General features: G+C 41.8%; 1 protein-coding gene and 1 pseudogene across 10 annotated transcripts; both read left to right on the top strand.

Annotated features, from left to right (window-relative positions):
- The first annotated feature begins 51411 nt into the window (after nucleotides 1-51411).
- LOC309642129 (protein kish-A pseudogene) lies at nucleotides 51412-58683 on the top strand (annotated as a pseudogene). Its single transcript has one exon. The product of its transcript is annotated as a protein kish-A pseudogene (transcript).
- A 23408-nt stretch (nucleotides 58684-82091) lies between these two features.
- On the top strand, nucleotides 82092-143039 carry EDARADD (EDAR associated via death domain). 9 transcript variants are annotated; one of them, XM_082423151.1, is made up of 7 exons: nucleotides 82092-82563; nucleotides 92749-92807; nucleotides 96129-96168; nucleotides 101758-101816; nucleotides 122204-122249; nucleotides 133848-134278; nucleotides 137900-141406. In XM_082423151.1, exons 1-6 carry the CDS (start codon nucleotides 82500-82502, stop codon nucleotides 134228-134230), a joined length of 651 nt encoding a protein of 216 aa, XP_082279277.1. In that variant the 5' UTR covers nucleotides 82092-82499; the 3' UTR covers nucleotides 134231-134278; nucleotides 137900-141406. The 9 variants fall into 9 exon arrangements, with proteins under 9 accessions (XP_082279277.1, XP_082279278.1, XP_082279283.1 ...); XM_082423152.1 differs by having other exon boundaries at nucleotides 141273-141382; XM_082423157.1 differs by lacking the exon at nucleotides 137900-141406 and adding an exon at nucleotides 89135-90066 and having other exon boundaries at nucleotides 133848-134557.
- The last annotated feature ends 1140 nt before the right edge of the window (nucleotides 143040-144179 follow it).

Below are 144179 nucleotides of genomic sequence, written 5' to 3'. Positions count from 1 at the left end.
GTGTTTTTTTTTGTTTGTTTGTTTGTTTCTTTGGCCGAGCCACACTGCATGCGGGATCTTAGCTCCCCAACCAGGGATCTAACCTGTGTCCCCGGCAGTGGAAGCACGGAGTCTTAACCACTGGACCACCAGGGAAGTCCCCACTGTAGTTTTTTAAGTGCCATGGGTAACAATTTATCAAAAATGGTTCCAAGTTTTCTAATAACAAATGAACATTTTGGAAATGAGTAGTTGTGCTTATTCAGAAACTTGTGTTTACACCTGAAGGCTTTGTGAAATCATTTTTTAATAGACTTAATTTTTTTAGAATAGTTTTAGGTTTACAGCAAAACTGAGCAGCAAGTAGAGCTCCCTTATACCCCCGCCCCCTAAAAGCACAGCCCACCCTGCTGTCAACATCACCCATCACAGTGGTACATTTGTTACAATCAATGAACCAACACCGACACATCGTTATTACCCAAAGTCCGTAATTTATATTAGGCTTCAGTCGGTGTTGCACATTCTGTGAGTTTTGATAAATGTATAATGACATGTATCCATCATTTGGTGGCCCTTAAAATCCCCTATTCTCCACCTATTCATTCCTCTCTCCCCAGTGAAATCAGTTTTCTAGTAAACTTACTATCCTGAGGTTTATGTCAAAAATGGACAAGTCTACTTCAGCTGGAATTAATTCTAATAGGTAGATTAAAACAAAAGTGAAACATCAGAATCATTAACCTGTAATGATTTCACTCTGTCTGCATTATGTGCTTTTAAGAGAAAATAAAATGCATAGTTGTGTCCAGTCATCTTATTAAACATTAATGATTATGAACTCGATCTTCTGACCAAAATGATGACCAGAAGGGTGGGATTTTAAATCTTGCAGTAAAACCAGGTACCCTGAGCTAAGTCAGAGACACGAAAAGTGTCTGCCACACTGTCAAGGTTAGGGAAGAAAATTAAGATACAGGATAACTTTGGGATAGCAGCCTCCAGCTCAGACTTCCCATATCATCCTCTACCCTCACCTGTGAAGCGACTAGTGCTTCAGACAAGAATTAGCTTGGGATCCTTTGCAGCTCAGCCTGTTGCATAAGGTTCTTATGCCACCCGCATTTCCCCATTTTGTATCTATGTAAAAGCATAATTCTGACTTATAATTCTTTGAGTAACAACTGAAAAATCTCTTGCCTGTCCTGAAAAGTTTCATACAATTCATCATTTTAAGTAGAAACTTACGAATGTGTCCTTGCTTGTTAATTTCTATGACACAGAGGAGTGAAGTAGTCAGTTCCCTGGCACTAGAGCTCAGGAAAGTGTCCACACACATTCAGCAGAGGTGTTATAGGGGAGTTTAAGCATCAAATGAATGATTGGACCAGATGATTTTTTTTTTTTTTAACCACATGTTCTGATTAGTTTACTTACAGAACTGAGATCCTTTTTTTTTTTTTTTTAATTTTTATTTATTCATGGCTGTGTTGGGTCTTCGTTTCTGTGTGAGGGCTTTCTCTAGTTGCGGCAAGCGGGGGCCACTCTTCATCGTGGTGCGCGGGCCTCTCACTATCGCGGCCTCTCGTTGCGGAGCACGGGCTCCAGATGCGCAGGCTCAGTAGTTGTGGCTCACGGGCCTAGTTGTTCCGCGGCATGTGGGATCTTCCCAGACCAGGGCTCGAACCCGTGTCCCCTGCATTGGCAGGCAGATTCTCAACCACTGCGCCACCAGGGAAGCCCCGGACCAGATGATTTTTAAGAGTTTTTCAATCTCGACTCTCAGTGATCCCACCTAGAAAACAGAGAGCTCTGCCAAGCCTTTTGTCAACCAACCAACCAACTAACCAACCAACAAAAAGCCTTCTTCTAACGTATTTTAAACATTTTAGAATGATCCTTCGGATTTTCAGTATGAGCATCAGTATCAGCAACCCAATAAATGACCCATTATCCCATGTACCCACATTTAATAGTTTGAACTGGAAAGTAGCTGTAAGTTGCAAATTCAGTGAATGGAGCAGTCAGCAGCCATATTTTACTAATTTGTTTTTAATAGATCTTTATTGGAGTATAATTGATTCACAATACTGTGTTAGTTTCTGTTGTACAACAAAGTGAATCAGCCATACGTATACATATATCCCCTCCCTCTTGAGCCTCCCTCCCTCCCACCCCCCTCCCTACCCCACCCCTCTAGGTGGTCACAAAGCACCGAGCTGATCTCCCTGTGCTAGGCGGCTGCTTCCCACTAGCTAACTATTTTACATTCGGTAGTGTACGTATGTCAATACTAGACTACCTATACTAATGCTCAGGAAACAGGAATGTAGGATACTTTGAGGAAAAAAAAAAATAACAAGAAAAACCTTATGACTCAAAGATCCAAACTAAAACAATAGCTGGTGTTTAGATGAAGGGGGCTAATTATCGTGGGGTTATTTTAATAGAGCTGATTATTAAGGAAACACTTTAAAACATCCACATAGCTGTGTCAGAAAGAACACATAGCCGTGTCAGAAAGGAAACACTTTAAAACATCCACATAGCCGTGTCAGAAAGCCGTGGGAGAAAGGACACCAGACTGTCTTGGAATATTAGCATACCATTTCTCTCAATGTTCCCAGCAACAGCATTAGCAACATTCGGACTTTTCAGATTTTAAAGATAATCTTGTCATCCCAAAGTGAGTATGTCACCCATCACTATCATTATATATAAGTATGATAACCAAAAATTTTGTTTCATTTGCAAAAAGCATACAGAAACCAAAGGATAGGCATATATCTCCTACCACCACATGTACCCGGCCTGCATCTACCTTTCCTCATTGCCCACCCTCCCCTTACACACTAGCCCTATTCCTTTGGCCAATTTAAGAGCGTTGCCCTAACAGTTCTCTCCTCTGTTTCCGGCGTGTCAACTTGCCACCCTGCAGCCTTCCTCCATCAGTATATACAAACCTGTTGTAATTACGCCCAGCCTTTAAGAACACTTTCTTGACCCTATTTCTGACACACCTTTCTTTTTACAGAATGCTTCATGACATAGTTCTCTATATTCACTTGTGTCCAATTCTGCTCATTCTATTTTCTCATTGATCCACACCCATTAAGTTTTTGTCCTCACTACTCCACCAAAACTGCCCTTATCAGAGCTCACCACAGACCTCTAGATTGCTGTATCCAGAGGTCACATCTCAGTTCTCACATACGTGACCTAAAGCAGTACCGCTGATCGCTCTCCCCTTGAAACACATTCTTCACTTGGCTTCCAGAATACCACAGTCCTGGTTTTCCTCCCTCTGTCTCCTTTGCTGGTTCTTCCTCATCCCCACAACCTCTAAACATGCTCTTCTTTTTTATTATTTATTTTCACCCCCTTGGAGATTTCCTCATCACTTTACATGCCATCAAATGACAGTGACTCCCAAATTTCTGTCTCCAGCCCGGATCTCTGCATTCAGCTCCAGACTCATGTCCACCTGCCGACTTGACACATTCACTTTGGTGTCTGACAAGCATCCCTGCCCTGGGATGCTCCTCTTGCCATCGTCCCCATCTCAGTAAATGGCAACTCCCTTCTTCCCGTTATTCAGGCCAAAATCCTTGGCGTTTTATTGTCTTTTTCTCTCTCACTCCAATCTGATCCAATAGCAAATCCTGCTGGCTCTCTCTTCAAAATACATCCAGAATCTGATCACTTGTCACCATTTCCACTACACCACCCAAGTTCAAGTCACTATCATTTCTCATGTGGATTACTGTAACAGCCTCCTAATTGTTCTTACTTCTTTCCTTGCCCTGCTTTAATTTTTTCCTCAACAAAACAACTGTAGCACTCGTGTTAAAGCATACACCAATCATGTCATTCCTCAGCCTTCAATGGCTCCCTTTTCACTTCTCATAAAAGCCCAAGTCTTCACAGTGACCTATGAGGCCCTATGTAATCTGCCTGCATTATTTCTTTAACCTCATCTCCACTTACTTTCTCCTTGGCTCATTCATCTTCAGCCATATTTGCCTCCTTGATGTTCTTCAGACATAGTGAGCAAGCTTCCACCAAGGACACTTGCAACTGTTGGTCTCTGCCTGGCATACTCTCCTCCAAATATCTATGTAACTCACTCCTTCACCTTCTCCAGATCTGCACTCAAAATTCAACTTCTTGGTGAGCTTTCCATATCTAGAATTGTAATCCCCCTTTCCCTGGTACTTCCTCTCTTTCCTCTGTTTTATTTTCTCCTTAGCACTATTTGAAAATACTATTTTACTTATCTTGCTTATTTCTTTCCTTTTCAGCTGGAGTGTAAGCTCCATGCGGGTGGGAATATTTATTTGATTCGTCCTCTGCACCCCTAGTAGTCACTCAATAAATATTTGTTGAATGAATAAACAACACTGTAGACTTTATGTCAAGTACTTTCTAATCCATGCTGAATAAACGTTGTACAATCCTCAGTTACAAAAGTAACCTTGTGAGCAGTAAGGATAATACAATTGCCCTGCCTGAGGATAAGACCATAGTTTCTGGTTAGCATAATTAAAACAATGTATCAGAGACAAATGGTGAAAGTAACCCATGAATGATTTTTCTGGTGCTCCAGATACCAGGAAAGTACCGAGGGAAAAGTATTCTATACTATTGCTGGTTCAGATTCAAGAAGTAACAGGTAAAATCACAGCATAAGTATAATTAACCCAAAGTGTATCGTTTGTTAACCAATAAATGATTAGAGACTCCCTACTATACTTCTTCAGGTTCTCTCAGAATTGGGACTCATCTGGTGGGCATACAAATGGATTGAGGCAGAAAAGGAACAGTTGCAAAGGTCAAATTGACCCATGAAGCACAGTAAGTTTTGCCAAAACTACTTACCCTGCTGATGGCTCTTAGAAAGCCCAGAGTTGATCAAAAAGCAAATGTTTCTAGTTTTCATCTTTCTTTTCAGCCTTTAGCAAACAGAAAAACATTCCCTATAGCTGTACTGATCTATTGCACATTTACAACTTAGTGAAAAATTAATAGAAATCCACCCAGACTAGTTTAAGCAGAAAGGAGCAATGTGCTATAAGGATGCAGGAGTGACTCGGGGGCCACAGGAGCAAGGAAGCAGCCAGGCTGTGTTATCGAACACAAGTTTGTGCATCTGACGCACAGTTGAGGCCAAATGATACCAAAATGACAGAGTTTGGAGCAGAGAAATGTTTATTGCAGGGTCATGCAAGGAGAACAGGTGGCTCATGCCCCCAAAACTCCAAACTCCCCAAAGGGTTTCAGCAAAGCATTTTTAAAGGCAAAGATGAGGGACGGGCATGGTTGGTTGCTGCAAACTTCTCGGTGTTGGAATCCTTTGTTCTTGCAACTGTCCAGGTAGGTTAGGTCACAATGTTCCTGTAAACCTCCAACAGGATAAATGTTACTCTGTTCTGCAACTTTTTATCTCTATATGAATGGAAATGTGTTACACCCTTAAAGGTCAGAGCCTTGAGAATGGGCTATTCTGTATATTTCAGGCTATAGGCAACATTCTCAACTCAAAGCAAAAGCAATAGAATGCACAGGTTAAAGTAAAAGAAACAGGTCTAATATGGAGTCATATTTGTTCTTCCCTATTACAGCTGTAGGAATAAACTGGAATTAGGGGCTCAAATTCCTCAGCAATCTCAGCGTATCTCATCTCTGCCGTTTCTGGGTGTCAACTTTTCCTTTTCACTGCATAGCAGCTTTCTCTGCTAATCTGTCCACATAAGCAGAACATGGCAGCCATTTTCTCTAAGATTTTCTTCTCTTCCTTTCTAGAACGAGAATATAATCTCTTGGTCCCAATTCCAAATTCTCAGAAACTGCTTGAGCCGGGTACCCCCCGACAGAAGCACCAGATTTGTATAAGCATGTATGCTATTTGAACTGTATAGATGAAAGTGGGCCATTGCAAGAATACCTAGGAGTGGGTGCAGATTGATTGAGGCAACCTAGCAGATATCTACTATACTTAGGTGTCTTGGAAATTCATGATAAAGTGTTATGTTTACCATACTAACTTTTCTCTTACCCCTCAGTTAAGGTTCAGTCTGATTTCGCAAAGGTAGTAAGTATTTTATGGTCAGATTGGGGCAACCGTTTTTACTTTGAGCACTTTGAGTCCAGGATTGTGCTTGGCTTGTTCACTGCTGAATCCGCATTCATCGTATCAAGCCTGGGATAAGGACTCTGTTAATGTCAGCTGTTACTGTTAACAATAAGGACTCAACAAAACTCATTGGATACCGCTGACATGGAGGGGGGAAAAAAGAGTTACAAGCGAGAGGACGGCATAGTTCCTCAATAAAAGCCTTAAAGGGCACAGATATTTTCATTTCTCTGACCTTGTTATAGAACCAAAACGTGTTGTAGTGGTAGCAACTGACAATACCCAGGAGGATTTGACATTACTGGGACCACTGCAACAGAATGAATAAATAGCTAAAGAGGATCTGTATTACATAAGCCCTGGTATATTTCAATGATCCTAAATAGACTTGTCAACTACCAGTCTCTTGTGTCCATCAAGTCAGTCTCTCCAGAGATGGCTAGGGTGTCAATCTCTCTAAATTCTTTCAAGCTGTGTTTGCAGTCTGGGATAGGATTTTCCTTTTCATTCTTGTATGCACGCTTATCACAATAAACAGACATCTGAAACAAAAGATCAAATATCATTAGCGATTACCCTTGCCTTAATTTCCCTCTCACGTTTGGCTCATCAACAGAAACAGTAACATGGGAATTCCCTGGCGGTCCAGTGGTTAGGACTCAGCGCTTTCACTGCTGTGGCCTGCATGGCCCGGGTTTGATCCCTGGTCAGGGAACTAAGATCCTGCAAGCCCTGTGGCGTGGCAAAAAAATAAATAAATAAAATACAGTAACAAAAACAACCTAGTGTTGTTTTACTTGATGGAAGACAGCAGCTCCTACCAGAAATGAGCACTGTAAATGTTGCTGTAGCCTCACCACTCCATCTTTCTCTCAGACCTGCTTCTTTTTGGCTTATAAAGAGGCTTAGCAGAAATTAGGTTATCATCAGTGGAGGTACTTTTGCCTTGCTCCACTGTGATATTTTGAGACAGGCTGGGACCTGGGACACTTTGCTGCAGTGCTTGCACCTGGACAAACATCTCCTCAAGCAACAAAATACAAAGAAACTATAAGGGACTAAAAATAACTGCTTGCCTGTAAAGTGGGGGAAATTATCGACAAGAAGATACAAAAGGACCAGAAACCCAACTGCCACTTCTGAGGAGCTGGGAGCAAAAGCAGGGAACTGTGCATGCCCCCTGCACACAGCACCACCACAGGGGTGGGCAAACTACCTAAACCACCCCTCAGGCCCAACCCCTGGACACACCTCTACCCTCACCCCATATAAGGAACATATTAGGCTCACTCCCCTTGGGGAGTGAGCAAGGGAACGTGTTTCTTGTTTTTACTCCCCCCTTGCTGCAGCAGGGGCCCCAGTAGAGCCTTGCCTGAATTTCTTGTCTGGCCTCTTATTAATTGCTATTGATTAAGGAGGCCAAGAACCCTGATTGGTATCAATTTCACTTTGAGATTTTTCTATCAGGGTACCCTATTCCGAACAGCTACTTTCAGGGCCTTGATTAACCTTTCCTCAGGGCTTCATCGCCCTGTGAGTCCAATTCTCTTCTCCACAGGAAAGGGAAAGTAGCCTCTCTTAATCCAAGGTTGGAGAGCTCTGATATAATCAAAACAAAACAAGGTCGTATCCTGTGAGGAAGAGGAAACAGTTCTATGATTTATACTGTGAAGAAGTTATTTCAACTAATAGACTAGGAACCAAGGAAAATAAAGATATTAAAAGGCCTAGTGAGTTGAAAGCTGATTGATGAGCAGAAAACAAAGGAAAACATGTGCTTTCCTTAGGGCAACTGTAAATAACATTACTATGATTATTAGGCTAAACCTGTGGCCCTTGGCATAAAGAAGCGGTCTAATCTAAGGCTCCCATGTAGCCAACACCCTCAAATCAGACTAAAGTGATCTCCTGCTGGTAGTATTGTCTGCTCCTCGTAGAAGCAAACTCAAACTGTCTCTTGGAGGAAAAAAACCCCTCCAGATTAGGCACTCTGGATTCCCACAGGTTAACTTCAGTCAAATGTGAACTCACAATTCTGAAAAAAATCACCAAGCATACAGGAATCACCTGTTCAGTAAAAGTCAGCAGAAACAGTAAATAACAGATTTCGGCCTCTGAGGATTCCAACTCCAGGCATAGCCCAGATATTGTGAGTTCGGTTCCAGACACCACAATAAAGTGAATATCGCAATAAAGCAAGTCACACAAATTTTTTGGTTTCCCAGTGCATATAAAAGTTATGTTTACACTATACTGTAGCCCATTAAGTGTGCAAATAGCATTATATCTAAAAAACAACAATATATATCTTAATTAAATAGTACTTTATTGCTAAAAAAATGCTAACCATCATCTGAGGTTTCAGCAAGTCATAACAGTAGCATCAAAGATCACTGATCAGGGACTTCCCTGGTGGCGCGGTGGTTAAGAATCCGCCTGCCAATGCAGGGGACACGGGTTCGAGCCCTGGTCCTGGAGGATCCCACATGCCGCAGAGCAACTAAGCCCGTGAGCCACAAAGCCCGTGAGCCACAACTACTGAGCCTGCACTCTAGAGCCCATGAGCCACAGCTACTGAGCCCTCAAGCCACAACTACTGAAGCCCTCATGCCTAGAGCCCGTGCTCCACAACAAGAGAAGCCACCACAATAAGAAGCCCGCACATTGTGACGAAGAGTAGCCCCCGCTCACTGCAACTAGGGAAAGCCCGCGCACAGCAACAAAGACCCGATGCAGCCAAAAATAAATAAATTTTTTAAAAAAAGATCACTGATCACAGATCACCATAACAAACAGAATAATAGTGAAAAAGTTTGAAGTATTGCAAAATTTACCAAAATGTGACACAGAAACACAAAGTGAGCAAATGCTGTTGGAAAAAATGGCACTGATAGACTTGCTGGATGCAGGGTTGCCACAAACCTTCAATTTGTAAAAAAAGCAATATCTGCAAAGTACAATAAAATGAGGTATGCCTGTATGGGAATTATCAGATTCTGAGTTTAAAATAACTGTGTAAGACATGGTTAAAGTATGATCACATTGAAAGAAGGCCAAATTTTAAAAGTGAAGAAATAGCAAGGGGGTATTAAAGTAGATGTAAAAAAAGAATAAGAAACAACATTGAAAAATGAAAAATATAATCATGGATATTTCAATCTACATTTCAAGATAGATTAAGAAGTTAACTAGACACAGGTGAGAGAATTAGTTAACTGGAAAATATTTCTGAAAAAATTACCCCGATTTCAGCGTAGAAACTAGAAGATGGAGAAACCCAAAGATGACAAAGAAATAAGAGACATGAAATCTAGAATGAGGAGGTACAACAGACACTGAATCAAAATCCCTAGAGGAGAGAAAAGAGAAAATGAAAGAAAGGCAGTATTCAAGTAGGTAATGGGAAACAATTTTCTAGAAATTATAAAAGTCATTTATTTACAAATTTAAGAACCACAGTGAATCTCAAGCAGGATGAATAAAAAGAAATCCACATGTAGGGAAATTGCAGAATAGAAAGTCAAAGAAAAAATCTCTAAAGCAACCGTGAAGAAAAGGCAGATCACTTCTGAAGGAAAGACAATTAAATATACTGCAGACTTCTCAAAGCAACAATGTTAAGAGGGATGACAGTAAACAACTTCAAAGTCTGAGAGAAAAATAAGTGCCAACTAAGAATTATGTACCATCAAACTTATCTTTCAAAAATGAGGGCAAAATAAAACATTTTCATATTAACTAAAGCCAGAGAGATTATCTGTAACAGATACTAAAACAACAACAAAAAAATCCATAGACCATATACTTTCAAAAAAAAGAAGAAGACTTCCAAAAATGAAAGTCTGAAATATAAAACTGGTTTATGAGGAACCCTCCTACACTGTTGGTGGGAATGTAAATTTGTGCCACCACTATGGTGAACAGTATGGAGGTTCCTTAGAAACCTAAAAATAGAACTACCATATGACCCAGCAATCCCACTCCCGGGCATATACCTGGAGAAAACCATAATTAAAAAAGATACATGCACCCCAATGTTCATTGCAGCACTATTTACAAGAGCCAAGACATGGAAGCAACCTAAATGTCCATCAACAGAGGAATTAATAAGGAAGATGTGGTACAAATAGACAATGGAATATTACTCAGCCATAAAAAAGAACAAAATCATGCCATTTGCAGCAACATGGATGGACCTGGAGATTGTCATACTGAGTGAAGTAAGTCAGATACAGAAAGACAAATATCATATGATATCACTTATATGTGGATAAGCGATAAAAAAATGGGTACAAGTGAACTTATTTACAAAACAGAAGTAGAGTCACGGATGTAGAAAACAAACTTATGGCTACCGGGGAAAAGGGAGGGATAAATTGGGAGAGTGGAATTGACATATATGCACTACTATATACAAAATAGATAACTAATAAGAACCTGCTGTATAACACAGGGAACTCTACTCAATACTCTGTAATGGCCTATACGGGAAAAGAATCTTAAAAAAAAAAAAAAAAGTGGATATATGTATATGTATAACTGATTCACTTAGCTGTACACCTGAAACTAACACAATATTGTAAATCAACTATATTTCATAAAAGTTAAAAAAAAATGGTTGATGAGTAAAGAAATCAATACAAATTAATATAAATACATTCTGTACATTAAATACAAATTAATATAAATACATTCTGTACATTAAAAAAACCAATACCATTAATGGCTAATCAGGAGTTTTAAAAGATAGTAATAGCAAGTAAATTGGAAATGGGTGATCAGTACTCTATTTCTTTTTTTTTTTTAAAGCTTTTTAAAAAAATTAATTAGTGAATATTTTTGGCTGTGTTGGGTCTTTGTTGCCACGTGCAGGCTTTCTCTAGTTGTGGTGAGCAGGGGCTACTCTTCGTTGCAGTGCGTGGGCTTCTCATTGCAGTGGCTTCTCTTGTTGCAAAGCATGGACTTCAGTAGTTGTGGCGTGCGGGCTCTAGAGCGCAGGCTCAGTAGTTGTGGCACACCGGCTTAGTTGCTCCGTGACATGTGGGATCTTCCCGGACCAGGGATTGAACCACTGTCCCCTGCATTGGCAGGTGGATTCTTAACCACTGTGCCACCAGGGAAGTCCAGTACTCTATTTCTTGATCAATGTAGTGATTACATAGTAAAATTACTTTGTGAAAATCAAGGTATACATTTATGTCATTTGCACTTTTGGGGATGTATGTTATAGTTCAGTAAACATACACACATATATATATGAAATATATAAATATATTTATATATGAAATATATAAATAAATATATATAAATATATATATATATTTAAGAAAGAAAAATGTCGGAATTCCCTGGTGGTCCAGTGGTTAGGACTCCGTGCTTTCACTGCCCAGGGCCCAGGTTCAATCCCTGGTGTGGGAACTAAGATCCCACAAGCCACGTGGGGCTGCCAAAAAAAAAAGAAAAATGTCTACATTGGGCCAATTTAAAAGCAAATTCTACCGAATTTGAAAGGAATATATCATTTCAAACTTACAAAACCTCCTCTGGAAATAGTCTCCAATTCATTCTGTTCGACTAGTATAAGCTTAAAAGTGAAACCAGATAAAGACAGCTTAGGAAAGGAAAATGACAGGCAGTGTTACTCATGAATAAGATGTCAAAAACATCAAACCAAATATTAACAAACTGAATCCAGCAGCATACAAAGAAGATGACAAAGTTGACTATATACCAGGAATATGAGTGGAATAACAGTAAACAATCAATTAATACAATTCAACAGATCAGAAGAGGAAAATCTATATAATCATCAAAGGATGCAGGAAAATATGAAACTCAGTAACTATAATTAAGGGGAAAAAACTCTTAGCAAATTAATAATAGGAAAGGAACATCCTTTATTCAGTAAAGTTTCAGATATCAAGACATACCTCATACCTTTATTTAAAGTCATTTAAATAAACTTTAAAGTGGTGATAGTGGCTAAAGAATAGATAAATAGCCCCATGGAGCAGAAGAGAGAGCTTTGAGATAGATTTGTGTGTAGATGGGAACCAAGTATACCATAAAAATAGTACCACAAATCAATGGAGAAAGGACAGATTACTTACTACAGGCTGTTAGAAAAAAAATAATTTACTATATGAAGAAAATTAAATTATTTCTACATGACACCATACAAAAGGGCTCTGGATGGATTAAATATCTAAATTTGAAAGGCAAAACTATAAAGTGAATAGAAAATGATACAGGAGAACGTCTTTGGAACATCCTTGGAAAAGGAATTATTAAACACAACTTCAAAACAAACTTAACTGATACATTTTATTACAACAAAATTAATGATTTCTGTTCAATGAAGGATACCATCAACAAAGTTGTGGTACATCACAAAACACATTATCCTCAGAGTCCCTATAGAGTGTGAAAAGTAAGAGCAATCTGACAAGATTTGTTACATCTAAATGTAAGCATCACAAATTGTCAGTTTGTTTTTATTTTTCCTGACCACGTGTACTAAGGGTGTAGCCATTCAGTACCACCGTGGTTACATGGTTAGGCCATCATGGGTCCAGTTCATTAGCAACAGCCCAGGAGCCCTGGGATCCTGTTCACTGGAAATTCTATAAAAATATTTCATGATGCCAAGGAACAGCATGTACTCTTCTAGCTCAGCCATTCAGTGGAACAAAGATCAAAAAAAAAACCTAACAGTCGATCTAGGAATGATGTGTACGATGTAATTCACTTGTGAGTGCCACCATAAGGCTCACAGTAGGTACTCAGGCAGTTATTAATGGCACTTTCTGATCTCCTAAAAAGTATCTTCAAAGGCTGTGGTTCTTGGGTCAGCATTCAAGAGAAACAGGAATAGTATCCCCAGGCCAATGTAATGATGGAAAATGGGATTGATCTCAGTTTGTGAACCTTCTCCATTTAGGTTACTGTTACATGAAATAGCTTTATACACACTTAACCTAAGGTGGAGGGATACTAAAATTAAAACTGTTGGGAAAGGGGTCTCTTGTGTGCAGTTTCTCAACCCCCACTCGGCCCCAGTAAGCTGGGAACACTTCCTTGCAAAGAGGTACAGTCCTTACAGCCTGTGCTGGCCTTGTCACCCTGTGTGGGAACATCTTTCTCTGTTTCAGACTCAATATGTACTCCTTTGTTCTGCTTCAGCATGTGTGTCATACGGCACTTGGCCAACCCCACTGCTCTACTGTCCCGTATGGGAAGGGGATGGGGTCCTTCTGGTACACAGCTCAGGAGCGGGGCATGAGAGCCAACTGCCCTGCATAGGCTGCCAGGGGGCAACCACTGGCCGTGGGAGACCGATGCCCTCTACTGAAGCCCATCTTGCTCTGTCTCCTTCATGTGAGTAAAGCGTTGTTCCATCCGGTGCTTTGACTGTATTTTGTTTTCCTTGGCAACTCCCACACCAAGACGCAGTGGGCAGAAGTGTTCAGACTTCTACTCCTGAAAATAAACCATCCATTTCACTTGCTCAACAAAAACTTAAAACAAACCACCAGGCAAATATACAAATTAGGGACAAATTTGGAATGGTGAATAGTCATCTCCAGACTGTTGGACTAATAACACTGTTACCTAGAAATTCTGAATTATTATTATAATAGCAGTTATTATTTTGTTCTTTGTTGTCAAGTCAGGTAAACATTAGCCCCCTAAATTTGCTATAAATACAGACCAATATGAGATTGTACCAGGTCTCAAGAAATCCCTCACTCCTTTGTCTCCATTCAATAGGGAAACTCAAGGAAGAATCCTTCCATAAGGACTAGGAACTACTTACATAGTTCCAGCCAGAGCGTGGAAGCGGGTTCCAGATCTGCAAATCCTAAGACATTGGGATGTGTTTTAGCCACATGTTTCTCAAACTCTCATGAGCATATCAGTCACCAGGCATCTTGTTAAAATGCAGGTTCAGACTCAGGAGGTCAGCAGTGAGCCTAAGATGTTGCATTTCTAACAGGCTCTCAGGGGCTACCGATGCTGGCGGTCCCTGAACTCCACTTTGAGTAGCAAGGTCCCAGTCAATCTTCCAATTCTTGATTTTACCAGGTGTGCTTTGGAGTGGCCTGAAGGGCTGTGAAGAACCTCAGAGGTTAATCATATGCAGTCTTTTGGAGGAACGAATCTAAAATCTAGAGCACTTGAGACTACAGTGTGGGAGTGAGTTACATATAATGAACGAGCATAGAATCCACAGCTCTGCGAGCCTTTTCTTTTTACTCACCATTACGTTAGGCATTTTATGGGGAAGGTTTTAGACTCTGAAGATTCAAGACATATGCTTTGGCAGTACTGAGCTAACCGTATTTACTTCTTGAATTTACATCTTATCTAAGTTTCTTAATGGAGAGAATGGTTAACTAAAAGGAGAGAGAAACCTCAGGGGATAAAAATAGATTGTGAAAAAGTCATCAGCACCCTGTGTTCTGGTATCCTTTCGTGTCAAACATGACTTTTTTTTTCTGTTAAATGGCTATTTTCATCATGGAGCTACATAGGTAATTTATTACAAGACAACAAATGTTCAAAAGTATATATTCTGATGAAAATAATATTATGCTCTACTATATTTGTCATTTTTATAAGATTATCTGTGTTGTAAGAGAGCATTTAAATTGATCTTTCCTTTTTTTTAAAAAAATTTTAGAATAATTTTTAATGAGTCATTTATTCCCTTTCTTCCCCAAGGATTTTTTTTTTCTTGTTCTACTTCCACGTGTAATCTCACCTTAAAGTACTTCCCATGGCTAAATGCAAAAACTGATGCACCTCTCTCTTCTATTCCCTCTAATCCATGAAGGAAAGAATATCTTAAAAAGACTTTATTCTTCAGTTGAGAGTTCAAGTATAGAGCGATGGTCTTTGATTTTCATTCCTTTAGAACAATCCGAAAGCTTTTAAGTGAATCAAATGAGTGTTTTAAGTCAGCTAGGGTATTATTATTTATATCCATTAAAAAAATAAAAGATGGGCCACGATTAAAAACTATATATGGCATTTGTATGCACATAGATAAGATCTGGACAGAAAATACAGACAAATAAAAGCAGTTTGATATGCTTGCAAGAATGTAGGTATATTTAACATTTTTAGTTAAATGTATGTTAATATACTACCTTATATGTGAAATAAATTTGTAAAGATATTAAGGTTAGTGATGACACTGAAGGTCTACTGGCTAGAGAGAAAGATTGGATGGGGGCAGGTAGGTAGGTCTGACCAAATCTTTTTATGAAGATTATGATCTTTCAAACCTAGGTAAACTTCTAGGTATCTATATGCCCTTTTCTGTTCTTGAAGTTTTACTACCAGCTCTAGGAAACAGCCCTAAGTTCAGAGTTTCAGGAACTTGTGAAGCCTCTGGAAAAGATGTCTTAAAGTGGGAATTTGATGAGACAACTGACTAAAGGGGCCTTAAGGAACACTAATTCTGATAATGCTTAATTTTCATTGGGATGTGATGCACTCGAAAAAAAAATTTTTTTTTTTCAGGCAAAGCTGGACGCTTTGGAGGAAGTACAAAGGAGGTTTTTACTCAAAAGGAGCAAAGAATAGCAATGTCACTCACTGGTAGCCTGCTTGGCAGGGAACTAAAGTTGCAGTCCCTTTTTCTACCCCCCGGTAGCTTTTATGACTCTGATCAAGTCATCTATAACCTCCCTTCATATACGTTCACCTGGAAAGTGAGGTCAACAATACCTGCCTACTTTAAGCCTGATAAGACTGCTGCAAGAGTAAAATGAAATAACGAATAAGATTTGTTGGTGCTGACTCTTTGCTATCTCCAGGCACTTTTCCTTTCATTTCAATGAAGCTTCATCGGAGGTTCCAACTTCATACTACAAGACAAGGGCTTAGCACTAAAACCATATTTTGGATTATGAGAATTGCAAAAGTAAGAATGGTAAAACTTTCCAAACGACACCAAACTTTAACCCTCATGAAGGCAGGAACAGGGGTCTGTGTTGATCCTAACTAAATGCTCAGCCCCAGGCCAAGAGGCTAATTTAAAAGCAGTCAGTCAGGGGACTTCCCTGGCGGTGCAGTGGTTAAGAATCTGCCTGCCAATGCAGGGGACACAGGTTCGATCCCAGTTCCGGGAAGATCCCACATGCCGCGGAGCAACTAAGCCTGCGTGCCACAACTACTGAGCCCACACGACACAACTACTAAAGCCCGCGCGCCTAGAGCCCGTGCTCCGCAACAAGAGAAGCCACTGCAATGAGAAGCCTGCGCACCACAATGAAGAGTAGCCCCCGCTCGCCACAACTAGAGAAAGCCCGCGCACTGCAACGAAGACCCAACGCAGCCAAAAATAAATTTAAAAAAAAAAAAAAAAGGAGTCAGTCAAATGGCCATGAAGATTGGCCCTCGTGATTATCTGTTTGGAGAAGCCAACTGAGAAAGTTGCCCATATGTAGGGTCTGAGTACAGTAATGTTCTACCTGATATGGAAGGCAGCCAAAGAGAGAGGAATTTGGGAAATGTATACTAACGCTCTCTACTTGCTTGCTTGAGCAGTATTCTATGTTTGACTTTGAACCCTACACATTGTATAACTGTAGATATGAGCAGTGCGGTTAGAGATTATACAAAATAGCAACGTATTACTTGGTGTATTATATGGAGTTAAGGAAATCACTGGCTCTTCAAGCCTTATTAGGAAGGTAGTAGATTGTAGTTTGGTACAAGTTAGACTGTTTGCTGGATGGATTGTTGTTCGTGGTTCATTCAGTTTTGGTTCTAGTAACCATCCTTTTTACCAGGTTATATAGTTGTACAATAAAGGACGGGTTGAATGTGCCTCCTTAGAATGATTTAAATTTTGTCATTTCTGGGTCATTTTGTTAAAAGTCCTGTGTCTCTCTATCTTAGGAACCAGACAAATACACTTAGGATCCTTGGAGCAAACATTTCCTTCACCTGAAAAGAAAGAGGGGAAATAGGGGAGAGAAAGATTACATTTTACAATTTGAGCGAAATCTGATCCTGGCGTTGGTTGTACTGAGCTGAGCCTGGCCAGAGAGTCTGGGAACTGAGGAATCCCTGCTTTCTTGAGGGCAGGTTTAGAAATAGCCAGGACTTTTTATTTTATTTATTTATTATTTATTTATTTTGGGGGGCTGTGTTGGGTCTTTGTTGCTGCACGCGGGCTTTCTCTAGTTGCGGTGAGCGGGGGCTACTCTTTGCTGCGGTGCGCGGGCCTCTCATTGCGGTGGCTTCTCTTGTTGTGAAGCACGGGCTCTAGGTGTACAGGCTTCAGTAGTTGTGGCTCGCAGGCTCAGTAGTTGTGGCTCACGGGCTCTAGAGCGCAGGCTCAGTAGCTGTGGCACATGGGCTTAGTTGTTCCACGGCATGTGGGATCCTCCCGGACCAGGGCTCGAACCCGTGTCCCCTGCACTGGCAGGCGGATTCTTAACCACTGCGCCACCAGGGAAGCCCCCCCAGCCAGGACTTTACAATGGCTTACAACATTATATTCATCCCCAAACTATGGTAACTTAAAATAGGAATACAGTATTAAAAACCTGTTAGTTTGTAGCCTTCTCCTCCATCATCAGTTACTTTTATTTTTCATTAGACTGTATATGAGGTTTAGAAATTTCATATTTGTCTTTTCTGCCTGCATTTTCTTGCTTAGGATTAAATCTTTATCCACATAAGAGTTCTCTATTAAAGATATTGGTTCCATTTTAAAATTATAGTGATTGTACCAGGTAAGAACAAATTTGATAATTATATTGGACCAATGTTCCCTCTCTCTCTCTCTCTCTCTCTCTCTATATATATATATATATATATATTTATTTATTTATTTATGTTAAGTATCTGGTGTTAACTTCTTTACACACTTTAGGAGAATTATTTTTACCTAAGAAGAATGGATCATCATATTAGTGTTAGTTTAAGTTACAATATGACCCGTCAGTCCCTAGCACTATGGAAATATTCTAATGCCTCCTTTTCAAGTAATGTCACATTTAAAACATAATTTAAAAATCGCGGTTCCTTTTTACATGGCATTACTTAAAATCACACACACAGAGTCACACATGCATAGGTGCAATGTAGTTTCTTTATTTTTTTTTTAAAAAGTCCTTGGTGCCCAGCATGGCGTTCAAGGCCTTTTTTTTTTTTTTTTTTTAATTATTATTTTTTAATGCTATTCTTGTCTGCTTACATTCTTTTTATTTATGTATGTATATATGTATGTATGGCTGTGTTGGGTCTTCGTTTCTGTGCGAGGGCTTTCTCTAGTTGTGGCAAGCGGGGGCCACTCTTCATAGCGGTGTGGGGGCCACTCTTCATCGCGGTGCGCGGGCCTCTCACTATCGCAGCCTCTCGTTGCCGAGCACAGGCTCCAGACGCGCAGGCTCAGTAATTGTGGCTCACGGGCCGAGTTGCTCCGTGGCATGTGGGATCTTCCCAGACCAGGGCTCGAACCCGCGTCCCCTGCATTGGCAGGCAGATTCTCAACCACTGCGCCACCAGGGAAGCCCTGTAGTTTCTTTAAAAGAGTTAATTATTCATTCTTGATATAGCCAGAGAAGATTCTCTCTAATGGAAATATTGAAGAAAAGAGGATAAAAATTTAATGTTAATCTACTAGAATAATTCTCTTTTCACACCCATTTTACAGAGGTGGAAATGGAGGTGGGAGAAACCGTCACAGGAGGAGGACCTGGGACAACAGCCAAGCTGATTAGCTGGGAGACTGAAGCAAAGGTAGCCCCGTCCCCTGGGCCCTCCCCTGTCCCTCTTCTGGCCTGGGGCATTAAGAGGGGAGGGGATCTGCCTCTAGGTTGGAGGTGTGAGTGTGGGTAATACACCCTGCTTCTCCCTTATTCCCACTAGAATTTGGCAGGGTATAAGTCTGTGATGCTCATCTGGATTCCCACTCCCCCTCTCCCGAGAGATGTACAAATAAAGGCAACAGATATTCTACAGAGAGTCTCATCTAGGAAGATGAACCTGTGATCTGAAATGACCAGATATGGGCTTCCCTGGTGGTGCAGTGGTTGAGAATCTGCCTGCCAATGCAGGGGACATGGGTTCGAGCCCTGGTCTGGGAAGATCCCACATGCCGCGGAGCAACTAGGCCCATGAGCCACAACTACTGAGCCTGCGCGTCTGGAGCCTGTGCTCCGCAACAAGAAAGGCTGCGATAGTGAGAGGCCTGCGCACCGCGATGAGGAGTGGCCCCGGCTTGCCGCAACTAGAGAAAGCCCTCGCACAGAAATGAAGACCCAACACAGCCAAAAATAAATAAATAAATTAATTAATTAAAAATGACCAGATACCTGGGGCAAGCTGACACTATGGAAGAGAGAAAATAAAGGGACTTACTGACTCGAGAGAACACGAATGTGGCAGAGCCTACAGGGCAGGGATATTTTGAAAGTATAATTAATGTCTTCAAACATTTAAAAGAAGAGATCATATACATGAAAGTTTATTACATATTTTTAAAATTTTGGAGATGTTAGAAATGAAATATCTAGTTGTTTAAAAATTCCTTGGGGCCATCAACAGATGAATGGATTAACCGAATGTAGTATATACACACAATGGAATATTTTTCAGCCTTAAAAAGGAATGAAATTCTGACACACGCTACAACGTGGGTGAACTTTGAGAACATTATGCTAAGTAAAATAAGTCGGACACAAAAAGACAAATACTTTATGACCTCTGTTATATGAGGTACCTAGAATAGGCAATTACATAGAGACAGAAAATATAATAGAGATTTCCAGGGGTTGGAGCGGGGGGGAAATGGGGAGTTATCATTTAATGGGTGTGGGGCTTCTGTTTGGGATGATGAAAAGTTCTGGAAATGAATAGTGATAATGGTTAGACAACATTATGGATGTACTTAAAGCCACTGAATTGTGTACTTAAAGCCACTGAATTGTATACTTAAAAATGGTTAAAAGGGTAACTTTTATGTTGTATATATTTTACCACAGTAAAAAAAATATCACTTTGGGTAACATAGGTGAATGAGGATAGCAGCTGATGAAGAATTTCAGCCAAAGAGGCATGGTGGATACATTTAAATGTTCTAATATTGACCCACATGTATTTTATATAATGTCATCATTCCTCATCAACTTCTCTAGCAGAGAAATCACTGCAAGTGGCCCAGCCCATTCCCACCCACCCCATAGGCCCCAGCCCGGCTGCACTGGTGTTCCAGGCACCTGGCCTTGTGCCCTGGCCAATACCTGTGCTCACCTGCACCTCCCAGTGGGTGCCTCGGAGGAGCTCCCCAGGGAGCTCGCTGCCACCAGCAGCCTCTTGGCAACCATGGCCCAGGCTGTCTCCTTCTAGAGCGTCGGTCTCAGAAGATGAGAGACTGCAGAATCAGTGATTCGATCATTCAAAAAGGCCAGAAAAACCTTCCTCCAGCTTCCAGTAGCCCTAGGTGAAAGCTGTAAAGTCCAGCACTCTCCCTTCTTCCTCCATGGGGCCCTGGCCTCCCCCTTCTTTCCCAGCCAGGCCTTTCCAGGGTAGTTGCATGGGGGCAGTTGGCATCTTTTCTCAGGGTCTCAGGGTTCCACAGCAGAGTAGGAGATTTGCTGTGAGAGTAGTAAGCACAGGGAGCCCATGACCTGGGGCAAAAAAAGGGAGGGAGTCAAGGGACCTGCAAAGCAAGGGGAAGGTGCAGGCTGAATGGTGGTCCTCTTGGCTGGTTTTTCTCCCCTCAGCCTCCAAAAGGGTTGCAGCGTGTTAGCCCAAAGGCACCCAGATTAACGTGTCCACAGAGTCTGACTACCCAATGGAAACCCTACCTGCCACCGATTTTTGTTGGATTCGGGGTCCCTGAGTGAACCTGTTTTCTGAGAAGCATCATCTTAGGCCTGGTAAAATCTAGCAGGTGTGAGTTGCCTGGGGCTTCTGCTGCTGTGAGCTGATGCGGGGCAGGGCTGAAAAGGTCTGAACGTACCTTTCTGTCTCAGCTCAATAAAGCCGTCTGTGTAGCACTCGGCTGTGTGCCAGTCCAGAGTCCTGGCCTCACCACTGACATACATGTTCCTGGAGTCTAGTTCTAGTCCTGCCGCAACTCCCCGTGTGACCTTGTGTAAGTCATTCGTTAAAGTCAGGCCTTGCTTTCCTTACCTGTCAGTGGTCATCAAGCTGCTTGTGAGATAGATGTTGAATTAATAAAAATGTTTTTGAATGAACTTTTGGATATAGGTGAATTTTGCAAGGCCACTTAATTCAGGAGGCCTCTTTTGATCACTAGGCTTTACTGCCTAGTTTACTACTCAACCCTGAATTGACCTACTATGTCCCAAAACAAGCACCAAAGGATAAATTTTTAGTTTTCTCTGCTTTTGGACAAATCTTTTAATCTGGAGTCCACTATTTCTAGAGACACTTCTTTTCTCCACTGCCCTCTGGTTGTGGGACCAGCTTTGCCTTGTGAATGTTCTCTTATTGCCTAAACCTGTTTTCCTCTTTGAAGAACTCAAACTTAATGATTTAGAAGGCGATTTGCCTAGAAATACCACCACTGATTTCTACAATATTGCATTCCAATGCAACCAGGATTTGCAGCAAAAGCTGGTTTTGTACAAATCACTTCTATTAAGCAATCAGACAAACCCCACATTATCTGAGAAAATTTGGGGTGGGCTAAATAGACCAGAATATTGTATTTGGAATTAGAGAGACTGTAGTTCAAATCCCAGCACCTACTTCTTTTAAAAGTAGTGTGACTTTGGACAAATCAATTAGCTTCTTGGAGCCTCAGTTTCCTCCAAATTTCCAAAATAATATTTTTCCTATAATAGCAAACAACTGTATAGAGCACTAAGTATCAATGTACTTAATCCTTACAACAGCCTCATATACAGGTATTTTATTATCCCCATTTTACCGATGGGTTAAGCTCAGTTATTAAGTCAGTAGTAGAGTTGGAATTTGACCAGGCAATTGGCTCCAGACTCATGCTCTTAACCATAGCAGAAGCTTGATTGGCTTAGTCATGTATAGAACAACAACTTCCAACATCCTGGCCGGACTTTCATACTCTAAGCTCCCAGTGATTTGTCATCGAAGAAGCCAAGTACTAACCAGTATATGGGAGGCATGAGGAGTAAGGTAAATATCTAAGAACTTTTATGCTCTTAAATCCCTGGTAGAAGTAACAGCAGTATCCCCCATGATTTTATTCAACTCAGAAGATTGACTTGTGACTTCTGGGAAAGGATGGGGCTTCTGCTTGTTCTAAAAATGTTGAGAGAATTGAGAATTGCCTTTGAACTCCATCTTCAGGGAGGGAGCTGGCCTCGTCCATAGAGACACCTACTGTGCAAAGAGCAGAGGTGAGAATTCCTGCTGCTGCTAGCTCTAGGTTCAGCTGAGAAGTGGCCAACTTTTGTCCTCAATATTCCTCAGCTTCCTTTGGCAAATGTTCTATTGTGAAAATTTCAGATTGGTGGTCTGTGGCCTCATGTAGCCCGCAGAACTAAACTTTTTGGCTTAACAAATGGTTGACCTACAGATTTTTTTTTTTAAATGTAATTAGCTGTCAACATTTAGCAATAAGAAGAGTTCAGAGTTGTATCCAAGTTGCTGGCTTATTGAAAAATCTGAAGGTCTGACAACAGTCCCACAATCAGCTATCACCTGGAGCTCAGGGGCTGCTGCTGACATTGGAACACACCTGAACACCACTTTCCACCCCCAGCAGCCCATTTCACTAATGTTCGTACCTCCCGGACTCCTAATAGCAACCAAAGTGGCCATCCCTATTCTAGCCTCTTAGGGCTTTTCCCTGACGTCAGCCCCTTTCACCAGATGCCTAGCACTTTTCTGGTTGAAGTCAGTTCAGGTCATTTACTCAATTAGGGGCTATTTCCAGGTTAAAAACAAACAAACAAAAACTTAGCCTTGCTAAAATGCAAACATCTCCTTAGAAGCCATTAAGGGAATGGTGTTAATAATGAGGATTTCAGACATGCAGAAAATCCATTTTATCAAATGGCCTTTTGTCAGGACTTGCTTGATGATAAATCATTTTCAGAGCATAAAATATATACATTTTAAGACAGGTTTTTTTTTTAAGTTTTCATTTCACAAATGAAGTGCCAGAATTATATAGATAATTAGCTACAAATGTCACACCTGCAGAAAGCTGTAATGATGATCAACGTAATAGCTAACTTAGGAAGTGACTATTACTTGAAAACTCTTGAAACAATATGCATAAGTGAATAAGACAACCCTTCATAGAGAGAATTTTCTTCATGATAATTCTTTTTTTTAATGTGATTTTTTTTTGGTTGGTGTCTTTTTATTTATTTGTTTGTTTGTTTGTTTGTTTATTGGCTGTGCCCCGTGGCATGTGGGATCTTCGCTCCCCGGCCAGGGACCGAACCCATGCCCCCTGCAGTGGAAGCGTGGAGTCAGGAAGTGTCTTCATGATAATTCTTTATGAAAAGTTTTTCAATCCTCCACATTGGGATATGTGGTCTGAGATTTTTTTTTTTATGTTTTGATACTTTCTCAGAGTATATCCTACTCTGGATTATTTTTAGATATACATCACAACTCATTATTCTTGGCAATAGTTAAACCATACTAAATCAAGATCTCTGGAAAATCTAGAACTATAGCCCCATCTATAAGGAAAGTCCATTTAGATATAAGTGGATATGAACAAAGATAGCAGTATCATCGAAGCCAGAATTGAGTGTAATCAGTAATTACAGATTTATGTTATATTTAGCATCTCTTAGGGCATGTACTGTACCATATAAGTATTCATCATTTCTCTACTGGGAATGAGAAAGCATTGCTGACAAGCAGGTGTGCTATCCAGAAAGAACAAGAAGTATACACGGTAGTTTGAAGTCTTATATGTGCAATCCTCGTCCTTGCTGTACCACATTGACACAATTAAAATTACTTTCTGTCTTTTTAAATATTTATATAGCAACTCATGGTCTTTGTTTACCTTTAATTTTCACATAATACTTTAATCGCAGTACATCAGAAAGAAAGAAGGCAGCCATGCAATTATTATATGTTATAGGAGCCCCAAAGCTCTCTGCCACGGCAACATCACTAGGCTCTGACAGTCTCTGAAATCACAGCCGTTGGAGACACATGGTGCTGTCTACACCCTCTCTATGTTGGTATCATCTCAGTTCATAATACAACATGTCTGCAAGTTTACCTGGGTTGTAATCTGTCACCTCTAATTTTACGCCATCTCCAATAAGCAATCAAAAATTGTGGCTTCTTTACTTCATATTACTCCATCATCCACTTTGTTAACTACTGCTAATATTTTCTACTCTGTTTAGACCAGTAGTCTCCAAACTTTTTTTTTTTGCAATAGCTTTATTGAGATCTAACTTACATATCATCTACTTCACCCATTTAAAGTGTACAATTCAATGGCTTTAGCATATTTGCAAAACTGTGAAACCATCACCACAATAAATTTTAGAATATTTCCATTGCCCCCCAAAGAAGCTGTATACTTATTGGCATTCATCCTGCATTTCCCTCCAGCCCACTCAGCCCCTGGCAATCACTAATCTGCTTTCTGTCTCTGTAGCTTTGCCTCTTCTGGACATTTTATATAAATGGAATCTTTCCCTTAGCATATTTTCAAGGTTCATCCACGTTGTAGTATGTATCAGTAATTCACTATTTCTTACTGCCAAGTAATATTTTATGGCTATACCACACTTAAGAATCTAGAGGGCAGAGCCCTCTTGCCTTCCCACTTGTAACCTTCACGAGCAAGCATCCTATATTAATAAATCTACTTCTTGCTTAAAAAAAAAGAATCTAAAGATACCAAGTATTTCAGTGATGTGAAGCAATGAGAAATCTTCTGTATTCCTGACAGGGGAGTAAATTGTTACCACCACTATGAAGAACAATTGGCAATACGATCATAGTTAAAGAAATGGTTACCTCAGGACACAGCAGTTATACTCTTAGGTACGTATTCTGTAGAAATGCTTGCAGAGGTACACAAAAGACACATACACATACATTCACCTATGTAACTGCAAAATACTGTAATCTTTCAATGGAATAACCATATCCATTTAATGGAATATTCCATACTGAACTGTAGCCATGGATGAAATTTTAGACATAATTTTAAACAAAAAAGCAACTTTCCAGAACATATTCAATATAAAATCGTATATGTACTTTTAAAATTTTTAAACAATACTGATACCTACTTTTATTTCTCTAAAAGCATTTACTTATTTTAAATTTATTTATTTATTTATTTTTGGCTGTGTGTGGGGTCCTTGTTGCTGTGCACGGGCTTTCTCTAGTTGCAGTGAGTGGGGGCTACTCTTCGTTGCGGTGCACAGGCTTCTCATGGTGGTGGCTTCTCTTGTTGCGGAGCACGGGCTCTAGGTGCGTGGGCTTCAGTAGTTGTGGCACATGGGCTCAGTAGTTGTGGCTTGTGGGCTCTAGAGCACAGGCTCAGTAGTTGTGGTGCACGGGCTTAGTTGCTCTGCCGCATGTGGGATTTTCCCGGACCAGGGCTCGAACCCGTGTCCCCTGCATTGGCAGGTGGATTCTTAACCACTGCGCCACCAGGGAAGCCCCCTCATTTACTTATTTTAAAAACTAACCCCTTCCTCCCACCTCAGCTAGGGTTCTTTGACGTCTACAAGCAATAGAAAACAACTCGAAATTCAAAACAAAAGGATGTATTGCAATCATACTGAACAATCCATGCAGTCAAAGAAAATGCTGAACCATAAAACCTTGAAATGCAATCAAGGCAGCACTGAAGTCATCAGCAGAAGGAACTTCCCTGTGGGCCCTGCCATTGTGTGACTCTGCTTCTGACACCTTAAGTCCTTTGTGGGTTTTCCCCCTCATATTAAAATTCCTGAAAGGGTATGTCATTGACCCGACCTAGTCTCACTGCCCTTGCAGTGGGCGTGCATAGTCCAGCATGTTCCCTTCTATTACTGGTTGTGCAGCCAAGGGGAAGGCGTCTCTCAGATCTCCGACTGCAGGGCCCTGATACTGTGCTCTGAAGGCCATCCATAGGTTAGCACAGAGCCCACACGCCTCCATCTCCTTCCCATCTTCCCTCTTCTTTAATCAGCTCTGCATCCAAGTCTGACCACGTTCCCAGCCTCTCCAGCCCCCCTCGTCATTTTCTCTGATCAGCATTTCCCCAATAAATTTCTTGCACATTTAGCTCCATCTTGCCATCTAATCTTGAAGAAACTGGATTAACATATCAAGTACCATGTAGAGTAGGTGAAGACAGATCTCCAAATGATGGGTGCTGGGCAGAAAAAACACACTTCTCTTCCAGCACCACCATATTCCACAGTCCTTCTGCCAGTGTAGGGGGAGAGTGGTCTTCATGCACCTTTGCCATTAGAAATAGTAATTAAGGAAGAGCCCAGAGTGAACCTCAGATTCTCATCACTCTCTTCACGGCCTCCACTGTATCAGAGTATATCTATTTGGATGCTTTGGGGGGAAAACAAATAACAGAAACTCCATTTAAAATTGAATCAAAACCGCTCAACATCGCTGATTATTAGAGAAATACAAATCAAAACTACAGTGAGGTATCACCTCACACCGGTCAGAATGGCCATCATTAAAAAGTCTACAAATAACAAATTCTGGAGAGGGTGTGGAGAAAAAGGAACCCTCCTATACTGCTGGTGGAAATGTAAGTTGGTGCAGCCACTGTGGAAAACAGTATGGAGGTTCCTCAGAAAACTAAAAATAGAGTTAACATATGATCCAGCAATCCCACTCCTGGGCATATATCCAGACAAAACTATAATTCAAAAAGATACATGCACGCCTATATTCATAGCAGCACTATTCACAATAGCCGAGACATGGAAACAACCTAAATGTCCATCGACAGATGAATGGAGAAAGAAGATGTGGTACATATGTACAATGGAATATTACTCAGCCATTAAAAAGAATGAAATAATGCCATTTGCAGCAACATGGGTGGACCTAGAGATTATCCTACTAAGTGAAGTAAGTCAGAAAGAGAAAGACAAGTACCATATGGTATCACTTATATGTAGAATCTAAAATGTGACACAAATGAACCTATCTAGGAAACAGAAACAGAATCAGGGACATAGAGAACAGACTGGTGGCCAAGGGGGAGGGGATGGGGGAGGGATGGAGTGGGAGGCTGGGATTAGCAGATGTAAGCTTTTATATACAGAATGGATAAACAACAAAGTTCTACTGTATAGCACATGGAACTATATTCAATATCATATGATAAACCATAACAGAAATATTTTTAAAAAGAATGTATACATATATGTATATAACTGAATCACTTTGCTGTACAGCAGAAATTAACACAACATTGTAAATCAACTATACTTCAATAAAAAAATAAAATTAAAAAAAACTGAATCAAAACCAATGAACTTTATTTTCTCAGGAACATGAAGTCAGAAGGTAGATTAGGTTTCGGGCACATTTTGATCAAAGGTCCTGCTTAATTTCTCACATCTTCTCTTGGCTCTGCCCTCCTCCGTGGGTCAGCTTTATCTGTGCTAACAAAAGCAACGCGATGGGGATTGGCTGCTGCCTTTCAGATGCAATATATGCTTTGAATTAGTGGCATATATTATATTTCCCACAGCAGAATGAACAGATACAGGAACCCAAGACTAGAGCTGAGTGATGGATAAGAAGATTCTTCACGACATTACAGCTCATGAACCACTTGCTTTCTTTCCCCGGACTCTTGGCTCTGTAGATCTGAAGGTTTTACTGACATGTTCTCCCTCCCTCCCACTCCATCTCCAAGACATAGTAAGTTTGTTGCTGAAACAGAAGTTGACACTGTCACTTGGCTGTGTTTGGCTTTTTGCACACCAGGAAAACAGACGAGAAGGGAGGTGTAAGTGTTGGAGGGGATGTGACCTTGACTCTCTCTACAAGGGAAAGAGAGTTTCACTCCTTGTGGACACTCTTTCCCTAGCATCTATTTCTCCTTTCCTTCTTTGCATCAGAGCCCCAATTTCCATCCATCCTCCATTTATTCCCCTTATGACTCATGTGATTTCAGAGGTAATAATCCCATTCCCAGCCACAGAGAGGCGTCCTGTTTAGTCTATTCAAATATGGTGATTCCACTGGCCTCACAATAATAGAATCAGAAACCTAAGTTAGAAGCAATCAACACATGAAAACATCAGGCAATTATTATTGGTTCAGGGATAGGGAAGTGACCAAAGCTGGTCCAGTCAGACTTATGGGAAGAGCTTTTATTCTACAACTGGGACGGGGTAAGTGAAGAAGTATCCTGTCTTAAGAGCTACTAGCAGCTGTCTCGTGATTGTGAGGGAAGGTAGTCTGCAATCTTCTCTGCAATGTTGCTTAAATATTTAATAAAGTTTATTAGATTCGTATTCCTATGTTCACGCAACTCATTTCTAATTTATTTTAAAAGCACACTGCTCGGGCTTCCCTGTTGGCGCAGTGGTTGAGAATCTGCCTGCCAATGCAGGGGACACGGGTTCGAGCCCTGGTCTGGGAAGATCCCACATGCTGCGGAGCAACTAGGCCCGTGAGCCACAATTACTGAGCCTGCGCATCTGGAGCCTGTGCTCCGCAACAAGAGAGGCCGCGATAGTGAGAGGCCCGCGCACCGCGATGAAGAGTGGCCCCCGCTTGCCGCAACTGGAGAAAGCCCTTGCACAGAAACGAAGACCCAACACAGCCATAAATAAAAAAAAAAAAAAAAAAAAAAAAAAAAAAGCACACTGCTCAAAGCAGAATTCTGTTTTTCCAAATTACTCGAAAGAAAGTTAGAAATTTTTTTGTTACTTAACATTTCAATACTAATTGAACACCTGCTTTAATATTATTTCTTTTTCCATGAGTAATCAAATTTCAGTCATCATGAAACAATTTTTTTTATCATATTTAGGATCTTTTAAAAATATTTTGGTTATTCTTTCTCATGTGTTCTACTGCATTTTACAGCCCAAAATGATTTTTTTGTCCCGTTACTTCATTCTTGATCACTTCCTGTTGCAAAAGAGAATCCACAGATAATGATGCTGGGAGAGGCAGGACAGATAGAAAAGCAAGTCCAAATTCAGAATGCATCTGTCCCAGTGAAGGAAAAGTTGCTGCCCTTTCTGAGAAGAAAGAGTCCAAAGTTGCCGGCCTACCAGTAGGTAGCTAGCTGGCCGTCTCAGATCAGGCTGCCAGATTGCGAGTTCATTGTGAATTATGGTGGCCCGCAAATTAAACAGATTAGGCACTGCACAGTGGCAGCTTTGGTGATTGAAAGTCCATATTACTGAACTTTCACATAACTTGAAGTCCTGCCACTGAGAATGATGTGTTCATGATTATACTGGGCTGGCAAGGAAAACAGGTTGCCTTGTCTCCTTAATTAAAAACTTCCTCTGCAATGGGATATAAGTAATTTTCTTGGCCTTTCGGTGACACAGCGAGGGCATGAATGAGAGTAGCATTCATATGGCTCAAAGCCAGTATTCCCATCGTCCCACGTCTTGGTATTGCTTCACCTACGTCAGGGTTTCTCACCCTTGGCATGGTAGTCATTTTGGGCCAGATGATTCTTTGCTGTGAGGGGCTGTCCTGCTCACTGTAGATGGTTAGCAGCGTCTCTGGCCTCTACCCACTAGAAGCCTGGAGGACCCTCCCCGTTGTGACAATCAAAAACGTCTGTAGACAACTGCCAAATTGTCTAAGAACCACTGCTCCATCATGCCAAAGGATTTCTTATCTATTTATAGAATTTAACACGGGCACCATTAGGTCCAAGCTTGCAGTAGCAAACCCAGAAAACTGTTGAAATGTAACCAGCTAATAGTGTGAACATACTGAAGGCAGACGGTAGTGATTATACCAATAGCAATACATTTATCTGGATTTGAAATTATGATCCTCTTCATCAAATACCTTCAAATTCAAACTCCACAAACATTCCACCAATTTTTAAGAAATAAAGTAGTGAATTCTTACGGTTTCTTTCTTCCTTCTTCCTATTCTGCACCATTCCTATCCTCATCATACCAAGGTTATATTGAGGTTGAAACTGGATTATATGGCAAGCAGCTATCACTACTCCAGTTGCTGCTGCTGTCACTCACTAGTGTTCTTTTCACTTTACAGGTTACTGTTTAATTCTCCCAACAACCCCACGGGGTTAGGACTGAGATACCAAGAAGTTTAGCAAGTTGCCCCCAATCCATCAGAAATTAGTGGCAATGCAGTCAGTGGGGGATCATTTGTTTTTTCTAGTAAGGAAGGCAACTCTTTGGCTAACAAAGTGGGGTGGGGTGAGAGGGGAGATGTTGTCTTTCTCCTGAGCCCTCCACATGGATGAGCAGGGAGGAGTGTTTGTGTACAGGCAGACATTCGTGTAATTTTTTCCTGAATTCTTTAATTTGATTATTTTATTTCTGGAGACCTGTGTATGCTTTTTTGTTTGTTTGTTTTATTTTTTAATGACTTTTTAAAAAAGTTTTTATTTTATATTGGAATATAGTTGATTAACAATGTTGTGTTAGTTTCAGGTGTACAGCAAAGTGATTCAGTTATACATATACATGTATCTATTCTTTTTCAAATTCTTTTCCCATTTAGGTTATTACAGAATATTGAGCAGAGTTCCCTGTGCTATACAATAGGTCCTTGTTGGTTACCTATTTTAAAGACAAATATCATATGATATCGCTTCTATGTGGAAGCTAAAATAAAATGATACAAATGAACCTATTTACGAAACAGAAACAGACTCACAGACTTAGAGAACAAACTTATGGTTACGGGGCGGGGGGTGGAGGGGAGAGGGGAGGGATAGATAGAAGTTTGGGATTGGCATGTACACACTGCTATATTTCAAACAGATAACCAGAGCCCTATATTCTCTTTATTCTGATCCTGACGAATAAAAATCATGGCTTAAGTCTGAAACCGCAAATCTTTAATTGGCAGCTGTTAATGAAATTTTTTGAAGTTAAAATGATCATTGATCCAGGTACTGTTAGAGGACAAAATTCTGAGCAGTGCTGCAATTTAAAAGATTGTTACATAGACGAAGGCTGGGAATTATCTTTAAGACTTGATAATGGTAAGATTATAAATCCTAATCCACAGTGAAGCAAAGTACTGGATATGGAAGAGGGTCTAAGACATGAAAGAGATTAAGGGTGAGGGAAAGGCCTGCAGTAGGGTGATTTCATTGGCCACGGCAGTACCCTGTGGCATTGGATGGGGCCAAGAGAGTCAACCATATATGCGCCACCGTTCCAAAGGGATATTGTGAAAATATGCACAGATCAGTATATTTGAAATATATTCAAATCTAATTTCCAACCTACTAAAGCATACTTCAATTCATGGCAGATCATTTCGGTTTATTCTGGAGATATCTCCCCTTCTCCTCCTTCAACATTTGCTGTTCCCTTCTCTCCATCCTACACTGATTCTTTACCTCCTCTAGGTAGCCAACCTTACTACCACAGGCCAAAGAAATCTCTCTCTTTGACCCAATGTCAACTGTGGCCCATAGCATTTATTTCACACTCATCATTAGCTCCTCTGTATGACCAGTCTTTTGTGTGTGTGTTTGTGACATAGCCTACCCAGGGACTTCCACGGTGGTCCACTGGCTAAGACTCTGCGCTCCCAATGCAGGGGGCCCGGGTTCGATCCCTGGTCAGGGAATTAGATCCCGCATGCCGCAGCTAAAAAGATCCCACGTGCCGCAACTGAAGATCCCGCAACTAAAACCCAGCACAGCCAAATAAATAAATATTTTTTAAAAAATAAATTTATTTATTTATTTATTTTTGGCTGTGTTGGTTCTTCGTTTCTGTGCGAGGGCTTTCTCCAGTTGCGGCGAGCGGGGGCCACTCTTCATTGCGGTGCGTGGGCCTCTCACTGTTGCGGCCTCTTGTGGCGGAGCACAGCTCCAGACGCGCAGGCTCAGTAGTTGTGGCTCATGGGCCCAGTTGCTACGCGGCCTGTGGCCTATCCAGACTGTAACATCCTTGAAGAGAGAATTCCTTACTCATGTAATAGTTCTCTGATTATTTACCACAGTACCTATACACAGTTGCCAATAAGCATTTGTTGATTGAATCACTGATGTTGTTTGAATTTCCTTTTGATCTCAAAGGATATCCCAAATGACCATCCTAGAATTGGTGCCTCTTGTAGAAAGAGAAAATTATAAACCCTAAATATTTTGATTTAGCTCTTACTAAATTGGATGCCATAGGCAAAAAAAAAAAAAAAAAAAAAATCAGTATCAAATTTCCTTGCGAGCATAAGATCAATGACGCAAGCACTGTTGAGAAAGCAACACTGAACTTGTCATTATCTTTGGACGGAGAAAAATGAGAAGCCGGAAAAATATTTACTTATCAGTCACCATAAAGACACAAAGAGAAAAGAGAATTAGCCAAGTGGGGTCAAGTGCTGAACGTAATCTGAATTTTTAAATTTTAGCATTATGAAGTTGTTTCTGGCTAATTTTTTTCTGTGAAAGGCAAAACATTGTCCTGTAATCATCTATTTTTCAGTGTAAAATTTTTGCCCTCTCTTATGGAATTTAAGCCTTGAGTGAAGGGTTACAAGTTTTTGTAAGATACTATATTTATTATGTGTTTATTATTGGGAAATATAATTTTAAAATTTATTTGTTGTAGAAATTTAATTTACTCACCCAAACTTTAATGTATACACCATCACTATGATGATTAGTTTTCCATCTATGACCTTATACCTTTGTTCTATAACTTCACCAGTATATATTTAGCATAAATTTACTTTTTAGGTAGAAAGCACTAAGACAGTTTGTCTTAACATTCTTTCTCAGGCCCGTTTCAGAAAAATACATTTTATGAATTTTAACTGTAAAATGTGAATCTTGTTTTTCCAGTATCTTGAATATTTCTTTTAGGTGGCTTAATATGGCATTTCCTGAAAAGGCAGTAAGATGGAAAGTGATCTTTCACTAACAAGAGATTTATAGCTTCTTATAAAAAGGACATCAGAGACACAAAATGTCTAAATGAATATCCTACATGTCAGTACCAATGCATAGAATCCTGTCAGCTAGAAGTTTTCTCTGAAGCACTATTTCAAATGGCTAAGGATGTTTTTTAACAACAGAGGCTTCAGAGCTCCTTGTTAGGTTACTGTAGTGTTAAGTGATTGTGTGAATTAAGTTGCACTTAGTATTTGCATTTCCATGACACTAGCAAATGTATTGCCATTCTACCATGACTGCCTTTTGGTTGACTTGTCATTTTAAATGATGAGGAAAGAGTTGATGAATAGTTCTATTCAAATAGTAACCAGAAGAGAACAGAGGTGGCTATACCAATATAAAAGATAGAATTTAGATCAAAAACTGTCACAAGAGACAAAGAAGGACATTATATAATGACAAAAGGGTCAATTCACCAAAAAGATATAACAATTATAAAATCTATGTACCAAACAGCAGAGCTCCTCAATATATGAAGCAAACACTGACAGAATTGAAAGGAGAAATAGACAGTTCTACAATAATAGTCAGAGACTTCAATACTTTCGACAATGAATAGAACAACTAGACAGAAGGTCCATAAGAAAATAGAACACTTAAACGGACATATATAGAACACGCTACCCAACAAGGGCAGAATACACATTCTTCTCAAGTGGCGTGGAATATTTCCAGGATAAACCATGTATTAGGCTACAAGTCTTAAAAAATGATTGAAATCATACAAAGTACATCTTCTGACTAAATGGAGTGAAACTAGAAATCGACAGCAGAAGGAAACAGGAAAATTCACAAATATGTGCAAATTAAACAACACACTCTTCACCAATGGATCAAAGAAGGAATCACAAAGAAAATTGGAAAACATCTTGAGACAAATAAAAATTAAACACATTAACGACAGAACTTATGTGATGCACTGAAAGCGGTGCTAAGAGGAAAACTTAGAGCTGTAGATGCTTGTATTAAAAAAGAAGAGAGATCTCAAATCAGCAACCTAATTTTACACCTTAAGCAACTAGAAAAGGAACAAACTAACCCAAAGCTAGCAGAGGGAAGGAAACAATAAAGATTACAGCTGAGGTAAATAGAGAACAGAAAAACAATAAAGAAAATTAACAAAACCAAGAGTTGGTTTTTTGAAAGGATCAACAAAATTAACAAATCCCTGGGGATACCCAAGTGCTAAGCCACACTGCCCTCATGACAGCACCTGTTAGGGACTGAACGTTTATGTTCTGCCTGAACTCATGTTAAAATCCTAACCCCCAGTGTGATGGCATTAGGAGGCATGGCCTTTGGGGTGATTAGGTCATGATGAATGGGATTCGTGTCCTTATAAGAAAAGACATGCAAGTTTGTTCTCTCTGGATAGAACCAGAAGATGCTTGTCTGTAAACCAGGATTCGGGTCCTCACCAGACCTCAGATCTGCCAGCACCTTGATCTTGAACTTCCCAGCCTCCAGAACCGTGAGTAATAAATGTTTGCTCTTTAAAGCCACCCAGTCTGAGGTTATTTGTTATGGTAGCCTGAACTAAGACAGCACCCAAATCCTGATTAATCCCTGCTTCTACTAATTTCACCTCAGAAACCAGTCCAGAACTGCTTCTCTTAGACCTGCCTCAGACTCCTTCAGAGGGACCTTCCGAAAGATGCTTTCCTCCACCCTCTTGGTCAGCAGCCTTTGGTTCCTGCGAAATATCTTCTCTCACGGTATTGAGTCAATAAATCTGATTTTAACAGACAACAGGCTTGTTCCTGGTGGTCTTTGGAATTTGAGGCTTTAACACTCTGAGAAAGTTCCTGACTGACTGGGTCCTGAAGGGCTGAACTGCGTCTCTGAAGCCTGTTCTGCCACCTTCTAATCATGGGTGCACAGCCAAGACAAAACCTCCCAGGTGCCGCGTTCTCACAGCGTTCACTGTTTGGCTTAGAAGTCTCTCACATGACAATTCTGCTTTAATCAGTTCTTGGCAAAAGAGCCAATTGGTAGTGGGTAAAAAGTGCACTGATAAGTAGTCTTAGTATTAGAAAACAGTTTTTTTGAGGGCCAAGCATTTTCTGTGTGTGTGCTAAACACTGTGGTAAATGTCTGACAAGGATTGAAACATTCAGAACTAGAATAACCCTTTAGGGACTTCCCTGGCGGTCCAGTGGTTAAGACTCCATGCTCCCAAAGCAGGGGGTGCAGGTTCCATCCCTGGTCGGGGAACTAAGATCCCACATGCTGCGTGGCCAAAGAAGAGGACAAAAAAGGATAACCTTTTAAGGCAGGTACGGTTATTACTGCTCCCACCATTTCCTAAATTATGAAACAGGGTCAGAGAACAAGAAGTAGCAAAAGAACCAAGATCGGAGGCAGCTTGAATTCACAGCCAGGCTTAAGCAATAAGCACACAGACGTGGCTTTAGTTTCAGCTCTGCTGTAACCTTGCCACAATGAGGGATAAATCCATTCATCTCTAAGGTCACGCTCTTCATCCACAAATTAGAGATGTTCTAGGACCTACACCTTTCACACTATTCCTGTGAACTCCATGCTTGTACATTCAACTGCCTACTTGACTTTTTATCAAGAACTGTAAGGGTCTGAAATTTTACCCTACCTGCAAACTAAGAAGCTAGCCTGCCAGTTTCACGGTTGTTGTCAGAAAACACAGCATATTTAGGTCAAAACAACAGAGGACTTTATTACTCATGGCACAGCAAGTGGCGTGAGATTCATGTTCACGTCTGTCGGTTCCCCTCATTCCTCAGGTGCCACGGGGGTTACATGGAGCAGCCCAGGTGGATGCTGGGCACACAATAGGTTTGCATCACATTTGAGGAGCCCTGAGCATAGGGACCCCAACTCTTTTATAATGGACGATAAGCCTGGCTGACCTTTCCCTAAATGGAGACATTGTCTTTATTATACTGGACAGTAAGCAAACCTCCCCTCTGCTTTGGAAAGAGGCACTCCTATATTTCAAGGATGTTCACTACATAAATACCTTTGAACAGACAGTCTGGAACAAGGGCTTTCAGTGCCTCTGCTCACATGATGTGCAGAAATGAAGAGATCCACAGAAAATTGTCTCCCAGCAGTATCCACTCCTTATTTCTGTACTCTCTTGGCTTCTGGGGAATTTTTTCATAAGTGAGACACTTTGATGACTCTGACCAGTAGAGGCTGGGACCAAATCCATTCCCTTCGTCTCATACAGCATTTATAGCTACGATCGACAGAACCCAAGCAGCGGGATGAGACCAACCCATAATACTGACCTCAACCACGCCCCCCAGGGTCCTGGACTCAACCAGCTGAACAAATCTCAGAAACCAGCGTTGTCATTAAGGGTCTCTACTGACCTTTCCACGTGGTGCAAGGCATTCCCTTGGGTGCAGCAGTATGTAATAATGATTGCACAGTCTCTGCCTTGGCCCACAATTCTGACACCCATTAGAACCCTGGCCCACAAGTTGAGGCTGACCTGACGACCTCCTTGGGTCAAACTGCTGATCAGTTCTTTAAGGTCAGGACAAATTTTGTAGCACCTTTTCTAACTGGATGACTCCCATTGTAGGGAAGACTGTCTGCAACGTGAGTATAAATAATGAGGCAGCTATCCCTCTGGAAGGTTCCCCTGAGTAACCAAGAATAACCTCATTTGGGGGAGATCTCTGCAGTCACCTTAGGGCTACATGACCTCCTGGTGGTGTTTCCATAAACTCTTGAGGGTCTCTTAGGCCCACCCCTCTAAAGTACAAGTCCATGTGGTTTGGGAAAGGAGGTAAATTAATGCTTGGCTTCTACTCAAGAAGTGTGGCCCCAGAAGGTCACATGGATCCAACAGAAAGAAAATGTTGTTGACAATTGTTGGAAACCCCCTAATGTGACCCAAATCAGTGGAAGGGCACAGGTTGGGTGCCTCCCAAGTGATTTCCTGGCAGGCTGGTAAGCCCTAGAGTTCTTAGTTCAGCTTGGATTATGAGTCTAGTCCTTGCTTTGCTGCAAGCCCAGTTTGCTCATTTTGTCCACGCCACCAACTAGCAGCATTTGTGCCCCTCGTGGAATGACTGAGCAATGTCTACAGGAATGGGGGTGGGGAAGATGTTCATAGGTGTTGACAGCTGGTTTGTGTGGGAGGTGCAGGAGTTGGGGGCATTCCCTGCTGTTTCCGGTGGCCTCCTCTGTCGGGTTAAGAGGATGGCAATCAGATCATGGTCAGAGCTATCATCTGGCCATGGGGATGGCAGACTCAGCAGTCAGTTCAATTTAAGGGACTTGCCAGAATTTAGGAGAACCTCACCGGGGCATTTTCATTTGTGAGGAAGGTCTCAGGGGCTGTTCTGAAAGACAAAGATTATTAATGCCTCTCCCTTCCCCATACCTCACCCCCACCCCTGCCCCCCTGTACCTGGGTGTTTCCATTTCTCCATCAACCACAAAATCAGTGAGTAGTTATAACTTCACCTTTTCTAATCATCCTCTACTCTACCCAGACCTTTTCTCTTGAATGGCCACATGCAAAAGGGAAAAAGGCAGCTTTTAAAAACTTCCAGAGATCTATTATGCTCCCCAACCTTGGCCCATGTGGGCCATTGCAGAGGGACTCTGCGAACAGTGATCTCCCCCAAGTGGTCCTTATCTTCAGAAAGGCGGAACTGTGGTGGACCCCAAAACCAAGAAAGCAAGAATGAATGGGCCATCAGAATAATGCCGCATCAATCCATTTTCATCCTTGGTTTGAATCCTCAAGGTTCAATTTCCCAACAGAATTTTCATTTTGGCCTAGTCTGGCTCACTTGCCCACCCCTGAGCAAGAAAAACTCAGCTGGCAGTTCTGCTAAGACTGTCTGGAATTGAGGAGGGTAGTATCTCAGAGGAAGAGGGAAGGATATTGATCAGGCAAACCCAACACATGTCCATTACAGGAGGTTACATTTTTTTGTCATGGTTCCCTATTAGCACCTTCTTGACTGTTAAGGAAAAATCACTCATGACACTTGGTAAATATGGTAAAGAACACTTCATTCTTGGGGGGAGGGGTGCTGCTACAATGGGGTTTTGTAGTACAGGAGAGAGAGCTGACTCAACTCCAAATACAACAAGGACAAGTGGAGATTTAGAGCCAAAGAGCAGGCTGAAACATCAGGGGAAGGGTGGGGGCATTCTGGCTAAATCAAATGGACAGGATTATTGCTGAAGGCAGGCCAGGGGGATAAAATACCAAGGGTGGGAGATAAGGAATTTGATCAGATATCAAGGGTAGGGGATTTTCTGACAAATCAACTCAACAGGATTCTTGCTAAAACTGGACTGAATGGGCAGAGCCACTGGACTAAAGAACGGAGCCCAAGATCAGGGCCTCGTCAGAAAGAGGACTCGGAGGAGCTTGACTCAACTTTGGTCAAGCAGACAGTCTTCGTCGTGGCCCATCCTATTTTTTGCAGTCACACATTTCCCTAATTCTTTGATCAAACACACAGTGAGTGAGAAGCATTAAAACAACAACAAAAACAACAACAACAACAAGAACAGCAAATGTAAGCACAGGGGCAGTGCAAGAATTTACCTCATCAGATTTGATTCCATGATTGAGTTGCTACCATCACTTGACTTAATTATTGAAGTAAGATGTAGTGTAGTAACTCATAACATTTTTTTTGAGTAGAAAAATGTGTGGTCTTTCTAGACCCGCACTGTACAAATACTACAGCCAGTAGCCCCACGTGGCTACTGACCCCTTGCAATGTGGCTAGTTCACACTGAGACATGCTGTAAATGTAAAATACACACTGGCTTTCAAAGACGTCGTATGACCAAAAGGCAGACGGTACGGCAACTCCAAGACTGCAAACGCTGGGCGTAATGTACAACAGATGGGAGCAGGACTGAACAGAGGAGAGGTCAACTTGTTAGTCTTGACATCAGAAAGACCATGGGGAGAAGTCTACTTATACTCCTGGGGTGTGTGGGCAGAGACCAGTCAGGATGACTTGTTTTGTGATTCTGTATATGGACAAAACAATTCATTGTGGACGACATCCGCGTGCTTCACATTTTCAAAGGAAAATGATCAACATGTGTACAGACCACAGTCATACATGAATCACGTTTGAAATGCATTCTGACCTACCCCAATCCAGCAAAGTGTATCCTTGCACAGCTTAGCATTTCTATTTTGTTATTTGGCTGCTCCCATTCTTGAAATCCCAACACAGATCCCACCCCTTGCCTGAGGACTGTGAACTAACTACCTCACTATCAAAGGCCAAAGTGATTTATTCAAAACAACCTAAGTTTGAGTGGATACAGTGCCAGGCGCTGTTCTGGGTGCTGGTGACACAGCAGTAAATAAAACAGGCAAAAATCTTGGTCTCATGGAGCCCATATACCAGTGGTCTCACTCCTCTGAATTTTTATGTTTATTCTTTCTTCCATTTATCGGACTGCTCTTTTTTTTAGTTATCTTTCCATATATGTACATATACACATATTACGGTATCAAGGGGAAAATCCTTTCCTTATCAATATTAATAAAGTTAGTATGGATGTTGTTTAGAATTTCACTTTTATCTTGGAGGTATTTCAGGTGATCCCCTTGGAGGACTGGTTCAACCTTCTGAGGCAGGAACTTTCCTAATGAGGGCAGTAGTGTGAAAGGTGAAAAAACTGGCATTCTTATATTAAGAAAAAGGATCACAATGCCTTAAACACAGATATGCTGTTCAGCTATCAAAAAGTCTACAAGGTTGTCAAATGTGTGTGGCCAACTAATGGAACCTGTCAGCTCAGAGGCTGTCATCCTGAAGAACAAGGGGAAATTCCTCTAGTTAATGACTCTCCTTGATGGAGGCTTGACAATGGCCTTGACCCGTTTACTGTAATGTGTGAGTAATTGTACAAGTTAAGAAAATTGCACTGGGCATTTACATTTCCATGATACCATCAAGGAAACTGTTGTTCTATTAAAATTTTGTAGTTCCTGATTTAGGAATAAGCTAATGAGCAATTCTGTATCAGTGTCAAAGTAATGGGATAAAAATGTAATGAACAGTTTATTTGTACTTCTGGAGTAAGCTGAATTGTGATTAATGACAGTTGGACACTGGTAACCGTTTTTATTTTTATGGCATAATAGAGATATTAGAAGGTGGGTAAAAGGCTTTGGAGGAGGCAGAAGATTTATTTACTGATGACATCTTGACTTAGGTATAAATTGCAATTTGTGCTTGGTGATAAGATTGCTGATATTTACTGATTCCTTTCATTGGCACCTCAACAGGATTAAAAAGTAACTAGAATGAGTCCATTGTTTTTCTTAAATGTTTATGGAGCTATAAAACTCTCAAGTTTTCTTTACAAGACAGGATTAGGTATTTGGGGATAAAGTTAGAGTGATCCGTATTGCTCAAAGAGGTTACAAGGTGACAAATGTCAGTTAGAGGAAAGCTCATTTTTATAACCAACAGATTGACTGGACTAATGAGCGTTGTGTCCAGGATGGAAAAATGCAATAAATTCAATGACCGGTAAAGCTTGCTCTATAAGGCTGACCCTCTGTTCCACAAACTGTCTTCTTCTGTACAAGGCATAATAGCATTCAGAAAATCAGTTCACAGAACTGGGCTGTTGACATTGCCTTTTATCTCCCATCCACTCCACGCGGCACGCCTGCCGTCCTCAGGTCACTGATCACGTTCTTGGAATCTGCTTGTCCCCCGTGTGTGGGAGGGGACCCCTCAGGGACCGCTCTTCTTCCACAATATCAGTCTATCTTCCTCCACTCTTATCTCATACTTAACAACTTGGTCACGCCAGATAACGTCACCAACTTTCAGGAACCAGAAACCACCACCAGATGATAAAATCACTGGCAAACAGAAGGAAGAAATGCCCTGTGTCCTCTTCCACCGTTCAAGGCAGAGCCAGCCTGGTGAGCACGCTCAGGACACCGCAGTCCTTTTACAGAATCAGGCACTTCAACCCTGTAGGTGCTTGGGAGGGCTGCATGGTGCCCAGAGAAGACAGGAAGGGAATGGACAGTAAAAGGGAACAGATGGGCTTCAGCTTCATGGGAACAGAGCCCACATCTATTTTTATTTCTACTTTTATCTCACCCTTATAAACCTACATGATAGCACAGTGCCTGGAACAGAGGAGAGTAAGCTCTCCAAAAGTGATAACTACTGCTATTCGTACTACCAAGTACTTTCCACAAAGGCCCCCATGGCACAGCTGCCCCCAGCTCCCTCACTGCTCTGCAGAAGGCCTGTTGTACTTAACACAATGAAGAATCAGACTCTTAGGTTAAACACATTTAACAGGGTCCAGATGACATCAGCCATGCTGTATTGCAGGACCTCTGAAGTTACTGTGACTAGTGTTTACTTCTCTTATTAAGAGGATGGCTCCCCATATACACACTACGGTACATAAAATAGGTAAATAACAAGGACCTACTGTATAGCACAGGGAACTCTACTCAATATTTTGTAAAACCTATAAGGGAAAAGAATCTGAAAAAGAACACATATATATATGTGTGTGTATATATATATACATACACACACATATATATGTAACTGAATTACTCTGCTGTACACCTGAAACTAACACAACATTGTAAATCAACTATACTTCAATTAAAAAAAAAATTAAATTAAAAAAAAAAAAAAAGAGGATGGCTCCCCAGATCTCCCTCTTCGACTCTCTGAACCTGCACCTGGAGTCCAGCACCAGTACTCCACTTACAATCATATGAGTTTCTTATTATCACAGAAAAGATCTCACTAGAAACAAAAGTAAACATCACTTATCTCCCTCGTTTAAAATGTAACACATTTTTTCTCTCACACACACACACATTCACAAAATCAAAACCGATAACAAGACCTTTCCCGTCTAATTACTCAGCCAGGTCATTCTCTGCATCTGCTGATGCTCTGTTACCACACTCCTCCTCGCTCTGCCCCCAACCCCGTTCTGTGACTGCAGTGCAACCAGTGACAGCACCTTCTACCCACTCCGGAAGTCTGACGTCAGCAGACTCTTCCCCTCTTCCCCGTGCTCCCAGGCGCTGGCAGGATTTCCCCTTGTGATCCGCCCTCTCTTAGCGCTTCCTCACTCTCCTCAAGGGGAAGTGAACCATCACTTCTCATCCAGGGTTGTCATGCACCTTCTCCACTGTAATGGTCAGTCCAGTTAAGAGACTGGGAACTGAAGGACCTGTGTCTGGTTATGGAGAAAACAAACTCTGGGGCTTGGGACACATGACGCCACCACATGGGGGTAGAATTAGAGGTTGAGGAATTGCCCGAGGTCTCACATCTGGTTAGAAGCAGAACAAAGACATCCAGACATGAGGAATGCTGGAATTGGATAGGATATCAGTAACCGCCCAGCTCAGTATCCTCAGCTATGAAGAGTTAACACGCAGACACACGCTACAAGTGGGATTCTCTGGCTAAATTACTTTGGTTGTTTCTTGATACCCAAACTCAAATGATGATTCCCCTGTGGAATCACCACCACCTCCCTGTGGCTGACCCACTTCAACGCAGCCTCAGTATAAGATGTTACGGGAAACCCGAAAAAACTTTTGGGCCAACCCAATACCTCGACTCCTGCCAAGACAACAGCAAAAGTTCATGATTCCAGGCCTACCTCTCATGCTTTATTTGTTACCTCCTAAATCTGGTAATCCCACCCTCATCTTCTTTCCCCCCCAAATCCACCACCTCCTGGGAACCTTCCAGATGTTTCTCACCTCTACAATCTAGTGGACAACTTACTGAAACCACTGAGTGAATACTGATGTCAATTTTTCACACCGTGTATGCTACATAGCACCCTGTTCTATGTTTTTAACAGGGTGCCTGGTTGCATAGGCCTCTGAAGGTCCAGTGCCTGTAATAATTTGTAAGTAGCTGGAGGTGGATTTTAACTAGAGTTTATCATGCAAATATCCGAAGCAGTAAGTCACCAGACCAGTGCATGAGACAGGCACACCCCCAGAGGCTTGGACAGCCCTCCCTTCAAAGATACACATTCATGCTAAACAGTCACTCCTTCCCTGAGGCAAAGGATGGCCATCCAAAATCAGACTGTGACCTCAAAAAGTTGTTGCTACACTGTGCAGGCAGTGTTAAGGGACCCATTTCCTTGCCTTCACTCAACGCTAAAAACCCTCCTATTCTATACACTAGCTTCCTCTCAAAATTCCAACCAACCAATAGAGGCAAATGGGTAATTTTCTACAAGATAACAAAAGTTCAAGGGTATATATTTGGAAACAAATAATTTTGTACTCTGTTGGCTTTGCTATTTTAATAGAATTATTTATAAGAGAGGCATTTAGAAAGGGCTTTTGATTTTCCAATTTAAGTTTGAACTTATCCTAAGTTGGTCATTTATTCTCTCCCCTCTCTGCAGTGAATTTATTTCATGTCCTACTTTCTTTCACATGAGAATAATCTAACCTCAAAGAAATTCCATCTGCATGGGAAATTTGATGGCATTTTCTCTTCTCCCATTGTTCATTAATTTTCTATTAATGAACAAATTCCTTGTAATTAGTTTAAATAGTAATATAATTTCAAGAGAACATTCACATGCAAAGCAATGTACTTTGATTTTGTACTCTTAGATTGACAACAAAGCTTTTGAAAAAATAAAGAGAGCATAAGTTGGTGGGCAGTTTTCAAATTCAACCATAATTAAAACTACATAAATCATATAACATGCATGTGGAATATAGAAAGGAAACACCAATCACCCCAAACAGAGTTTGATTTGTTTGCAGAAATGTTAGGGGAATCTTACCTTTTTTGAGACTTATGTCAATGTGGATATATTATCTGGAAAATAAAAATGCAACAAAATTTAAAATCAGGGTTTCTGCTTGATATCTGTGAGCTAGAGAGACGAGGAAGCTTGGGGGTGCGGGAGTGCATGGTGGGTTATATTACCAACCTCTGTACAGTAGAATGTGATCTGTCCGTGGATGAGGCATTCTTGTCACCATTTGTGCTTTCTTTCTTCCCCAATCTAGGAAGTGTGCTAATAAATTGCTAGGATGAAATCCTAAACTCAGGCTTTCCTAAAACAGTATTTGGAAGTCTAACATCATAGGTTACAAGATGAGAGGGGCCCTAAGGAACACAGGGTTTAAAATTACTTGATATCTATGGAGGTGCTCGAAGTTCTTATACCCAAGCAAGGGTGGGGTTGGGTATGAAGAAACCACCAACATAATTCAGCCATTAATCTCATTTGTAGTGTGTGTGTGTGTGTGTGTGTGTGAATTCATCATAGCTGAGCTGTTTGTGCTCTCACTCTACTACCAGGCTGTGAAAAAAAAAGTTTCATGGTCAATGTCTCCACCAACATTTGAAATTATGTATAACTAGCTATTAGTAACTAGCTGTGAAAAAAAAAGTTTCATGGTCAATGTCTCCACCAACATTTGAAATTATGTATAACTAGCTATTAGTAACTAGCTGTGAAAAAAAAAGTTTCATGGTCAATGTCTCCACCAACATTTGAAATTATGTATAACTAGCTATTAGTAACTAGCTGTGAAAAAAAAGTTTCATGGTCAATGTCTCCACCAACATTTGAAATTATGTATAACTAGCTATTAGTAACTAGCTGTGAAAAAAAAAGTTTCATGGTCAATGTCTCCACCAACATTTGAAATTATGTATAACTAGCTATTAGTATCAGCTAATTATAATTATTATTAATTAATAACTAATAATAGCTAATTAATTGGTTTCAGTATTTTTATTGTCTCTCTCATGAACTGGTCAAAAATAAAAGTTTTGCTGAGCAAGGTTTTTTTTACCTGTTGAAAGAGAAGGGGGAAATGGAAAGCACAAAAGGATTAAATTTTGAAATGCATGAAGTCTGATTCTACACTCTATTGGGCAGAGTCTAGTGGAGCTTGGTAACTTAGGTACCTGCCTACTGTTGTGAGAGCAGATGCAGAGGTGTCCAGAGTGAGGATGATGAAGATGTTATTTATGGAAGTGAAAACATTTGTTCAACCTGAATTTGCCATAATTCAAAATGGGGATGCAGTAGGCCATCCCAGGTACTCTAAAGGTTTTACATGCCATAGTCATTTAACTTTTTTTTTTTACCAAGATTAAACAATATCTGTATTTTTTTGTGTGTTTTCTGCTACCTGCTTAAAGAATGCTGAAAATCACACCTCTATCAGTGAAGTGCTTATGTGCTGAAAACAATAGACACTCAAATTTCTTAATTTAAAGGGTAAATAATCAAATTTTAAATTATGCCCACTAATAACAGAGCTTCAGGGCACAAATAGGAGTTAATATTTCATCAGTGTTCCAGTTTTACCTTTTTTTTTTTTTTTTAAATGGATGGTGTTATCTTAACAGAACTCCAAGAGTTCTTATACAGAATACACACGATCAGCATGACTCTGGTGCTTAGTAGAGCATCTTGCTCTAATAAGATATAAAAGTGTACAGACATCAATTTTCAAATGATTACCTGCAGGAAATTCTTATGCTTAACATAACATTAATTCAAAAAATATTTATATGCAATACAAAGAATTGATGTCATCATTTCTTTAGCAGAGTTATTACTGGCATTGTTTTTCATTCATCTTTGAGAGTCCTACTGAGGATGCCTGATTCCCTTCTAAGTACTGAAAAAAGATACTAAAAAAATTTGGGGAGGGCTCCTTGGGTCACTCTTTCCTACCATCCCCATTGGTACATAAGGAAAGGGGGTTGAAAACCTGGAGAGAGGGAGCCAAGGGAAATGGAAAGGTAACTGGCTGAGATACCAGAACAAGAAGCTTCAGCAAAATATAAGCTTTCAGGGAGGAGAAGATGGGATCTCTGCTTCCAGCTAGGAGCAGAGAGTATGGGAGCTTCAGCAAGAGAAACACGCAAAATCCCAATAATTACCAGGTTCAGGAAGGATGGGGTCCCCCAGATAGCCACTAGGCTACAAACCTTGCCTCTTCCCACTTTCATTAAAAAAAAAAATAAAAAATAAAAAATTAAACCCTACGTTGCCCTCTCCTTATCTCTCTTCCCTCTGCAAAGGGGTAAAAATCAGGAAACCTCAGGTACGAAAAAAAATGAGTGACCAACAATCACAAACATTTCAGGAAAATCAAAACATAAAAGAAGAACAACTTTAACATATGCTTTCTCTCTTTTTTTTTTTCTAAGAGAGAATTTGCACCTGAGGAAACTTCTTTTAAAGTGATCAGGACATTAAAACCAGCATAATTAAAATAATCATAGGGATAAGCAAGAATATCACATCATGAAATGAGAGCAGGCAGTTACGAAAAGAGTTAACCAGAGATCTTGGAAATACAAACATGTATTGAAATAAAACCTTTCAAGAGATGGGCTGAATAGCAGAATGGTCACTGCTGAAAACCAAACCAGAGAGCTGGAATACCAAGGCAAAGAATTCTCTCAGAACGCAACACAAGGGATAAAAAGATAAAAGCTATGAATGACAGGTAGAAAAATCTGGAGGACAGATCTAAAATTTTCAGCACCGGTCCACAGATATCCCATTGATTTGGCTGTCATCTTTCCTGCTCTTCTTCATAGCCAAAATTCAAGCATCTTAACAGGTTGGGCTTTTCCCCAGAGTTATTGCTGGCTTCCGGCCCATAGTGCTGGTTTGGGCCCCGGTTTTTCCCCCGGGATTCCCCTACCAGCACCTGTAACTTCCTGGGCTTCAGACAGGCTCCCCCAGGAAGTCCAGGACCACCAGCAGCTTCAGTGCAACCGGTCCCACCCTGCGCCTCCCCAACCTACACTTAAGCACACGCTGCCAGTCGAGCGCCAGTCCGAAGCGACGCTCCCGGACGGTGAGTGACTCCAGGGGTCAGAGGATCAGATCTCAATCCATGGATGAGAAAGCTCCCGAGCTCTAGGAAGCCCGGCGGGGAAGCAGAGACGCTGAGCACCAAGACCCGGTTTGTATCACAGCTCGCCCAGCCGTTCAGGCCACGCCCATTCGCCGTGGCCGCGCCCCTGATCGCGGGGCCTTGTGGGAGTTGTGGTTCCGCGCGGCCGCGAGACCGCCTCGAGCCAGAAGGCGGGAGCGATGACGGAGCAAACTACGTACAGCTGAGGGGGCCGCTCCGCCTCCCCGGCCTCCGGGGCCACCTCAGCGAATGAGGCGGGACCGCGCGGGCTTCCAAAACAAGGAGGTGCGGGCTCGCGGAGCGGTGCGCCTTTCCATCCCTCTCGCCTTGGTCGCGCTCCCACATCCTTCGTTAGTGCATCTAAAGACTGCACTTCTGCCCTGAACTTGCAGGGCCCTGAGGGCCCAGAATTTGGCCTGAACTTTCCGAAGATGGGGCACAGAAGGTGCCTGCCTTTTCTCCAGTCCTTCTCTTGATAAAAATCCCTGAATGAACCCAGTTCAAGTTTAGGTTGTGGTAAAGTATTCCAATCCCAAGTGCTGGATGCTGACAACTTTCTACAGATTTTGTTACTGAACCAAACTTGGGGTCCCTAGCTGGCGCTCGCGCAGTAAAGCCAGTCTACTGACATCTGGTGGTGGTGAAGGGAAGTGCAGCGTTTATTGCAGGCGCCAAGCAAGGAGTCCAGGTAGGCTCGTGATTAAAAGGCCCGAACTCCCCGAGGCTTTCAGGGGAAGGTTTTTAAAGACAGGGGGAAGGAGAGGGCTTGTGGGGTGTGTGATCAGTTCGTGGACATTCTTCTCATTGGTTGGTGGTGAGGTTATTGGAAGTCAGCATCATCACCCTTCTGATTCCAACAGGTCTGGGGTCTAGGTGCTTGTGAGCAGCATACAGTTAACTTCTTCCACGGTTGGGGGGGGGGGGTTGGGGGGCGGATTCAGTATCCGCCAAACAGCTAAAAGGACATGGCTCAGAATATTATCTATATCCCTTGAGGAGGAACGAAAGGTCCTTGATTTTGTTTAATGGCTAAACTATTATTATTTTGTCTTGTTTGACTGTTTTCCTTTCTTTCTGCATTTTCTCGTTTCTCTTTGGAACTTGGGGAAGGCCTCAGAAGCTAAAGTTTCTCTACAGACAAGAGGCAGGCAGAGGACACGGGGGGCAGGGGTCTTCTTCCAGGAAGACCCCGTAGGGTCCTGCTTGGTTACAAGTTTGGCTGGTGTATTTAAAAAGGGACCAGAACTTTCTCCTGTGTCAGCCCAATAAATAATTTATTTTAATCAGAGTGTATGGGAGGAAAAAAACCTTTTCCTTCTACCCAAGTAGGTTCTCCAGCTGAGGGCCTTGGAAATTAAACTGACAAAAGACGTGTGGGACTCTCACAAGGAAAATATACTCAAGATGGTGGCCAAGTGATTGAGGCTTAAATATCATCTTAGGCTAAACAAAGGAAAAGAAGTTTGGGACTTCTGGGAGAGTTGAGGCAGGTTAGAAGAAGTTGAGGGGAGGAAATACGTAAAGGTTGTCTTGTGCAGCTAATAGTCTCAGATTGTAAGCGTTGTCTCTGGGTGTAGCCATCTTCCTGACACTGAGGCAACTTTACAAATGGAAATTTCCTTTTTTTTGTTTTTGTTTTTGTTTTTTTATTTTTTGGCCATGCCACATGGCATGTGGGATCTTCGTTCCCCGACCAGGGATGGAACCTGCACCCCCTGCATTGGAAGTGTGGAGTCTTAACCACTGGACTGCCAGGGAAGTCCCAGAAATTTCCTTTGTAAATGTACATTTCCTTTGCAAAAGAGGAAATTTATACTCTATTATAGTCAGTTAAGGGGAGGTAAAGAACTTTTCCTGCATCTGTTGGCTCTCAATTCCCTGTAGCTCAAAATAAACCACGTGCCAAATAGTCATACTTTGGAGTGGCTAGTCTGGTCGCCTTCAAGACATTATTGAAAGAGCTGGCAGGCTGTGTGGTAGGAGGTGCTCAGAGAAGCTGGTCAGTAATAATGGCACTAAGGGTAGTGAATTTACAGAGAGCTCGTGTACCAGATGGCCAGTCTTTCCTTTAGAGTATCACAGGACCCTTCACTATAACTCTGTGAGTTGGGCATGATCAATTTCTCTGGCCCGGGTAAGTCTATCACTAAATGTTAGAGTTGAGCCCTCAATTGAGGCAGCAGAGCCCAGGGTGGTTACCTTCCACCTACCACAGACCTGGGCTCTGTTTGAGCTCTGCTGAAAAGAAGCGTGTGACCTCGGGCCAGCTGTTCGTCTCTTGGCCTTCCTTTCTCATGTGTATCTGCACACAGCTATGTTAGGTGGTGGTAAAAATTATTCTCACTCTGAGACTGTGGGGCTGCTGAGCACTCACCATGCACGAGACACTTGCTGACACAAAGAGATGTTAGACTAAGGTTAGTGTTTAAAATGGAGACTATTTTTGGTAAAGTTGCGGAAATGTGTAATAATGCTCTAAGTGTCTGTTAAACGAGGTGGTATCTTTTCGTCCCTTGATTTTTCTGCCTTTTGCCCAGAGAGCAGGCACCAGATATTCAGCTTTTGGTGTTGCTTAGCAAAAAGACAGGCTCTTTCCTTTGGAGCTCATTAGTTCTCTTGTAGCTAGAAATGTTTTTTTTTTTTCTCTTCTGCTCTCTGTGTTCTGAGGCTTAAAGATTCTAAGATACTAAGCCCTGCGTTGGTAATCCCGTTTTACAAGGCTGTTATTTTTCTCCTTTGAAAACGAACTCTTAATCATTTAGATACTTAAAAGCCTAGATACAGCACAGTTTATTCCTCTAATGTACTGACCTCAAATGCCAAGTAGGTTTTGCAGCGCCTACCCAGGAAACAAGTCCTGGATTGTGCACAGATGACTTACACACATTAAAGTGCCATGAGAAACCCAGGGATTTTTAGGTGAAAATGTCAGAGTAAGAGAAAAGGCTAGAATGTTGGAGACCATACTTAGCATCAAATCCCAGCATCTTCACTTGTTGGTCTGTGTGACCTTGGACAAATTAATTAACCCCTCTAAGCCTTAGTTCCTCCATCCATAAAATTATAATAATAAATCATAGAGTTTTTTTAAGGACCAAGTGAAAAACAATATAATATACATTTAGTATAAAATATTGCCAGTTAGAGAATGTCTCTCACAATTCAGCTTTACAGGGATTAGGTCATTAGCCAGTGCAGTCATTGACCTTCAACACACCCTGAAAGAAGTTCAGGGAGATAAGGAATGAGGCACTCTGTGCTCTGGGAAAACTGGCAGTAAAGAGCTTCAGTTAGTTAGATACTTTCAAGAGAAAATGTTACAAACCCAATTTCTTGCATCTTCCTATACTTAGAAAGTACTAAAATGATTAACTAAGATATTTGTGCTTAATAACTAGCAGTAACGTTCTACCAAGATGTGTGTTTAATTGCACATACCCCTTCTCCAAAATCACACATATACTGACCTACCCCCTTACCTCTTTGGAGCAGTTCCTCAGAGCTATCTGAGAGGCTGTCTCCTGGCCTATAGTCCTCAGTAAGTCCCCAAATAAAACTGAAACTCACAGCTCTCATGTTGTGCATTTTTATTTGTTGACAGTTTTGGCAACCATGAAGGGACCTGGAGCAGACTTCTCTCCTTTGCCTGAACTCTACAAGGATCTGGAGCCTTGGTACCAGCAGGGCCCCTTGTGTCAATCTCCCTCTTTGGCGAGTCCACATGAATTTGGGTGAGTCTCTCCTGGTTCTCTGATCTCCCGATTATTGGTTCATGATCTTGAGTTTTATTTGGTGGTGTATTACAAGTACCTGGCCCCCCAGTTGAAAGATACTGGGGACACCCAGTTGAAAGACACTGGGGAAAAGTGTCCCCCAGTTAAAAAATACTGGGGGAGTCTGGTTGAAAGATTTGGATTTGCTCAATTGAAAGACACTGAGAGGTGTGGAGTGGGTGATTATGTGGGTGTCTGGCCTAATGTCTCTCATTAACAAGGGACATCAGAAAACTAGCCTCCAACTAACACCCCAGCCAGGTTTATGTACAAATGAAACTTATACTTACAAGTACTTACTTAATTAGGAATTAAAGAAAATCTCACCCTGAAAATGGCCAACATGGGGCTCTTTTGACATTCCAACACCAGTTTATTGCATATGCAGTTAGAATTAGAGAAAGCCAGCTTTATAAAACAGTTTGTTTCAGAACACTGACCCTGAGAGAACAAGTCCTTCTAGAGGAGCTTGCATTTCTCCCCCTGTGCCTTGAGACGTAAATGTTCTACCAGTGCTCTCAAGAATTCTTATCTTATCATCTCCAATTCCTGAGACTGAGGGAAAAAAAGGAAAAAGAGTCCTTTTGGAACTCAAGTGAATAAACTTAACTTATTCTAAAAGTTATTTATAAACTAGTGAGTTTTATATTGTAATACCTGATTCATGACTAAGTTTTAAAAATGAAGCTATGAGATCTCTGATTGTGTCTGTGTATACATTATAGTTATGATATATCTTTACCTATAGATGGTATTACAAAAATTAATTCATAAACGAGCACTATTTAATTGACTTAAAGGAATATATAAATTCTCAGAAATATAAAAGAAACTAATCCAAATAAATTTCAGGTTCAGGTGACTGGGAAATATTCAACATTAAATTAATATTCGATATTTAAGTTAGTTTGTTTGTTGCTTTAATTAATGCAGGCATGTCTTTAGAGTCATCAGCATTAAGTATAATACTTTTATTGTACCTAGGTTTACTAGAAGTCAAATAAGATCTTATTATATCTGTTGCAAAATTTGTCAGCAAGAAAAATAACTTGGTATCATGAAATTTTTATAAATAAATTAATGTAAATGAGATAAAAGCTTTTAGGTAAACCCTTTACAAATAATTATGTTTTAGGAATATCTACTTAAAAATAGTCTTTCCAGGGAATTCCCTGGTGGTCCAGTGGTTAAGACTCAGCACTCTCATTGCTGGGGTCCTGGGTTCGATCCCTGGTCTGGGAACTAAGATCCTGCAAGCCACGCAGCGTGGCCAAAAAAAAAAATCATCTCTCCAGATTTGGGTAACTTGAAGAGTTTTACTAAATTAAGCTAAATGGTAGAAGTTTATTAAATATCTAGGTCATTCCCAATTAAAATAAGGTACTAGAACTGGAACATTAATTGCTGAACATAGGCTTCTTTTTACAAGTTCTGATCTGGTATCAAAGAAGAATATTTGCCTGAGCCTAGAAGGGTGATGTGGCTGGGGTTTCGCCGGCCTCACTATGTCTGCCATTTTCAATTTTCAGAATCTGTTCACTGTAATCTTGCTACTTATATGTACCTGTGCTTATATCCGATCCTTGGCACCCAGCCTCCTGGACAGAAATAAAACTGGGTTGTTGGGTATATTTTGGAAGTGTGCCAGAATTGGTGAACAGAAGAGTCCTTATGTTGTGGTATGCTGTATTGTGATGGCCCTCAACATCCTCTTCATACAGTAGCTTGGGAAAATGCCAGAATTCAGTCGCAGTCAGATTTAAATATGAAAAAAAAAAGGACTTATCTGCAGAAAATAATGGAAAGAATGGTTAACCCTTTTATCTCTGAACATTGAATGAGATAAATTTTCAGCTGCTGTTCTCTATTTTTGTTATTGGACCAATGTTCTATATAAATAATTAGGATGTAACCATTTAATACTCAGAGTTTAAATATGTCTGTAACAATCAACCTCAGTACTGTCACTACAATATTACATTCTGCATATGTCATTCTATTGTGTCAGATACCAGTTTTTAGTGAGGTATCTTTAAGGCACGTAGGAGAAAACAAAATTGGTAAATTACTTAAGTTCCTTTCACCGTGATTTGGAAACGATAAATCTTTATAGAATGAGACTTTTTGGACTAGCTTTTTTATTGAAAAAAAGGTTCAATTCGTGTTGGTAAGGACTGCATTCATATTTAATAATGCTTGCTTTTCCTCTGGCCACATCATTTTGAGCATTAACCAGAGTACCTCTACTCTTAGCAAACTGTAGTTTATTACAGGTATTTAAACTATTTAAAACAAGCCTATGCAGTTCTTAAGGAGGAAGATAAATGAGAAGTGACTTAAGAGTGCTATTGAGAAAATGTTCCTATTTAACATAAAAGAATTCAGAATACCTGACTGGTGTTATCGTCTCTGAAACCTCTGGTTAAGTATGGATAAATGTCTTAAGCATAAATTTGACCAGCTAACTGTCGTTTTTGGAATAAGACTACATGCTTAGAGTAAAAAGAGCTAAACAGAATGATAATCTTATATGCGTTTTTTTCATTCTTTTTAGTGTTAGGTCTCTACATTTTAATTGTCCCAAAATGCAAACTGTGTTTTTGTTTTTTAATACAGCACTTTAAATCTAGTTTATGTTTTGTCTATCAACTGGAACTGGAATCTTGTGTAACTTACTACGTGATGATAAACAGTTTTCACATCTACTTACCATATGCCATGGCATAAATGTCTTTGAGCTTTGATGATAAAGGAGGACCTTCAGTAATTTTCATTGAGGCAAGAGGGACATTGGAAATGTGACTTATAAATTTTGTAGTAGAGCAGTTATTAACACATTTATGGTTAACATTTCAAAATTCAGTTAAAGTTTCAAAGCGAAGGAGAACTTCTTAACTACAAATTGCCCATTATAGATAGTATTAATTAGATATTGTCAGCTGTTAATTCCCCATAAAGATAAAAAGAATAAACTTTTTTTTTTAAGAAAAAAAAAAAGAAGAATATTCAAAACTGTTTAAAAATGCTATTAAAATAACCCTTCACTGGGGGGACTTTCCTGGCGGTCCAGTGGTTAAGACTTCACCTTCCAGTGCAGAGGGTGTGGGTTTGATCCCTGGTCAGGGAGGTGGGACCCCACATGCCTCAGGGCCAAAAGGCCAAAACATAAAACAGAAGCAATATTGTGACAAATTCAATAAAGACTTTAAAAGAAATAAAATAAAATAACCCTTCATTTTCCTACTGTATATCTATGTGAGGCTGGATTTTCCTGATATATTTCAAGCAAAACGACATATCACAAGAGATTGAATTCAGAGGCAAATATGAGAATCCCGCTGTCTTCTCTTAAGCCAGGCACAAGGAGATTTGCAAACATATAAAACTTTGCTACACTTCTTACTACTTCCTTTGTTTTGGAAAAAGTAGTTGCTTTCATAAAAAATATATTATTTGTGTTAACATGCAAGGAATATATTTTTCATTTTTTAAAATGAATTAATAAATGGCTCTGAGCACGGTTGTGAAGAAGGTACACTTTATCGTCAAATTCTCCACCACTCCTTTGGAACCTTTCTATCCTACTACCATCTCTTTTCTGACATCATTTCACCTTCACCCCTCTGGCTACTTAGTCCCCTGACTGGCTGACTGGCTTCACACTATGTTTTTGGTTTTTTTTTGCCACACAGCGAGACATGTGTGATCTTAGATCCCCAGTCGGGGATCAAACCCATGCCTCCTGCAGTGGAAGTGCAGAGTCTTAACCACTGTACCACCAGGGAGGTCCCACACTGTCCTTTTTAACCACTAAAAAACCACTAGGATAAATGCACATCTCTCTAGAAGGCCAACAAGGAGTGACACTAATAGTGGGGATTTCAGACACCCAGGAGCCTGGAAAGAGAGAAAATGAGGTCTTTTGACATTCTTGTAAGGTCACACAGACCTACATCTACTAGCTTAGGTATATATGCACCAGCATAGGTACATATTTATATATATATTAAATATACTTATTGCTTGATGATCAAATATATCAGACAGTACTGCCAGGCAAACAGAAGCAACTTCATGTTAAGGACAGAGGAAATTTCATTCAGGGATTTTTTTTACACTGACGATGGAGGAGCTGAGAAGACAAACTGGACAGTGAGGTGAAGAAAGTAGGAAGGAAGTGGATGCTCGTGAGACAGGGGGAGAGGCAGCGTTACCAGTTACCAGAGCCTGGAAGCAGGTGCTGCAGTGACACACCGTACATTCTCAAATTTTAAGTTTTTTTAAAGAACAGCTTTACTGAGATATAACTGACACAATAAACTGCACATTTTTAGAGTGTAAAATTTGATAAGTTTTGACATGTATACACCCACGAAAACATCGCCACAATCAAGATAACGAACATATCCATCACCTCCGAAAGTTTCCTCATAATCCTCTGTAATGCCTCCCTCCCCCTTTCCCCATTCTCACCATTCACCACCTGTCCCCAAGCAACATTGATCTCCTTTACGTCACTATAGATTACTTTGCATTTTCTGCAGTTTTATACAAATACATTAATTCATACCATATGTACTCTTTCTTGTCTGGCTTCTTTCACTCAGGATAATTACTTTCAGATTCATCCATGTTGTTTTGTGTATCAGTGGTTACTTTCTATTTTTCAGTAATGTTCTTTTGTGTAGTTGTACCCCAATTTGTTTATCCTTTCACCTATCGATGGACATTTGGGTTGTTTTCAGTTTGAGGCTATTATAAATAAAGCTTCCGTGAACATTTATGTACAGGTTTTTGTATGGATGATGCTTTCTTTTCTCTTAGGAAAATACCTAGGGGTGCAATGGCTGGATCATATGATAGATGTAGGTTTAACTTTTTAAAGAAATTGCCAATGAACTTCCAAAGTGGTTGTGTCATTTTATATTCTCACAAGCAGTATACGAAAGTCCCTGTTGCTCCAGTACTTACCAATAATTGGTATTGTCATCTTTCCAAACCTTAGCCATCTAAAAGTTACATAGTGGTATAGAACTGTGGTTTTAATTTGCATCTCTGTAATAACTCATGATGTTGATCATCTGTTTATGTGCTTATTTGCCACTTGTATATCTTTTTGGTGATATGTCTGCTTAAATATTTTGCTCAGTTTTAATTGGGTTGTTTTTTTATTCTCAGGTTTTGAGAAATTTTTATTTATCCTGGATACCAGTCCCTTTTCAGATAGATGCTTGGCAAATTTTCCCTCTGTCTGTGGTTTGTCTTTTCATTCTTCTAACAGTGTCTTTTGAAGAGCAGAAGTTTTTAATTTTAATGAAGTCCAAGTTATCATCTTATTATTATTTTATGGATTGCACTTTTGATGTTGTACCTAAAAAATGCCTAACCCAAGTTCACAAAGGCTTTCTCCTTTGTTTCCTCTAGAAGTTTTATGGTTTTAGGCTTTATTAGATCTATGACCAATTTTTTGTTAATTTTTGTATGTGGTGTAAAGTATGGATCCAAATTCTTTTTTTTTTTTCTCTAAACGATGGATATCCAGTTGTAAAAGCAACATTCGTTGAAATGTCCATCCTACCTCCATTGCCTTGTCTTAGTAACTTTATCAAACATCAGTTATCCATATATGTGTAAGTCTCTTTCTGGACTCTGTTCCATTGATCTATGTGTCTATCTTAATGCCAATATCATGCTTTTTAAAAAAATTTATTTTATTGAAGTATAGTTGATTTACAGTGTTGTGTTAATTTCTGCTGTACAGCAAAGTGATTCAGTTATACATATATGTACAATCTTTTTCATATTCTTTTCCATTATGGTTTATCACAAGATATTGAATATAGTTCCCTGTGCTATACAGTAGGACCTTGTTGTTTATCCATTCTCTCTATATATAATAGTTTGCATCTGCTTGTCCCAAACTCCCAATCCATCCCTCCCCCAGCTCCTCTCCCCCTTGGCAACCACAGGTCTGTTCTCTCTGTCTGTGAGTCTGTTTCTGTTTTGTAGATAAGTTCATTTGTGTCATAGTTTAGATTCCACATATAAGTGAATATCATGCTGTTTCGATTACTGTAGCTGTATACAGATTCTTGATATCAGATAGTGTTAGCCCTCCAACTCTGTCCTTCTTTGGCAATTTGACTAGTTATAAAGTTTGCATTGCCATATGACTTTTAGAATTAGCTTCTCAATTTCCACAGAAAAACTAGTTGGGATTTTGATTGGAGTTGCTTTGAATATAAAGATCAACTTGGGGAAAATTGACATTTTAATAAAATTGAGTCTTCTAACCCATGAAAAAGGTAACCATTTCTTCATAACTTCTTTAACATCTCTCAGCAATGTTTTTTAGTTTTCAGCATACAGGCCTTTTATATCCTTAGATTTATCCCTAGGCATTTCAAATTTTTAAATTCTATTATAAATTATAGTTTGTAGTTTTATTTATGATTGTTGCTGGTAATCAGAAATATTCATTTTAGTATACTGATTTTGTATTGCAAATTTGCTAAACTCGCTTAATAGTTCTAGTAGCTCTTTTGAGGAATCTATCACACTTTCTACATAGATGATCATGTCATTTAAGAATAACAATAGTTTTACTTCCTTTCCAATCTGAATACCTTCATTTCTTTTTCTTGATTGATTGCACTAGCGGAAACCTTCAGTAGAATGTTGAATAGAAGTGGTGAAAGCAGGCATCCTTGTATTGTTCCTGATTTTAGGAAGAAAGCGTTCATGTTTTCATCACTGAGTATGGTGTTAGATATAGCTTTTTTGAAGATTTTCTTTATCAGTTTGAGGAAATTGCCTTCTAGTCCAAGTTTACTGAGAGTTTTCATCAGGAATGGATGTTGAATTTTGTCAAATGTTCTTCTGCATCTATTGAAGTGACCATATGGCTTTTCTTTTTTACTTTGTTAATATGGTGTATTACATTCATTGATTTTTGGACACTGAACCAACTTCATATCCAGGGCTAAACTCCACTTGGTCATGATGTATTATCCTTTTAATGTATTATTGGATTCAGTTTGCTAATGTTTTGTTTAGAACATTTACATCTATGTTTAAGTAATATATTGTATAATTTTACTTTTTGTGATGTCTTTTCTGGTTTTAGCATTAAGCTAATGCTGGACTCATGGAATGAGTCAGAAAGCATTCCCTCCATTTTCATGTTTTTGGAAGAGTTTGTAGATTTGGATTATTTCTTACTTTACTGGTACTTTACTGAATTCACCAGTGAAGCCATCTGGACCTGGAGTTTTCTGTGTGGAAAGGTATTTAAGTACAAATTCAATTTCCTTAACAGATATAGGGCTTTTCCCATTATCTGTTTCTTCTGGAGTGAGCTTTGGTAATTTGTATCTTTTAAGGAATTTGTCCATTTTGTTTAAATTGTTAAATTTATTGGCATGAAATTGTTCACATTTTCCTTTTAATATATGTAGAATCTGTAGTGATGTCACCTCTATCATTCCTGATATTGGCAATTTATATCTTCAGAGAGAAAATAATTTCTCCTAGTTATTCTGGCTACAGGTTTATCAATTTTATTGATCTTCTCAAAGAACCAGCTTTTAGTTTCATTGATTTTCTCTTTTGTTTTTATTTTATATTGTATTAATTTCCATTCCAATCTTTATTATTTCCTTTTTTCTGCTTACTTTGCATTTTATTTGCTCCTTTGTTTTCTGGTTCTTAAGGAAAATAAGGTCTTCGATTTGAGACATTATTCTTTCTGATATAGGTGTTAGTGCTATAAATTTCTCCCTAAAACCTGCTTTAATGGCAGCCTGCAAATTTTTTTTTTTTAAATTATTAGGACCTTTAATTATTATTTATTTATTTATTTATTTATTTGGCTGTGTTGGGTCTTCCTTTCTGTGCGAGGGCTTCCTCCAGTTGGGGCAAGCGAGGGCCACTCTTCATCGCGGTGCGCGGGCCTCTCACTATCGCGGCCTCTCTTGTTGTGGAGCACAGGCTCCAGACGCGCAGGCTCAGTAGTTGTGGCTCACGGGCCCAGTTGCTCCGCGGCATGTGGGATCTTCCCAGACCAGGGCTCGAACGCGTGTCCCCTGCATTGGCAGGCAGACTCTCAACCACTGCGCCACCAGGGAAGCCCCCCAGCAAATTTTAATATGTTGTGTTTTCAATTTAACTTAGTTCAAAATGCTTTATAATTTTCCTCCTTTGATGTCTCCTTTGTACCTTAGGTTATTTAGGAATATGTTATTTAGTGTCTAAATATTTGGTGATTTTCCAGTGATGTTTTTGTTATTGATTTGTAATTTAATCTCATTGTTGTCAAAGAACCTGCTTCTTATGACTTGAATCCTTTTAAATTTATTGAGACTTGTTTTATGGTACATAATATGATCCATTGGATTCTGTTGTGCTGTGTGGATTTGAGAAGAACATGTATTCTGCAATTAAGGAACGGAGTGTTCTATAAAAGTCAATTAGGTCAAAATAATTAATAGTGTTGTTCCAGTCCGCTATATTGTTGCTGATATTCTGCCTACTTGTTTTATCATTTATTCTTTAACTTATCACAGTCTACCTTCAAATGATATTATACCATATCATGTACAGTATATTTTATAATAATATATTTCCATTTCTTTCCTCCTGGCCTGCATGCCAGGAGACATTGTTGTCATGTATTTTACTTATACATATGTATATATTGTATTATCATAATACGTTGTAGTAAATTTTTTTTAACAGCCAATTATATTTTTAAAGGATTTAAATCATTAGGAAAAGATATATTTACTCATGTAGTTGCCATTGCCACTGATCTTCATTCTTTGTGTAGATCCAGATTTCTATCAATAATTGCTTTCCTTCTATCTAAAGTATTTCTTTTAACATTTCTCAGCGTATAGGCCTGCTGCTGCTGATTTCTTTCAGCCTTTTGTATGACTGAAAATGTCTTTATTTCATCTTCATTCTTGAAAGATATTTTTCTAAGTATAGAATTTTAGGTTGATAGGTTTTGATTTCTTGTTGTTTCAGTACTTTAAAGGTGTTATTCCACTGTTTCCTGCTTGCATTGTTTCCTATGAAAAATCCGATGTCATCCTTATCTTTGTTTCTCTATATGTTACATCTATCTTCTCTGGCTACTTTAAAAAAAAAAATAACAGACTTGATTTTTTAGAGCAGTTTTAAGTTTACAGAAAAATTGAGCAGAAAGTACAGAGAGTTTTCAAAAATCCCCTCCTCCCACCAGCCACCCCTACACAGTTTCTCCATTGTGAGCATCTTGCATAGGTGTGATACATTAGTTACAATTGATGGACCAATATTGATACATTATTATTAATTGAAGTCCATAGTTTGCCTTAGAACTCACTCTTTGTATTGTGCCTTTCTATAGGTTTTGACAAATGTATAAGATTTTCTCTTTATTGCTTGATTTCTCCTTATTTCTTTTTTTTTTTTTTTAAACACTATTTTATTTATTTATGGCTGTGTTGGGTCTTCGTTTCTGTGCGAGGGCTTTCTCTAGTTGTGGCAAGTGGGGGCCACTCTTCATCGCAGTGCGCGGGGCCTCTCATTATCGCGGCCTCTCCAGACGCGCAGGCTCAGTAATTGTGGCTCACGGGCCTAGTTGCTCCGCGGCATGTGGGATCCTCCCAGACCAGGGCTCGAACCCGTGTCCCCTGCATTGGCAGGCAGATTCTCAACCACTGCGCCACCAGGGAAGCCCCTCTCCTTATTTCTTGATATGATGTGACTTGGTTTCTTTTTCTTGATAGGTCTTGTATTTGGAATTCTTTGAGCTTCTCAGATTTGTAGGTGTATAGTTTTAATCAAGTTTAGAAAAATTCTGACCTTTCTTTTTTTAAAAAAATTTTTATTGGAGTGTAGTTGATTTACAACGTTATGTTAGTTTCTGCTGTACAGCAAAGTGAATCAGTTATTCATATACATATATCAACTCATTTTTTTAGCTTTTATCCCCATAGAGGTCATTACAGAGTGTTAAGTAGAGTTCCTTGTGCTATACAGTAGGTACTTATTAGTCTATTTTATATATAGTAGTGTGTATCTCTGACCATTATTTCTTCAAATATTTTTCTATCTGCCCCTTCCTTGGGGGGACTCAATTTATCCATGTATTAGTCTGCTTGCTGTTATGTCACAACTCACTGATGCTGTCTTCATTCTCTGTTACTATTATTTTTCTCACAGTGTGTTGCTTTCTTTAGTGTTTATTGCCTTCAAATTCACTAATGTTTTCTTCTGCAAGGTATACTCTGCCTTTCATCCCATCTAAGTGTACTTTTCTACTTAGACATTGTTATTTTCTTCTCTCTAGAATTTTGATTTAGGTATTTTAAAAATATGTCCCCCGTTTCTATTCTAACTCTAAGCTTATTCTAACTTTTTGAACATGTGGAATAAATTTAATGACATAAAAGTGTAATTCTAAATGTAATGGATATAATTCTAACATTTGTGTTAGTTCTATAGTAGTTATGATTTATTTCTCTCTCATTATGGGTCATATATTCCTGCCTCTTTGCATGCTTGGCAATTTTTGATTTGTTACCAGATATTGTGACTTTACCTTCTTGGGTGCTGGATATTTTTGTATTCCTATAAATCTTCTCGTGTGTTGTTCTTGGAAACAGTTGGATCTTTCAGTTCTTGTTTTTAAAATTTGTTAGGCAGGTCGGGAGTAGTGCTCTGACAGGGGCTAATTCTTCCTCACTACTGAGATAAGACCTTCCTGAACCTAATGCCCTGTGAATTATGAGCTTTTCCAGTCTGGCTGTGGGAACAGGCACAGTGCTTGGCCCTCTGTGGACACCAGTCACGGTTCACTCTAGTCCTTTCTGCTGGTTCTTTCTATGGCCTTGTGTGGATTCCTCACACACATGTGCTGATTAGTACTCAACTGAGTACTGAGGGGGACCCTCTGAGGATCCCCAGATTTGTCTCTCCGTGTAGCCCTCTCCTCTCTGGTACTCTGATCTATGGACAGTAGCTGCCTTGGTTTCCCTAAACTCATAACTCCATTTCTTCAATGCAGGAAGTTTGCCAGATTCTACCTCAGTTTCTCCACTCAGCACCATGGCCTAAAATTTTTCTCAAGGTAGTAAGTGGGGATAATCATAGGGCTCACCTTCTTTGTTTTTTGTCCCTTTGTTTTTCGATCATTGTTCTTCTTTCCTTGATGTGGAGCGTCTTTAAAACCATTGATTCATATATCTTGTCTATTTTGGGGGGGTTGTTTCAGGCTGGACAATAAATTGAGTCCATATCACTCCATCTTTGCTGGAAATAGAAACTAAGGGTGTGTTTTATTTTTTTAAGATACTATCTTAAACATTTTATGAAATCAACAAATCAAGATTCCAGAAAAACAGAGGGCACCAAAATTTATGCCTAGTGCCTGCTGATTAAATTATCCATTTAACTGTTCACTATATTCTTGTGATTGGGGTTGATAATATCTAAGTTTGTGTGTAATACTAAATTCTACATTAACAAAGTGGCAATATTTTTCAAAACCCAAATTGGGGCTTTTGGATTAAGATTTTTTTGGCTTATTAATTTATAAGAAGAGGACTGTTCAGACACTACTGTAGATATACATTTGATAGAAATTAACTGGAAAAAAACATAAAGTGTTAAGACCCCTACCATAAATATTGATGGTCCATTTAGTTTTAAAATTAAATATTATACCAAGATGTTGTTCTTTTTAGAATCCTGTCCTTCCCATCAATAATCTTTCACTACAGGTTTAGGTTACTTTTGTATTGAAGCATATATTCTGCAAAAAAGAAAGAAGTTTATTGTGTAAAACCAGATTATATTATAATTGAAGAAATAATGCTGAAAAGTAGATGTGCTCTCTAGAAGGAACAAAATGAAACATTGATTTTTGTAGTCTTTAATTCCCAATCCCAATACCTATTATAAAACATTTATAATCCAAATAAAATTAATTTCTATAACTGTAAAATTTTATCATATAACCCATAATATTTACCACCTTCAAAAGGACAAACAAGTCTCTGGCTGGCATTTAATGTCTTTCTCACTTGGGCTCTTCCACCTCTTTCCAACCTTATCTCCCATAAGATTCTTTACTTTAATCACATGTTCCCTCACTATTGTTTGATTTCTCACTATGCAACAATCCACACCGTGTCCTCATGTGCATAATATTTGTTCCCCCCTCTCCTCACCGCAGCTCCCCATTCAGTCATTCAAAGGCTTAACAATACTTTTTGCCCTTGTTATTTTTGTGAATTTTACAACTCAAAAGGATCTCTTTCTCTCATATTTCTATTTCCTCTAAACTTTTTATAGCACTTACTGTCTGTATCAAGCATTCGACAATCCATTATCCAGTTATATGTATTTTCATTTCACTATCTGTACATGTCTTCCCAAGAATATGTAAGTTTTTTGCGGTAAGGGTTATGCCTTTTTAATGAAATGATAACTAAATTATAAAATTACCTATCATTTACTTTATAGACAAAAAGATTTGCTGATTAATTATTTTAGGCATAAAGGCTCTAATTTAAAATACTATATTCTCAGAGAAGGGCAACATATTATAACCATTGACACCATAACATATGGCCTTTCATCATTAATTAGGGTTCTGATACCAAGAAGCAGCACTGGTAGATTTTGTTGATGGGAAATAAGCTGAGTTACATTTGGGAAACCACAATGGAGTGCTCCGGGCAGTCAGACAGGCCTGAGGGCCCATGGGGAAAAGCAACATCCCAAAGGGAAGCTAGAAGCCAGGGAGTCAATGGAGAAGCCCGGGAATGTGTATGCAGAAAGCTGGCCCTTGCTGGGAGTGAGCTGATGACTCTTCCAGCTGCTCAAGTCATACCAAAACCTATGTCATGGCTCCTCATTCTTCAGGAAGGTTCACTGCCTGTGATGGGCAAAAACAATAACGAGGTCATGCTGGGGCGAAATGCCTGACGATGGTTCCTTACTGTTCTATCAAGTTTCAAACAAAATATCTCATTACTGTACAAGGCCAAGTTTCACCACTGTCCAGCTGCTTTACTTCTATCTCCTGTACAAGTTTTGGATCTTCCTCTTCCCCCTATTCTCCCTCCAACACAATTTTTCACAAGTCAGAGGTCGCACTCTATTTCAGGGCTTAAGATTGTATTGATCTGTCGCTCAGTACATGCTTGGCCCTCAAGGAGCTGAGCCAGGCGAAGCCACAGGGTGCTGACCAGCGTCACTCCCGTCGGTCATTAACAGCAGTGAGCAGGTGGGCAGGAATGTGACGGCCTCAGCCAGCTGGAATGAGGGACAGGTAATGCTCCCAGGCAGCCAGGCCTGAAAAAGGAAGGAGGGCCTACAGGGCTGCCCCGTATCCACGCGACTCCTTGGTGCCTGCTTCAGGCGAATGCTGAGTGCCTCCCAGCATGCCCCACCCTCCTCCTCCTGGTCTCTGCAGGAGGGGTCTTCCCGTCTTTACTAGCTCTTCAGCCTGAGATGGGCACTTCCTAAGTGCTCCTCCTCCTCCCTACGAGGTTGCCAGACCAACCCTACCTATCCTGCAAGGTCAGGCTGGTCTGGCTTTTAATCTCTTCTCTTCCCAGTGGAGAGTTTGTCATAAACACTGTGCCCTGCTTCCATCCGGACTTCCCTTTTGGAGTATCAAAACCTTCTGCTTGTGCCAATGAACCCTAAGAAACATTTCTGAAAAGTGAAGCAGTAACTCGAATAGGTCATATTTATCGTGAGTGTTCTGTCCAAAATGAAAAATACTTGAACTTCTGGGGAGTCTCAAGATCTCTGGGAAGTGGAATTTCATAGACTGTCACACGGTTGTGTATATAAATGTCAACCCCAATTCTGTGTGTCAATCATCTTAGGTTCCCACCTCCCACTTCCATTAGGTATTCTTCACTTCAGAGAGTCCCCCTCTCAGCCCCACCCCAGGTCAGCCTCTCCTCTCTGAAAGGCCATTGCTCGTAGAGTCTGCGCCATGGCACCTCATGCCTGGAGGTACTGGCTGCTCTCTGTACCTTGGGTCTAACTGCTGTGGAGCCTTGGGAACGGAAGGACACCTCGCACAGGTGTTCTTAGGTGTTCTCTCTAAGACTTAGTGTGGAGCGCCTAGTGAGCAATAATCACCTGTTTGTTGATTCAAATGGTCACTCTTTCTTAATTGTTCTATTACCATAATTTATAGGTTCTAAGATTTACTTTTTTCCTCCCAATTTTAATGTCCCTTAAAGTGGCATGCATCTTGCATTCGATGGTATATCATAGTTCAATTGACGGCGTTTCTATTTCTTAGCAGTACATAAAAATGGTGTATCTTGCCATTGACAGAAGCTTAGATTCAATTCAATTCTTTATTGTGATTATGACTCTGCTACTTTAAATCCTCCAGTGGCTCCCCTTGCCCTACAGTGTAGTATTCCAACTCCTCAGCATGGTATACAAACCATCTCACCTCCATTCCATGCTCTGGGCTCAGCCTCCATCACCAGCCTCTGGCTCCAATCCATGCTCCTCACACCAGATGCCGAGGTCGTCCTGAACTTGTTGTAGTTTCCCAAATGCACAGTGCCGCCTCCTGCCACTTTGAAAACCTGGCACGTTCACACTCATTCTTCAAGGTGGCACTCAACCATCACCTCCCTGGAAATCTGCTCCTAACTTAGCGGCTCCCTCCCACCTCCAACCCTTGGCAGCCTTCATTTCCCCTTATCATAGAGCCTGTCGCATGGCACTGTAGACTTGCCGATCTTCCCCACCCCACCGTTCTGTGAAGAAGGAAAGAGCATTGCGGGCACCGAGCCTTTTCAGCTCCAGTGCTGCGCCCCAGGTTTGGCTCCCAGGAGACGCTGGATCCTGAACAGATAGATGGTTGTCCTCTAGCTCCCATGGACTCGCCTTTGCCCACCACAGGCAGTGCTTAGCACGGGATCTAGATCAATAAAAGTAGCCCTTATTATTGCTGTTGTTAAGTTCTGGGGATATTTTTCCATATATTTCCCAGACCTTTCCTCTCTCTACATTAATTCAGGCTTCAACCGCTTTCTGATCAGATAAGGTGAAAATATGTTCCTTCCTGTACCCTTTATATACTCTATACCCAGTAATTTATAATCTACATGGACCTACTGCGTCAAATCTTTCATCTTCTTCAAATGTAATTTTGCCCATGTCATTCTCTCCTTCCTTGTAATCATGCCATACCTTTAATAGCAAACTTGAATTCTTGGTCATTGTTTTTTGGGGGGGAACTTTAAAAATTCCTCCAGCGCATGGCTCTGTCTTACCTGACTGCTTTCAAATTTCTGCAACCAAATCGCCCCTTCTCCAAAACGTCTCATGATTGTCAGTGGCACCCCCCTTCTCGACACTTCAGTAATAGAAAATCCCCTCTCCCCCGTGGTAAATTTGTAACAGTAATGAGACATTTCATTTCAGTAGAGGTATTTCACAAATAAATTTCTCTAACTATAGGGTGGGAAGTTATTAAAAAAGGAAGTTTACAATGTGTTTTAAGACACTGATAATTATTACGACTTTACCTAACTTAATGTACTCTTAACCGGTCAAACACTTGGCACACAAGCAAGCAGAGAAGAGGTGTTTCACAAATAAATAATGTGATGATTCTCTGAGTGAGTTTGCAATTTTTGTTTAAACAGTCAACTATCTTTTAAAAGGCTTTTAAATCTTTTAAATATCCCCTATATTAAATGTAGTTGCTCCCATCCTGAAACTTTGCCATTTTGACCCTCTCTGCTGATTAAAATATTCTCTTCAAAAGCTTCAGTTATTTGCAAGTATTTGCAGTGTAGACATTTTTTCACATATTAAAAAAAAATTGGTTCACGAACTTCACTTACTATAGGAATACCAAGACTCCTTAGTGAATATCTCAAGAATCTAAAAGAGTACCATTGGCCACCCATCAAGTCATTAATGACTGTCTACTAAGTAGCAGGGCTTCAGGGAGTGTGAACTGAAGGGAAAGTAGCATTTTTACATCTTCTGCTACCATATCCGTTTCTTCATTACCCCGAGGGGCCTTCTTTGTAGAAGGACATATTATCTGATCTTTTAAAAATCATAAAGTTGAATTTCCATTCTGTCCCTTCATTTCCCACAGCCTTTGTAAAGTCAAGAAGCGTTGGAGGAAAAACAATTTTGTTCCATTTCTTAAGAGCCCAGAGATGGCATTTTCATCTTCAGTGTTTTATTTTTGAATTTTCATTATTATTTATTTGTGTTACCTCTGCTTCGGACAGGTAAACAATTGCTAATGACCGTATGAACTTGCTACAAATGTACCACCCCAAATCCTTAGGTATGTCTTATGCACACTCTTTGTCCCTATTTAAATATTATTTCTCTCTTGATATGCATTCTTGTTTTATATTGTCTTGCATTACAAAGTTTTTTTTTTTAAAAAAAGACTTTATCTTTTAGAGCAGTTTGGGGTTCACAGTAAAGTCGAGCAGACGGTATGGCGAGTTCCTGTTTATTCCGTCCCCACGTCAACGCAGCCTCTCCCCACTGTCCACACCTCCCACCACAGTGCTACAGTTGTAACAATCAAAGAACCTGCAGTGACACATTATTATCACCCAAGGTCCATTGTTTACATCCTTAGTGTTGTGCTCTGTAGGTTTTGACAAACGTGTCATGATATGTATGCACCATTATAGTATCATACAGAATGGTTTACCCTAAAAAACCTCTGTGCTCTGCCTACACATCCTATCCTCCTCCATAACCCCTAGAAACCATCGATCTTTTTACTATTTCCATAGGTTTGCTTTTTCCAGAATGTCACGTAGGTGGAATCATACAGTATGTTGCTTTTACAGATTGATTTTTTTCACTTATTAATATGGATTTAAGTTTCCTCCATATCTTTTCATGGCTTGATAGCCATTTCATTTTCTTGCTGAATAAATTTTCATTGTCTGGATGTACCACAGTTTATTGATCCATTCACCTGCTGAAGGACATCTTGGTTGCTTCCAAGATTTGGCATTCCCACCAGCAATGAATGAGAGTTCCCTTTGTTCCATATCATCATCAGCATTTTATGTTGTCAGTGCTTTGGATTTTAGCCATTCTCATAGAGCTTCCTGGATCTGTGGTTTGGTGTCTGACATTGATTTGGGGAAATTCTCAATCATTGTCACTTAAAATATTTCTTCTTTTCTCTCTTTCTCCTTCTTCTGATATTCCCATTACATGTATGTATGTTATGTAAAACTTTTGTAGTTGTCCCACAGCTCTTGGATATTTTGGTCCTTTTTTGTTTTCTGTCTTCTTTCCCTTTGCTTTTCCATTCTGGAACTTTTTATTGACATAACCTAAAGCTCTGAGGTTCTTTCCTCATCCATGTCCAGTCTACTAATGAGCCCATCAAAGGCATTCTTCATTTCTGTTATAGTGTTTTTTTTATCTCTAGCATTTCTTTTTGATACTTTCTGAGAATTTCCATCTCTCTGCTTACATTGCCCATCTCTTCTTGCCTGCTGTCTGCTTTCTCCATTTGAGCCTTTAGCGTATTGTCATAGTGGTTTTCAGTTCCCTGTCTGATAATTCCAACATTCTTGCCATATCAGAGACTAGTTCTGATGCTTGTTCTGTCTCTTCAAACTGTGTGGTTTGCCTTTTAGTATGCCTTGTGATTTTTTCTTGATAGCCAGACATGATGTACTCGGCAAAAGCAACTGCAGTAAATAGACCTTTAATGATGTGGTGGTGAGGTGTGAGGGGAAGGGAAGTATCTCTAGTCCTATGATTAGGTCTCAGTCTTTTAGTGAGCCTGTGCCTCTGGACTGTGAACTTCACAAATACTTCTCAGTCCCCTCTCCCGCTTAGGCGAGACAGGAACGCTAGAGTGGGTCGGAGTTGGGTGTTTCCTTTCCGCCATGGGAAAGGTTAGAGGCAGCTGGAGTTGGGCATTTCCTTCCCCCAGGATGGCGAGCCTCTGATAAAACCCCGATAGTTTAGGCTTTGGTAGAATAGTTTCTCTGGAGGGCAGGTTTTGCTAAAAACAGAATGCTCTGGGTATTTCAAAATGGTTCCTTTTCCTACTTCCCCTGCTGATATTCAGCGTGAGAACCTCGTCAAAATCCTGGAGGTAGGGGAGTTCCCTGGCAGTCCAGTGGTTAGGACTTGGGGCCTTCACTGCCGAACCCACGTGGGCCTGGGTTCAGTCCCTGGTTGGGGAACTAAGATCCTGCAAGCCACGCGTCCAAAAAAAAAAAAAATCCTGGAGGTAAAACTCATAAATGTGCGCCCACCGCCCCCAGAGTTTTTCTCTCTCAGACTGGTCTACACTGAGACCTTCAGCAGTTTGTCAGTTGCGGTTCAGGTTTTCCTACCCTGGTACTCCTTCCCATGGAGGTGTCTGCTTGTGTGTTTCTGTTCTGGTAAATTGCAATTCCCTGTATTGGCCCATTGGTCTCTTGAGTTTTAAGGACAGCAGTTTGCTCTGTGACATCACTCCTCTGATGAATCTAAGAGGAATTGTTGATGCTTCAGTTTGTTGAACTATCTACTTGTTGTTAGGAAGGAGTGATGACTTGCAAGTTCCTTACCTGCTCACCATTAAATAGTTTTAAGTATTTGAAAACAAAATGACTATTTTATTGTTATATTGATATACTTTTGTGGTCATGATTAATGTATCATAATTCAACCACTCTCTTGTCATTGAACATTTAGGTGCTACTACCTTTCCTTTATTTCTTATTTATACTTCAGCTAAAATGAAGTATATCTTTCTGCACTTAAAATTACTCTTTTGTTTAATTTTCTTCTTAGATCCAAAATTCACATCCATAATCCTCAATCTCAAACTCTGTTTAAAAAATGACTGTATTACTCATAATTGATCAGACCCTTTGTGGCAGGGGGCGAGGAGGAGAGAGATGGGGACTGGCCTCTTTCCACAGCTGCCCTGATTGAAATGGAAAATCTCTGAGCACCACAGAAAGTTGCCTGTTGAAACAACTAACAGCACAATCCCCTTTCTCTACAAAAGAATTGAGGAGTTCTGAAACTGAGAGAGCTTTTATTGAATTACTGTTGATGGGCATCTCTGAAATGCAAGTTCTTAATGACCACAAAAGAAAGGTCCATTAACTTCTATTAACCTATGAGAAATTCTGTTCTATAATGCGCAACCTAAACTTGCCCTTCTGTTTCAACTGATTTAAACTTCACTCCATGCTGATGGTGCCCAGTGTAAATTACTGATGAAGAAGTACTAGTTCCTTTCACTGAAACAGCTCCGTTACAGGTGCTGGTTTGAGGTAATTCATGCATAGGTTCTCTGCACTCTTGTTTGCCTTTGGTGCCCCCTACCTTCCCTTTCGGTGCATTTCCATCTCCTGGCTCCTCTTCATTATTTCCTCCTTTCACAATGTTCCCATGTTCCCCAGAGAAAACCTGATTGGATAAAACTAATTGATAATAGCATAAAACTGTTTGCCTTTTAAAAGGGATCAAAATATCAGCTTGGTGCTTTGTGTCCACCTAGAGGGGTAGGATAGGGAGGGTGGGACGGAGACGCAAGAGGGAGGAGATATGGGGATATATGTATATGTATAGCTGATTCACTTTGTTATACAGCAGGAACTAACACAACATTGTAAAGCAATTATATGCCAATAAAGATGTTAAAAAAATAAATAAAAGGGATCAAAATAATGTAACACAAAGGAATGAAACGCTAATGGTGCAATTGCATATAGGAATAGTCTCAAGTCAAATATGCTAATCACCACTTATTCTATAAAAAGGACAAAAAAATCAACTATTAACTTTCATATTTATCTGAACATTTTATAGTCTGGAAAATGAGAAAAGTGAAGATAATTTTTTCAGGTGACTGAAGCTTTGCAAACAGATCAATCTGTGAAACAGTGTTTGTGGAGGGGCAAGACTGATTTTGTTATGCAGGCACATTTATGAAAATCATTTCTAAGTGTTCTATTTAAATTTTTTAATTAAATAAGGTATACATAAATTAATATTTATATTATAAAATTATAACATTACAGACAAGGCTAAAGTCTCCTGTAAGTATTACTTTCTCCCAATCCTGGTCCTTTTCCCATTGCCCAGAGATAGCCATTATCAGCCATTGTTAAGAGTTTGGCATGTATCCATTCTTTAAATAAAAACCAGCTTTACTGAGGAATAATTGTCATACAATCAACTGCACATACTTAAAGTGTACAATTTGACAAGTTTTGACATAGGCATACACCTATGAAAGCGTCACCACAGGCTCCATGTGGCGAGCGTATTCATCACACGCAGAGGTGACTCATTTCCCTTTGTAATGTCTTCTTCCTTCCCATCCTCAGGCCCAGGAACCCATTGATCAGCTTTCTGTCACTATAGATAGTTTGAATTTCAATAGGTTTATATCAGTGGACTCATACAGTATGTCCTCTTTTTTTTCTGGCCTTCCTCACTCAGCATAACTATTTTGAGATTCATCCACATTGTTATGTGTATCAAGAGTCCGTTCCTTTTATTGCTGAATAGTGTTTCATTATAAAGGTATACCCCAATATTTTTACCTATTCACCTGTTGAATATTTGAGTTGTTTCCGGTTTACAGCTATTACAAATAAAGCCGTAGTAAACATTAGTGTTCAAGTCTTTGTCTGGACACATGCTTGTTAAAAACTTGGGTAGGGGCTTCCCTGGTGGCGCAGTGGTTGAGAATCTGCCTGCCAATGCAGGGGACACGGGTTCGAGCCCTGGTCTGGGAGGATCTCACATGCCGCAGAGCAACTAGGCCCGTGAGCCACAATTACTGAGCCTGCGCGTCTGGAGCCTGTGCTCCGCAACAAGAGAGGCCGCGATAGTGAGAGGCCTGCGCACCACAATGAAGAGTGGCCCCCGCTTGCCGCAACTAGAGAAAGCCCTAGCACAGAAACGAAGACCCAACATAGTAATCAATCAATCAATCAATAAATCTTTAAAAAAAAAAAACTTGGGTAAATACATGGAATAGCAAGATCATGTGGTAGGTGTATGTGTAAAATTTTAAGAAACTGCCAAATGGTTTTCCAAAGAGATTGTACCCCTTAGCATGTCAACCACCAGGGTATGAGAATTCCAGTTCCTCCACATCCTTGCCAACACGTGATATGGTCAGTCTTAAATTTTAGCCTTTCTAACAGGTGTTAAGTAGTAGCTCATTATAGTTTTAATTAGAATTTCTCAGAAGCCTAGTGACATGACCATCTATTCATGTGCTTATTTGCATCTTCTTTGGTGAAGTGTTTCTTTGTATGTTTTGTCCATTTTTGGGGGGGTTGTTTGTTTCCTTATGTGTTGAGGGTTCTTCTTACATTTTGGATGAAAGTCCTGTGTCAGATACATGCTTGCAAATATTTTCTCCCAGAAGTGGCTGGTCTTTCCTTTATTCTAAGTTTCTCTAGAAAAGCAAAAGTATTGAAATTTGATGAACTCCAATATTTCAATTTTTAAATTGATATTGTATTTTTGGTGTTGTACTTAAGAAATCTTTGCTTAACCCAAAGTCACAAAAATTTCTTCTCTTTTCTTCCAGAAGTTTTGTAGTTTTAGGTTTTATATTTATGTACATGTCTTTTAAATATGCTTTAATTGCCCTTAGGTGAGTAACTAAATGTGGAATAACTGGATCATATAGTAGGTGTACATTTAATTTTTTAGGAAACTGCCAAGCTGTATTATTTCTGACTTCATTTTATTTCCTTTATTGGCTTTATGAACCATAACTCTTATTTGTGTTATTTTGGTGGTTGCTTTAGAATTTATTGTATAAATCTTTAACATATCACAGTATATCTTTAAATGACATTATAACAATCCTGCATAACAACCTTAGAAGAGTACACTTCCATATTTCCCCTCTAGGCTTTAGAGCCATTGTTGACACTAATTTTACCCCTACATATAGTATAAACCCCACATACATAGTTACTATTTTGCTTTAAAAAAATCTATGAGCTTTTAAGTACTCCTTAAGAAGAAAAATATCCTTTTCTATTTAACCATATATTCATCCCTTCTGGTGCTCTTCATTCCTTTGCATAAATCCAAATTTCCATCTAGTGTCATCTTCTGTCTGCCTGAAGGATTTCCTTTAACAATTCCTGTAATGTAGGTCTGCCAGAGATGAACTCTCTCAACTTTTGTTATGTCTGAAAAAGCCTATTTTGTCTTTGTTTTTGAGAGACATTTCTACTGGGTATACAATTCTAGTTGACAGTTTTTTCTTTCAATTCTTTAAAGATGCTCCACTGTCTCCTGGGTTGCATGGATGAGAAATCTGTTGTCATCCTTATTTTTGTCCCTCTGTAATATGTCTTTTTTCCTGTGGCTGCTTTAAGATTTTGTCTTTGTCCATGGCTTTGAGCAAGTTGATTATGCTGTGCCTTGGTGAAATTGTGTTCATATTTCTGGTGCTTGGTATTCCCTGAGATTTTTGGATCTGTTAGTTTAAGGTTTTCATCAAATTTGGAAAACTTTCAGTTTCTTTAGACATTTTTTGGTCCCCCTCCTTCTTTCCATTTCAGGGATTTTAGTTACATATTTACTAAGTGACTTGAAGTTATCCCACAGTTAATTTTCACTTTTTTAAAAAATTATTTTTTCTCTCTGAGTTTCATTTTCAACACTTTCAGTTACTATGTCCTCAAGTCACTAATCTTTTCTTCCGCAATGTCTTATTGGCTGTTAATCCCAGCCAGTGTATACTTCATTTTAGGTATTACAGTTTTAATCTCTGGAAGTTCTATTTTGGGTTTTTAATATTTCCTATGTCTCTGATTAGCTTGTTGAACCTGTGGAATACAGTTATGATAAAAGTTTTAATGTCCTTCCCTGTGAATTCTAACATCTGTGTCAGTTCTGGGTCAGTTTCAATTGACTAATTTTTCTCCTGATTATGAGCCTACATTTTCCTCCTTCTTGTAAGCCTGGCCATCTTTGTATTCCAGACATTGTGCATGTACCTTGATGGGTACTGGATATTTTTGTATTTCTATAGCTTATATTTGTGTTTCTGGAGCTTCTTGGGATGCAACTAAGTTACTTGAAAAGAGTTTTATTCTTTTGGGTCTCACTTTTAAGATCTGTTAGACGGACCTGAGACAGTGCTTGCTTAGTCTAGGGATAATTATTTCCCACTACTGAGGCAAAACTCTTCTGTACACTCTGCCAAATGCCCATGAAATGTAAGGTTTTTTTCCCAGTCTCCCTGGTAGGAACAAGCGCTGTTACTGGCCCTGAGTGAGCACCAGGTACTGCTCCCTCTAATCCTCTCACGTATTTCCTCTAGTTGTCCTTTCCCCAGTCTTGAGTAATGTCCAACATGAAGGTACCTATCAGTAAGTGTTATGCTGAGTAGTCAAAGGGGACATTCCATGATCTCCAGGGACTCTTTCTGTGCTGTCTCTATAGGACTCTGTCCTGTGACTTCCAGCTGTCTTGATCTTCTCAGACTTCTAGCTACATCTCTTCAAATCAGGGAGTCCACTGGGCTCTGCCTGGGTTCCCTTTCTCTGCACTGCAACCTGGAAATTCTCTCAAGGCAGTAAGCTGGGCAGTCATAGGAATCACCCTGTTTATATACCAGCTCTTGGGGATCACTCTCCTTCTTTGCCTGGTGTGCAGTGCCTTAAAAACTGTTGTTTCATGTATTGAATATTTTGTCTGTTTTGTTGCTGTTGTTATTGCTTCAGGCATGAGGGTAAATCTGCTTCCTGTTACTCTATCTCGGCTGCAAGGTAAAGTTGGTATGTATCCATTTAAAAATATTTACATGTTGTTATAGAAAAGGCATAGATTGGTTTGTGTCTACCCCTCATCATTCTGCAACTTGCTTTTTCATTTAAAAAAATTTTAAGCTTATTTCTGGTAACTTCTGTAAAATATTCCATTGCATGATTGTATCATATTTATCCATTCTCCTACTGATGGACATTTAGGTTGTTTCTGATCTTTGCTATTACAGACAATGCTGCAGCCAGCAATCTCATGCATGTCTCCTTGCATCATGTGTAAGAGTTCCTTTAGGGAAGGTACAGAAGTCAAATTGCTCTCCAGTGTGACCATATGAGTTTACGTTCCTACAACGTACGAAGACTTGTTCCGCCACAGTCTCGCCAATACTTTATATTGGCAACCTTTTAAGTTTCTGCCAACCTGCTAGTTCATTATTGTTTTAATCTGTATTTCTCTTATTTTTAGAAGGTTGAGTCCCTGTTCACATTTTTATTTGCCATTTTTGTTTCTTCTAGGAATTCTTTGTTTTGTCTTTGCCTAACCTTATATTGAATTATGTTTATTGTATTTTAATTTGTTTGAATAAATGCTTAAAATTTTAGAAACTAATCTTTTATTTTATATATATAAATTATATATAATATTCTATTTTATTGAATATAATTATAAATACAAATATTTTATAATTATATTTTATTTTATATTTCATAATTATAAAATAGAACATTACATATATAATTAATTTGTCTAAGTTTATACCCTCTTTTATAATTTTCTATTGTCTTTTTTTTAATAATTTTTTTTAATTTATTTTTTTATTTTTTATTATTAGTTTTTTTTTTTTTTAATTTTTGCCACGATCTGCACTTTAATTTTTTATTTTTTTTTTAATGCTATTCTTGTCTGCTTACATTCTTTTTATTTATGTATGTATGTATGTATGTATGGCTGTGTTGGGTCTTCGTTTCTGTGCGAGGGCTTTCTCTAGTTGTGGCAAGCGGGGGCCACTCTCCATCGCGGTGCGCGGGCCTCTCACTATCGCTGGCCCCTCCTTGCCAAGCACAGGCTCCAGACGCGCAGGCCCAGCAATCGTGGCTCACGGGCCCAGTTGCTCCGCGGCACGTGGGATCCCCCCAGACCAGGGCCCGAACCCGCGTCCCCTGCACTGGCAGGCAGACCCCCAACCACTGCACCACCAGGGAAGCCCCTATTATTAGTTTTTTAATCAGTCATCAATTTTATACACATCACTGTATACATGTCAATCCCAGTCGCCCAATTCAGCACACCACCATCCCCACCCCACTGCAGTTTTCCCCCCTTGGTGTCCATACGTTTGTTCTCTACATCTGTGTCTCAACTTCTGCCCTGCAACCCGGTTCATCTGTACCATTTTTCTAGGTTCCACATACATGCGTTAATATACGATATTTGTTTTTCTCTTTCTGACTTACTTCGCTCTGTATGACAGTCTCTAGATCCATCCACGTCTCAACAAGTGACTCAATTTCATTCCTTTTTATGGCTGAGTAATATTCCATTGTATATATGTACCACAACTTCTTTATCCATTCGTCTGTCAATGGGCATTTAGGTTGCTTCCATGACCTGGCTATCGTAAATAGTGCTGCAGTGAACATTGGGGTGCATGTGTCTTTTTGAATTACGGTTTTCTCTGGGTATATGCCCAGTAGTGGGATTGCTGGGTCATATGGTAATTCTATTTTTAGTTTTTTAAGGAACCTCCATATTGTCCATATCTCCATTATCGCACAGAATTTGAATTTTATCTGGTCAGGTTTATCAGAATTTTATGTCTTTTGATTTTTCAACTTAAGAAAGCCTTTCCTGTTACCAAAGTTATTAAGAGATTCTCTTACATTCTCTCTTAATAATTTTAAAGTTAAAATGTTTGACAGTTAGATATTTAATCTATTTAAAGCTTACTTTTGTGTATACAGTGAGGCAGTGATACAAATTGTATTGTTCCTATAAATATCAAAATATCCCAATACTATTTTTTGAACTGTCCATCTTTTCACCATTTAACTCTCTCTATCATATAGCAAATTCCAAAAGGATACACGAGTCTGTGTCTTAAATTTCTTTTCTGTTCAATTAATCCACTGTTACTATTGGTTTGTAAGATCTTGCTGTTTTGGAAGGCAAATCCCCTCTCTTTGTTACTCTTTTTCAATATTATCTTGAATTTACCCTTCCATGTGAGTTTGCAATCAGGTTCATGTTCCCAAAAAAATCTTGTTAGTGTGATTGGGTTTGTAGTGAATCTTTAGATTCATTAGGGAATCATAACTATCTTTAGTATTGAGACCTCTAATCTATTAACATGGTATAGCTCTTTATGTTGTCAGATTTATTTTCATGTTTTTTCAGTAAATCTTTGTAGTTTTTGCGATGTTTTTTACTCAGTTTTATTGAATTTATTCCTAGTTACTTTATAGCTTTCTTTGCTGCTGTAAATGGGATCATTTTTGCCTAGTTGGTTATCGTTGGTATACAAGAAAGCTGCTGGTGTTCAACTTGTTGAACTTTCTCTCTCCTTCAAGCTAAAGTCACCTGTTAGTTCTAAAAATTCTCAGTTGACTCACTTGGATCCACCTTTGTGTCTTAGCTTAGAATAAATTCTAAATGACAAGTTGTTAAAGTAATTTTTTAAATGATTGGTGATTTTGTAGATTCGTAAGTCACCAATTTGAACCTGTGTTCTACATTCTGGGGGTACAAAGCACAGGAAACTATGCTCTCGGGTGCTGACTGTGCAATTTTTAGTTGATCACTGATAATATTCATTTGCCCTTTTCTCCTCACAACCAAAACAAAACAAAATCTCCTCTGGCTGACTTTTATTTGTTGGTTTTCAGTTTTTAACATATAAAGTTCATCTCTTTGAACAGATTTTCTCTCAAAATCTGGAGCAAGACATCAATTGTTATAAATAAAGATATATAAGAAAGCAGCTGGAAATCATACTGAGTATGATAGGGCCTAAGTCAAGGCACCAGGACACACGTGTGAGGGGTGAGTGAGGATCCTGAGGCTGGAGGAGGATTTCTAGAACAAAAGTGCTTGCTGCCCAGCCTCACCTTTTCCTCTCTCTTTTCCTCTTCCCATCTCCCATGCTCCACCCACAGCATTCTAAGCGTTTTAGCCAAATACCATACTGAGAATCACCCACACTGTGTCATTCCCTTTTGGGGAAACCAAACACAGCACAAAAACTGTGGTTTTCTAGCTCATGTATCTTGATGGGTAGATAATTCAAAGTAAGCTGATAGGTGAAGACAAGTGAGATTCAACCTCCTGTAGGTAGAAGGGCAGGCATTGCATAAGTGAGAAGTAGAAGACCTTGAAAAACGATTTATGCTTAAATCAGAACTACATGAGGTACCACCTCACACTGGTCAGAATGGCCATCATTAAAAAGTCTACAAATAACAAATGCTGAAGAGGATGTGGAGAAAAGGGAACCCTCCTGCACTGTTGGTGGAAATGTAAGTTGGTGCAGCCACTATGGAGAACAGCACGGATGTTGCTTAAAAACCTCAAAATAGAGTTACCATATGATCCAGCAATCCCACTCCTGGGTACATATCCAGACAAAACTATAATTCAAAAAGATACATGCACCCCTACATTCATAGCAGCACTATTCATAATAGCCAAGACATGGAAACAACCTAAATGTCCATCGACAGATGAATGGATAAAGAAGATGTGGTACATATATACCATGGAATACTACTCAGCCATAAAAAAGAATGAAATAATGCCACTTGCAGCAATGCCACTTGCAGCAATGCAACTAGAGATTCTTACACTAAGTGAAGTAAGTCAGAAAGAGAAAGACAAATACCATATGATATCACTTATATATGGAATCTAAAATATGATACAAATGAACTTATCTATGAAACAGAAACACACTCACAGAGAACAGACTTGTGGTTGTCAAGGGGGAGGAGGGTTGGGGAGGATGGACCGGGAGTTTGGGGTTGGTAGATGCAAACGATTACATATAGAATGGATAAACAACAAGGTCCTACTGTATAGCACAGTTAACAATATTCAATATCCTGAGATAAACCATAATGGAAAAGAATATTTAAAAAAATGTATAAGCCTGCGCACCACAACTACTGAAGCCTGCACGCCTAGAGCCCAAGATCCGCAACAAGAGAAGCCACTGCAATGAGAAGTCTGTGCACCGCAACGAAGAGTAGCCCCCGCTTGCTGCAACTAGAGAAAGCCCACACGCAGCAACGAAGACCCAATGCAGCCAAAAATAAATAAAATTAAAAAAAAAAAAAAGAATATATAGGGACTTTCTTGGCAGTCCAGTGGTTAAGACTCCATGCTACCAATGCAGGGGGCGCAGGTACGATCCCTGGTTGGGGAACGAAGATAGATCCCACATCCCACATGCCACATGGCGTGGCCAAAAAAAAAAAAAAGAATGTATATGTGAGTATAACTGAGTCACTTTGCTGTACAGCAGAAATTAATACATTGTAAATCAACTATACTTCAATTAAAAAAAGAACTATTTCTGCTTAAGCAAATGCACCAAAATGTTGTGCTCCTGTCAAACAGTATTCAAAGCAGCAAAAATGATAATATTTTCCTTAAGTTTTTCAGTCTCTCTGTTAATGTTTTTGAATACATCATTTTTTGTGCATATATGCAAATCTACAAGGCAATCAATTTGTGTGAGACAGTGAATGCTTAAAAAGGCCACAAAAAGACATTTTAAAATTTCCGATTTGAGTTTCCCTCACATTTGGACAAGGATGTAAATTCAACCCTGAAGTAAATTACAGTGTATTGTAAAGATGAAATGGTCTCTTGGCCTGCATTCTCTCCTCGCCACATCCTATCCTACACACAGCTGCCAGACTAATCCTCCAAAAACACCAATTTTCATATGCCACTTTTCAAAAACTAGCTTCCTGGCTTCCTGTTGCTGAAAAATAGTTTCACATGCTTTTGTATGGCATTCAAGGCTCTCCAGGATATAGACCCTCCCCAACATTTCAGTCCTGCTCATTTCTTTCACCATGCACAGGCCCATCTCCCAGCCATCCCAGCAAAGGTACCATGCATCTCCTAGGCTTGTTGGCTCATTCAGCGGTATCTGGAAAGACTACTCCTGGGTCGCTTGCCAACCCCTAGAGTCAGGAGGCAGGGGTGATGGTGCCACGGCCTGATCACATGGATTGAGAGCGGAACGATGGTTCTCCGGGAGTACACTGGGGCATTACTATGAGAAGTTATGTGGCAAAACAGCAGAGACCCACTACCACTGCCTTAACATACTCTAGACAAACGTTCGCAAATATCTGTTCCAAAAAGGAGACAAATGAACTTACTAACTCTCATTTGCGCCTCTTCCACAACACAATTCCCCAAGGGTATATCAAGCCAGTTCAACTGAGGGACTGTCCCATTCTGGAACATAAGGAGTCTCCTATAATCCTAAATCCATACGCTATCATTGCAGGTCTAACCAGTTTGCTGGGTTCATTTACACACAATGTACAACAACCCTTTGAAATAAGGAAGTATGTGGTTCAACAATATAACTTTTTATCTCAGGTTGCATAAATTTAAGGAACACCCAAAATGATGTAAAATGAACAAAAACAACATACTTCAATGATGAATCAAATAAACTATGTTTTGAGTTGCTGTTTTCCCCATTTGAAGATAACATTTCTGATCACTGTCATTGTCTGTGAAAAGACACGAGACCAACAGTTTTCCCCCCACTTAAGGCTTTAGCCAATAGTATCATAAACGAACGTCTCAAAATTTGCATGAAAACTTCCATGGCAAACTGTCAGTCTGAGGGTGGTCACCACCAAGCCACTTGGCTTCCAGAGATCTTTAGTCCCTTTCTTCCACACATACCCCTTCCTGTTTTAAACTTTCATTATCTTGGTTCTATGGTGAAAGAGTATCTGCAAATCTCTCTTGACCACACACTCCTAAAAGTCAGGGACTTCTCACTTTGGTTTCCCAGGACTTGGCATTTTGTTTGGGGCATGAGGGGGCTATCAATCAATCCACTGATCCGTGCTGTGCACGAACCCTATAATAAATACTGGTTCATTTCTTATAACAAAGGCAATGGGAGCGTCTCATAATAGACTAAATTCCAAGGAAAGAAAGAAGGCAGGAAAGTAGTTGGTTTATTTGTACCTACTATAAGCCAGGCACTTTTAGGTAATTTTATATATGCAATATTTCATTTAACTTTCACAATCCTACAAATTCTTACAGACTCAAGAGTTTTGAGTAACAAAACCTTGTGTGCTAAAGTGTGCACACAAAGTAGCACACTAGTAACTTTGTGTGCTAAAGTAACACAAACTCATGGTGACAGGCCTGTGAGTCAAATCCAGCACATCTGACTCTTTGGTTACCAATCCCCATTTATTGTGATTCCGAGATTCATGAGTTAATTTAGGTGCTATCAGGAAAAGTCAAAAATGTCTATTTTAAAGAGTGTTTTAAAACCCTCTTTGGGTAGCAGTAGAAGGAAAAGCAGAAGGACACAGTATAACAGCAAATAGATTGTATGGTAGCCCTTTGGCAACTCCAGTGGGTGATAATTGTTTTTAAGTGTCCATCAACAGATGAATGGATAAAGAAGATGTAGCAATATATACAATGGAATATTACTCAGCCATAAAAAGAAACGAAATCGAATTATTTGTAGTGAGGTGGATGGACCTAGAGTCTGTCATACAGAGTGAAGTAAGTCAGAAAGAGAAAAACAAATACTGTATGCTAACACATATATATGGAATCTAAAAAACAAACAAACAAAATGGTCATGAAGAACCTAGGGGCAAGATGGGAATAAAGGCACAGACCTACTAGAGAATGGACTCGAGGACACGGGGAGGGGGAAGGGTAAGCTGAGACAAAGTGAGACAGTGGCATGGACATATATACACTACCAAATATAAAATAGATAGCTAGTGGGAAGCAGCCGCATAGCACAGGAAGATCAGCTCGGTGCTTTGTGACCATCTAGAGGGGTCGGATAGGGAGGGTGGGAGGGAGGGAGACACAAGAGGGAAGAGATATGGGGATATATGTATATGTATAACTGATTCACTTTGTTATAAAGCCGAAACTAACACCATTGTAAAGCAATTATACTCCAATAAAGATGTTTAAAAAAATAATTGTTTTTAAATTAGTTTTTTGTAAATTAAAAAAAAATTCCACTTGCATTACACTTTAGAGTTCACAAAGCACATGGGAAAAATAAGGTAATGAGGGCTTATGGTTGCAATTCATAAAAAGTAGGTACAAGGAAAGGGAATGAAAGGGAATAATATATATAGTCAGTTTTCTTTTAAAAAATTAACGTTGAAGTGTGTTTCTGCCACCCATCTTCTATTTGATATAATAAGAGTGGGAGTGATAAGACAATCAATTCAGGGTTTTGAAAAGCAAACCAGCTTCAGAGCAACGCTTGAGCTTGTGTTGCCGACTTGCTATGTGGTTCCTGACAAGCAACCTCAGAAATAATTCCATCATCATGGGAAGTACAGAAAGAACCACAAACCAAACCTCAAAATGGATGCTAAGAGAAAACACCGTTTAAAAAAATTTCCCTTCCTATCAGAAGGCAGACCAAAAGGAAGTTCATCCTCCCACCCACAAATTCCCCAGAGAGCTTTCCACCAGAAGGTCGACACCCAGCCGGACCCTCTTCTCTGAGCCTCTAGTTTCTTTCATGGCATATTAAGTGCCGATCTGGAGAGTGCCATGGGCCTCAGGACTACTAAACAGAGGGGGAGAGGCACAAAGCACGCCCGTGGTCGCCAAGAGGGTATGTACACACTTGCTGCTTTCCCGCATTTTTCGGAGCTGAGTTTTTAGCCAGAGGCTGCTCCTTCACGATAAATTGACTAAAAGCTATGTTATCTCTTTCAAATCAATTCCTCTCTTTCAATTCTTATGTGTGAAGACAAAGGTTATTTTAAACCCTTAAGAGATTACTATTAAATTTAAATTGCCTGTAACCATCGTATAGTAATAGATTTATGACTGATGATAGGTTTAGTTAAAATATAACAATCTTAAAAATATTCTTAGTGAAAGATTCCAATCTGTGCGCACGTAATTGGTATAAAATTAAAAAAATTAGACCTTGGCATTTCCGAGGGAGCCCTAAGCTATTTTTCTAGCGAGGCTGTGCGAGTGTATCAGGCTTCCTCTTTTCACTCCCTTTGTGTTGTAAGTACCCTGGAGGTCATGTAATAACCAATGCCAAAGAAAAATCAAAATAGAAATTATTAGCGTGTGCCATCATGCAGCGGCGTACTCTGCCTAAAGAGCAGGAAATGGTCTAACATCAGATCGCCGCCAGGCATCTCCGCCCAGGCCTGTGCGCGAAGGAGAGTTGCGGCCGGACTCAGGGCGAAAGGAGGGAGCCAGGAGAGCGACCCGCGACTGCAGCCGGCTTTTAAGGCTAATAATCGCTTCGCAGCAGGTCCCAGGCAGCACTCGCGCGAGCTCCGCGGCGGGACCTGCCGTGGGAGACCTGGGCGCAGGACTGGAAGGGCGCTCGCGGCGGTAGCTGGGGACCCCAGGGCACCCGGGGACTCTCCCCGCGCCCTGGCCCGCTGCACCCGGGCTCCGGCTCGCGCGTCTGGGGGCGGGGGGTGGAACCCGGACGCGCACGGCAGGGGCTTTGCTAATTGCCAAGCAGGAAGTGAGCGCCGGGAAGAGCGGCGGAGACAGGGGAGGAGCGGGCGGAGGAGGGGCGCGCGGAGCCGCCGAGGTTCGCTCCCCGCGCATCCGAAAGGCAGGGCAACCCAGCCCTGCAACCCGGCTCTCCTCCCCCGTCCCGCCGGCCGCCCGGCCCGGCTCGGGCGCCCGTCGGCCCCATGGCTTCTCCGGAGGACCCTGTGCGCGCGGGTAAGTTGACACCGCGCCGCACCCTCACCCGGAGCGCGGACCGCGGGTCGCTAGATCGCGAGGCGTCCGCGTCTGGGGCGGGGCTGTCGGGGCCGAACTCCCCGCGAGCCCCGAGGGGCGACCTGGGACCACCCTGGACCCTGGCGCCCGACCCGGGGCCGGACGGGGGACAGCGGCGGCGCCCGGTCCCGGAGGGCGAGGTGCGAGGCTCCCCCCGCGAGCGGCTACTGGTGGCGCCCGCCTCCGGCGGCCCCCTGGCCCCAGTCGCCCCCAAGCGTGTCTGAGACGCCCCTTCTCTCCTCTCGCCCCAGCCTCTTTGTTCTGCACCGGGGATGCCAGGTTGAAACAAGCCCCTCAAACCTCTCTGGCAGAAAAGAGCGCAAGGGGTGGATTTCTTTTTTCCTCCCGAGCTCTCCCTTTCTCCCCATTCAACGTGCCTTCTCATTTCTCCCCTTCTCTCCTCGTTTCACTTTTATTAAATGGTTTTGTTCTAAATATTGGCCCTCGGAGCTATTTCATAAACTAGTATCCACAAAACCAGGTGGCTGATCCCACCTGTAGAGGCCTTTGGTTAGAATGGCCTCTAGTTCTGTCGTTATCGTTAAATATTGTGTTTGCACCTGAAGCCAGAATCTAGAGTTTTCTTTAATCTCACTTGAATTGAAAAACCGTAAAATACTGTCTGTACCTGAGACCAGGCTCTCGATTTTTCTTTAATTTCACTTGAATTGAAAATCTTCCTCAGATTTCACCTTTCAGGAATTCGCTGTCCTTGCTCTCCCATACCCTAGGCTGATCCTCAGCGAATGTTTGTCGAACACGCGAGTGAATGAATGATGTATCCCCCAGAGCACACTGGGGCTTTTTCTAGTTTTGTTGAGGCTGGAAAGGCTAGGGAGAGAACCAGATATCCAGAACCATAGATACCTGCTTAGAGACACGTGTTCCCTATTTTATTTCTTGGGCTTGGGCAGGGCCGGAGCTTGAATGTTTTATTGTTCATTTGAGGCTTGAGCAGTTAGGAGAATGAGAAAGTATCTGGAGGTGGGTCAGAAGATTGCAAACTTGGCATTGTGATGTTCTGCGTCTGGGAGAGTTTCCTGGAGATTTTAAGAAAGATCTAAATTCTTCTTCAAGTGGTGGTTCTTTAAGTGAGGAATGGTAAACATTTTATCCATGGGAGATGGAACATAAATAAATGGTTTGGATATCCTTCTCCTCCCCCATATTCATTGTTTGGAAAAACAGAAGGGGAAATTAAGGGAGAAATCCTACCCCTGCCCCCCAACTTTCACCTCCGCATCCACTTCCTCTTCTGAAAATGTTAATTGGCAAGACGCCAAGAGGTGTTAAGCTAGATTTTACTAACAGTGGTTTCGCATCTCATTCAATGATGATGGTGAAGGAGATTCAAAAAGATCTTGATCGGGACCCACTGAATGGGGATACATATAAGGTCTGCTTGGGACCCCCAAAATCAATGGCACCAGAGGAGGTGGGTGCTGGGAAACACAGCTTCATGTATAAAAAGCCTCAGTGAGTCAAGTGTGTGATCAGGCCACCAGGGCAGCTAATAGGATCTTAGATGACAGTAATAGTACTACAGGATCTAGAAGTCCGGTGATGCTACTTAGCCTGTTTGGCCCAGCCAAGATGGAAGCTCACAACCTGGGACAAAGGGACTTGGAAATCCCAGCACATGTGGCGGGATGGGAGACCTGAGGATATGATGATAGGAGGGTGTCATTCGGAAAGAACCTGGCTCCTTGACTTTGAGAGGTAGAACCCAAACTTGTAGGTGGACTTTTGTTGGCTTCCTCCAAAGAGGGGAGAGACCTCCTGAGTAGAGATCTGCCTGTCACTTGCAGGGATGTTGAAGAACATCTCCAGGCATCTGAAAGAAACACTCATGTCCATTCCCACTCTGGAATTCTATCCATTAGATGAGGGTTCTTCCAGTTTAAAAAAAGATATATAGTATCTCCACACTTGCATATAGAAACAAAGGGTTGGACAGAAATATGACCCAAAAAATGACTTCCTCTTTCTAACATCTCATACCATTTCTGTAACCTCCAGGACACATCCCTTCCATTTCTGTAATGAAGCCACAAGTGGTGATAATGTGTAAAACTCGTTAATGTGGCATTTTCATGTCTCCACCCCAGACCCAGTTACCATGCTGTCTCACCAGATTTCCTGCACTCACCTCCCAACTGGTATTTCCACACACACTGTCACCTTCCACCAACCTGTTCACCTAAAAGTGGCCAGAGTGACCTTTTAAAAACAAATCAGATCTTGCCATTCCTCTACTCAGAAACCTGCGCTGACTTTCCAGTAAACCCTCAGTCCTTCAGTGGTGTCCATGCTCTGTACGTGGGCCTGTAGCTCTCCCTTCAGTCGGCAAGCCTGCTCTGTCTCTTCGTCTGCACTGCAGCCACCCTGCCTGCTCTGTTTCCTTGAGAGCCCTGGACCACCTGCCTCCTGGCCTTTGCACAAGTTGTCTCTGCCGCCTGGAAGCCTCCCTTCCCCTCCCCCCAACCCCTGCCGGTCCAGTTACCTCCTGCCCACCCTTCAGATTTCCGATCAAAACTGATGTAGATTCAGCTCCATGTCACACAACCTTGGTGCACCCTTCCAGCACCTGTCACCGTTTCTAGCTGTGAAGATTTCACCATTGTCTCTCTCCCCCATTAGACTATAAGTTCTTGGACAGAGGGCACATCTGTTTTGCTCGACCGTTTTTCTCCAACGCCTGGCCCAGTACCCAGCACATAGTAAGCCCTGGTTAAATACTTACCATCTCAGTAAATGAATGAAATATATAAAATATAACCACCTATGCATCAAACTGTGGGCAGAAAAAGCTCTTCCCGTATTGGCATCTTAGGAACTGATTCAGTTAGATATGTTAACTGGGTTTACCTTGTAAAGGTAAAAAAAAATAAAGCTGTTTGTATATCCACATGCATATAACAAAGGTGGGTATCTATTATTATACCGTATGAACTTAATTAAAAAAACAACCCTTTGCCCTGAGAAAATTTACACTGGCAGGAAAATAGTCATGCTGGTTACAGTGTAGCCATCTCATTCCGTCTCTACCACTAATAAACCATCCATCGTGGAATGAGTCAGAATTGCCTGTTGAAAGTGAATAAAATCTGGTTCACGTTCATACAGATATTAAGGACAGAAACAAAGAAAGAGGCTTTGAAAGTCAGGAGAGTTGGGGAGATGGTACAGTTCATTGCTTCGTCGCAGTGAGCTAAGTGCCCTTGGCCACGGAGCGCATCAGCATATGTTCTGCCTTTGTTCATCCTCGGGGTATTGTTTGCACTGCACACAGAGCTGCTCCCTGGGAGCCCTGGCCCAGGACAGCCCCTTAGGTGGCATCTCACCCCTCATGCACCCCTCTGAGCCCTCCTCTGTGCTTGGATGGGTCTGAGGTGGCACCGTGTCCTTCTTGCAAACTCCAGTAGCACCGGGAGCAGAAACCAGGACTAAAGGGGGAACCACTTCGAGCAGCACCCTTATTTGAAAGGCTGGACCGGCCAGTTTGTTCACCACATCCACCAGAGAGTGCTGACAGGCTGCGGTTTTCGTTTCTTCCTTCCTTCTTCCCTTTCTCCTTCCCCGTCCCGTGGGTTTTTCCAATGCCCACTTCATTTCTTTCCCTTTCTTACAATGCCTCTAAGTTTTATTCTCTCTACCCAAGTATTTCCCCCTTGTCTGCATTCCTCTTTCATCCCTTGGTTCATCTCTTCTCTCCCCTCGCCTCTCCCTCAGCTTGGCCATCATCCAGAGAAGTTGCTCTAGAGGTGCACCTTCTTGATCCCTGGTCCTTTCGCAGCTTGTTCAGCCCCTGCTCTGAGGTGCAGGGATGACAGAGCAGGGCTGCTGCCAAACACAGAGAAGAAGGTAAACTTAGCAGCGTGTCAGCGCTGCTTGCCCTGAGAGCTTCTGTAATCCTGAATACGGTTAGGACTCTAGGGCTTCCGTAGAATCAGTAGTGAAAACAGCTGTAGGTCAAAAGAAAAGCTAGGGCACAAAAAATAATAACAGAGGAAAAATAAATGAACTCTGAAATCACCGAGTTCAAAGAATTGCCTTTACTTTTTCACTAAGAAGCACAAAAGGCCCCACTCTTTTGACTCCTGATGATCGGGAAAGCCAGGAAGCTCTGACACGCTTCCCTCTTTGTTTCTCTGAAAGGACATCTTTAGAGGAGATCTTTAATCTTCCTTTGAGGAACTGTCTTGAGGAGCTATTGGCCCTTATCTAACGTGATTCATAAAGGGAGATGTCCGGACGTGACCGCGCTGCTCTTGGGCAGCTCACCCGCGTCTGTGTTGGACAATCCGAGATCGTTCCTGGTGGAGAGGCTGCTGGGTGCAGCCCACGGTCTCCAGGGCTCCTGGGGATTCTGATTCAGGAGCTGACGAGAGCTGGGTCTTTGAGTGGATGATGGGTAGGTGAGATTTTGCATTTAGAGTTGATGCCGGAATGATGAAAGCTTTGGGGGATGTCGGGTGAATGTGTTTTGCGCATGGGAAGGACATGAATTTGGGGGCCAGAGAGTGGACTGTTATGGGTTGAACTGTGCTCCCCACCCCAAAAAAATTTGTTGGCATCCTAACCCCCAGTACCTCAGAACGTGACCTGATTTGGGAATAAAGTCTTTACAGAAGCAGTCAAGTTAAAATGAGGTCATCAGAGTGAGCTCTCATCCACTGTGACTGGTGCCCTTATAGGAAGGGAAAATTTGGACACAGAGATCCCCCCAGGACAGTCTGTTCCCCCCAGGACAGTCTGTTATCAGGTGGTCAATGCAGGAACCACTTCAAGCAACCCGAAGGTAGTGGAAAACGGGTAGATTTTGAAGTCAGAAAGTCCCAGATCCAAATTCTGCTGCTTCCTTTGCCCTATGACCTTGGGCACTCAGTATGGATAAAGGAGACACTTGGCCCTCTCTCAGGGTTACTGTGAGGATGAAACGGGGCTGTGTGTAAACCAGGTAGCATGGGGCGGTGGGGTGGGTGGGCGGGGAGGGGTACTGGGTAAGTGGGAGCTCTAATTGTAACTGGGCTTCCTGTGTCGGAGTGACCTTCACCTGAAGATGCTCTTTTCACCTTTGGGGCCCCTACTTCTCACCACTCATGGACTTTTAAAGCTGGAAGGGCATGTGGAGGCTCTCTGTCCCCCTGCCCTCTGAATATTACAGATGAAGCACTTGAGGCCCAGAGAAGCAAGTAACTGCAGCTGGCCTCGATAGCTCTCACCTGGGGCCTCTGGGAGCCAGGCCGGGTGCCCTTCCAGCAGCTGAGTGGCATCAACTCACCATGAGTTTCACTCAGGCCTTTTGAGGACCTCCCCAGAAGATGCTCATGTGAATTAAACATCATTCTCATTGCCATCGGTGAGACCCCCCTTTGGTCAATTACCAGCTAATTTGGGGTGATCTCTGCCTTCTTTAGAGTCACCAATCCAGGAGAATGGTGGCAGCTTTGGGACAGTAGAGCGACAGCCAGGAGCAAGAGGAAGGTCCCCACCCACCCCTGGCTGAGCTGCTGGCCTTGCCACCTCGGAGCTCGCACGATCCCCCTTTCTGTTTCGGCTTCTTCGTGCCCCATCTAATACCAGAGCCTTGCCTAGAGGCCCAGCCTGCTGTTACCTGGGGCCTGTAAAAATAAACATTTTAAAGCTTCTGAGTAAACTATTTGATTTTATACTAATAATACTGTAAACATGTGGCTCCAAGAGCTCTCAGAAATACTTTAGGACAACTGCTTACTTCTAGACTAGTCTCAAATAACCAGGATCAGCCCTCCTCCAAATAATCTGTCGGTACACATCACGGGCCTGTGAGAACAAAGGTGTTTCTGCGTGAACTACAGCAAGGGCCAGGGGGAAGGCCCGGGATCAGGTAGAACAAGTGGAGCGACACCGTGGGCCTGGGTCTGTGAGCGAATTTGGCAATAACACGTAAGGAAGAACTTCATCCCCAGCCTGGTCTACGTCAGAAGCTGATACAGTCACAACCATGCGAATGAAAATAATAAAAGACCTGAAAGTGCCTCTAAGACTGGTCCTAAACCTTTCCTGATTGCCTAAGCCTTTCCTGATTGCCCTCTCACTTTGCTGTTGTGCTTCAGAAAACAACAACAACAAAAAAACCCTGAATTCTCTGTGCCCTTCCCATCTTAAATTCCATCTATTCTCAGAGGTTTCAGACCAAAGCAAGAGACTTTGGGCCTCCAAACACTTGTCCTGTTCACCCCATCACCCTCTGAGGCACAGATTCTCAGGGGAATTCGTTCCCAAACCTGACCTGACCAGAATAATGATGATCAGCTGGGCGTGGGAACCAGCCACGTGGACCCCCTCCTGTTGGCTGGGAACACTTAACGTGAGTCATCCAAGGTCATACCGCTAGACTCATTCAAGGTCAGGCCACTAGGTCTCAGCGGTGTGTCGGTGAGGACCCAAGCCTTCTCCTCCCAAGCCCTGTGTGCCTTCCCTTTAACTGTCCTGTTTGCATTCTCACTGCTGCTTTTGGGGTAATTCTGCCTTTCCCAGCTGTCTCCTCCATTTTCTTCCTCTTCGTCTTTTTCCTTCCTCGCGTACTAATGTCTCTGTAGGAAACAGGCCTAACTTGTCATAGACTTGGTGGGCAATAGCTGCACAGGATACCTATTAAAATTCCACCCCCCTAGTGGAGGTAAACTTTTAAAGTATTATCATCCAAGGAATGCCCTGGTGGTCCAGTGGTTAGGACAACACGCTCTCACTGCTGAAGGCCCAGGTCCGATCCCTGGTTGGGGAACTAAGATTCCACAAGGCCGCGTGGCCAGAAAAAAAGTTTTATCATCCAGATACACTTTGGTGAAAATGAAGTGGTTGAGACTAGGCTGTGATAGGAGGGAAAGAAAGGACTGGAGGCTACTCACGGTGGCTTCTACTACCCACTCCCCAGCCAGGAGCTAGACATGACAAGGATAGAAAGGAAAAACTGGAAAACCGAATGCAGGTGTCTGGCTGGACCTATTTGAAGTATGCTCACGTGTCCCGTTCTTTTTCATCTCTAGGCCTTCGCCTATGCTGTTCCCTCTGCCTAGAATGCTTTTCCCTCCCTGACTTCTCCTGGCAGCTTCAACTCATCCTTCTGGACTCAAGTGTCATCTCCTCTATGGGCTCCTCTCTACCCACTCTTCACTCCCCACCAGACACCCCGGGCTGGGCTTGTGTTCCTCCTGTGTTTCCATATCCTTCTGCATTTCTACTGTCTTAACACCAAGTGCTCTGTATGATAATTGCCTTTTCCTTGGGCAGCAGGAGTTCTGTAAACTCAGGGTGGAGTTAGCAACACAACTTCTTCTTATTGTTCTTTACATTGACTTAAATCCAGGTCTGAGTCCGTAATCTACTGGGCTGGCAGGAAATTCCATTTCAGTCCAAACTGGGGCCTGGCCCCTTCCTTAGGGTCATATAGGAATCTAAGAGGATCATGTGGTGCTTGGAAAAGGAGGGGCCTTGAATTTTTAGTGCATCCGGGTGGGCTTGATGTCCTTGTTATCCAAGCCTGAGAAGACTCTTGAGGTCCAGGAGCCCTGTGTTTCTCTTGCAGACCCAAATCATGGGTTGGTTTCTCTGTGGGGCTGGGAACCCTGGGACCCAGGGGTTAGCCCCCTCCGTGCATTCCCTGATGTGGTCTTGCCACCTCTGGGCTCTGCTAAGGACCACGGCACAGTCCCCACTCGTGGAGCTGCAGTGTCTGTCCCCTGCTCCATGGGGGGACACTGGCAAAAACTCTCTCCTTTTGCCCCCACTCCTCTGGGCCACCTCCTTTAATCTCTCCAGTGACTGTAGCCTGTCATAAAACAAAGAGATGTTCCCTTCACACTGCTTCTCCTTTGGGCATTGTCAACACCTGCACGGAGAGAAATGTGAGAAGTCTGGACACATTCTCGGATGGGAAACATCTAGGGAGAACAAACAAATGATCTCCATAAGTTGTCCTGTTTTGTTTGTTTGGATCCCCCAAGGCATTCCCAGGACCTAGTGCCTGGGCCACAGTATGTACTTAATGAATATTTGGGAGAAAAATGAAAGATGAATCTTGACTGGCCCAAGGCTGGCCACTTAGGGTTTTTCAGGTCGTGTAGTGACTGCACAAAATACTGAGGATCCCATTCAGACAGATGTGGTTATCGAGCAAGATAGTTTTCTGGCAGATGTTTCGTAAAGTGTCTTGGAAAGGGGGAGCTTTTTTTTCTAATTTTCTTGCTCAAAGTTATAATCAGATTGTTGCCGACCTGGGTCCTTGGACTCTTTAATCAATAGAAATTGATAAGAGACCAGACGAGAAATTCAGGCAATGCTTTATTGGGAGTCGTGCTGCAGCATGAGAGGTAAAATCAAGAAACAGGTACCCTTGCTTGCTGTTCTAGGGGGGCGCGGTGAGCTGGTCCCTTAAATGGGGTGAGGGTGGGAGCAGACTGGTGGGTCGGGCCTGAGGGGTGGCTTAGGTGGCCTGCCCACCCCCTTGGTGGTGCTGTGTGCAGGGGTCACGTGCAGTACCCTGCTTTTGCTCCCGGCACCTCAGAAATGGCAGTTGGTTTGTGCCCTTTTTGTATTTTCTGTATGTTGTTCATAATTTGCCCAACGGCACTTGCATGCAGTTATTTTTAGTCTTTTATAGTTTCTTTGTACTCGGTTGCTTGAGGAGATGTTTGTCCAGGTGCAAGCGCTCCAGTAAAGGGTCCCAGGTCCCAGCCTGTCTCAAAATCCAATATGCAAAAGAGTCATTAATATCACATTCACCTAATTTGTAGTTATTTGTATCTCTGAGTATTTGTAGATATCTGTAAGTAAACTGTTCCAAAATATTTTTTTAATGTAGTTTATTAGTCATAATCACTTTCTTGATGCAGCCTGAACTCATTCTTTCTTATTTTGTCTCCACTAATGACTGAAAGTAAGCTTTTCTCCAAACTGATTGGGGTAGCTTGTGTCTATATGAAGACAGTTATCAAAGGACACACTGTGCTTCTAAGTTAAAGAAAATGCTCTCCATTTGTTCTCTTTACAGATCATTTGACAAAGGAGCCAGTGGAAGACACAGACCCTAGCACTATATCCCTTAATATGGTAGGTTACAACTTTTACATTAATGGTGATGACTCCTGTTTTTCCTTTTTCCCCTTTGTTATTTCTTTATATTTTTTATTACTTAGTACTTACATGAAATTTGAAACCCTAAAATAAGGTTTTCCAAGATAAATTTCTTTTTCATGATATTTCTCTGTGACATAATAAACTTGGGGTTTCTCCAGGTTAAAAATGGTGTTAGACTCTGTTCTCATTTTGCACATTTCAGAATTGGTCTTCTTAGGTTACGTGAGGTCTTTATCTGCTTGTCTACTTTTAATACTATCTATTTTTAATTACGAATTCTTCAGAAATCAAAATATCTTAACTTGAGATTGAAAGAAAAAATAGGACAACCTTAAAGTAAAGGCGGGCTGCCCATGTGTCAGATGGGCATACACTGTTGATTAACCTGTTACCACTTGTTTTTTCTTTTAATTTTTAAAATTTATTTTTGGCTGTGTTGAGTCTTTGTTGCTTCACGTGGGGTTTCTCTAGTTGCGGCGAGCAGGAGCTACTCTTCGTTGCGGTGCGCGGGCTTCTCATTGTGGTGGCTTCTCTTGTTGCGGAGCACGGGCTCTAGGCACACGGGCTTCAGTAGTTGTGGCACACGGGCTCAGTAGTTGTGGCTCGTGGGCCCTAGAGCGCAGGCTCAGTAGTTGTGGCGCATGGGCTTAGTTGCTTCGCGGCATGTGGGATCTTCCTGAACCAGGGCTCGAACCCGTGTCCCCTGCATTGGCAGGCAGATTCTCAACCACTGCGCCACCAGGGAATCCCCTCTTCTGGTTTCTGATGGTCGTCGGCAGTTCTTGGTGTCCCCTGGCTTGTAGCTGCTTCGCTCTGTTCTCTCCCTTTGGTGGCACGTGGACGTCTTCTCCCTGTGTGTCTGTGTCTTGTTATTTCTTCTCCTCTTACAAGGACGTCTGTCCTGTTGGATTAAGGGCCTACCCTACACCAGTATGACCTCACCTTAAGTAATTCTATCTACAATGACCCTGTTTCCAATGAGGTCGCAGTCTGAGGTACTAGGGGTTAGGACTTCGAGGTATTTTTGGAGGGGACACATTTCAACTATAACATTCCTTCCAGGATTGAATACATGGTCCTTGACATGGCAGATGAGGTCCTCCGTGACCGTGTCTCAGCATCCCCCTGATGAGCCAGTTGTGTGTAGCTGTTTGCTGCTCCTCAAGTGCCCCACGCCCTCCCCCCGTCCTGGGATACCCAGAGTGCTGGTCCCTCCCTGCTTCCTCACGTACTGAACTCCTGTGCATCGTGCCACGCAGCTCAAGTGTTCCTTATCTGGGAAGGCTTCTCGGCCTTGGGGCCTTCGGGTGCTGCCTTATCCATAGTCCCTACTTTTTATCGCATTGTGTGGGAATTACTTGCTTGCCTGACTTCCTGCGAGGCTGTGCCGACCGTCTTCCCATATGCAGAGTGGGGCACGAAGCAGGCAGCAGTGTTAAATGAGCCAAGCTTCCCGAGATCCTAGAACGGCACCCTTCCTAAATCCCTTCGCTTCCTTTCCAGGGTCTTCCATGGAAACTGGCTCCATTATTTCATGTCCAACCCTGTCTTCCTTTTCCACCTCCAGCATGCATCTCTCCTACAGGCTGGCCCGTCTTCCAACCACCTGGCCTTGCTCCTCCGTGCCCACCATCTGCAATCACCATGCTCCTTTCTCTCGGTCATCTGAGTCCTGGGCGTTCTCTAGGCCCATCTCAACTGTCAGTCTCTCCAGGAAACCTGCGCTTGTTCGTTCATGTAGTCTGAACAGAGTCAAAATCTGGGGATGCAAAGATCATGGTCCCTTCTCTTGAAACACTCACAGTCTGTCTGAGGAAATAGACAAATACTTTGAAAAGAGCCTGATAAGCACTATAGTACAGATGTGTTTTCCATGCTCTGGGGAGCAGAGTATGGAGAAGGATTTAGCCTGGGGGAAAAGTATTTGATTTTTAAGTTCTCTGTGATTGATGATTGATTGATTGATTGATTTCTTTTTTCACTCAGGATTGTGGTTTATTACAGCAAAAGTATTCAGATTAAAGTCAGCCAAAGGAAGAGGGACATAGGACAGGGCCCAGGAAAGTTGCAAGCATGGAGCTTTCAGCTACCCTCTGTCAGTGATGTTGTGTGGACAGTGTTTACTGGTCTCAGTAACGATGTGTGATGATACAGAGTATTGACAACCAGGGAAGCTCACCCCGCCCTTGGGGTCCAGAGTGTTATTGGGGCTCAGTCATGTAGACACGCTTGACCACCAGTGTGTCTGACCTTAGACTCCAGCCCCTTCAAAGGTTGAACTGATACCGTAAAGATGATTGATTGATTTCTTTTGTGGAAAGGGGTTGGAGGCTTCTAGAAGGTTCTGAAACTTTACTGCCTAGCTCCAAAGAAACTCCGAGGAAAGGTGTTTAAAACAGAACCCCTGGTTCCACATTTGTTTCTTTTCCTCCTCTGTCCAAGGAAGATAGTGATGAGACTTACAGGAGAGTTGGGAGGTACAGCTTTTTTTTTTTTCAGGCTGGAGGACTGTGGACCCAAAGGCCCAGATGCAGATGATGGTGGGAACTGAGCCTGGGTCAGAGGACAGGCTAGGGAGATTGGGTGCATCCCCACTCCTCTCATGGAAGTCTTTAGAAAATGACTACATTGTATAATCTGCAGTAGAAGCTTCCAGAAGCTTAGATACCTGCATATTTGTCAGTACCAACAAAGAAATAATGTGATTGTAAGAGCATTTGCTATTTTGAATTCCCTGCAACAGTACTGCCCTCAACTAAAGCATTGGGGAATTGTGCATAATTGTGCATAATGGGTAACTAACTCGTAGATCTTCGTGCAATTAATGGGATAGTTACCTTTTGACTCCTGTCCTAGTCAACCCGTGACAGAGCTCTCCAATTGTGAGTACTGCTCAGAACACATGCTTATTGGCCCGAATGAATGTCACAGAAATGGTGAGAAGAGATGGGTCTGTCCCCATAATTCACTAACAGAAATGTCCCTCAATTTTGAGCTGCAGGAAATAGAAGAGCACTGCAGAAAAGAGAGGAAGTGTGGGTTAGTGGTCAGAGCTGAAGGCTTCTTCTGTTTCATGTTCCAACATTAACTTCTCATCCACCTTGGTTTCATTTCTGTAAAATTGAGAATGAAAACAAGCAATGGGTCAGGCATATTGATAAATCCAAGGCTAAAAACTTGCAAGGATTTACATTAAAATCATGACTTTCCCAAGACAAAGCTTTCTCTTCACTTTGATCTTATAATTGACTACGGTGTTTAAAAGTAACACTCCTCTTTTGTTGGTTTCTACAGTCAGACAAATATCCCATTCAAGACACGGGACTCCCTAAAGGTATGTACAGTTAATGTAACAGTTTAAACTTGTGATTACTTTCATATCTTGAACAAAGCACTAGTCAAAGTAATTTTTAATTTTTTAAAATTGTAAAACAGAAACATACTGATAATTTAGTGTATGATTTGACCTTCTCTGGTATGAATTTTCTTATTAAAATGTAGAAATTATTTTATAGCAAATTATACATCAAATTCCTATGGTGTTTTTAACATGCATAAAATGAAGAAAGCCAGGACTGTGGGTTGCAAGTGTCAGAAATGTAGCTCAAAGTAGTTTAAAATGGGGGGGGGGACAAGGTGGCTTAGAGTCTCTGGGTGCTGCTAAATCCAAGCATTTAAATGATGTCTCAGGCTCAGTCCCCCACCACCCCCATGGCTCTGTCTTCTGTGTTGGCTCCATACTCGAGCAGGCTTTCCCCACGTGGTGGGAAAGATAGTCTCTGACACCTCCAGCTTTACTTGGTGCAGCTAAAGATGCCGGGGCAAGAGGGAGCCTTTTCCCCAGCACACATGGCACAATTTTAGGGGCACATCGTGAAAGGAGCAGTTTGGTCATGTGGCCATCACTGTATCAGTTGCTGTCGTCGGAGGATGGAGGGGTGACCAGGTCTGAGCCTCAAGGTTGGAGGGCATGAAGTCAGTTCTACTCAAACCACAGGAAAGAGGGTTCTGTTACCAAACAAGGGGCAAGGGATGCTGTCAGGCCCCAAAGCAAAAAGAGCTTGCTTTTATGATCCACAGGCTAATGTCTCAGGCGTGGTACAGACCATAAAGGCCTGAGCCTTTCCTAATTTCCCCTGGGGCAGCCTGCAAGGCTGTATCCAGTATGGAGGCCGAGCTGCCGCTTATCGCACTGGAGCGTTTACCTTGTGCTGTGCTGACCGGCCAGAGAGGAGGGGTGGGGAACAATCAGATCTGAGCAGCTTCAGAGATGGCAGGGGCCCCCCGGCTTCCTGGAGAGGAAGGACTTCCCAGCACAGCCTTCTGTGGGGTTCCCCAGCAGCCCTTGTGGTGATGGGTATCACAGGGTCACTGGGCTGCGGGGTTGGGAGCTCCCTGGCAGGGCCCACCTGTGGTTAAGTCTGTAGTTCTGCCAGGTCCCCCTCCCTCATTCTCTACTCACCAGACTCTTCTTCCTGCTCCCTGAAATGACATCATTAGAGTTTCATTCCTTTTGCCTCCTGTGCACGTCCCAGGAACGGCAGTGGTGTAGGGAAAAGAGGCTGAAGGCCAGGTTTGAGCCCCAATCCTGGCTGTTCTAGGGGAGGCTTCTCCCAAGCACACTTTGCCCTTTCCCCTCTCCATGAATGACTTCTCAGTGTCCTGAATTCCCCAAGCTGTGATTGCCTAGTTCAGCAAGAAAGTGGAAGGTGCAAGCCAGGCCACCAGAACGAATCGGAGGCTGTCTTGGGCCGTGTTCCTTGGATTTTTAGGGTGCAGTGAAGAATTACTTGGGGAGCTAGTTTAAAATGCAGATTCTGGGCCCCACTACTCCAAAATCATGATGTGGTGGGTCTGGGGTCAGGCCCAGAAACCTGTGTTTTTAATGCAAACCTGAGTGGGTGGGACACAGACCTCCCTTTGAGAGCCTGCCTAAGAAGCTTCAAGAATGTGGCGTGCCACATGTAGGAGACATGTAGGAGAGACCCGAGCTGCAGCCAGACCGCCAGCTCTGAGAGGACTCAGCAGGTGACCTCGTGGCTCAGGGTCCCAGTGTCCAGTCTGCAGTGCAGAGAGGACAGTATTACACCGACCTCCCAGGGGGCTTGTGAGAATTCAACGAAACGAGCCTGGAACAGCACCTGACTCCCAACGAGCATCCGACAGGGGTGGAGGGAAATCTGGCAAAAGAATCGTGAGCAGTCAGGGTAGAGGACTGTTGAAAGCTTTCATAGCAGAGAGGCAAGAGTGGAACCACCGTTTTAGGTAGACTTGGCTGCAGCAACTATCCGAAGACCTTTTCTATCACTCTTGAACATGATTTCCTGTTTTAAGAGAAAAAGATTGTTGCTTAGCAGCCTGATAATACAGTAACTGTACCGTTGGGTTTCTCCTAGAATTTGAATTTTACAAAACCTTAATTAAAATGGTGGTGAGTTGACAAGTAACTCCAGATATTTCCTCTGTCCTTATTCATGAGGGGGGGCGGGGAAGTGTTATTAAGCACATAATTTCTTATCTCCAAGAAATACATCGTCTTCTATGTAATATTCAACATTTGCATTTCATAACAATTTAATGTCTGCAGTATTTTTTTCAAACATACTATAATGGAGCCGATATCATCGTTAAATGCTTATGGTAATTTTCTCATTGAAGTTGTTTTTAGGGAAACAAAGCCCATATATAACTAGTGAAGAGACTAATTTACAGCTTAAAAGTAAATGTAGGGCTTCCCTGGTGGCGCAGTGGTTAAGAATCCACCTGCCAGTGCAGGGGACATGGGTTCAAGCCCTGGTCCAGGAAGGTCCCACATGCCGCAGAGCAACTAAGCCCGTACACCACAACTACTGAGCCTGCACTCCACAACTACTGAAGCCCTTGTGCCTAGAGCCCGTGCTCCGCAACAAGAGAAGCCACCGCAACGAGAAGCCCGCACACCGCAACGAAGAGTAGCCCCCGCTCGCTGCAACTAGAGAAAGCCCACGCGCAGCAACGAAGACCCAACACAGCCAAAAATAAAAATAAATAAATAAATTTATTTTTTAAAAAAGTAAATGTAATCTAATTATATTAAGAACAATTCAGACTCTGACACTTAAGTGAATTCTAGGGGGGCTACTATATTTAATAGAGGAGTCGTTTGTAATTAGCTTGAACCATTTCCATATGATTTAAAAAGTCCTCAAAATGTATTTTCTTAAGAAAATTAGCATGTTTCACAAAATCTCCATTATAATTCTAGTATATTCCTGCTTTTCCCCTGGACAGTACAACATAGTCCCTTAACATGGTCCACACTAGAGTGGTTCTGAATAATGTGCTTTTACCATAAATCAGCTGTGGGAATCTAGTGTGATTTCAATGATCAGCACGTTTTTGAGGTGAAACGTGTTATTATACCTGTTTTCTTGTCGGGAACAAATGTGTAGCTTCTGCCTCCCCTGATTTTAGAGATTTCGGGAGATTCATTCTGTCAGGCTTCTGTTATGATAGGTGCTCTGTGAGAATCTGTAGGCACCAAACTCAGGATTAATTTAAGATTGGGGTTTATTTTATATCACAGAATTCCTGTATCTCGTAGAAACTGCTGGCTTGAGGGTTCTGAAGGGAATGTGACTCTTCATATTTTGAGAGAAAAATGTCTTTGGAAAAAGAATTCTGATTTTTGAGGCACTATTCCTAGTGAGGGGAAATTGCACATAACTACATCATAAAGCAATCAAGATTTTATCATCTTCATCTTCTCTGGCATTACTGCCCTTCCATTGTCCAAAAAAATTAAATAGCGGATATAAAGTTAAAGAGAAGTAGACTGATTTTATTGTTAATTATTTTGAGAAATTTGAACTTAAGCATGGATGATATTTGCAATAATTCGTTAACTAAATGGAGAAGTAGTAGTTCAGTTTGAAAAAGGAGAAAATAAACAAGTGCTCAGGAGATCACCAAAATAATTCCTACGTAAAAATGTCTGCCTGAAAACTAGCAGGCCAGTGTGTTGTATTTTAGACGATTTCTCATCTTGCCGATTGACTGACAGTATCTTGCTAATAGGTTTCCTTGTTGTAACATGAAACTAAAAACCCCTCCTTCCCACACGATTTACCATGACCTGGTCCCGCTCATTCCACAAGTTCACTGCCTTCCACCCAGCCATGACGCTGACAGTCTCCTGTTTTAGCAAACCAACCCCTCCCCCAATTACGACACACATACAAAGGTGGCCATTCTGAGAAAGTGTTTTCTTTTATGGAGGGTAGAGGGGTGGGAGAGGGGTACAACCACAGGAGTGCTTGGGGGACCATGTAAGAAAAGTTGCTTTTTAATTTCAAGCTAACATTGCGTTGGGAAATAAAAAGCCCCACTTGTCCAAAAATGCTGGGTTAACAATTATGACACCGGCCATTGTGAGAATTAGTATGACTGAAGTCACATGTCTGTTACTTTTTGCTCTGAAAAATTAGTGTGCATCCGAATTCTGTGGGGTGCTTGTTAGGTGTCAGATTTCTGGGGTCCCTGAGATTCCAATTCAGAAGGTCTGGAGTGGAGCCCAGGAATCTGCATTGTTAACAGGCAGCCCAGGTGATTCTGGTGCAAGAGAGCTGGGACTGTCTTGAGAAACAGAAGGCTAGGTAAGATCTCTACTGCTCCAGCTTAAAAAGATACCATATGGAATCTTAATAAAAGACCGTGCTTTTAGTTTAAATTTTGCAGATAATAATGTTAAGGAAAAAATGACCTTGTCTAGGCAGCAATAAATATAGCCCCTTATATGAATAAATCTATCAGCCCAGCCTATAATAGGTCAAAGAATGTTAAGGAATGTAAAAAAAATAGATGAATTAATCAATCTGTCACTCAGCCCTAACTTTTGAACCTTGAATTAAATGATTCTCTATTAAGGGCTTTACTAACTCTAAAATTTTACATGCCACTAAACATTTCTTTCATAACATAATATATTACTGGCGATTTTCAAGGTTAGAGTGTGATGTTGAATTCTGTGGTTAAAGATTAAAATCTGATGGAACAAAATCAGTTTTTAATGCATTTGTACAATCTTCACCACAAGTTGGGAACTGTGAAGTTAACACATATGTAAGACAACCTAAGGGTGGAATTTCCTTCCTACCAGTTAATTCCGAAAGGTGTTAGACATTTCACATGCCTATCATGTTCCTTTGACTTTCACTGGCAATCCCCACTTTAACCATAGGACTGAAGTGGTTTCGGTTTGCTTTTAGGAGGGTGAGCTATCAAGACAAGTATAATCCCACTCTGCTCTCTGAGAGATTTAGTAAACTGTCAAACAGTGAACACCGTGGAATCTGTTGTAAGGTTATCAGAGGGGAATGTGTTTGGACTACCTCCTGTTCACCCTGTTGGTGAGGGAGGGATCCTGCCCTGGGGTTATGGGGATGGCCACACACAGGACACCTGACACTGGGCAGATGAGATTGACAGTAGCTTGTGAGTCACGGATATTCACAGCCTGGGGAGGGAGGACGCTGCACGCCATGCAGGGTCGCATGGGGGTTGCACTTGGGAACAGAGTGAACAACCAGGGGCTGTGGGTGACAAGCGCTGTCCTGTCAAGAGGGTGTGTGACCCCTGGTTCCCAGGGAAGGATGTGATGACTTGTCTGAATAATTCAGTCGTCTGGCAGGGAACTGAAACCCACTGCTCAGGGATAAGCAGGGACTGTGTCTGGTCCCCTTGAAAAGGAGCGTTGTTTAGCTGGCGGTCTTATCCACAGGAGCAGAGCAGGGAGGGGGACTTGCAGCTGGGCCATTCGAGGTCCTCCTGGTTTTACCAGATGTAAACAGCACATAATACTGAGTCTTAATTTTAGGCCTTACAACCACAGAGTATGTGCTTTCTTGATCAAGCTTGCATCTTTTTTTTTTTTTTTAATCCCTAGCAGAGGAGTGTGATCCAATTAGTTTGAACTGCCCAACAAATTCTGATGTGCAACACCAGGTAAGAATAATTTCAGTTATATTTTTACCCTTAAGTACATGCTAATCCAACTAGAATTTATTTAGGAATTGTCTTCTAGAGCTTTAAAAATAAAGAAAGAACAGGATTTTTAGATAATAAGTTTGGAAATGCTCTTTAAGCATCCCAGTAATGTAGCATATCTATACAGCTTCTGTTACTTTTAGTAACTGGGGTGGCTTTAATCCATTCTTTGGAAATAAATATTTATCCATATGCCAAAAACCATCAGTGTTACTAAGGTAGAAAGGAGAGTTGCTTTCTTTCGTGTGTAGTTGGTATGCTGTGGATAGGAACTTTTTTTAAAAGCCTCAACAAAACTGGGTAGTTTAAAAACATTTTTGTAATGTTTTATAAAACTTTTACTTTGTTCAGATATCAGATGTCAAATTTTAACATATTATTATGTTTAACATATTATTTTAATTGTCGTTTTCCAAAATACATCTATTGTTTTCTGATTGTAAAAGACTGTTTGTTATTTTAAACTTCAGATACAACAAAAATGTACCAAAAGGTTGAGAATCGCTTGTGAACATTCCATTGTTCACCTTTTGAGGTACATCCTTCCAGAAGCTTCCTTGGGTCACCGTGTGCTTCAGTTACTACTTGTACTTTCCAGCCCATCTCTGTTCACTCACTCAAAGCTCATTAGCAAAACTGCACAATACCTCACATCTGTTAAACTATAGTTAGAACATTAAATGTCTCAAAAAGGATGTCTTGCCTCAAGATAGACCGGTTGGGTCCTGCTCTCTTTATAATATTGATACCAAGTTAATTTTTAGCAAGACAAATTTGAAGCTTTGTTTAGTCTTGCTTTTAAAACATCAGTCAGTAATAAATCATTAATAGTGATATTCTTGGACAATCAAATCATTTTTGTAGTGAAGCAGAGTTATACAATAGTTGATAAAACAAGCAATTTTAATCATAAACACGGTTCTCTTAAAAATTGTCAATGGTGCTACTTTTAACTTTGATTTGGGGGTCTTCAGTCGCCCACTGAGAATATTATTTTCTTATTTATTAATCCTGATACTCAGCATTTTTCTTGGAATTACAGTCTAATGATTGACTTTGACATTGACTGAATTTGAACTATTTTAGTGAACCTAAAGTATAAATTTTTCCCTTCTTGCAATCCTTAATTTGTTTAATAAAGTTTTGCTCCCCACATTTTTTGCAATACGATAACAGACTCCTTTGAAGATACAAGAATGTTACGTTGTTTGTTTAGTTTTAGGGATTTTCCAAAATCATTTAAGATTAGGTACAGAATATGCATTAGGACACTGTTCAGTATTTTTTCTAATTTCAGTGTTATAGTTCTGGCTTTATCAAGTGGACTGTCTTTAAAGATGAAAAAAGATTTATCAACTAAAAAAAGCGGGAAAAACCTATTTGAGATTTTAATTTAAGTTCTGTTTTAAAACAAGGTGTCTTACATTCCTATAAAAAGTAGCACTGTACCTACCTACTGCAGTTGGTTATTTCTTTGCATAATCTATAGGATTTGTTCTAACTGCTAGATATCCAGAAAGAGTCTTTGAAACCAACTTGGCAGTTAGAACAAAGAAAACTCACTAGGGGAGAAATGTTTAAAAAAAACAAAAACAAAAACATCCGCAGGCTTCATTTTCTATAGCTGAGACATTAAAAGCAAGTTGAAAATACATTCTTTAGAATATTAACATATGCTGTTTCATTGATTTTTATAATTTAAAAACTAAAATCCACTTCACTTAAGACAATTTTAGACACCTTTTTTGAATGATGCCACGGAAAAACATTGTGGTATCCTGGCATCAAAATGGAAATCTGACATGTCATAAAATTTCATAAAGGACCCTTTACTTTTAGTGATTTAAAATCAATACCCCATCTATTAGAACTATCCTACTTCTACAGTTTGTTACAGCTGGTACTCGTCGAGCATATGCTCCGAGACCGGGTATTCTTGGACATGAAATATACCAAGGGGAGTTGGGGGAGGAGACCAGACCCCAGGCAGAGCTTCCAGACCTGGAGAAGCAGTGTACACAGCATTAGATTCTAAATGTGGATATGGTTCAGCTGTTTAAAGTTTTTTCATGGTTCTTTGTTTTAAAAATATTTATTTATTTATATATTTATTTGGTTGCTCTGGGTCTTAGTTGTGGCAGGTGGGCTCCTTAGTTGCGGCTCGTGGGTTCCTTAGTTGTGGCATGCGAGTTCCTAGTTGCAGCATGCATGTGGGGTCCAGTTCCCTAACCAGGGATCGAACCCGAGCCCCCTGCATTGGGAGTGAAGAGTCTCATTCACCCTCATGGTTCTTTATGTTATAGAAAATGTTTCCCAGAACCTTTGTCAAACAATAAAATTTCAACTGCTTTAACTACAGGCACACATGTATGGCAAATGATAGTTAAGCAAAATTTATTCCAGTTTGTAGCCAAGAATCCATGCCAAGTGGAAACCGAGGTAATAAGAAAAACAGTAAATATTAGGATGCTAAGTTGGAGTTAGAAGTTATGAAAAAAATGACATTTTCTTCTGTTTATGCTGTTTTTTTTGTTTTACCAAACTGTAATTTTTTTTTAAGGCTTAAAAACCACATTAAATTATTGGTATGATATGGTATTATTAGTGTGATACTAATTTATGGTGTTGGTAATAAGGGAAACCGGTGTAGGGTGTGCAGGAATGCTCTATACTATCTTCTCAAATTTTCTGTAAATCTAAAACTATTTTGAAGTATACATATATTTTAAAAACCACACTAAATGGAATTTAGAATCTAGAAAAACAAAAAAAACTCATCCAAAATCCCACCACTCTAATACTCTATTTTTGTCATATTGATGTATTTATTCCCTTATACATTTTTTTCATAAGGATAATTATTAAAACTGTTTGCAGACAATTTTATATCTTGCTTTTGTTATATAATATTATCTCACAAACATTTCGTCCAGTTTATTACATGGCCTTACCATCCATCTGAATGGCTGCATGATACTGTCACCTCTGATATTTACTGATAGCAGAAATAGATTCGAGGATGTGTGTCTGAGGGCAGGATGAGAGCACTCCTGGTAGAAGGAATGCTGTAAGCAAAGGCTCTGAGAAGAGTCAGGGACAAATACTTTGCCTGGAGCTGAAGTATTGGGAGATTGTAGGCAGTGAGGCTGGAAGATCTGTTGGATCCGGGGTCCCAGAGCCTTGAATGCCAGAGAGAGGCAGGTGGAAGGTATTGGTGGTCTTAAGGGATGGTCCCATGACCGTATCTGGGACCCTGGGAGACTGGAGAGAAGATGAGACCAGGTCTTAGGCCTGTGGTTGGGAGAGGGGTGCTACCAACAATATCAATAGAGAATTCAGGAGGACGATAAGATTTGTGTGTTTTTAGGATTGAGAGTTGTTTGTTCGTTTGTGGGCTGTGGAAAAAGGAGATAATGGTCTATAGAGTTTGGGGTATGTGAGATGTGTGATAGGAAGGGCTGCATTGGGGGTTGGTTTAGGATTCCTGCATCAGGAGGTTACACTTGAAGCCCAAGGGGAGGATGGGACTGTCGATGAGAGAGTCCTTGTGGAAAAGCAGAGAGGAGAGCCCAGGATGGAGCCTTGAGGGACAATCTGGAGGCCAGAGGAAGAAAAGGAGCTCAGAGGCAGACAGAGGAGTGGCCAGAGAAGAACGCTGTCAGTGGTCGAGGCATCTGTACTTTCCTTTGCAGCACTTTCCCAGTTTATAGTTACATGTTTGCTGATGGCTTCATTGTCTCTCCCCACGAGGGCAGGGACTGCTGTGTTTTTTGGCTTGTAAGTGTATCCTCCATCCTTAGCACGCAGTAAAGTCTCAATAAATACATGTTGAATAAGGAGAGAAAAAGGCCAGGATTGGGCATTGCTTCACGTGCCAAGGAAAGGGCTGTCAACATCATCCTGTGGTCAAGGGCGAGGCCTACAAAGACACCTTTGGATTTATCCTTTCAGATGTTACTGGGACCTTTCAGGAAGGAGCTCGATCATAGGGACAAAAACATAATTGCAAAAGGCTGAAGGAGTGAGTGGGTGATAAGAAAGTTTATGTAGTTCTGTCAAATTCATTAAGGTAGCAAGGAAAAAATAGTAAACTTTTATTTGAAGGTGTTGGAAGATACAGGAAAAGCTTCTTTTTTTAAGGTTGGGAAACAACAGATTTTAAAGGCTAAGTTATCACCAGGAGTGGAGAGATTAAAAATTAAGAGGGAGAAGAAAGAGAAGTGGAATAATTAATGGGATTTGTTTTCCCTGTGGAAGGTAGAGAGGATTAATTTTCTTAGCAACCGTTTATTGATAACATCCTTAGCAATATCTTGTGGAGAAGACACAGCACATTGATTTCCCTCAAGGAATTTGTAATCTGGAAGGTGAGATATATGTGCCCCTATGTTAGATAAATAAAGTTATCAAAGGTACAGAGAGATGAGTTAGCATTTTAAAAGTAAGAACCTCAACTCTTTTTCAGAGGCAAGACTAGAAGAAGGGTTGGATGGGGAAAGATAGAAACTTCTGTTTTAGATGTAAAGGCAAGAAGTTGAGTTAGTTGATGTCAAATTTGAATTGTGCCTTGAATGATGACATTTGGATGGGGCAGGAAGGGAAGAAATCCATCGAAGTGGGATTGACTCTACACACTACTATATTTAAAATAGATAATCAACAAGGACCTACTGTATAGTGCAGGGAGCTCTGCTCAGGATTCTGTAATAACCTAAATGGGAAAAGAATTTGAAAAAGAATAGATACATATATATGTATAACTGAATCACTTTGCTGTACACCTGAAACTAACACAACACTGTTAATCAACTATACTCCAATATAAAATAAAATTTTAAATAAATAAATAAAAAGAAATCCAGCCAAGATATTAGGGGACTAAAGAGTTTGTTCTGTTCATACAGCAGGGAGGCCATAGGCCTTCGTGAACTAGGTGGTGGTATGACAGTGTTTGGTAAATTGGAAATAGACTGCAAGCGAATAGATGATGACCCACCCACCCACCCATCCATCCATCCATCCATCCATCCAGTATTTGAGTCCAAGAATGTCTCACCACTACTCTCCTAGGTGCTGGGGGGACATTGATGCACACTTAGAGCTTTCAGTGAAATTGGGCGTTTTTAAATCTCCGGCAAGGAAAGCTGAGTCGGAATGTTTAAGCTAAGAGACTCTCCCTTAGGTTCTCAGAGAGTCTCAGCACAGAAACAGAGGGAAAAGACAGAGAGAAGACATTTACTGAGCTCATTCAACAGGTAAGCAAGCTTCTTCGATCAGAGAAAGGCTTGTTTCTCCCACCCCCGGCATACCTGTACCCCAACAGCCAACGTTTTCTCTAACTGCCACTGAGGGAGGTGCTGCTCTAGAGGAATCTTGAGGGCCACGTTGGAAGTACGGGCTTCATCTTCCAGGCCCTGGGAAATGATGGGATAAAAACAGAGTCTTAAGAAAGGTTATCCTTGTAGTGGCTCGTCAAGGGGATGGGTAGGAAGAAAGACTGAGGCCAGGAGACCCCAAGTGGCTGTTATAGGAAGCTCATCCCAGGGGCCCCGGTGCAGCTGTGGAAGGAAGAATGAAGAGCGGGGATTGTAATTCCAAGACGTTAGTGTTCACTCGCTGTGACTGCTGTAACGAAGCACCACACAGAGGGTGCCTTAAGCAGCAGAAATGCATTGTGTCACAGCGTGGAGCCTGTGAGTCTGAAAGCGAGGTGTGGGCAGGGTTGGTTCCTCCCGAGGGCCGTGAGGGAAAGATCTGTGCCATGTTTCTCTCCTGGGTGTGTAGACAGCCATCTGCTCCCTGTGTCTCTTCACACCATCTTCCTTTTGTGTGTGCCTGTCTCTGTGCAAATTTCCCCTTTTTCTAAGGACACCAGTCATATTGGTTTAGCGCCCACCCTCTTGGCCTCATTTAACTTGATCAACTTTGTAAAGAGCCTCTCTCCAAATCACAGTCTCACTCTGAGGTACTGGGGGTTTGGACTCCAATGTGTGTCTTTGGAGGGACACCATCCAACCCCTAATGATGCCTGGAAAAAAAAGGAAAAGAAGAACCAAGTAATAACAACACATTTTGAGGGAGAGATGTCAGGGATTCAGTGTCTGACAGGACTTGGGACTGAGGAGAAGGGAGGGTTGGAGATCTGCTTCAGAGAGTTCCAGCTGGTGACCAGGTGCATAGTGGGGCCACTGTCGAAAAATAAGAAAATAGCTTATCTGGGCAGTGGGGAAAAAGTGAGTTCATCTTTTTTTAAGATGAACCCAACAAGTGGTGGTCTTGAGGCCCCCTTCACTTGGCTTGGGGGGTGGAGCCGAGAGCTGCCCCTTCCTCCTTATGGGCAGAGGAAGGAAAGCAGCCCCCGCTCTCACTTCTTCCACTGAGTCCTTCACAGAAATCTCTTCCTCTTCTACAAGCTGAGGGTGGGGCTCATACCACTATTCTTGGCCCTTCTCAGCTGGTCCTTTGGGGTTTACCTGGCACCTCTCCATGGGGTGTATGCATACCATTGTCCTCAGCTTGGGACCCAAATTAAAACTCTTAAGACAGTGGGAAAACATCCCATCCCCTATCCTGTTATATTCTATGCCATAGCGTTACTTGAGTTTCCCAATTATGGGACTTTGAGATTCTTTCAACTGTTTCACTGTTCTCAATACTGCTATAGTGGATGTCCAAGTGTCAGTCCCCACCATATAAGGCTATATATTTCCTTAGACTACATTTACATCTCTATTTACAGGCTAGACCTAATAGGCCACACTGACAGTTTGTTCTTCCACTAAGCAAGCTGTAAGGACTCAAAGTCAATTCCTAGTCATAAATACGACCAAATTTTAAAAAACATGTTGTCTTATCTATCGAAAGCCTATCAACAGCTAATTGATGTCTTCGAAATTAAACAAGCCTTTTAAAGTTCCACATTATATTACCCAGAGTAAATGGCGGGCAGGGGACATACATCCAGTTTTAAACCACAGAAACTCCAAGCATGCTGGTCCTGTTGATAGTATTATACAAAGTATAACATGATAGCCAAGACAGAAAAGTGTCTTTAACAACTGATGCTAAAGTAGCAGCCCAAGAGATTAACTTTGTATCTTATTTATTCACCGAAGAAACAGAAGTCTTTTATTTCCAAGGACACATATTTTGTATCTCAGCCAGGACTCTCCCCTGTAGCCTTGGCCCTTCACATACCCTCTGGGCTCTCACCTTCCTCCCAGCTCTCCCGCACAACCTCTGTTCCAACAGAGGCCGGAGCCCTGTCTATATTATATACCTTACCTCCTGAGTTTGGTGCCTCCTGGTACTAAATCAGAGGGGAGGCTTGGCATTGCTAATCCTGACCATTTAGAAAGTGGGTTTGGGCCCAGATGCCCAAATTGACAACTTGGCATCTTTAGAGCTGAAGGGGACCATAGAAATCATGTTGTCTCACAGAGGGGACCTGAGCCAGTGGTTGAGTGGCTGAGTTGGGACCTGGGGCCTTGTCCATCATCCCTCCACCCCCATCCACCCCCTCATGCCTAGCATTTCTGAATCAGTAGCACTTGGTGTTACCAGTTGCTGCTGGGCCTCTTGCCTGGCCTAAATCTAGGGAGACAGGCTTTTCCACAGTTCTCAGTGCTGTCAGTCTGACAGACTAGCACTAGGGTAAACACTACTGGAACAAAATTGGTAAATGGAGGGGTTGCTCTTGTCTTTAAAGTGGACTGAGAGGTGGGTGGCAAAATCCCGTCCAGCAGCCTCATTGCCTTGGCAGAGACCATCTGCAAACCCGAAGCAGTTACGTGTGTTTTAATAACAGGGAATGGACCCCACCAGCACTTGCCGTAGATGGTATCTTCTGTGAGTCAGCCCAGCAGGCCCCTACCTGCCCTTCTGGATATGCAGCAATCCTTTCAAGCTCCAACAAGATCTGTTTGATAGATTGGCGAGTCCTTTCGCTTGTTCTCTAAGGGAAAATCAGATTGTTCTGCTTTTAGGAAATACTTGGTCATTCCTTACTTCGCCCCTGATGTGAAGTTTAGAGATGGGGAACCAGATAAAACTAGAGAACTTTGCCCAGAACCTGCACTTGGTATTTTTAAGGTTTTTTTTTTTTTGTTATTGACATATTTTCTCCTAGTTATTAATCAGATTTTCCTCCTTCTTTGTATGTTTATTAATTTTTTATTGGATGGCAAACGTTGTGAATTTTACATTATTGATCTGGATTTTATGAAGTTCCTTTATTTTATTTTATTTATTTTTTGGCCGTGCCATGCGGCTTGCAGGGTCTTAGCTCCCTGACCAGGGATCGAACCCGGGCCCCCTGCAATGGAAGTGCATTAGGACCGCCAGGGAATTTCCTTACACTTGGCATTTTTAACTCTGGTGAGAGGGACTCCCTTTAGCCTTGCAGTCACCATCTCCCAGTCCAACAGGCTGCACTTTCTTTAAACAGGCTGTCAGAAGGTTGGTTCTTGAGACAGAGCTGTCTGGGCATTTAGAGGAGGGAGAAGGAATTTCGAGGGGTTGGTTTTGCTAGAATGGAAATCACCTGTTCGATTCTGTGAATTTCAGTCTCTAATCTCTCTTGCCTTGTGCTCCTTAGTCTCCCTGCTCCCTTTGTGCTCCATTTATCTACCTTCCCATCAGTCTACAGAGTTGACTATCTCTCCTCTAACATGGTGATGGAAGGTGCTACGTTAGAATCAATGAACAGATGCACTAACCATTAGAAAGTGAAACCTACGTGAATAATACCAGGTGAACTTGACTAGGGTCTTTAAGAGCTGTGGATCTTTTCTTTCTGCCTTTTAATACCTTAGACAATTTTGCCTAAAACAGATAATGATCTATCTCCCATTTGGTGTTTAAGTGCCTCAAGTTGTGTCACCTTACTTTTTCTAGCCTACATTTATTTATTCTGGGTTGTATCTTCCAATGACCTGCCTGCCTTCTCACTGTGCTCTGCCATCCATGGAACCATCACATCTTATCCCTGGGGACAGTCCCTCCCACATTGGTGACCTAACCTGGTCTGTTTTCTTGCTTCCTCCCCCTCACTCCCTCTGCCCATAAGTTTAGCTGCTAACAGCCTCCACTCATCAGGCATTTTGGTGATGCTCTTGCTGATTCTGGGTGGAAGCTGCCTTGCCCAGCCCTAGGTTAGGTGGACCAGGACCACCTCCTTTCTCTGTTTTTGATTCCTGGAGAAAATGATGAAATGCAAACTGCTCTTCCCACTACAAATTCATGCCACCCAACCACAGTCGTCATTTCAGGACCTTGAGTCCCTTTTTTCTATAATGAACTTCCCAGAAATGAAATTTTATTTATTTTTTCTTTTTAACATCTTTATTGGAGTATAATTGCTTTACAATGTTGTGTTAGTTTCTGCTGTATAACAAAGTGAATCAGCTATATGTATACATATATCCCCATATCTCCTCCCTCTTGCATCTCCCTCCCACCCTCCCTATCCCACCCCTCTAGGTGGTCGCAAAGCATTAAGTTGATCTCCCTGTGCTATGCGGTTGCTTCCCACTAGCTATTTTACATTTGGTAGTGTATATATGTCCATGCCACTCTCTCACTTCGTCCCAGCTTACCCTTCCCCCTCCGCATGTCCTCAAGTCCATTCTCTATGTCTGTGTCTTTATTCCTGTCCTGCCCCTAGGTTCTTCAGAACCTTTTTTTTTTTCTTTTTTTAGCTTCCACATGTGTGTGTTAGCATACGGTATTTGTTTTTCTCTTTGACTTACTTCACTCTGTATGACAGACTCTAGGTCCATCCACCTCACTACAAATAACTCAGTTTCATTTTTTTTATGGCTGAGTAATATTCCATTGTATATATGTGCCACATCTTCTTTATCCATTCATCTGTCGACGGACACTTAGGTTGCTTCCGTGTCCTGACTATTGTAAATAGAGCTGCAGTGAACATTGTGGTACATGACTCTCTTTGAATTATGGTTTTCTTAGGGTATATGCCCAGTAGTGGGATTGCTGGGTCGTATGGTAGTTCTATTTTTAGTTTCTTAAGGAACCTCTGTACTGTTTTCCATAGTGGCTGCACCAATTTACATTCCCACCAACAGTGTAGGAGGGTTCCCTTTTCTCCACACCCTCTCCGGCATTTACTGTTTGTAGATTTTTTGATGATGGCCATTCTGACCGGTGTGAGGTGATACCTCATTGTAGTTCTGATTTGCACTTCTCTAATGATTAGTGATGTTGAGCATCCTTTCATGTGTTTGTTGGCAATCTGTATATCTTCTTTGGAGAAATGTCTGTTTAAGTCTTCTGCCCATTTTCAAATTGGGTTCTTTGTTTGGGTTTTTTCCAATTAATTAATTAATTTATTTTTGTCTTTTGGGTCTTCGTTGCTGCACATGGGCTTTCTCTAGTTGCAGCAAGCGGCGGCTACTCTTCGTTGTGGTGCATGGGCTTCTCAATGTTGGGGCTTCGCTTGTTGTGGAACAGGGCTCTGGGGTGTGCAGGCTTCAGTAGTTGTGGTGCACGGGCTTAGTTGCTCTGCGGCATGTGGGATCTTCCCGGACCAGGGCTCGAACCTGTGTGTCCTGCATTGGCAGGTGGATTCTTAACCACTGCGCCACCAGGGAAGTCCTGTTTGTTTTTTTGATATTGAGCTGCATGAGGTGCTTGTAGATTTTGGAGATTAATCCTTTGTCAGTTGCTTCATTTGCAAATATTTTCTCCCATTCTGAGGGTTGTCTTTTCATCTTGTTTATGGTTTCCTTTGCTGTGCAAAAGTTTTTAAGTTTCATTAGGTCCCATTTGTTTATTTTTGTTTTTATTTCCATTTCTCTAGGAGGTGGGTCAAAAAGGATCTTGCTGTGATTTATGTCATAGAGTGTTCTGCCTATGTTTTCCTATAAGAATTTTATAGTGTCTGGCCTTACATTTAGGTCTTTAATCCATTTTGAGTTTATTTTTGTGTATGGTGTTAGGGATTGTTCTAATTTCATTCTTTTACATGTAGCTGTCCAGTTTTCCCAGCACTACTTATTGAAGAGGCTGTCTTTTCTCCATTGTATATTCTTGCCTCCTTTATCAAAGATAAGGTGACCGTGTGTGCGTGGGTTTATCTCTGGGCTTTCTATCCTGTTCCATTGATCTATATTTCTTTTTTTGTGGCAGTACCATACTGTCTTGATTACTGTAGCTTTGTAGTATAGTCTGAAGTCAGGGAGCCTGATTCCTCCAGCTCCGTTTTTCTTTCTAAAGATTGCTTTGGCAATTTGGGGTCTTTTGTGCTTCCATACAAATTGTGAAATTTTTTGTTCTAGTTCTGTGAAAAATGCCATTGGTAGTTTGATAGGGATTGTGTTGAATCTGTAGATCGCTTTCCAGAAATGAAATTTTAAAAGAAAAATCATAGTACTCTAATTTGATAGAGTCTATTCATGCCTGTGTCTTTGACTTATTTCTACTTTGGGACCAAGTCAAAAGAAAATGTGGTAAGACAGGTACAAGCTAAAGGGCAAAAATGCCTGCTTCCTAGCACTTGGTAGTTGTTTCCCTGAGAGCAGCATAAAGAGAAGTTTGTTTATTAATCATTAAATTGGCACGGGGATCCTTTACTTTATCTGCTCTAATTGACCTAACGGCTTCTATTCTCATTATTGTTCAGGGCCCTGTGGACTGTAATTTCACAAGTGGGCTAGAATTTCACAAGTGGCCTTTGAATTTCACAAGTGGGCTAGAATTTCACTTAAAGTTCCAGTTGGTGTGGGTTTCAGGGTGCAGCTGCCCTTATACACGGTTGAGAGTGTAAATTGATACAACTTTCAGGAAATTATTTGGCAGCCATCTATTACCCATTGATCCAGTGGTCCCACTTTAAGGACTTGATCTCACAGACATCACAGCAGAGTGTGTTTGAAACAGAGGAGAGTTGTGGGTATCTTACATGCACATAGGTAGGAAGTGGTTGAATGAATTTTGGTACTTTGACACGTGTAATACTATTAAGCCATTGAAAAGAGGAGAGACCACTGACCTTAAAAGATACTCAGAATATATTGTTAAACAAATAAACCAAGTTGTAGACTAGTACGGTTTGGGGCTAAACAACATCTCTATATAGGTTGCGAGTGTGGCTGTCAGTAAGGACCGAGGAAGCATGTGCCCCAGGTTGTAACCTCTGGGGAGGGAGCTGGGATGAGAGATTAGGAGAAAAAGGTTTTTGTATCTCTTGTTGCTTTTTTGAAAAACGATATGATTTTGAATACTTGTTATTTTGTGTGTGTGTTTGGTATTTTCTTCAAAGAAAACTGATGGACTAAATCATCCAGACATTTAGGTGGTATTTCGGCTCAGTAAACTTTTCATATATTGGCCCTTGAAGCCAGGTGGTCTTTCTTCAACTAGCACACAATTATGCAGCACAGGAAAATCAGAGACTGAAATAAAGAGTTCACGAATGCACTTCCTCATCTCGAACCTTCGATTGGTCTGTGCTCCAGCGTTGCTTGTATCCTCCGGCCCAGGATTTGTGAATGACAGAAACATAGGCAGAAACATAGGCCATAATCTCCTATAAAATACTTTGTGATATTTCTGAACAATAACCAACTATACTTCACCCCCATAGGGAAAACCCCTCCCTCTTTCATCTTTGAAACCATAGCCAAGGTATGAAATTACACCTGAGTGTCCCTGCCTTGAAGTCACAGGAACAGCCACTGCAGTCTTTGACCTTCACTTCAACTCCAAAAGTAGCAGGTCTTCCTTGTAATTGGATAGAAAACTCGTTGAAGAGAAGAAAGAACTAAATGTACACAAACCCACAGGTTTGCTCTCATCCTAGCAAAGCACCATAACATTCATTTCAAATTCCCATTCTTCCAGATTTAATTCTTTCATCCTCAGTGAAACTTGCCCTGTTTCTGAGGTCTCACTCGAGTTCCTGCCCACCTTTGTGCTCCCTTGGCACTCGGTCTGTGCCTTTTTCACACGTTATTCCTTGTGGTATCGATGTTTATGTGCGTGTCTTTGTCCCATTACTGGATCGTAACCTTGCAGTATCAGGGGTCTGCATTGTTGCCAACACTGAGTAGGTGCTTCATGAATGTATCCTGACTGAAACACATTTCTAAAAGCCAGTTGCTGGAATACAGGCAGACCTTGTTTTATTGCTCTTGGCTTTATTGCGCTTTGCAGATATTGTGTTTTTTACAAATTGGGGCAACCCTGCATCCAGTAAGTCTGTTAGCGCCATTTTTCCAACCACATTTGCTCACTTCGTGTCTCTCAGTCACATTTTGTAATTCTTGCAATATTTCAAACTTTTTCATTATTATCATATGTGTGATGGTGATCTGGGAGCAGTGACCTTTGACGTTACTACTGCAAAAACATTATGACTCGCTGACGTCTCAGATGATGGTTAGCATTTTTTAGCAGTAAAGTATTTTTAAATTAAGGTATGTAGATTGTTTTCTAGACAGAGTGCAATTGTACACTTAATACTACAGGATGGTGTAAGCATAACTTTTATATGCACTGGGAAACCAAAAAATTCGTGTGACTTGCCTGATTGAGATACTCGCTTTATTGTGGTGGTCTGGAAATAAACCTGCAATATCTCCAGGCTATGCCTGTATACTTTCAAATAAATAGATATGTCCAGTTTTCTATATGTATATTATACTTCAGTAAAAAATAAAAATGAAAGTAAACAGTTACTACAATAGTAATTAATTTGCAGGAAAAGAATTGAGTATAGGGCTTCCCTGGTGGTGCGGTGGTTAAGAATCCACCTGCCAGTGCAAGGGACACGGGTTCGAGCCCTCGTCCGGGAAGATCCCACATGCCGCGGAGCAGCTGAGCCCGTGCACCACAACTACTGAGCCTGCACTCTAGAGCCCGCGAGCCGCAACTACTGAAGCCCATGCGCCTAGAGCCCGTGCTCTGCAACAAGAGCAGCCACCGCAATGAGAAGCCTGCGCACTGCAACGAAGAGTAGACCATGCTCGCCGCAACTAAAAGAAAGCCCACGCGCAACAATGAAGCAGCCAAAAAACAAACAAACAAAAAAATATCGAGTATAAATTGCTTAGAAAAACCCTACACTAGACATAGTCTAGTCCTAATGTTTAGAAGTGGATAATCAGTAAACACATTCAGAAGAGTTACACAGATGTTGGGTCTGTCTTGGGAATTCATAGCGTTGAAAGGTGCTTGAGTTGCACTGGCTGAGTGATGGGAGAAGATTTAGAATAGTCTAAATACATGCTATATAAGCCCTGTTACTCTGGCACACTCAGGCATTTAAAATCTTATTTTGAAAGCCATTTACTAAAATATTTTCATAAAGCAGAGACATTAAGCTTTAACATTGGTTGTTCTCCCAAAGCAGCTAGTTAAGTAATTCGGTGTTAAGTCATTTGCAAGGGAGGCATTTCTTCTCAGGCTCTTTGTCTGTCGTGTAGGTTGCTGCCACCAGGTGGGCAGTGATAACTTTGGTCTTCATGGTGGTTTCCAACCAGATTTAGGCTACAGTCAGATTAACCAACCTGTTGAGTGCTTTCCCACTGTAATCCTCCCCTTAGTTTGCAAAATTATAAAGATGGGGCTCTTTATTAGTTAGCTAAGCATAGACATTTTAAAAATAAATTTATTTATTTTATTTTTGGCTGCGTTGGGTCTTCGTTGCTGTGCGCGGGCTTTCTCTAGTATGCGGTGAGCGGGGCTACTGTTCGTTGTGGTGCGCGGGCTTCTCATTGCAGTGGCTTCTCTTGTTGCGGAGCACGGGCTCTAGGCATGCGGACTTCAATAGCTGTGGCACACTGGCTCAGTAGTTGTGGCTCGTGGGCTGTAGAGCGCAGGCTCAGTAGTTGTGGCGCACGGGCTTAGTTGCTCCGTGGCATGTGGGATCTTTCCGGACCAGGGATCAAACCTGTGTCCCCTGCATCAGCAGGTGGATTCTTAACTGTTGCACCACCAGGGAAGTCCCTAAGCATAGACATTTAAAGATGAACCGAACAGTCCAGAAGAGCACATTTCCCAGAAACCTGGTACCTGGCCCCATCAATCTGGTGCTGGTTAGTACCCTCCCCATCAGTCTGTCAGCATGTTCGGCCCATCAGTCCATCCCCCCGTGTGGACGGCACACGGAGTACATGTTCATCTCTGAGTTGAGAGCTTTCCCCCGAGTGTCTTCTTGGCCCTGGGGTTGCTGCTGCTCGGAGCCTGGTGTGAAATCACCACGTGTAAGTCTCCACGGGGGACTCTTGTTCAGCACCTGGTTCCTGCAGCTCCCTAAGCAGAAATGGGACCCGACGGCCAGGTGATTAACTCACCAAAGTGCAAAATTAGTGTCACCTAGCCAACTTTCTACTCAAAGAATTCTCAGCAGTGGTTAACAAATTTGCCCAAATACAAGGCAATTCCCCCGTATTCACAATGGAAAGGTTTTACAAAATGGGGGTTTTCTTTAGCCTACTTGGATATATAAACCATTGGTGTTCAACTTTGTGGTTACCTTCAGATTTCCTAAGGAGATTTTTAAAAATTTTTATGTGGTAAAACAGTGGTCCCCAACCTTTTTGGCACCAGGGACCGGTTTCGTGGCAGACAATTTTTCCACTGATGGTGGGGGTGGGGCGGGGATGGTTCAGGCCGTAATGTGAGCGACGGGGAGCGGCAGATGAAGCTTTGCTCACTCGCCCACTGCCCACCTCCTGCCACGTGGACCGGTTCCTAACAGTCTGCAGACCAGTACCGTTCCGTGGCCCAGGGGTTGGGGACCCCTGTGGTAAGATACACATGCAGTATTTACCATCTTGACCGTTTTTAGGTATACAGTTCAGAGGCATTAGGTACCTTCACATTGTTGTGCATCCATCTCCAGAACTTCTTCATCTTCCCAAACTGAATTCTATCCCCATTAAACACTAACTCCCCATTCTCCCTTGCCCCACTCCCTGGTAATCATTATTTTACTTTCTGTCTCTTTGAATTTGACTCCTCTAGGTAACTCATATAAATGGAATCATATAGTATTTGTATGTCTGTGACTGGTTTATTTCACTTAACATAATGTCCTAAAGGTTCATCCTTATTGTAGCATGTGTCAGAATTTCCTTCCTTTTTAAGGGTGACTAGTATTCCACATTTGGTTAATCCATTCATCTATTGATGGACATTTAGGTTGTTTCCAAAAAAACCAACAGATTGCACTTGAACTTCACTCAGAATTAAAACGAGTCCTCTGAACAGAAATCTCTGAACAGAAGAGCTTTGGAACAGGACCTAACAGGGCCTTGACAAGGACAATTTGAAAGGAAGCCAAGAATGACCAAAAAGCAGCTGGGACCCAGCTGAGATCAGATTTGTGAGCTCATGAATGTGTGAGGCTTGTCATTTCTTTTTCCCCGGCAATACTGAGCATTTAGAGCAAGTCTGGTGGAGTAGCATCATGCAGAGCTAAGGACTGGCAAGGCCCACAGCTGACGGACACATCTAGGGTGTTTTTAAACATATCACTAAGATGGTTGACAGTGACTAAGTGACAGGAGCCAGGTGAGAAGGATGGATTGGGGGTGGAGGCGCACACTGGTGACCAAAGAGATGAGGCCAGAGAGCAGGGTGGGAGGGAATCGGGGAGGGGTAAGGACCGCAGCGTGAAGAGCAACATCCTCGGGTCTGGAGAACTCAGAGCCTGGGCTGGATTTAAGTCTTCTTTCCTCCCTCCCTCCCACATTTTCCTCCCTTCCTCCCTCACTTCCCCTCCCGCACATCTTCTGTGTTATCTGTCTCAGACGTGTGTTAATCACTATGGGACAGCATGGACGAGACCCTTTGCCTCGTAATCTAGAGTCTAGTGCAGAAGAGATACTGCAAACCTCCCCACCCAGTGTAACGAGCGCCCTGGGGGGTGGCAGGTCCAGGATGCTGTGGGAGCAGCCAGGGCCCGTCACCCAGACTGAGAGTTTGGAGAAGCTTCCTAGAGCTGGTGATGTCTAAGCCGAGACTTCAAAGACAGGAGAAAATGAAGCAGCTAGAAGCGGTGCATTGGCTCCCACCGCTCTGCTAGAGCTGCTTTCAGAAACCACTCTTCTCGCCAAACCGTATCTTCACGTGGCCCTTGGAGCCCTGACCTTTTCTCTCCTCCTCTCCGACCTGCCTCCTCTGCTTTCCTTTCTCATTCCCTCCCTCGCCCCCGAAATGTAGGCCGTTGGGTCCTCCTTGAGGTTGTGACCTCACTGCATGCCCTCCGCGGCCTGTCTCTTCTCCCGTGACCATGTCAGCATCCATGTCTCTGTCTCCTGCCCCGGCCTCTCCCAAGGACCAGAGACATCCTCAGCTCCTGCCGAGATCTTGTCTCATCCGTCTCATCTTCCAGACTCGCTCTTCGTCTCACCTCCGCTCACTTGCCCACGTCCTGGCTGTATCCCTGCCGTGGCTCTAGCTTTATCCCTTCCTCTCCCAGAGGAGTGGTTTGGGGGCCTCATAATCCTTGCCTTTGAGTCAGTCATGCTTCCCCCGCCTCCATCAAATCGCCTGGCCGCCCCACTGTCCCTGACCACCCGTGTATCCCTCCACCGCGCAGCTGGGCGCGTGTTCCCGCTCTGATCCTCTACAGCTGCGAGGATGCCCTGCTTCTGGTGAGAGCCCCTTAGCGACTCCCATCGCCTGAGACTGGCGTTCAGGCCTCAGCCCATTTTTCCCACCTCATCTCCCTCCATCACCCCCTCACTGCCTTTGCTTCAGACAAAACACCCTACAGGGGCCCCATCTGTTTCCATTCTTTTGGGGCTCACATGAACCTCTGGCTAAATGCCCTTTCCTCCCCGTCCCCACTCTCCAGACCCTCATCAAGGCTCATCTCAGATGCCTCTGATTTGAAGAAAGCTCCTCTGGGTGGTTTTGTTGGAAGAAACCTCTGCCCTCTGACTTGATCTATTCCTTCCTATTGAAATGCACGGTCTTCTGCCTTGTATTTTAGTTACTCGTGTGCGACTCTGTTTCCCCAGCATATCTGAGGGCAGGCCTTGAGGTCAAGGGTTCAGGTCCTTTTATCTTTGTAGGTGGATTCCCCTGAAGGAGCTTGTACCTATTAGCTACTCAGAAAAGAGTTGATGAATGAGGTTTCAGTAAGACCCTAAAAACCACAAAAATCAGTCTTTTCTGATTTCGCTCTTACAAAACTAATCTAAAAAGTAGCATAACATAATAATCAGAGCAAGAATAGAGATTGCAGATCTAAATTCTGTCCCCATCAACCTTCACAAGTAATTCTGAGTCATGTCCCTCGTCTGCATCAGGGGGATGAGTCTGGCCAGACACTGATTTTGGTAACATTTTCTCCAGATGATGAGAAATCAAGTCAGATATGCCGTGTAACATGGTCTTTACTTAAAGGATAGTTCATGTTTTAGCAGGACCTCGTTAGTACCACAAAAATCCGTCAAGTGCTCACATTTGTGTGTCTCGACACTGAAGGTCCTGTTTTTGCTTCTTCCGCGCAAGTTTCCAACTCAGTGAGCAGAACCGTGACCGTGTTGATGGGAAGGCAAGCCTGCCTGGTCCTGCTGGAGTCGCGCAGATGCGAAAAGGCAGGTCTCCACACGACCGGGTGAATAATGAATAGTGGCCTTAACATCTCGGAGCTTCTGGGTTTCGCCTTGCAGAAGTAAAAAGTTGCAGAGAGGAATTTTTGTTCTTTTAGAAACTGCCCAAACTCTTACAAACTGTATATACCTATGGTGAACTGTTTGCTTTTTGTACTAGTGAGGACAGTGGGAGGGAACAGAACTCAAACAAAAACAGTATTGAGATGAGTCAGAGGACAAAATCTAGCTGGTGAGACATAGGAATACTTCTTGTGTGAAAAAAAATAGGACTGTAATTAGACCAGTGTCTGTGCACTGCCGAGACGTGGGAATTTATGAGCTCGGAGCGAGGAGAAAGGCTTCTTAGGGGATTAAGAGGAAGAGACTGTCTAAAATGTTTGATACACCAGGAAGTTAGCACATCATTAAGGGTGAAACTTTCAGAGACCTGAGAATGTGGAGCATCTTAGCGATAAGCGAATCTATCAGCCACCTCAATGTACAAATAGGGAATCAGAAGCCGGTGCTGGTGAGTGATGTGCCTGAGGTTATGAGTGCAGCTGGACTTACACCCAGGGCTTTGACCCAACTCTTAGTGCTTCTTCTGCAATACTAGGGATGGAGGGGGTACTGTTAGCTGCTGAGAGATTTTAGTTTTATAAAGGTGGAGTTAACATAGACATATACTAGGGTCGGTCTCCTCTGCTGACTTCATTGAAAACCCTTACACACACACACACACACACACACACACACACACACCCTACAAGAAGATCAGGTAAATCCCTCCAGGTAGTGTATCTTGTAACATGGCCTTGGTTGTAAAAATGGAACCTCAGGCAGGCAGAAACACAATTACCTCTCAAGGGAATTGGTCGCTGCTTTTTAACGGTTTCTCTTTGCTGCTTTGTAATATGTACTTAAAAAGTATAATAGATACAGGAAAGAATTATAACCTGGACTGACAAACAACAAGCCCAACAAAAAGTAAATAGGAAATAAAATAAGGGAAATAGTCCATAATGTGAAATTAAAAAAAAAAAAAAACAGTAGCATGTTGTTATGTGCACTTATACTTCTTTTAAAAATAAGGACAGTAATTCATTTAACAAACATGTGTTGAGTGTCTCCTGTGTTCTGGGCATTGTTCTGGCCACTGAGGATCCAGCATGGAGAGCAAATAGGCGAGGGCCCCTGCCCTCCAGGAGCTTATATTCTAGGGAGAGACACATCATTCACTACCCATTTTAAAAATGTTTTTATTGGAGTATGGTTGATTTACAACGTTGTATTAGTTTCAAGTGTACAGCAAAGTGAATCTGTTATACATATATCCACTCTTCTTAAGATTCTTTTCCCATATAGGTAAGTACAGAGTATTGAGTAGACTTCCCTGTGCTATACAGTAGGTCCTTATTATTTATCTATTTTACATATAGTAGTGTGTATATGTCAATCCTAATCTCCTAATTTATCCCTCCCACTGCTTTCCCCCCGGTAAACATAAGTTTGTTTTTCTACAACTGTGACTCTATTTCTGTTTTGTAAATAACTTCATTTGTACCATTTTTTTAGATTCCACATATAAGTGATACCATATGATATTTGTCTTTCTCTGTCTGCCTTACTACCCATTAAAATACCATTCTTAAGCTCCGTCCTCCTTCCCCCACCGACAGTTTTTGGTGGAAATTTAACTAAATTGAAAAATTGATAACATCTCCAATCATGTATGGGTATGGTTTTAACGAAGATTGCTTTTTGTTTTTTAAGGGAGAAGAAAATGGCTTTCCAGACAGTACTGGAGATCCCCTTTCAGGTAAATGATTGACTCTAAAGGTATCTGGGCTTCAGTGATAGCTAGTGTGGCTAAATTCGAGATCATTTGAGATGTTTATCATTAACTTTCAAAATCTGTATTACACACTAGAGAAGCTTTCCAACCACACACCACAGTGAAGTGCAAAGAAATCTTACAGGATTTCACAAAAGCCTTCAGAGAGTATTTTCTCTGTGTTAACCCTCCTTTGCTTGGGCGGGGTACAGCAGGCTGCTCAAGTGGACGGGTTTAGGATCAGGTGAGGGTCGAACTGACCCTCCCTCCCTCTGAGTTCTGGGAGCCACAGTGTTGGCGGAGAGCTTTGCCAGGTGGAAACGAACAATGGGATGTAGGCAAACTGAGTCGACGTGGGAAGGGCTGCTCAGCCACCTGCTGCCCGCTTCCCTCCTCCGGCACTTAGGGAGCCAAAGGGGCCCCTCCTGACGTTAGACCATGTGCTGGTGCCCACCGTTTTCTGCTTCTAGTGTGTTTAACCAAGAAACATTTAAAGTTTGTCTCCCCTGCCTCATCCCCTCCTGCCTTTTTTATTCTTTATTGTAAGATAGAAACTCTGGCAATGTTTAGATTCCTCATTAATTAATCATGGGGAAAATATGGAGTGAGCATTAAAATAAGCTACCAAAATAATAATTAGGAAAAACAAAAACTCACCAACATTTTAAAATGTCTTTCAAAACACCTATTGAATGGCCCGATTCATCAGGGGTTTGTTTGTTTCTTTTTTAAGGAAGGGTTGGTGACTCATAAAAGCCTTAGGATAATCTGTCATCAATCCCAGGCTGTGCCCAGGTAACAATGCTGAAAATCAGAACTTGTGGTGCATAATCAACTTTTTTCCCTTAGAAACATGATGTTAGCAGCAGTTTTATCTCTGGGTGGTGAGATTCCAGGTGGTTTTTTGTCATGCAACAGATTTTTATTTCTTGAAGACCCACTGTGTGCCAGGCTCTCTAAGGAGGCCAAATGGCAAAGGTATAGTTCTGGAAGACAGAATTTGGGATTCTGGTTCCAGTTCAGCTCCTGTCCTTCTGTGATTAGAGAAATCCAGGAGAAATTGGGCCAGGAGAACTTCCGGTGGCGCTTACCTACCAGGTTTCATGGGACAGGCCCAATGTCTGGGGTCCCATCCAGGCACCCAATGGAACTCACCTTCTCTGGACCAGAATCTACCCCTACTAGAGGTTAAGGCCACGGGCTAATAATTTTCCCTCTTCCACAAATACTGCAGCAGACACAGGCTCAAATTAGAAGCACCTAGCTGAGTGAGGTGGAGGAGGGGAAAGCATCTTTGCATACAGGCAGAGGCAATTTTAATAATCTTTTCACTATCCTATATTTTAAAAATTTCTAACGTGAGTGGGTATCAGAAAAATCTACCCCCAGAACTTTAATCTGTATATACAAATGTATATATAACAAATGATCCAGTGTAGGCAAATACATACAATACGTGGTAAAATAACCAAGGAAATCCCTAAAAGGCTAACTGTGATGGGCCTGGGTGATGAGAACATGAAATTTTTTTTCCATATGCTCATCTGAGTTTTTAGATTTTCTGTGACAAGTACATATTTCTTTTCTAATTGAAAAAAATCTACATTTAAACTTTTTAAAGACTAACACCCTGCACTCTAATGTGAAACGTCAGCTAAAATGAGAATGAATCAAGTAAGTTGTTAAGGAATATCTATAAACCGTTCAAAGACTCTTATGAGTTAAGGTCATTAATGGAGTAATCAAATTTCGGGTTGTCTCTAAAAATTTTTACCTGTGTCAAAATAAAATGGAAGATTTTCAAAGAGAATAAACTTTTCACAGTGATAACAGGTAATATTACTGAGAGCAGAAATTGTACTGCTGAAGTCAACAGCTGTACCACCCAGCACGATGCTTTGCTTTGCCCAGAGGAGTGTACAGGTGTTTGGTTGGGTTTGGGGTTTTTTTCCCATAAACAAGCAAATGAGAGACATTGACTTATTGGCTTTGCTCTTGGAAGAAAGGGCAAAAGCAGATCCCTATATTTCCTCTTTGAATGAGAGTAGCCACCTAAGTAATATTTATCTTATTGTTTTACTTACACTAATTTAGCATTTGCCATGTACCAGGCCCCCTTCAAGCACTTTTAGAGATATACTCAGAAAAAAAAGCGTTCATGACAACTCTGTGGGTCCAGTTATTTTCTTCACCAGGTGGATGCAACAGAAGTAGCCCTGGGTCCCGTGGCTGGTGCCCCATCACATAGGTCCTAAGTGGGAGTCAAGCCCCAGGCTAGACCCAACACTCCCGTCCCCACCAGCTACCAGACCAGGCTGCCTCTCTATTGGTCAGACGCATCGCCTGAGTAGCACACGCGTTGAATATCTGAGTGTCACACATGGGGGTGAAGGTCAGGCTTCCAGCTCAGAGTTTCCATCTGGAACAAAGCCAAGGTCCACCCCGACTCCCACAGAGTCAGCCTCCGAGCCGCTGAAACACCTTTCCCAGAAGCTTGCTGCTTTCCCCGCATCAGGCCCTTGGTCAAGCCTTAACTCAGAGCCTGGCTTTTATTTAATTCTTGCAATTTGAAAACCTTAGTTACCTGCAATCCAGTTTATATCTGGTTAAAATAAGGAATATGGGGAGAACGGAGGGCTCTAGGATAGAAGGAGGGAATTGACCAGAGTGAGAAATGACAGTTTGTAATCAAGGAGAGAATAAGAGTACAATTCAGAATCAGCTACTACTAGAAAAGCAAAGCCCCCTGGGTGGAACCATTGAATACAGAAGCAAGCCCCCAGGAGACATTAAAGTTTTACAATGTTTTCAGGCAATTTTTCAAAGTGAAAACATTTGGGCATTAAAGGAATAAGCCTCAGTTATAAAAACAAACAAAAAATGCAAAACTCCGAAATAGTAAAGTTAAAAACCTCTTCTTGTTCTCCCTTCTGGTGGCGGTATTTATCACCTGGACCATGCCCCGCCTCCCCACCTGTTCTCCACAGTTACCTGTTTTTCAAGACTGACTTTTCTGACGACCTTGTATAATTCAGCACTTGCTTAATCTAAACCTAATTTCCCCATAGAAGTGAATGTACAATAGGATTTTCATTTTTTTCAAATTAGGTCCATAAAGTGACACTTAGTAAATATGTTTGTGTCACATAATTTCAGAATTCATGTAAAATTCTATGTTGAATTTTAACCTGGGTCCTTTCTTATGTGTGTTTCTTTTTTTTTAAACGTGCCTTCTACACTCCAGTTTTGTTTGATGACAGAATGGCCCTGCGTGGTTTACTAGCCAAGATCCATCCAGTTTGTCAATTAGCCTCCCCAGTGACGTTAGCAACTTGATGTCTTCTTAAAAGGGTATTTCAGAGAGGGAAAATGAAACCATATTGTTTTTCCCTTTGGTTAAGAGATCAAACACCCACCAAAAGCCCTTGGGTCAGTTTCTTAATAGATAAAAATAATTCTTCATCATTTTCCAGCTCATAGCAAATAACTACCTCTGATGAGTTGTGTGGTGTGTGGGCACCCCAGTGATTTCTCAAAGCCGTAAACTGGCATTTTAAATATATTTATTTCCAACCACATCGGACACCATACACAGAAAAAAGCATGAATTTACACCCTTAACAAACATAACTACAGAAGTATTTGACCGTACTTTTGACACTTGTTGGTATTTTCCAAATCTCATAATTAATAGACACCTAGGAGACAGTTATTTTATTTTAGAACCACAATGTTTTGCTGTTTGCAAAGCTGCCAATATAAAATGTTTACTATTTAATTGTTTGAGCTAACTCAAGACCTAGTTATCGTGAGGAGCATTATTATAAACGATCTGAGAGCCAGCAGTGGCACTGAGCACTTTGGAGGAAAACACCCGTGTGGTAATAGCTCTTGAAAAGCCAGGACGTACAAGATAAAACGGCACGTCCCCTGCAGGGAGATACATTAAGTCAATCTGTGATCCACTGCTGACATCCTGACTGAAGCCATTTTCTAGGCTCAACCAATCATGACCCTTGTGAATTCTGCGTCTTGTTCCAACTAACTGTTAATTGACCAGCATTTTATAACCTGCCAGCCTCAAACTTGAGAGTTAGACACTGCATCACTGGACACAAACTGTTTCTTACTTTGCTTTAAATGACATAGACATACCTTGTCGATGAACATGCTTGATTTCTGAACTCTTCTTTAAGGTTTGATGTAAAATGTGTGTGAGAGAGAGAATGAAGAATAGGGGGAGAGGGGCAAAAAAAGCCCCGTAGGAAAATCCATTCTTCTGCTTGTGAGTGTAGGGAAGTATTATCTATCCACAGACTCCTAATCACCAAGCAGACACGGTATCTTTCAAAGAGAAGTAGCTGTCATTCCAAAATCTACTCTTGGCAGGCCCTTCTGACTAAGAACTTACTCTGTAGATGTCTTTAAGGCAATGGTTTTCAGCCCTGACTGCACATTAGAATTGTCAGGAGAGCTTAAAAAAAATTCCCATGTCCTGCCTGCACCCTGGACCAAATAAATAAGGGTCTCGTGGGTGGCACCAGACATCAGGATTTTGTAAATCTCTGCAGGAGGGGCAGGGTAAGGAGGGTCAGAGAGTTCCATTTTTTGGCCAAGGTTGAGAACCACTGCTTTAAAAAAGGCTGTTGGTTATGATTCCTTACCCGCAGTTACTAATTCTTTGTTGCATACTTATCATGCACTAGGATGAGGCTTTAAGGGATGATATCATTTAATCCTCTCAACAACCTTATGAAATAGGTATCGCTCTCCCTGTTCAGAGAGGGAGGCCATGGCGTTAGCAAGCTCAGTAACCTGTCCAAGCTGCACACCTGCACAGTGTAGATTGTATTGACGGTCGGCACGCCTCTAAAGCTCATGTGGATAATCTCTGTGGTACTCAGTGTACTCTGTCTCCATAGCAACCAGTCATCTTTCTTCTGCCTTGTATATACTCAGCACTAAAAAACTTGCAGTTCGTCTGAAAATCTCTAGATAGCTCTTCACAGGCTGCCCAGAGGTTTCTAATTTGACTATTTCTCTGTGTCCCATTCTTCATTCATTTGATTTACTCAGCAGACATTATTGAGTGCCTACTATGTGCCTGGAATGAAGTGGTGACATCAGACATCTACATCCCTTTCCTCTTGGAGCTTATATACTAGTTGGGAGTGACAGACAATAAACACAAATAAGTAATTTCATATGGTGGTGGTGCCTTGAGGAAAATAAATGAGCACAGTGGGTTTTGCCTGCAGGGAAAGGATGCTGCTTTAGCTAAGAAGGTGCCCCAAGGTCTAAATCATGCAAAGAAGCCAACCATGTGGAGATCTGAGGAAGGAGGACTCCAGGGGACAGAACTAGCTGGTGCAAAGGTCCTGAGGCGGCATTGAGCTTAGTGTTCTAGGGACAAGTGTGGGCAGTGAGGAGCAGTAGAAAAGCTGGTGAGCTAGGCGGTGTCAACAGAGGCCAGATGACATGGGGATTCTTTTTTTCCCAGTCTACTTAAAAAAAAATAAATGTAAAACCTAACATCATTAAATAACATTTACATAAGACTTGACAAAAATGCTTTCACATCGTTTATCTCATTTAATGCATGAGCTGTAGGAATTATTATCATCTCCATTTGATAGATGAGGAATCTAAAGTCCATGGATGTTCAGTGCCATGAGCAGTCAAGCTCTGGGAAGCTGGAGCACCAGGGTTTGACGGGCCCCATCTGATACACATGCAGAATCGGATGCTTCAGGATTATGTGTGTAAAGGACTCAGTGCAGGGCCGGTTATATGTTAGGCGTTTGATAAATGACAGTTACTGTGGTGATGAAAATCGCTGAGAAATTTGGCCCTTTCTCCGCTGACAAATTCTTCCTTAGTTTAAGCCAGTACTCAAACTGAACTTACAGAGGGCAAGTCCTTCCAGGGTTTTGGCCGCTACAGTAAGAAGTCATCATAAATTAATGGTGTAATACATTCTTGTTTTGCATCGGTGGAAAATACCCAAGTCAAGTGTCAAAATATGACAAGTGAGGACCCTACTTGTTAGAGAATCTAAGTGAATTTTTATACATAATTAACTTCTCATTTCTCAATAACACTCTCCTTTCCTTCCCCCAAATCTAGAGTCAGTCCGTCTTTTTGTATTTGAAGGCCAGTTCTGTTCTATTTTCCACCATATCTGTTAACTGCCAGCAGACATCAGCAACATTCTCTTCCCTTTACTAGTAATTCTCTTTTCAGGTCCTAAAATTCATCAAACAGTAGTAAGAAACCTACCTTGTCCCCTGAGGAGAAAGCACAGCTCTCATTCATTCATTTAGTAAACAGTTTTTGAGTTTCTACTCTACAGCCATCCTGTGCTTGCTATTGAGAAGCATCAAATAATAATCCCATTTTTCCCCATTTCTGATGAAAACTTCTTTGGTCCTAAGTCTGTCTCTCTCCACGATTGTTTCTTCCCCAAGGCATCACCCAATCTTTCCTTTCATGTGCACTGTTACATGATAGGTGTTTATAGCAGGGCAGGACAAGATGTATTTCATAGGAAAAGAAACACGTTTCTCTGTTTAAGTCCTCAGAGAGCTAATTATAGTTTATGATTCTAAAAGGCAACTTTAAATTCACAACTGTTGGCGGTTTCGGTAGATTCCAGTTCACTAAATGGCTTAGCATTTGTGTCATTGAAAATACAAAAGGAAAACGTCAATAGGCTTTTTGACACATCATATATTTTAAAACAAACTGATAATTTTGTGGTCTATGTAGTTTTTCAAAGAAATAGAAGCTTCTTATACACTAGAAGGCTTAGAGGAGCTTCACAGAATCCTTAATGATGTTTTCATTCTTCTTCTTGACACTAAAGGAGAAAACATTGCCAACCCTGAGTCTTATGGAGGTAATACAGAGCAGACTTTCAGACACTAATACATTTAATTCTGGACTTAGAGGTGTAAATCCTACTTTATTTTTCTGTGACATTTAAAAAATATTTTTAAGTACCCAACTAAACGCAGTAACTATAGAAAATTAGGAAATATCCATTGTTAACATTGTTGTTATATGTACTTCCAGATTTTTTCTATGCCCATGAATGTGTGCATAACATATACTTTATGTGGATATAAATGACCGTATTATTTTGTTTTTACAAAAACTGAATTATACCTACCCTTTGGTAAGCTGCTTTCTTTTCCACTTGACAGAATATTATTTTGACCCTACCTTTAAATAGGCGCAAAGAAAATTGCACAGTTTCCCCCTTTTACTGCAAAACCACCTTCACCATTAGACAGTTCTTTTTTTTTTTTAAATAAATAAACTTCTGTCCCACCATGTAGCTAAAGTCTTATTTCTTTGTACACCGTTATTAATGAAGCTGAAGAATAACTCTCACTATATTACATGTAAATGTAATTGAACATTTTATTTTATTTTATTTTTTAATTTATTAATTTATTTATTTATGGCTGTGTTGGGTCTTCGTTTCTGTGCGAGGGCTTTCTCTAGTTGTGGCAAGCGGGGGCCACTCTTCATCGCAGTGCGCGGGCCTCTCACTATCGCGGCCTCTCCCGCCGCGGAGCACAGGCTCCAGACACGCAGACTCAGCAGTTGTGGCCCATGGACCCAGCCGCTCCGCGGCATGTGGAATCCTCCCAGACCAGGGCTCGAACCCGTGTCCCCCGCATTAGCAGGCAGACTCCCAACCACTGCGCCACCAGGGAAGCCCCCTGAACATTTTAGAGCTGTAAGATGTGGGACATACTACAGAAGGATATGGATCTGTTCTCAGGGCATTTAAGGTAAATGAGGAACAAAAACAACAACAAAAACCATACAGAGTATCTCACTGCAAGGCAGAGTCAGGAGATGCAAACAAAATGATGGGATTCTGGGTGAGACAGCATTCTAGGCAGGAGCTGGGGGATTTCATGAAGGAGTGTATCTGAGGTGGGTTTTATAGAATGGATGAAGTTCAGTAGCTGAAGGGAAGTCCAGTTAGAGGAAGTTCAGTGAAAGGGAGAGAGAAAGAAGAGAGATAGATAACTGATCAGAGAGAAAATACCAGAAAAGGAATGGAGGAAATCTTTGTTAATTTCCACCTATGCAACTGACAAAGATATTTTAAAGTAATATTTGGTGCTGACAAAAGTGAAGTGAGATAAGCACCATCACTATACTCTGTTTGGAGTATAAATTGGTACAGCATTTATTTCTGGAAAACAATTTAGCGTATATGCATTGATAGCCTAAAAATGCTCATAACGTTCGGCCTAATGATCCCATTACTGGTGAGATGGTTAAAGATGTGCCCCAAATTTTTATATGTAAGGATCTGCATCGAATTGTTACTCATAGTCATGAAAATGTGGGAAAACCCTAAATGTTCAAGTTTATACAAAATTCACAATTGTATATAATTTTTAAATGTTCTACACTGAGCTTATATTAGTTTTTTTCTTTTCGTTTAATTAAACTTTGAAAAAAAAAGAAAATACAGGTGGTCTGTTCAGGGAACTGAGTAGTCCCCCTTCTCTGGAGCCCAGATTATATTCAAGGAATTCACGGGGAATAGTAAGAGAGGTGTGGAGAGCTTCCAGGGGAGGCTGGGACCCTGGTAACTGGTTGGCTAGAGAGAAGAAGTCTGTAAGGATGCTGGAGAACTGCAAGTGTAAATAGGGGACTTGAGGTGCTTTGGGTGCATAGCGGGAGAAATTTAAGTGCTGTTTTGGGTCCTTTGAGTTGGAGATGTCTTCTGAACATCAAGAGGAGCTTTCCAGTAGTCAGTTCTGGAGCCCAAGTGAGTGGGCAGGGCTGACCATTCATATATTCACTCACTCATTCAGTCCACGTTGGTTAAGCATTTACTGTATGCCAAGGGCTGTACTGGGTCCTGCAGATGCAAAAAGAAAGGGTCTTCTGTTCTAGTGGGAGAGTTTTGTAGAGGTTGTTGGGAGTGGAGAAGGTGACCAAAGGGAGAGAATGTGGAAGGGGAAAACTTCGGGCTGAGAACAGGGCTAGAGCGCTTCCTTGGAACTCCCAAGGACTCAGCAATGAGACAGGCTGGGATCTTAGCATATCAGGCTGACAAGAGAAGGGGTGTGTCCAGGACATGGTAGGGTATGCCTGGGGATATGGGGCTTGGCGTTCAGAAGGAACCTTCAGGGAAAACACAGCCTGCAGTGCAATAGACAGTGTCCAAAGGGGCAAAAGAGTCTTGGGCCCAGTTCCAGAGGCAGCCAGATCCAAGGGGAGTTGGTGTGATGGGGGCGTTAGCAGCAGCAGGAGGTCTGGGTGATCCTCAAAGTCAGGTGGGGATCTGCTTCTCTAGACTTTTCTACCCCATCAGAACTGGACTCTGGCCCACAGTTGCGGTGTAGGGAACTGGGTCCAGTCTCTACAGGGTTTGGCAAGAACTAGGCTGGGTCAGATGCTGCTCAAAGCCAAAGAAGGCGAAGATTAAAAACCTGATGAGGCATTGGAAGCAACAGGTTTTGAATTCTCCTTCTAGAAGTTTAATAGTAAATTGGGGCCTCCCTGGCGGGTGGTTAAGACTCCACGCTTCCACTGCAGGGGCCACGGGTTCGATCCCTGCTCAGGGAACTAAGATCCCACGTGCCGTGTGGTGCTGCCAAAAAAATAATAATAAATACATTTTATAAAAACAGTAAATAAGAGTTAAGAGAAAGTCACTTCAGTGAGTTATGAAGCCAGAGGAGGGCAATTTGAGGTTCTTATTTTTTATGATAGAGGAGCCCTGTACATATTTGTAGATGAAGGAAAGAGAATCAGTAGAGTTGGGTGGCTGGAGATGAGGGGAAGGAAAGGAGATATTTGATGAAACAAGTCATGGGGAAAGAAGTAAGGGGTGGGCTCAAAGGCCTAAGTGAAGCTTGGCAAAGAGGAGGGTCACTCCACTGCTAAGGCTTCTCTGTGCTAAACAATATATTTATTAATGTAATACATTGTTTTAGTTATCATAGAAATACACCACCACTAGAGAAAGTTTGGAAAATAGAAACATAATCCTACCACATTAACCACAACAGCTATTATTATTTTTGTACATTTCCTTCCATAGTAATATTAACAGAGACTTTTTCCATAGTTTTAATGAGTACATAAATTCCTCACATCTTGCGTTTTCCACTTAATGTGAGAGAACAAACATTTTCTAGGTTGCTACGTAGTCTTCGTAATTACTTAAATAATATCCCATCAAGTAGTACAATAATTTATTCCACTAGTCCCTTAAGTTTTTAAACTGTTCTTTAAAAAATGGGTAATATGAATAAACTGTAATTAAAATGTTCATGTATATACATATTCTAGATGATCTCCTTAGGCTGGATTCTCAGAAGTTACATTAGTAGGTCAAAGAGAATGAACATAATTTTCACGGCTCTTGTTATCTTTTATTTTGTGCTTGCCTCAAAATTGCTGGTTTTCAATTTTACAGTCACCAAAGTGAGTCCCTTTTTCTGAATTCTTTACTTTCCTAAATTGGGAAGTCCACACGGCTCAGTGTAGAAAAGGTCATCATAACCTCCCAGAATTCTCCAAGCCAGTGATCTCTAGTGTCACCTTTGGCTGTTAATGTCCCTGGTCAGAGGGCTCAGGAGACCCAGTGCTGTTGCATGTTTTAAGTCGCTTGGGTTGCCATGCTGTACAGACCCTGCTTACAATTTTACTATAACTGGTTTGCCTCTTACCTGCTAACCTCTTACCTCTGACCTACTCACCGCTTACCTACTAACTTCACCCTCCTGCTAACATGCTGCCGGGTACTGCGTGAGACCAAAGATGACTGATGGGGAAGGTTGTCCTTCCTCCGTGCTGGGGCTGCTCTTGCTGAGGCTGAGCTCAAAGCCACCCACTCGTCCCACCTGCTGCACACCTCAGGGTGTTGGCTTCACTTCAAAGGCAACCCCATGGGTGAAGAAAACAGAGATAAAGGCAAAGGCATGATAAGGTGGCCATAAATCTAAAAAGTAAGTTTTCTGGCATTATCAATTATCACTCATTTTCAAATAACGCATATGGAGTGGATATTCCAGTTTTGGGTGTGTGTGTATTTTTTTTTTTTTAAAAGACCTTTTAAAGAATTGTGCAGTCCTTTACACCCTAACATGCTGTGCTTGGCATTAAGAAGCTGTCAGGGCTGACTTGTAAGTTGAAAGGGGTGAGGGTTGAGGATGGGCTGGTTTCTCGTGAGATGGCAGAGTCCGACAGCCCTGGACTGCCGGTTTGCCCACGGAGAAAGCTCTGCTCCTTGGAGCCCTCGTTCTGGCCAGCAGTCTCACGAATGCACAGCCTGGGCGACAGAGAGTCTCAGAAAGAAAGGAAAACTGGCTTTATAAAATCTTGCCACCGCTTCCGGCAAAGCAGCCATCCGTGGCCATAAAGAAGAACACATTATTGGTGAGTATGTAGAAATGAGTATCCTGAAATATCTCTGTAAGATGCGCTGTGGTACTTACACTGACGCTATGAACCATTCAGCGGGAAAGTAAAGGACGGAAGAGATGAGCGCGCCTCTTGGGCCTCTTGCTGACACGTGGACCGTATCGTTTGTCCCCGCAGATACAAGCAAGGACGCGTCCTGCGCAGAAAACTGTACCTGTTCCTCCTGCTCGCTCCTGGCCCCCACCATCAGCGACTTGCTCAATGACCAGGACTTACTAGACGTGATCAGGATAAAGCTGGATCCCTGTCACCCAACAGTCAAAAACTGGAGGAATTTCGCAAGCAAGTGGGGCATGCCCTACGATGAACTGTGTTTCCTGGAGCAGCGGCCCCAGAGCCCCACCCTGGAGTTCTTACTCCGGAACAGTCAGAGGACGGTGGGCCAGCTGATGGAGCTCTGCCGGCTCTACCACAGGGCCGACGTGGAGAAGGTCCTGCGCAGGTGGGTGGACGAAGAATGGCCCAGGAGGGGGCGTGGAGAGCACCTCAGGAACTTCTAGACCTCGGCTTCTTCTCATCGGCCTCTTCGGACATTGAGACGAGCCCAGGTGAAGGAGCAATGTGAATCTGTTCTTTTTTAAGTTTAGGCGAAGGACGTGGGACAGCGGACCTTGGTTTTCCCCAAAGCTGGTGGTTTTGTGGAGGGTAGGGTACGTTTTTGGTGGCGGATTTTCCTTTAGTTTTGCACATCTGTTTTTACTTAATATTTGAATCTGGAATTGGGAAAAATATGTTGTAGGCTCGTATAGGGACCAGGGCCAAAGCTACAATCAGAGTGGATTCACGCCATGATGAAAATAAAAGTATCCTCTCCCTTAAAAACTGAAGATTGAAGTCAGAACTAAAAGTCCTCATCCACAAGATCCTTTATGATTAATGACACTCCCACAGCTTAGAAGAAAACCACAGAGAGAAGTTTCCCTTTAGTCTGTTACTCTTTTTGTTGTAAAGTACTCAGGTGAATTCACAGGCTGCTGGCATTGCGTGGTGATACTCTTCAGGACACATGCCATCTTTCTTATTCAAATACTTGTATAATCTGTGCACTATCAAAGAGGACTTTGCTTGAGTATTTTTGAAAGAAATGCAAAAACCGATGGTTATTGGGAGGACAGAGTCAGGAATTAGCAGGGTAATAAGGACCATGGGAAAGGTGTTGACAAAGAGTAGGCCCTTTTGGTACCCTTGGCTTTTTAAAAATTAATTTAATATTTACTTATATGTCTTGTATATCAGGCTGAGTGTTTCACCCCCGAGAGAAAGCTCAGTTAAGAAGTAAAAATTACCTGGCCTGTGGGTGAAATGCAACCCCGTCTAGCACCTACTACCCCACCTTAAAATAGGGCCCAATAATACTACACAGCACTTTAGCGAAGAAAGAGAAATCTTACTGGTGATACTGGGAAGGAAGCTATGCATTAAAACCTAAATTTCAAAGGATTTTAAACCAAATGAAAAATTGGGTCCAAAGAATATCCCATGTTCTTGTTTGATGGTTTACTGTGGAAGGTGGGGTGGATGGGAGGGTTTGTTATTAGAATTTTCTAGGTTTGGGGGGTGGGCGGGGGGAGGGAGAGAGAAGCCTTGGTTTACTTGACGATTTCATAGAAGTGCTCTTTGGTTTTGGCTATAAGTTTGGAAAATTAAGGCACTTTGTCCAATTTGGGAGGATTCTGTTTAAATCCCTGACTAAAATAAGCAAAAATGATGAATGACATTGATTGGAGTACAAGGGAGATTAGGATTAACTCAAAAGAAAGTTGTTTCCTAAACCACTGACATTTTTTCCCGCTAGCAGTTAGAGCAGTTCTTTGAGGTTGCTGGTATATAGTCAGCCTCACCGTCAAATGTAAACTCTAAACTTGCAAAATTACTATAGAGACTCACTTATCACTTCTGATTCAGTCAGTGCTAGTCACACCTAGCTCGTCTTGTTAGATTTAGCAGATAAATGTCAGGTTTATCAAAAGATGTACTCAAAGTAACAGCCAGGAATAAAATGTAGAGATTTTAAAAAAACGGGGTCTTTTGCAACTTGACGTCTAGGGAGTGGTTGCTATGTATTGATTGTCAGCCGTGTTCCAGGCACCGTACAGAGCTTGTAAGGGCGCTCTTATCTTCTAGGAGTTTGATTTTATGTACCGTGTTCTCATTAGGCTGCGTGTGACATGTTCTCATGTGTTAGCCCAGAATGTACTGTGGGAAAGTATAAATGAGCCTTTGGCATTTATTATGGACATTTTAGGGAAATGGGACTGAAAGGTTGTGATTATTTAGTGTTTTGTGGTACCAGACCCTCCTTGCATCCTGACACCACCTTGGGATAGAAGGAGCGGGTCCTAGCCTGCCAGACGTCCTGCTCACTGCTGCCTGGCCAGGAGCCCCCAGAAGGTCCCTTCCCTCCCCTTGCAGCTGGGGACTCCCTGCACTCCTCCCTTCACAGTCCTCTCCGCCCCCGACAGACTTGTCACCTCAGCTCAACCCCAGCCTGCGGGGTCTGTGACCACCCTCAAGGCAGTGGGGGAGGGGAGAGGGCAGAGAATGGGAGCGAAAACCCCTTTCTGCTCCTCTCCCCAGCCTGTGCCTTCCTCCTCGCCCTCCAGGCCTTGACCTCCAGATGGCATGTCCACCCCCAGCTTGAGCATCATCCGGTGGAGGGCGGGTGGGAGGGCTTCCCTTATTTCCACAGTCTCCCTCCACCTGCAGTAATGAAGGGCAGCCTGGGAGGAGACGATGGAAGGGCCACTCTTGGTGGTCAGAACGGCAGCTGAAGGAGATGGGCTTCTAACTCCCTCCAGTAGGGCCACAGCTGCAAATAAAATGAAGAACCAGTTCCTAACATCCCCGAGTTGAAATCCGGAAAATGATGAAAATTTTCTCATGGAAACACTGTTGGTGGTCAGGCTCTGTAGAACGGACAGTTCTGTGCTTCACAAGTTCCTGAATTAACAGCTTTTTGTGGGCCGACTTGGGAACACTGGTCCCTACTGGCACTGCTTCTATGGGACATGTTTCCAAAATTCCAAACTTCGGATTTCAGTCTCAAAACTGACTTTAGGCAGAATTTATCCTCATAGATTTCTTGAACATGGCTCTTGTTCATAAGTGTCAGCTGAACTTATCTTTGAGTTGGATCAAAAATGTTAAGACATAGAATTCAGGTGGATTAGCTATGGGCAGAGCTAAGCACGCTCCTTATATATATATATATATATATATATATATATTTTTTTTTTTTTTTGGCTGCATTAGGTCTTCGTTGCGGTGCGCGGGCTTCTCATTGCGGTGGCTTCTCTTGCTGCGGAGCACGGGCCCTAGGGCATGTGGGCTTCAGTAGTTGCAGCATGTGGGCTCAGTAGTTGTGGCTTGCGGGTTCTACAGTGCAGACTCAGTAGTTGTGGTGCACGGGCTTAGTTGCTCCGCGGTATGTGGGATCTTCCCGGACCAAGGATCGAACCCATGGCCCCTGCCTTGGCAGGTGGATTCTTAACCACTGCGCCACCAGGGAAGTCCTGTCCTTTATATTCAGGAATTACAGGAAAACTGTGAGACCACAGAGCACCACCCACTCATCTCTCCATTTGGCAGCATTAGTTTGAAAGCCCTGATGGCTAATAATTTCCATCACTGGCTATGAAAGCTTAAATTTCTATTATAATTGCATAGGGGACATGCCAGGGTAGAAGGGATTTTTTTTAAATATGGGATTTGATAAAAATGTGTTGTTTTAATTTCACTCTACCAATATTTGCTCATATTGACATCTGTATCTGTTGGCATTTACCTTATGAAAAGTTTTAATTATTAAGAGTATGATATTAGCAGAGAGAGATTTAACCAAACATTGTTTTTAATTAAAGTTCTTTCGGATTCTAGACCTTGACCAAATGGAGGATGACTTTTATTTGTGTTACATACAGAAATATCAAAAGTGAATCTCAACTAAAGTAGAACTATAATTCAATTGTGAAATAACCCCAAATAACTTTCTTTAACATTAATTTTTAGCAAATAAATACTGTAAAAGCATAAATATGCTGATATTGGGTTGGCCAAATAGTACCTTTGGTTTTTAAGTAAAAATAAAGGACACATTTTTCATTTTCACCAAAAACTTTATTGAACGACATATTCACCCTTTTGTTTCACTACCTTCTGCCATTTTTCAGGCAACTTCATAATTCCATCTTCCCAAAACTTTTTATCTTTTTGAGCGAAGAACTGTTCCAGGTGCCTTTTGCAGTCTTCCAGGGGATTGAAGTTTTTTCCATTAAGAGAATTTTGTAAAGACCTAAATAAATGGGGCTTCGCTGGTGATGCAGTGTTTAAGAATCCGCCTGCCAATGCAGGGGACACAGGTTCGAGCCCTGGTCCGGGAAGATCCCACATGCCGCGGAGCAACTGAGCCTGCACTCTAGAGCCCACGAGCCACAACTACTGAAGCCCGTGCGCCTGGAGCCCGTGCTCTGCAACAAGAGAAGCCACCGCAATGAGAAGCCCACGCACCACAACAAAGAGTAGCCCCTGCTCGCCGCAACTAAAGAAAGCCCACACACAGCAATGAAGACCCAATGCAGCCAAAAATAAATAAATATATGAATTAAAAAAAAAAAAGACCTAAATAAATGGAAATCTGAAGGTGCAATGTCTGGTGAATACGGCGGATGAATCAGAACTTCCCAGCCAAGCTGTAACAGTTTTTGCCTGGTCATCAAAGAAACATGCGGTCTTGCGTTATCCTGATGGAAGATTATGCATTTTCTGTTGATTAATTCTGGACACTTTTCATCGAGTGCTGCTTTCAGTTGGTCTAATTGGGAACAGTGCTTGTTGGAATTAATCGTTTGGCTTTCTGGAAGGAGCTCACAATAGAGGACTCCCTTCCAATCCCACCATATACACAACATCACCTTCTGTGGATGAAGACCGGCCTTTGGTGTGGTCAGTGGTGGTTCATTTCGCTTGCCCCATGATCTCTTCCGTTCCACATTATTGTACAGTATCCACTTTTGATCGCCCGTCACAATTTGTTTTAAAAACGGAACGTCCTCATTACCTTAAGTAGAGAATCGCATGCGGAAATACGGTCAAGAAGGTTTTTTTCACTTACGTGGAACCCAAACATCAAAGCAATTAACATAACCGAGCTGGTGCAAATGATTTTCAGCGCTTGATTTGGATATTTTGAGTATGTCGGCTAGCTCCCGTGTGGTATAATGTTGATTGTTCTCAATTAATGTCTCGATTTGATCGCTGTCGACTTCAACTGGTCTACCTGACCATGGAGCATCGCTCAACGAGAAATCTCCAGCATGAAACTTCTCAAACCACTTTTGACATGTTCAATCAGTCACAGCACCTTCTCCATACACTGCACAAATCTTTTTGTGCATTTCCATGCATTTTTACTTTTCTTGAAATAATAAAAGCATAGTACGCTGAAAATGTTGCTTTTTTTCTTCCATCTTCAATATTAAAATGGCTACACAAAAATTCACCAATTTTGATAAGTCTTTTTTAAATGCACGCTGATATGACACCTGTCACATACAATCTAACAAAATTGTTTTGAATGAAGTTGAAGACAACTAAGTGCTACTAGAGCCATCTTACGGAAAAAACCGAATGAACCTTTTGGCCAACCCAATACTTTACAAAGGCAAAAGTGGAAAGAAAGGAAATTATTTAAGTTCATTAATACTTAAGAGCTTTGGGCTTCCCTGGTGGCGCAGTGGTTAAGAATCCGCCTGCCAATGCAAGGGACACGGGTTTGAGCCCTGGTCCGGGAAGATCGCACATGCTGCAGAGCAACTAAGCCTGTGCGCCATAACTACTGAGCCTGTGCGCCACAACTACTGAGCCCACATGCCACAACTACTGAAGCCCGCATGCCTAGAGCCCATGCTCCACAAGAGAAGCCACTGCAATAAGAAGCTCGCGCAGCGCAACGAAGAGTAACCCCCGCTCGCAGCAACTAGAGAAAGCCAGCGCACAGCAACGAAGACCCAGTGCAGCCAAAAATAAATAAAATAAATAAATTTATATTAAAGAAAATACTTAAGAGCTTTGCTATTATACTGTCTGTAGGGATCCATGTTAAATTGACCACCTTATGAACTAAACTGCTTCTGATGAGGTCCTTTTGCTATTAGAAGGATGAAATCTCTTTAGCTAAGTTCCGAGATACACTCTTTTAAACAAAACTCCTATCTGCAATGTTATGATGTTATGTGATGAGGCTCTGTGTAATAAGCATTTTATTTGGTTGCAATAGAAAATTTCTACTTGGAAGGGAATGGAAAGCAAAGCTGTTTTAGACACCGCACACCCCCAGGACATATACACACACAGGCAGACTCAAGTGGAAGATAGACACAAATAAAGCACAGGGTTATTTAAAATTATAAGATTTAAAATTGTTAGGGCTTCAATTGTATGCCAGGATTGCCCATCAATATTTCAGATAACTTGTATGAACGAGTATTCCACTTTTGTGACACTAAATAATAAGTAATCAATAATATAGAGGGAATTCCCTGGTGGTCCAGTTATCAGGACTCCGTGCTTCCACTTCAGGGGCCCCGGGTTCAATCCCTGGTTGGGGAACTAAGATCCTGCAAGCCACCTGGCGAGGCAAAAAAGAAAAAAAATAATAATATAGGAAATGCATGGTAATAGACAAAAGATGCTGCACCTATTTTTTTCTGAATAGTAATTTTAATGTGGTACTGCCCTCTGCTGGAGGATGAAATCTATTCCCATCCTTTCAGGCTTGTTTAAGACCAGCCTAGAACCAACCTTCTACTGATTATTGGTTTTATGTTAGAACCCTTAAAAGTTGCCCCACTAAAAGATAGGAAGAGTGCAGTTATTTTACAAATTGACAAATATTAGAAGTGGAATGGGGCCGGCATGATTGAGATGAGGGTTCCATTCCCCTGAAGGTCCCCATCATGACATCACCCGTCATTCAGATGAAATGTGTAACAGGCAACTCTAATAACAGTTCCTCACTCTGGGGATTCTTCCTAAACACTCAGAAGGACTTTTCTTCTGTGGAGATTTAAGGTTAGCTGTCTGTGGTTAGTTAGTCTCTTTGGCTTTCAATTTAATGATGCTCCGTCTTTAACATCATGAGAACAGTGGCTTCTATGCAAAAAGGCAAAGGGATCAGTCTCCCTCAGTTACAGCAGACTTCAACCAGGAGCACTAGACTTTCCTCTTCCTCTATGATATATGATAGAAAAACACATTATTTTAAATACAGTCCTAATAACTAAGGTCTAGCAAATTTTCTTTCCCTTTTTCAGATGAATGAATATGTTTCATTTAGTTTTGAGCCACGACTATCCTCCTTATAACATTTTTCCACATCTGCCTTCTCTGTTTTAGAATTTTCCTCTCCTCCAGGTCCATGTTTCTGCTCTGTGTGTTGCTTGTTTTAGGGCCATTTCCTCACTCCTTGAATCAGATTTCTTCTATATGCCTGTGGCCTTCTCTCTCCCCGCTACGGGCTAACATCGGCTTCCTTTTTTCACTTAGACACGCAGAAGCAATTTGTTGGATTGTCTTTCATATTTAATGACACTTTGGCCCTAAGAACGTTGAAACTGTTTTCTGCCCTTGTAACTGAAACATACGGAACTGCGTGCACCCAAGGAATTGACTGAGAAACAGTTTCCCTCTTTGTTCTATGATTTCCTACCTGGGAATTCCGACTCCACCTTCTGAACCGTGTGCACTTGGGTATAGATGGATGAGAGGGTAAGTCTTGCTTCCCTCATGTTTAGAGGGTCATGGCTGTGACGCTGATCCAAGTGCCGGGCGCGTGGGGGGCCACACCTGGGGGTCCAGTTCACCCAGAGGAAGACCCACAGCAGAGGAGGAGAGGCTCTTCTCTCTCTCCCCGTGGCCATGTTTAGCCGAGGATGCCTCCTGGAAACCACTCCACAGCTGAATCGAAGAGATCAGAGCAGTCAACGGTCCAACTCGAAACGAAATGATTGAGTTTATCAACCCTTTTGGAAACAGAGAGGGTAGCTTCTGGTGGCTTCCTGAGCTGAGCCGTGCTCTTCTGTTTGATGTGACTGCCGGTGACCATTTTCCTTTGAGGCATACCCTTGGAAGCTCCATGGGGGACACTTCTTCAGCTATGCTTTTAAACGACTGAATTTTTGTGATCCTTTCTATATCTTCGTGCTGTACTTTTTAAGCTGCCTTCATTTTGATGTCCTGCATGATTTTATGTTTTCTTTATAAATAGAAATTATTTTAAACTGTAATAATGGGTGCTACAAAATTAAATTGATGTCAACCATATCTCTAATTGGTGCTTTTATGCAGATTCTAACACAATCATTGATTCATGTGTTCTCTTGGTCAGTCATCAGTCAGAAACCTAGTGACTTTCTAAAATGCATCCCGGGGATGCAAAGATAAACAACACCTTCCTACCCTCCAGGAACCTTAGACGAGGGAGAGTCATTGTACACGATGAGAGACGGTTCCTGGAGAAAATGCCACACCCGTCCAGGAACGGGCAGAACAAAGTGAGAATCACTGACGTAGAAAGAAAGACAAGTAAATAAGCAGTCTGACGAAGTGCTTCAGACGCTGTGATATCTATATGTGAAGGGCGGTTTCTTGGTTACTTTCTGCCTCTCCTAACTTTACCTCTCTGGTCCAGGCTTGTCCTCTGAGCTGCCAGACACCCACAACTACCAGCTTGACATCTCCGCGCACGCGGATGTTTCCCAGGCACCTCAAACCCAACCCGTCCTAAAGGGAACCCATGACTCTTCTGTCCAAACTTGTTCCTCACCAGAGTTCCCTGTCATACCATCCACCTTGTTTCTAAGTCATCATCAAATCCCCCTCTCCATCCCTCTCTCTTCCACCTCCCAAATGTCTCTTAAGTCTCTTCCCTCCCCTCCATCCTCATGACCGTCCTCACCCAAGCAGGCACCCTTTCTCACCCGATAACGGTCTCCCAAGTGGCCTCCCTGCCGTGGACAGATCCTGCCATCCCCACGTGAACGCCTTCGAGGGGTTCCCATTGAAGATCAAGTCCCATATTGGCAGCGGGGCCTCCAAGGCCCTGTGACTTGCCTGTGTGGCATGTCATCGTGCTCCACTCGCCCGCAGCTCCTGATGCTTCAGCCACACTGAACTGGGAGGTCCCCTTGGCCGTCGTTCCCTTCCCACCCAAGACTTCACCGCGAGCTGCCTCATCTGCCCCGTCCACACCCTGGCTACACTCAGACCTGGACACACCAGCCTTCCCTAGCTCAGCCTCCTCAGCCCCCAGGTCTCACCTCACTTGGTTACCTTCCTATTATTCAGCCCGTAGCACTCATCCCAATAGTAATAACTTGATTACTGGTCTCACCCCTGCCCGACTGCAAACCCCAGAGGACAGGGGCCTTGTTCGCTGTTCACTCTGTATCGTCAGCACTCTCTGATCCAGAAGCAATTGGAAATATGCTGAAAAAATGAAATGGAACTAATGAATTAATAGAGACTCTAAATAAAGCAAAAACTTTTTTTTTTTTTTTTTTTTTTTTTTACAATATCATGGTCCTTGAGGAGGAAAAAGTTTATAAATATAAATACGAAATGAGGGGTTTTACATACCAAACCATGAATGCTTCTCGGACATGGGGAGCTTTTATTTTAATGAGGTTCAACCCCTTTCGTTCATTTTCTGGGCTTCAAAGATCAAAGCAAAAATGTTCCAGAATTAGATGGTAGTGAATCTTGCACAACATTGTGAATATACTAAAAAGCACCTGAATTGTACACCTTAAAATGCTTAACGGGGTGAATTTTATGTTATGTGAATTGTATCCCAGTTGGGGAAAAACAAACAAACAAACATAAAAAATAACCAAAGTAGGCTTCCCTGGTGGCACAGTGGTTGAGAATCTGCCTGCTAATGCAGGGGACACAGGTTCGCGCCCTGGTCTGGGAAGATCCCGCGTACCACGGAGCAATTAGGCCCGTGAGCCACAACTACTGAGCCTGCACGTCTGGAGCCTGTGCTCCGCAGCAAGAGAGGCCACGATAGTGAGAGGCCCGTGCACCGCGATGAAGAGTGGACCCCGCTTGCCGCAACTAGAGAAAGCCCTAGCACAGAAAAAAAAATGAAGACCCAACATAGCAATCAATCAATCAATCAATCAATCTTTAAAAAAAAAAAACCAAAGCAAGGGAGGGAGATGCAAGAGGGAAGAGATATGGGGATATATGTATATGTATAACTGATTCACTTCGTTATAAAGCAGAAGCTAACACACCCTTGTAAAGCAATTATACTCCAATAAAAACGTTAAAAAAAAGTAACCAAAGCTGCCTCCACAGGGGAGAGTAAGGCAGAAACAGCAGCTCCCAGCTCAGAGCCAGGCGTCTGTGGCTGAGGGGAGTGGGGCGAAGGTGGAGGGCTAAGTGAGG

Source organism: Balaenoptera physalus, assembly GCF_965194825.1.
Source record: "Balaenoptera physalus genome assembly, chromosome: 14".
NCBI classification, from domain to species: domain Eukaryota; kingdom Metazoa; phylum Chordata; class Mammalia; order Artiodactyla; family Balaenopteridae; genus Balaenoptera; species Balaenoptera physalus.
This window is presented reverse-complemented; position numbering and strand designations above follow the sequence as displayed.

Excerpts from the sequence above, each read along its gene's own strand:
- EDARADD (XM_082423151.1), top strand. The coding sequence starts at position 82,500 with ATGGGCCTCAGGACTACTAAACAGAGGGGGAGAGGCACAAAGCACGCC. Across the intron at positions 82,564-92,748 it reads CGCCCGTGGTCGCCAAGAGG|ATCATTTGACAAAGGAGCCA; the intron begins GTATGTACACAC and ends TTCTCTTTACAG. Across the intron at positions 96,169-101,757 it reads AGACACGGGACTCCCTAAAG|CAGAGGAGTGTGATCCAATT; the intron begins GTATGTACAGTT and ends TTTAATCCCTAG.